The following is a 129708-nucleotide window of genomic DNA, read 5'->3' as shown; positions in this document are numbered from 1 at the left end:
TTAGAGATCTAGTTCACATAACGTATAATTCACCCTTTCAAAGTGTATAATTCAGTGGGTTTTAGTATATTCATGAAGTTTTGCAACTATCACCACTACCTAATATTTTCATCGTTCCCCAAAAGAAATCCCTTAGCCGGCACTCTTTCCACCTCTTTCCCAGTCCCTGGCAACCACTAATCTAGCTTTCCGTCTCTCTGGATTTGCCTCTTCTGGAAATTTCTATAAATGAAATCATACAATATGTAGCTATTGGTATCAGGTTTCCTTCAGTTTTGTTTCCAAAGGTCATCCATGTTGTACCATGAATCAATCAGTTAAAAAAAAATAATGAATCACTAAAAAGGAACTTCATTCCTTTTTATGACTGGATAATATTCTGTTGTATGGATATACCACATTGTGTATATTCATTCATCGGTGGACAATTGGATTATTTCCACTTTTGTAGTCTAATGAGTACAGCAGTGCTACTATGAACAGTGGTGAACAGGTTTTTGTAAGAACATATGTTATGCTTTTATGTTTTGTGAGGGCATATGTTCTCTCAGATGTTTACTAAAGAGTGGAATTTCTGGGTCATATGATAACCTTATGTTTAACTTTTTGAGGAACTCCTAAGAATATTACCCAAAGCAGGTTTATTATTTTACATTTACCACCAGCAGTGTATGTGGGGTTCTGATTTCTTCATGTCCTCACCAATAATTATCTTTTTTTTTTTTCCTTATAGCCATCCTAGTGAGTGTGAGGTGGTATCTCATTGCCATTTTGATTTGCCTTTCTCTGATGGCTAATGATACTGAGCACCTTTGCATATACTTTTTTTTTACACTTAAATATCTTATTGGGAGAAATCCCTACTTCTTGCCTATTTTTAATTGGGCTATTTGTTACTATATTGTTGAATCATGAGACTTCATTATGTATTTTTGGATACTCTATGCTAATCAGGTGATTTGCACATAGAGACATCTGAATGATCCCATTTGCCACAGGTTTAGGGAACATCTTCCCACCCTTCTTTCCTCAACCCAGAAACTCTCCCCCAGAATGCTCTTTGTGGAGGACCAGAACCTGGGGCCACCCAGAGTAAGGACATTTAGACAACTTACATTGGATCGTTTCAAGTGACACCATTTGACACTATTTTGGATGACACCAAAATAATGGATTTTTAACAGAGAACTTACTGAAGAAAGCAGGAGTTTGGTGACCAGAAAATTGACAGAATAGCTGGAAGAAGAGTAGTGTTCTAGATATACAAGATGTAAACCAGTGGGAATTTAAAGCCATCTGCTAGCCTTCAAATGAACCTGAGTTCAAGCATAAAAGAAGTATCAAGTCTTTTAAGACTCACAGCATTTTCTCCTTAGGTCTTAGTGCAATGTCATCCCTATAAGTCTATGTTATTTAGTATTTCTTTATCTTCTACTGTGTGCAGGCAATGTGCTTATTAATACAACTCTGGTTGCATAGTGATCAGTTATAAATAGTCTCCCTCCCTCATGTGGCTTAGTCTAGTGCAGGGATGGGCAAAGGGCTAGAGAGTAAATATTTTAGGCTTTGAAAGTCAAGAGGCAAAATCAAGAACTTTACGTAGGTATTTATATCACTAGAGAAAACAAATTTTCACAAATGTTTTATCAATGGAATTCAAAATATAATAATTGAGTATAATTTTTCATAATACAGCTCTACTAGCGAGAGGAATGACATTCTTTTATGAAGAGGATAATATTTCAATATTTCAATAGCATTCAAAGTGAGTGTTTCCTATTATCAAAATCAGTTACAGTTTTTTTTTTTTTTTTTTTTTTTGCCATGCCTCGAAGCATGTGGGATCTCAGCTTCCAACCAGGGATGGAACTCATGCCTCCTGCAATGCAAGTGCAGAGTCCTAACTACTGGACCACTGGGGAATTCCCTTTTATTTTTTAATACAATTTTAAAGGTTTATAAATTGTTTCAATTTGTCAAGATTGCTAAGAATCTCATTTTTCATCTGTAATAAAAATTTACAACTTTATTTTTTCAAAAGAATTGACAAATTGCAAGCAACTGTTAATAAAGGTCTTAATAAAAATCAGCTACAGACATTTATCTGTTAATGCTTATCTGTAGTAGTGAGATTTTATGTTTCATCTTTGAGAAAAATCATAACACGGATAAGTGCTGCCATATACTGATATCAATCTACAAGCATCTGAGTTTTAATTGAGCATATTCATCTCTTGGGGCTTCCCTGGTGGTTCAGCAGTAAAGAATACACCTGAAATGCAGGAGATGCAGGTTCAGTCTCTGGATTCAGAAGATCCCCTGGAGAAGGAAATGTCAGCCCACTCCAGTATTCTTGCCTGGGAAATCCCATGGACAGAGGAGCTTGCTGGGCTACAGTCTTTGGGGTTGCAAAAGCGTCGGATGCAACTTAGCGACTAAACAACAATTCATCTCTTAGATAGCACTTACAGAATTCTGTCAGATTCTTCTCTTGACATTTGCGTTTTAGCATGTTGTTACATTGCAGAATGATCACTTCCAATTGATGTTTAAGTGGGAGTTCCTCAATTGCACAGTTAAACTGTTTTTGAAATACAGAAATTTCCAAAAGAAAAAAGAAAGAAATACAGAAATTTCCTTTGCACTCACATCAGGGTCCATAAAACACCATGGGTTTTATGTTCAGAAAATGTATCCACAGCAAATTCATGTGGGAATGCAAATCTAGTCTGTTTTAACTTTTAACAGCACCGGAAGTGATTAAGTAACTAGACATTACTTGTGGTTCGAAAAGTGCCAGTTGTCATTGAAATGATTTCACTGCAGCATAAATGTCACATGTAAGAACCATTTTTGCTTTGTAATTGTAGGTTAAATGTATTAAATAACATTATTAAGTCTCCAGCAAAAGCTAATTCCATTCAGTATTCAATAATAGTGAATGGAATAGTTGAGGGTGGTTCTTCTGGCTCAGAAAATTTTCCCAATTCCAGTCATGAGCTATAAAAATACAAAAACAGATGAAACAACAGTGACAAAAACCCTTACAACCGCTAAGCTGTTGAACTGCTGTTAGTTGGTCAAGTTAAAATATTCAGCCTCTATATCTGACAAAAATTCATGAAACTGACAATGTTTAGTCCACGAGAGAGAATGAGGTTCACTGTTGACACGAATGGTTGAGTAACACAAGATAGACTAAAATATTTTCCTGTGAAGTACCTATTGTTCAGTAAGATAACAAATAACTATAGGATTTAAGCAGCTTCCATTTTTGCAAGTTTTGTACATTTGCCCAACTAAGCCTTTTTCTCCTTCATACATATTCAAAATGCATCTTAGCAGATTCTACTTCAGGTTGTATTGAATTAGTGCTTTCTTGACTTGAAAATATTCTCATCTGAGGTCATCTACAGGCTGTCTGTATTCTTGGGCTTCCCTTGTGGCTCAGCTGGTAAACAATCTGCCTGCAATACTGGAGTCCTGGGTTCGATCCCCAGGTGGGGAAGATCCCCCGGAGAAGGGAAAGGCTACCCACTCCAGTATTCTGGCCTAGAGAATTCCATGGACTGTGTAGTCCATGGGGTCACAAAGAATCAGACACAACAAGCGACTTTCACTCACAGGCTATCCATACAGGTCAATTCTTCCACCATTTTAAACTCAGCATTGACCCTCTGAGTAAACAACAACAATTGAGGAGTATTGTTAAGATCTGTCAACTTATCAAGAGCCAAGGGAAAACACTTGAAACCGTTTGCCCTGTTTTTAAAAACTTACTATCGGTGTTGCTTCCAGTGTCCTCAATTTCTGAGCCACTGTTCTTGCTGAAAGTCTTTAAAAAGTTTATTTTCCCTGGACACATTTCTCTGGCTTTTGCAATCAAACATTATTTAATTAACTCACCACCAGTAAGTAGATGGTTTTCTTTGCTTGGCTCACAAATGAACCACTCGGAAACTTACTTTGGCAGCAACCTCATTTTCATTTTTCACTTTTGTGAAGAATTCTGCTATGATAAGATATTCTATTTTAAACTTTCTAATTTGCCTAACCATTGCTTTCCTGTGAACTGGGAACATTGTGATGAATACTTAGTTTGGTAATGTCAAGGTATATTGTATTCTTTTAGCCATGCTATAGCATCGCTATGTAATAAACACAGTGTTTTGACATCTAAATTGATGACCAAGTCATCTACACTCCACCATGCCTTGAAAGCACAACATTTAAAATCCACTTTCTTATTTTCTTGTTTTGACATGCTAGGCATGCAGTTGTAATTTTTTTTTAAATGCCAAAACATGGTGAAAGAAGTGGTTCCCAAAACACTGTTGCTTTAACCATGTCACTGTGATTTGTAGTGGACTGACCAACAGTGGGAACTGGTGAGGGCACCACACACTTTCTGTCACAGCTACTCTATCATTGCAGCACAAAAGCAACCATAGTGAAACTTTATTTATGGACATTGAAATTTGAACTTCATATCATCTTCATGTGCCATGAAATATGATTAAATACTATCCTTCTTTTGACTTTTGCAACCATTTCAAAGTATAGAAACACGTTCGTAGCTGGCAGGCCATAGGAAAAAAGCCAGCAGGCTGGATTGGGTTACACAGTCTGCTGGTGGGTGTGGCTGGTTTGATTTTATTCTCATATGCAACACTGTGGCCATTTGTATCCATTTTCTTTTGTTGCTGTAACAACTACCACAAACTTAGTGGCTTAAGAAGACACAAATTGATTGTATTACACTTCTGGAGAGCAGAAGTCCAAAATCCTTCTCACTGGTCTAGATTCAAGATGTTAGCCAGGCTGACTGCTCCTAGAGGCTCCAGGGGAAAAGTCATTCTCTGCCTCTTCCAGTTTCTAGAGGCTTCCAGCATCCCTTGGCTCGTGGCTGCATCATGCCACTTTCTACCTCCATCATCACAGGACCTTCTCTGAATTCAGACTCCTCCTACCCTCTTATAAAGATCCATGTGATTACATCAGGGCCACCTGTTTAACCCTGGCTAATCTCCTATCTCAATATTCTAAATTTACTCACACCTGCAAAGTCCCTTTTGCCATATAAAGTAACACGTTCACAGGTTTAGGACGTGAAGATCATGAGGAGGGTGCATTATTCAGCCATGCCTTTGTTTCCCTTGATTCAGCAGTTCAGCGCATAGTGAAATCCTATGTTCATGGCCCTAATTTCCCCATTTCTTTCTTCCCTCTGTCCCTCCCTCCCTCCCTCTCTTTCTCTCCTTGTGTCCTAGGGGCCATAGGACACTATTACCTTTACTGCCAAGAACACACACTGTGACAACTATTGTCTCCTGTAAGTGAGCCTCTTGACTTGTCTTCCAAGATTTATATTAGAGTCAAGAAAAATCTTTTGATTTTATTTTCTGTTCCTTGGCCATAGGAAAAAAGCTAGCAGGCTAGATTGGGTTATATAGTCTGCCTGTGGGTGTGGCTGGTTTGATTTTATTCTCATATGCAACACTGTGGCCATTTATATCCATTTTCTTTTGTTGCTGTAACAAACTACCACAAATTTAGTGGCTTAAGAAAACTCAAATTGACTTTCTTACACTTCTGGAGAGCAGAAATCCAAAATCCATCTCACTGGTACTCATTTGCACTAAATTTTATTGACGGAAGTGGAAACTATAGAAAAATAAATTCCATGCCTTCACTGGCTAACAGAAATACAAACTCCCAGCCTCATAAGGCAGGAAATGATATTTTATTTGGTCTCTCACTTCAATCTGAAATAGTTCAGGAAAACCACAATCTATTTTGAAAGCAAAAATGAAAGTCTAAATTTCCCTAGTCATATAGTCCCATATTTCCACAGTCCTCCCTTTTAGGAAAATTCTCAAATCCTTGCCTATGAACAATTATTTTTTATCTTCTCTGCAGTTGCATTGCTAACACATGCATGCATGCTCAGTTAGTTGCTCATTCATGTCTGACTCTTTGTGACCCTATGGACTGTAGCCCACCAGGCTCCTCTGTCCATGGGATTTTTCAGGCAAGAATACTGGAGTGGGCCGCCATTTCCCCCTGTAGGGGATCTTCCCAACTCAGGGATCGAACCTGCATCTCCTGCATTGCAAGCAGAGTCTTTACCCCCGAGCCATCAGGGAAGCCCACATCGCTGACAAACTGGTCTTTTAATTGAAAAGGACTTCTAGTTTCTTGACCCCTGTGCTTGGGAGGGAAGAGGGGATGCTTGCCTATGTAGAAGGTAGTTCTTCAAGATATCAAGGTGGGAAGGGGGGTGGAAGGAAGGCTTGGCCAGCTCTGCTATAGTTAGTACATTCCAGTCGTATAACCGTCTGTGCTGGAGAACCATCTTCTGTGTGCTGCTTGCTATGACAACCCTGCTTCTGATGAGGAATGTGGGGGCACAGTGTTCCTGCAATGCAATTCCACTCTGCAGTCAGGCAACGCTCTCCCCACACCCTGGTGCCCTGGGGCTCCCAAAGAGCTACTCCTTAGCCATACAGCAAAGGGGTTTCAGAAAACAGACAAGCCCACAACACACTCACACGCATCTCTAGCCATCAGTGAGTTTCAGACATTTATACCCAGTCCCTTATATCCAGAAACCTCCCAGACCTCACCTCCTCTCCAGTGTACTATATACCATTTCTCAGTGGGATGTTTTCAGTACACCTCTCTCAGGCTCAAACACCTATAAAAGCTGCCTAGCAAGCCTGAATTCCTCATCCTCACACTTGAGGGCATTTAATCAACTTCTGTCATCCTCACTTTTCCAAGTCAAGGTCTTGACAGTCTGCATTAGCCTCTCTAATCTGCCCACTATCCCCAGATCCTGGCTAAGCCCTATGTCCACGTCTGTGTTGTTCAGGAGCCACTTGTGTTCTTCCCTCCCTAGCCCTGCTTTCATCTCTTCTGAAGCAACACTGAAATAAACCCATTTCAGGAAGCTTGCTCTAACCCCACCATATTGATGATACCCCTGCTGTACAGATTCTTCAGCATCTGTGGAGTCACTTGTTTCTGCTCCGTAATTTGCTGTTGCTCTGGAGGCAGAATTCTAAGATGCCACCCCCTTCCTCAAGATTTCTGGTCACTTCTCGAGCTATTCAGTCAAATGGTAATCTGAGTTCTGCTATCAGGCAATTTTGCCGATGTAATTAAGGTGCCAAATGAGATGACTTGAAGATCAGGAGATTATCTGGGGTGGGCCTGACCTAATCAGTTAAGGCCTTAAAGTGAGCTGGGCTCTTCCTAAAGAAAGAGATTCAAATTGTGAGAGGAAAAGAAATATATTTTTTTAAAGTGTGATAGGGATTTGGTGGGAGAGAAATTCTCTGCTGCTGGATCTGAAGATGGAGTAGGCCACATGGCAAGGAGTGTAGATAACGTCTAGGAGCTGAGACTGGTCCCTGGCTGGCAGCCAGTAAGGAAATGGGGCCTTCAGTCCTGCAACGACAGGGAACTAAAGTTGGCTAACAGCTTGTGGCAATTTGTTAAACATCAATAGAAAACTAATGCACTTGCTTTCATAAATCTTGCTTTTGTTGATTCCATATGAGTGTATTAGTAGACAGCAAGCTCCTAGATGAGAGGAAAAGGAAGTTTTTAAATTTACTTTTGTACCCCCTTCCCACCACAGCCATGTGATGGTATATTAGGGAGATTTGCTTAACTGATATATTAGAATTAATGGGAGATATAAATCCTTAGCCATGAGAGTACCTGTTGTAAAGCAGCAGCTAGAATCATTACCATTGTCAAGTGCCTCCTGTTTCCCATTTTAGAAACAAATTCCTGCATATCTGATATCTTCTGGATATCTTCAGGTAGATGTCTCACTAGTCCCATGAATTCAGCAAGTCCCCAGATTTTCTCTCCTCAAACTGCCCTTCCCCTCTCTTTTCCCTTATTCAGGTAATGGTACTTCAAACTCCCAATTATCTTGGGGGTTAGAACTTGAGCCTTTGTTTGGCCACACTGCACTTGGAGGCTTGTGGGGATCTTAATTCTGGGACCAGGGGTTGACCGGTGCCCCCTGCATTGGAAGCACAGAGCCCTAACCCCTGAGCCACCAGGGAAATTCCCAGAACTTGAGCCTCCGTAGACTCCTTCCTCTCTCTTGTCCTCACGTTCTGTTGGCAAGTCCTCTCCGTTTTTATTGTCATTGACTGGTTCACTACCTCTCACCTGGAATACTTCAAGAGTCTTCTAGTTGCTGTCCTGGGACCCGTCTCCAATGAGTACAGCTCTGATCACCTTGCCTTTCTGCTCAACCAACTTCCAAGGAAGCCATTAGCTTGGCATTCAAAACTCTCCCTGAGTGAACCTAAACCTACTTTTCTCATGTTTCCAAAAAATTCTTAAATGAGTATTTTGCCTACCTTCTATGTTATTTGGGGTTGACCTTTTTAAAAAATATTCTTTAAAACTGTTATTGCTTTTGCAGGTCCACATACTAACTGTGACTCTTCCCTGCAACCTACAGCTTTTCCACCTGCATCTTACCGTTCCTTTTACTTCAGACTCACTGCTCTTCCAATTCTCTGCAATCGGATATTCTCATACCCTTGGACTCTTCTGAACATATAGTAGCCACTTGGCTTGTTGAACTGTCAAGGGGAAATGTGGTTCCAGAGCCAAATTGTGAGTGCCCAAAGCTAAAGCCTCATTCTCCTTGCCTCCAGCTCTCATTCCCTCTCCAGGACACACACCATCATTTCATTCTGCTTTGGGGGTGATCATCGGCCTAAATGTTGGGTCCCGCACATGCATCCCATAGAGAAGGGACCCTTACTCTTTGGATGTTCAGTGATTTTGACCAGTCACACAGCTTCCTCCCCAGTTTCCCGTGTCCGTAGGAGGTGTACCCCCTAGAGTTCCGGCTTTAGGAGAACCGGTTTCGCCTTCGTCCACTCTGTCCTCACTGAGATTGAGACTTCAACCTTCTCCCCCTCAACCACTGTGTGCACTTTAAATAAGTGATCTGATCTCAAAAAAAAAAAAAAGAAGTAAAAGGAAAACCAGAAAAAAAGCTTCCCATGGTTCGTCTTAGAATTGGCAAGTGAAGGTGGACCGATTCCACCACCCGATCCTTTTGCATTCCCGGCAATTAACATGAGGCCCACAGCTTGCTTCTCACCCTGGCTCCCCGCGTCCCTTAGGGGTTTAATGACCTAAGCAACTTTCCGTCCCTCCACCCCTGTCCCGTCTTGGTACGGCCTGTCCGGCGTTCGGCGTTCCACCCCCGTTCTTTCCTTCCAGGTTGGTTCAGCCCCGGTCTACTCTGGGGTGGTGCTAAGCCGGCGCCAGACCGACCCTCGACTTAGGAGAGGCAGTGCGGTTCCTCTAGGTGCTTCTCCGTTGGTTCCTCCGGCTTCCTCCGCCTCCTCACCACCCGCGGGGACCCGAGAGCTCGGTGTATGCCCCACCCCTGACCCCGCTAGAGACATGTCCACCCCGGCTCGGCGGCGTCTCATGAGGGACTTCAAGAGGTAACCCGCCCGGGACTCTGGGGGCCAGGGGCTGCGGCCGGGGCGCAGGGCGGGGCCGGCAGCGGGTTTGGCTGGCGGCGGGGGCTGGATAGCGGGAGGTGCCTGTGTTGTTTCCCTGAAGGTTGCAGGAGGATCCTCCAGCCGGAGTCAGCGGGGCTCCGTCCGAGAACAACATCATGGTTTGGAACGCGGTCATTTTTGGGTGAGTCTGCGTTCAGGGTGGTGGTGAGAGCTGGGGGACCCGTGTGCCCCCTGGGACTGGCCCGGTGCGGAGGCGGGGACTGAGCAAGAAGGTTTGGGGCTCGTTGGGCCTAGGCGCCTCCCCGAAGCCTGTGCCTCGATTAGCTCGGTTCCCGCTGCCAGGGGAACCATTTGGGGTTCGGAGGGGGGCGGGGCGGGGAGCGGTGGCGCTTCGGCTTGCCTGGGGTTTCGGAGCCCCAAAGCTCTCTTGGTAGTGGCTTTGCAACCCGGGAAGCGGTGGTTTACCAGAGGTGGGGCGAGCAGAGCTCATAATAGCCACCTCCTCAGATGAACCGGGGAGAGAGGAGCCCCCGCTGCGGGAACTGACTTGTTTCTCTCTGTGTTGCAGGCCTGAAGGGACCCCGTTTGAGGATGGTAAGAGAGTTTCTTTACCCACCTTTCGGGACCCTGATCTTCTGGGGAAAGGGTTTCCCAATCAGCCTGGAAGTGCTTCCTACTTAATAACGCGCTTTCCCTGGCCTCTGCCTACTAAACGCTTGAGAAGAGTCCAGTCTGTGGCAGGTTGTCCGCTTGAGTAAAACTGCACCTTTTTTCCTGCTCCTTAAAAAAAATCTGAGTAAGGCAGTCACTTTTTAAAAGGAGCATGATACCACTGATGTTAAGGATTTGTGAGGTTTGGGTTGTGATCCTGCTAAATTCAGCACCACCACCCCCTCCATCAGGATACTGAGTTAGGATCAACCCAACCACTTGCTGATAGACTCGGAGACCCCAGGGACCATCCGGTTCAGAATTCTGTCATAAGGGTGGGAACTGTGTTCAGCAGGTGCTTCATGTGTGTTGTTGGATGTTGAATGGATGCAGGAATCCCTTGCACACAACTGTCTGGTTTCTACAATCTGACATTGAGTGCTTTTCAGCCTCACTGCTTTAAGATGGTCTTTAATGACACCTTCAATAGCCAGCTTGTTGTTTCATATTTTTAAATGAGTTTTCAGCATGTGCTTTTATCAAGACTTTATGATCAGTGATCTCAAGGCAGTTTCACAATTGAGGGGAGCCTTAATGTACTCTCTTACCAGTATCCAACTTACTTCAAGATACTACACGTACTTATAGGTACATGATTTTTAGGTTTAGGTTTGACTTTTAAAAACACACTAAGTTGCTTTCTAAGGACTTTTTAAAGCTTCTTGTTTTGATATAATTATAGATTTGTGTGGAGTTGTAATAATAATACAGAGAGACCTTGTATACCCTTCACCTGTTCCCCCCTCTCCCTTGGTAACATTTTGAATGACTGTGCACAACCAGGAAATTGACATTGATATAGTTTTATGTGCACTTAATTGTGTGTGTATGTGTGTGTGTAGTTAATTGCTTTTGAAAGCTTAATGCATTTAAAAAGATGATTAAAAGTATTTGAACTGCTGATTGACATCTTTAATATTTGAGGTATTTTTAAACAGAAAAGGGTCTGTTATTTATTTTCTTCTCAATGCCTTGTATTCCTTTGGTCACAGAGCATTTGAGAGAGATCTGTACACATATGCACACACATATGCATACACCTCCATTTGAAGGTGGCAACAAAAGTATTTCTACAAACTACTCAGTAGAAACAAAGTTGCCTAGTCAGATTGCCTTTGGATGTTACCAACCACAGGATGTTGTGAGGTAAATGAGTATCAACTAATTCTAGGATTTGTTTCAAACACTGAGATTTCTCTAGCAGACTGTATACAAACTTGGATACTTTTCGTTTCTTCTCTGCCTTCACCTCCTGGGTAAATATCACTGTTCTTCAGTGCTTTGATAAAAAGAAATGACAGGAGGGGAGTGTGATCCTGAAGGCATACTACTTTGGTGTGTGCGGTAAATCATTTGAACTGATCTGATCCATAGCAAAAGCTAGCTAGGCTTAATTTTCCTCCTTTAGATCGGTGCTGGTTCTTCATACTTAAGCTTTATGTGCAAATTAGCTGTGTATTTGCTTTAGCTCCAGCAGGCTTTATTTTCATTGGCTTCTTTTTTCCTCCTGATTTTATTCGGACTGCTTTATGCTGGGCACAACTTTATTAATAGTACATCGCTTTCCTAGGGGTTGGCAACTTAAATATTTCAAGGGTGCTTCTCTCGCTTTAAGTGGTATGAATTGGAAAAGTACTTATGGAATCCATTATCTACCTGGACCTTCCCCCTTGACATTACTGGTTCTATTTTTGATGATGTCTCTCTCCACCCTTACATTACTGAAAGGAATTACTCAGGCTAAATGACAGTACCCTTTTCTGATTCATTCTTTTGAGTAGTCTGCTATCCCTGAATGCTTCCTCAGGTGTCTCGAACACTAACCAAGGTTACAAGAATTTTTTTACCATTTAAAAATACCTCATTTACAGCTAGGAAATTTACTGGAAAGGCTCGATTAGGAACAAGTGGCATAGTTGATTTTGCTGTTGCCAATGTATGATATAAATCAACAGTTTCAAAACTACTTTTGCTGATTCCTTGTAACCATCTGGAGCAGACATTTCCAGAACAGTTAGGCCCTAGTTAAAGAGCTGAACTTTTAAAAATAGGAACTCTTCAAGGTATTTCTATTTAACTTCACACACTTGAAGTAAGAGGACTATGTTCCCAAGAGCTTACACTACCAAACAAAACATTGGGGGTAAATGCGTCTTCATAAAATATCTTGGCATGTATGCTGAATATGAAGGTTAAGAAACAATGTATTCTCCACCGCATCATCTGAAAATTGTGAATAGAAATAGTAAGATACTAGTATTTGATTTTTCAGTGGATGTATTCTTAAGAATTTGGTGTCTTTTTTTTTAAATGAATCAAAAGTCCACAAGGGGTGTTCTTAAGGTATATAAATCCTGTAATGAAGGTTGGTTATTATCTTAAAAGCCAGACTTTTTCAATCATCAAAAAAATTTAAGTATATGTACTTTGCTTCCTCCTCAGGGGTCACAAACTGGTGGCTAAATGGCAGAAAACACAGAGGTGCTTTCTTTGGCCAGTACAATATTTTCAAAAGTTGAATTTGTGACTGTTTTTAGGCAGAACATACACTAACCAAATCACTCCCTATTGCCATACATCAGCCATTTAACACATTTATATAGTTGTCCGGGTCCCTAGGTATAGATGGATTAATTCATACTTTCCTTACAATGTTATGGCCTCCTCAGGAAGATAAAAAATCAGTACAGGTTGTGTACAATAATGGCGAGGCTTAAGTTTTCAATTATTTTAAAGCCTAGCCTTCTAAATATTCAGAGGATAAGCTTAGGCTCAATTGCATAATATTAATTCTAGGATTTTAAATATGCTTATTGTTCATTTTGGATATCTCAGAAATTGCAATGAAACTTGTACTGAAGAGGTTCTCATTGTTTAATGCAGCTAAAAGTATGAAACATCCCTTTAAATGTGTACTTTGAGTAAGATGTGGGTAAGTCCTACTAATTTATATTCATATTGACATAAGCAGGTGGTTTCACTTCTCAAGATATTAAGTAAGCTGTTCTAAAAGACTTGACTAACTTCTTTGGTAGCTAGGTAACCACCTTGTTGAACTTTTCAGCAAGCAGTAGGCAGAAAGCTCAAGTCAAGGGTTTTGTGAACCACTAGCTTATGTTCTCAACTTGCGTTTCACTGTGAGTGTTTGGTGTAGGTCAGAAAGAAAGTACTATCTAGTACTTGAATTCATTAATTGTATTTTTCTTACTGATGATGGTTTGGATTTTGGGGTTTTGCCTCCTTCAACTGGGTCTAGAGATGTGAAACTGTTGAATTTATGAAGTACTTGTTTTATATCACTGTGCATCTTTGCCTCATTTAAACCTCACAACAGTGTTATATAGTGAGCATTATTATTAACCCATTTTCCAGATGAGGAACTTGAAGTATAGTCAAGCAGCTTCCCCCAAGGTTTCATAACAAGCAAGTAGCAAAGCAAGGATTTGAACCTAGATCTGACTGCAAAACTTCTGCTTTGCCCCACTGTTTATACTTATGCTTGCCTTCTGTGTGGCTTTACCACCTTTAAGTACCCTATTTAATGATGGTTTTAATTTAAAGTATCTGGGAGCTCTGCACACTATTAAATCTGTCCAATTTTAGAGCAATTTCTTGATGATAAATCTCTAAGCTATAATTTAAATATATATCAACACTGAGCCAAATGTGTTTATACTTGAGATACATAAGGAAACTCAAAGTTTTGAACTCACACTCATTCCCACTTTTTCTTGCATATTATAATATTAGTAGAACCAAAAAGGAAGAACTATGCTTTCTCCCTAAAAAATAGGAAGAGTTATGACCAGGTGGTGATAAAGGTGAAGTGTGTTCTGATGGACTAGAGCATGTTTATCCATTTCAAAATACTATACTGTTTGTCCTTAGTTATAATTCATAGTATCTTTAGATCTGACTTAAAATTTTAGCGAGTAAAAATAGTTTGTTGAATATGTCTCCGTATGTTGCATTTTACATTATTCTGAAACTTTGGGACACATGTTCATACCAAGGGGACCTTTGTTAGCAAATTGTTTACTGTGAGTTTGCTGGTAGAAAACACACATTTTGGTATTGTTAAACGTAACATCTAGGAGTAAAATGATTGTGATCTTTTTTCTTAAGTGGAAAGGTGGAATGGAAGCAAGGAAGAAATAAATTCCTAACTCTGAAGGAACCAGTAACACATTATAATCTTATTCGAAGTGTGGTCTATTGTATTAGAATAAGTAATGTATTAAATGGACCAGAGTAATAGAGTGGAACATGCATCACCTTATACCAGATAGTAACTAATTCCTTAAGATTACTTGAAGAAATTTCAGTCAGGAAAAAACAGTTGCCCGGTTGTTTTCTTGAATTTATTAAAACCAATTAAAAATAACATCTTGAAGGAAATAATCTCCCCGAATCACAACTTCCAACAATTCTTTTTTTTTTTTTGGCTGTACCTCATGGCATGTGGGATCTTAGTTCCCCAACCAGGGAATGAACCCACATCCCCTGCTCCCCTGCAGTGGAAGCATGGAGTCTTAACCACTGGACCCCCAGGGAAGTCCCCCAATAATTCTTGAATTAGACCCAGCTTGTCTTATAAATAAGTTTCTAACCTAGTATGTTTTAGGGCCTCCCGTGACCTTAGTTGACACATATTCAAGAAAAATAATTTGTTTCAATGGTAGCGTAAACAAACATCATTAGAAAGAACTTTACTGGAGATACGAATGCAATCTAATGTGATTTTAAAATTATTTCTGCCATTAATTCCCTCCATTAGTGTGAATTATTGAGTTGGTTTTATAGTTAAGTACCTTGTGAGTCATACTTAAGGGTTTTTAAGAGAGACTGTGAAGTTTTTTCTGGCTTACATTCAATTATGTTTTCATTATAGAGTTGCTATTACATGAAAAGGAGCCAGGGAACACTTTTATACTTATTCCCTGCTATTGTAAAAATAATTTGATTGTTGATTTGTATTTCTAGCATTGGTTTTTGAACCTTTGTGCTCATTCTTTCTAGTCCATTTAAAAATCACTGGAGAATTTAAGATGACAGCTGATGAAAATTGGACTTTATTAAGGTCTTTCAGTCTTCTAAAGGAGGAAGGCCAAATTTTGGCTGTAGTTGCTTGTCATTTTAAGGATGTCTTCAAAATATACAGGGGCTAAAGTTATCCCGCAGGCAGTAATTTTGAGTTTAAGATAGCTGTATTTAAGTTTGGAGGAGAATAATGGAAAAACAAAAAATGAATCACCTTTGAGTAGTGCTTCTCACACTGTTCATTTTTAGGGCAGTTCCTAGAGCTGTACCTCTTACCTGGTCTCTTTCCTCTCTACTCTATATCTTTGCATTATTTCATATAATACTTGAAAAACAAGTCATGTAGCATTAAAAACAAAGTACTACTGAACAAAATGATAAATGTTTTCTTAAGCCTTGCTTTTCTAATTACAGGAACCTTTAAGCTTACAATAGAATTCACTGAGGAATATCCAAATAAGCCACCAACGGTTAGATTTGTCTCTAAGATGTTCCATCCAAATGGCAAGTATCTCTTTTTAATAGAGTATTCTAAATTGCTGTACTGTTTATTTGGGGAAGTATTCCACATTTCCTATTTATTCGTCTGTAGAACCTGAGTATTTGTGTAGGCATCTTACTGTTTCTGAAAGCTGGTCTTGTTCGTGGTGGCCTATTGCCGTCTTGGTCTAGGTCCTAGAATGAAGATGTGAAGGGACACTGACTTTGTTTGGAAACTGAGAGCCTTCTGGTTTTGATGATTTTATCATTTACTTAATAAATAAAAATAAAGGTGTCCTTGAGGTTTCCTTTTAATGTAAGGCCAGATTGGGGTAATTTTGTGTTGTAATTATATTCACTAGCATTTAAAACAACCATTTTCAGCTTTGGATGCATATCAGAATTAGCATGGAACATTTAAAAGCTATGGATGCCCTGGCCTCACTCCAGACCTGCTGAATATCAGATTCTGTGGTTAAGGTCCAGGTATACAATATATTAGAAAAGTACCACAGGTGATTCTAACTTAGTACTTCACTTTTTTTCCCTTCCTAGTAGCAAGCCTAGAACAACTTGCCTTTTATTCAGGTTAATATTCCAGGGCATCAGGTATTTTTATCTTCATGCCAAAATGAAACTTTGTGAACTCTGAGCTATCTTTTGTTATTTCAGTAAGAGGTAGTGTTTAGAAATTTGGTGGAATGAATTTCCCATAAGCCTGTGGATGGCTAGGAACCCTGTTAAAAAAAAAAAGTGTGTGGTTTCCTGGATAACAGGACAGTCTTTTCAGAATAACAAGCACTAAGTATCTTCCAGTTTTACACAAATTATATTTGACATTCTCTGATCATCCCAGTTGTTTCACTAGTAGTGATTATGACACTTCTTTTAGGAATATAATTGAGAAGCAGCTTAGGAATCTTTTGTAAACCTCAAAAGTATTCTTGACTCTATTTGTCTTGACTATGATGTTAAAACCTTAATGGTTTTGTTATGTTTAACATAACCTACTTCTATGCTCTTAGTCTATGCAGATGGTAGCATATGTCTGGACATACTTCAGAACCGTTGGAGTCCAACCTATGATGTGTCTTCCATTTTAACATCCATACAGGTGAATTTTCCTTAATGTGACTATCCTTTGATCCATTTATATTAGCAGTTGTTTTTTGAAAGTCATAAGTTAAGTAAAAAGTAGGTCATTAAGACCTAAGCCACCAGAAAACATATTTGCCTAGCTATAGCAGACTAGTGTAACTGAAGATTATCATGCTGAGAGCAAATTTAGCTGCTACCTAGGATAATTCAAGTGATTATATCTAGGCACTGAGGAACTGACTTGTTACAAAATGTCTCTATAGTCTCTACTGGATGAACCCAATCCCAATAGTCCAGCAAATAGCCAGGCTGCTCAGCTGTACCAGGAGAACAAGCGGGAGTATGAAAAACGTGTTTCTGCGATAGTAGAACAGAGCTGGCGTGACTGTTGACCTGGGTGGAAGAAAAGAAGCAGCAGTCATAAGGAAAATATGTATCGATGTGTTTGTCATCTTCCTGTTCTTCAGTGTCATTACATTTACTTTATTAAAAGCAAAATAGCTGTTGTGCCGTTTCCATTCTTCCCTTGCCAAGCTTTTCCTATCCCTTCTACCCTCTCCTTAAACATCAGAGAACACCCTCTATGAAATCAAATGTACTGTACCTGGGTTACGTGCAAAAATACTAATGCTTAATTTCCCTTCTCTTGTATCTTATTTACAGTTTTAGGGCAGTTTTGTGTTACTCTACACTAAGCTTTTAAAATGAATTGTTTTACAAGTGGTGCTTATGCATAGCTTGATGACAGGAACGTTGTTTTTAACAAAATGATTGCTGAAGCCTTCACCCTGGCTGGTCCTTCACTTGTGTTAGATTTAGAAGTGAATTTTTGGAATATGGCATGTAGAAAAAAGGGAAACAAATCCTTGTAAACATCCACTTTGAAAGAGCAGTGGAAGCTTAAAAGGCTGTGATACTAAGATTTAATCAATGTGAACTAGTGAACTATTTTTTACTGAAGGAAGGAAGAATGTTAAAAGACTTGGCCAAAGGAGTGCCACAATCATGTTAACTCACACATCCTCTCCTTGCAAGATATTCACTGGACACACCCAAGCTAAGTTTCAGAATACTGCAGTCTTCTGGATTTTCACTTTTTAAAGAGGTGTGGGAGCAGAGGAATGGAAACAATCATTAGTTTTTAATTAAGCTAAGAAGGTTGGAGAAACTTTAATCTTTTTAAAGGAGCTATTCTGCCCTATGTAAACAAATTTATAATCCCACATTGTTTTTCTTTTAGTTTCAATTAACTCAAGGAAGGGAACATATCTGTGGCAAACTGTTTTCCACTCAAATCCTCAGTTAATGCTGCATGCTTTAGTTTCTTCCTCCCTTTCAGTATTATAAGAACATTAAAATCAATGTTTGCAGTCTTTTCTTTGAATATTTATACTTTTAGACAGTACCTTTAAGTAGCAGTGTGGGACAAGGCTTGTAAATGTTTTGTCTGATGTTCCATTGTCATCTTTTGTGCATTTATCACTCTTTTAAATCTAACTTTGCATAAGTAACCCATGTAAAAAATGTACATTTTTCAAAACTTGTAAATAAAAATAACCTTAAAATTTTGTAGTCAAAGTATAATTATATTTTAGCTGAATATGAATACAGATCCTGGGAGAGGGAAAAGAGAAGATATTGCTGGAGAGGACCTTTATTCTTTTCAGTCTTAAGTATTTCATGCTTTTTAAAACATTCTAACAGAATGTAAAACTATTCAAACAAAGTTATTTCAGCATATATTATATATAGGCAATTAAGGGAATGAAACTGCTAACTAGGGAGAATTAACCTGGATATTTACCATCATCCTTAGAGACTAAGGTCTAACATTAATCCTGACATTCCACCTCTTAATAAAAGCCTTAGCTTAAAAAATAAACTACTATAAAATGGTATTTTAAGTCTGGAGTAAAGTTTTGGAATACAGGTATCCTCAGTGTTACCTTGTTTAAACAAAACTTTCTTCTGAGGAGCAACCTAGTTCATTTTATAGAGACAAGGACAATGACTGGAAACTCACTTCTTAACTTGGTCGGGGGGGCGGTGATAAATGAAATTTAAGTCCTTCTGGTGTATTTAAAGGAGATTCAACGTGAGGGAGTTCATCCTACACTGAACACATGAACTGGTTAGATTCACCTGGGAACAACGTCCTTAAATACTTTCTTGTAAGTTCATTTCTGCTTCTAAGTAGAATGACATTAAATCAGTATTTGGCAGATTAGTTTTACATAAATTTCTTCATCCTACTGTGGCTGGATTTTTTTTTTTTTTTTTTTTTTTTTTGGCTGTGCTACATGGCTTATGGTTAGATCCCTAACCAGGAACTGAACATGGGCCATGGCAGTGAAACCACCAAGTCTTAATCACTGGACCACCAGGGAATTCCTGTGGTTGGGTATCTTGAATATTGACACTTACTCGAAAAAATTAAGGTGAGATTGACTTATCCATGTTTATTATTTTTTTCTTTCATACACCTCCTCAGAAACACTATTCCCAGTATCTTTCATGGGATAATCCTTTTAAAATCTTACAACAGCATCAACAAACTGACTTCCCCAAAGCATCATATCCATGGTCAAAGGCACCACAATTCATTCATTTCAAAGTTTAATGCATATTTGCCTTTTTTCTTTACAATTTTTTTAAACAAATGCCACAGGCTAACAGCGCCATACACTAATTTGTAACAATCATAAATTTAAAACACATATATGAGGGCCCCTTTCAAATGGCAGATTGAACTTGAATCTTCAATTCTGCACCTGCTGGTATGGCAAAGGGAGTATGATGAAGAGCTACAGTTGTAATTAAGAGTCCTTTATTTAGGACCCATCTCCAGCTTCAAGAGTTATTCATAGCACAGTGAATAATGTACTGTATACTATTTTTAAAAGAATCCCAACAGAATGCATGAAATTTCCATTCATTTTGTAATCAAAGGGGAGGGAAAAAAATCTAAAAAGTAGATCTGTGAGCCTTAATGCTATAAATATATATGTAACTGAAAGCAGAGTTAGTTCCTCAGTATAATTTATTCAAACAAAACTTAAGGCTGCTCATGTACCTGTGCAGGTTTTATAGCAAGGTTACAGTACTGGGTTAAAATGACTGCTGTCTCATGTCTCAAAGAAAGGGAAAATATAAGAACCAACAAAAAAAGGACAAATAGAACAGCAAGGTTGTTAGCAGCTCATTCTTGCCAACCTCATTTCTCAACATATTCTCAAGCAGAGTTAGATGACTTCACCCTAGTTCCACATCAATACCAAGGCTGATCCTAAGAAGTTAGGAAATCTGGACCCTCAAACTGAGAACCAAATATATACTTGGCCCCATTGTTTCATAGCTTAACTAACTACATTAATATTCTATTAGTTTTAATTTATACAAATAAACCAGATTTATATAACATTACCCTACTCCTCTGGGCCCTGAATCATTTTGGGGAAGAGGAAAGAAATGTAAAGAGAGAAAGGAGTTTTTACACTCAATCTCCAAAGCCACCCTTACCCAAGAAAGGTGAAGGCGGGCTTTTCTAACACACTAATTGAACCATAGCTTCTCAAAGTTGGCATGAGACTAGTAGGTAAAAAAATAATCCTAAAAAATCTATAAACATTTTAGGTTAGTTCCCTTTGCCACTGTTAAAAGATTAAGGGCCAAAATAAAATGCACACCTCATTTCTCATCCTACCAACATTATGAAAGGCCAGACACTGTAGGACAAAAGTTAGTGGGAAGCAAACATCATATACTGTGTTAATCATTGTGGGTGACTGAAAGCCATAGAGATCCAGGCATAAAAGAAAATCCCCTTCTATTTTTTACATATTGATTTAAGTACAATGGACAGCTTCTTAATGCAAAATATACGTAAGAAGGGAAAGGAAGTTGTTCATTGTGGGCCAATTACATGTCAAGTTTGGTGCTAAATGTTTTAAGACACTGTAAGCAACCTAACTGTTCTAAATATGAAGTCACTGGAGGTGTTTATCAATATTCACCTCTGAATATCAACACTTGATTTACCTGAGATACAAAAACAAAACTGTGTAAAAGGGAACAGTCTAAGATTTGGCTGCAGCTAGGATGTTGGTCCCCAGGGAAAACATGATGGGTGGTTGACTGGCTGTTTCTATCTGCTAAGTCATCATGTTCATCCACATGTGTTCTAGTGTTGAAATGTTTTGTGCAGACACCACTTCTCTTCTCCAAAGACTCAAAGTGTTGCTACCAGGCTGCTTCCCAGAAATGAGCACACCACCATGTTGATCAACTCTGGCTCCTTTTTATTCAGGAAGCATACGCTAATTCATTTTATACATTTTTTTTTACATTCCAGAAATAAGCGAAAATAGCAGTTTTAAATATGTTACAAAGTTGGCTTTGGGGGCTAAATAAGCTTTTCGAGAGAGGACCAGCCAACTGACCTTTTCATCAAAGCACCAATGTATCTTCAGTCTTTTACCAAGCTCTACCACAGGTGTGGTCACCTTGGATGTGTTGTACATCCAAGCCACGTGAAAGCTGTTAACGGAGAGTTGCTGCGAGTCTCTCTGCAAGGCACCAAGAACAGACAGTTCCAGCTTCCTTTCTTCAGACTGAATCAAAATTTTGGAAACTTTTCAATTGCTCTCTCTAAGTAGTGCTCTCTCAGTGTGAAGACTGCTGCTGCTGCTAAGTCGCTTCAGTCGTGTCCGACTCTGTGCGACCCCTTAGACGGCAGCCCACCAGGCTCCGCCGTCCCTGGGATTCTCCAGGCAAGAATACTGGAGTGGGCTGCCATTTCCTTCTCCAATGCATGAAAGTGAAAAGTGAAAGTGAAGTCGCTCAGTCGTGTCCGACTCTTCGCGACCCCATGGACTGCAGCCTACCAGGCTCCTCTGTCCATGGGATTTTCCAGGCAAGAGTACTGGAGTGGGTTGCCATTGCCTTCTCCGCAGCGTGAAGACTAGAATTTGTTAAAATTCCTATCACAAGATACAGTAAATCACTTCCAATATTCTGGAAACCACATGTAAGAATTATAAATAAATGAACACTAAAATTACTTTAAGAAAGTTTTACATCATTTAGTTGGTAAGGACATTTACACATACAGCACAATTTACTGTTAAACATTCTATAACTGACTTCACATAAAGATGAAAATAGATAATACAAAATGATCTGACATTTTCAGTTAAGTTTAGAATTAAGACTCTAGTTTTACTGTAGTCAACATCAATTTTACATATTGTTGCAGATTGCTGTGCTATGCCCTTTAAAATGGGAATTTCTTTCTTGGGGTGAAATTCCATTTGGATATGTGTTCTTGCTTTGTACAAACCACTAAAATCTGAGGGACACAGCAATATCAAAGACACAAACAGTAACTGCACAATATTATCTCCTGGATTAAGCTAATACAAGTGGACAGTATTCTTCAAGTTGCAATATCTAATAAAGCACTATATGAAATGAACAAGGTGAAACATCTTAAGAATGAATATACTCTGCAACCAGTACATGTAGCATCACTTCTTTAATTCACAAATCTGCCTCAGGCATCTGCACAATAAATTAGCAAGATCTCAATTTGCTTGAGGCATCACCAGCTCGTAATGCCCCACTTGGCCCTCCTGTTTGAGCTGGTCGAGTAAGTCCTCCTTCCGTCTTTTTCTTCCTACCACCAGATACCTGTCGTGGCCCACCCCATGAGACTTACTCTTAAGACCATACTTCTGGGCGATCTGATGTATTTGCTTCCGCTCATCATTAGTCAGCTCTGTAGAGAAAGTTAAATCCGTGTGGCTCTCAGAGCGGGCATAGTTTCTGATGATCTGTTCAATATCTCTCTTGGCAATTTTATTTACCCTCTCTACATCAAGACCAAGCCCTTCCCGCTTATGCTGCTCTTTGACAGAGATTGGCTCCCGAATGCCCTCACCAGATTTACCTAAACCACCACCCGTCCAACCCATCTTTCTCAGGAGCTGATTTCCAATGTTATCTTCTTTGATTTGTTGTTTATAAGCCTCCTCTGCTGAGCGGCCCTGAATTTCATTTCTGGAAATTACATCTTCAATAGCTCCTTTCTTCAAGTTGTTAATGACAGTCGGTTGGGTCTTTTTGAGGGTTTTCACAGCTTCCCCCGCAGCTTCATATTTGACAGTTTTCTTCACTCCAACTGCTTCTGCAATTACTTCACTCTCGAGAATCACCTTGCATTTCCATCGGAGGCCTGTCATTCTTTCATAGACATATTCAACTGTCATTCGGTTAAACTGAGCTGTGTCATTCAGTGTGCACACAGGATTGGAAGAATTCTCATAAACTACAAGATCCTTTATGTCTTTCTTCTTTCCAGATCCCCTGGGTGAAGAGCCTGTTTGGCATTGTGAACTTTTGACAGACGGATATGTAGGCTGTGTTTTTTGAAGGATTTTCAAAGCCTCATCAGCAGCTGCATGTTTACTTGTTTTTTTGGTTCCATAACCTTCAGCTAAGCAGTGATCTTGCAAAAACACTCGACAACGCCATGTACGATTTGGCATCATCTCATATTTGTATTCTACAGACATTTTGTTGTATGAGGCAGAATTGTTAAGGATACCAATTGCATCGTTTGCATTTTCTGTAAGGATAAAATTGGTCCAGTGTTTGGCGGAAGCATTAAAAATCGGCTGCCCAGAAGCATCTTTAGCCAGCACCACTAGCTCTTCTGGTGGTTTCAGAGCTGGAGGAAAGTCGTATGAAGGCATGCCAATCTGACACACCACAAGGTCCTCTCCAATTGTGTGCTTGAATTTCCGTCGGATAACCCTAACTTCAATACGTTTCTGCAAGAGTTTTACAGCTAGCTCAGTAGCTCGATCCCTGGACCCATTCTTGCTGCCAGCATAGCCTGTAGTTAAGTAGATGTTCTGGCATCTAACTTCACAGGCATAACCATCTGTTAGAAGTTTTTTATTTTTGGGGATGTCAGCAGGAGGGATTTCTTTTAAAGGAGCATATATATATTCAGGATTTGTCTTACATGCCTGAATACAACGAGTTAACATATAGGTGTAATTAATTTTATCAGATCCAGAAGTCATCTCTGGATTAGAAAGGTTCTTCCAGATAGTTGCTGTTAATTTTTCAATAAAATACTGCTTCTCAGCTACCACTGACTCAGGAAATGTCTGTGATGGTGAAGGCTCAGGAGGTGACTGAGAGTCTACCTGCTGTGATGCACTGCTGGGGGCAGGGTTCCCACTGTCAAAATACATGTTGGCTGTGACAGGCTTGTCTTTTGTGAAAATAAATCCTGATGAATCACAATACTGAGAATTCCCATCTTGTATACTGAAAGAGTCTTGAGTATAATCTTGGTAGATGTCTCTTGGCATGTTGGCAAAATGTGTTTGTTCATTTCTCTCTTTTGCTTGAGGGCCATAAGGATCTTCCTGACTTTCATCTTTTGAACTACTAGCTACGAAATGTACAGGCTCAAAACGAGGTCTCACATGGAGTTTGGAACCGGCTTGCTTTTTAGGAGGATTTTGACCTATAGAATGAGTGAAATTTACAATTCATTAAAAACGGATATTTCAAAAGAACCAAGCAGGAAAACAGTACCAACCACTTTTTTTTTTGCAAGCTGAACTGATGGTTAAAAGTTATGTCCCATCACAAAAACTTCAGGTCATTTAGGTGAAGGGACTCAAATATCAATGTAAGAGTCCAGCATAAGGAGAGATGCTCCCTGTCCTTCCACGTGTAAGGGAGGAGACTTGACAGAAAATATGCCATTGACTCAAGTATGCAGGTCACCACCATGCACAACAGGTAGATGCTTCTGCATCTAATGAGTTAAAGCACAGGTGAAGTGTGCTGAGTAAGAGGATGTTCCACTATGATCTCATACCACCTGTGCTGAAAAGCTCCCTTCTTAAGGACTGCAAATGGAACAGATGGCTCTAATGCAACAGAGATGATGACCAGAGGCGTTTACAAAGCCTCTGTTTTGTACCAGAAGTAACCAACTCTGTGATGGTGCTTTACATAGTTGCGACTAAAAAAAAAATCAAATAAAAAATATTTGTCAAAAGATCCCAAAGATTTTCAACTTCAAAATCTTAATTCTGACCTATTCTGCACAAAAAGGTATTTGCTATATTTTATTTCTAAAACAAACTTCAGCTGGAAACTAATGATTTATAGAGGATATCAAATTTAAAGCTATGGAAGAACTCTGCTGATGCTATACCAGACACTAGAGCTTTCTCCCTATAACACTGTTTAGTAGAAAATTGGTCTACCACAGACCCATCCAGGAGGATTTAGTTACTTAGATGGTTAAGAGAGGTTCCATGGCATGGAAGCATTATCCTTCAAGGATAGCATTATAGCATGAATTCAGTATTCTTAGCTTTCAGTTCTATTTAGCATCCTCAAAAAAATGTATAAACTGAAAGTTAAAACTTTTACAGTAGGTAAGATCTGATGTTACCAATGTTATTTAAAATCATATACCACACTCATATCATTAAAAAAAGAAGCCACATTGTTTCTTCAAATCCCACCTTCTGGAAACAGTATACTCACCATCACAAGTTGAGAGGTGACGTTTTTGACCTTTGGAGGGCTTGGACAGCATCAGATCATATGAAGGCATCTCCCCAATATCAATACCTTCAGCCATTTGGAGAATTTTTTCCATCAAGCGTGGGCTGTACCTATTTAAATGAATATAATCTATAGTTAAAACAGACAAGAATGCAGTTTTTGAAAAAGTTTCTAGATGACCCATCTTATAATTGCTCCCACAGGACTTTACTAACAGAGTGCTTCTTGGCTATAAAACTGAAGAATCTGCCCTAAAATAGTTATGTATCAAATGAGCAATTATGTTACTGTTATTAGAAGACATACAAACACAAATATCAAGAAATATAGGTGAAGACCTTATCTTTAATTTGAATTAAAAGTATCCATATAAACTCATAATTTATTTTTCTCTCTATATATACATATATGATGTAGATCATGTATACATATATGCATACATGATATGCATATGATGTAGATCATGTATACATATATGATAATGATAATGTAAAAGTACTAAGAATGTTAATAGATGAATTGTTAACATCCAGATTGTGGTTTCTATCATTTCCCATCAAATGGAATCAGAGTCCTGAAAGAAGTGGCTGGATCCAAGTCTGGGCCAAGAAATGTAGAATCTGGGAGATATTTTCATGCCTGGAAACAAGGACACTGTCAAAGACCTCAGGGGTTGTTGCCAAATGAACTCAGAAGTGAGCCAACTTGAGTATCAAGAATAACCACAGTGCACTGAAACACATCAAACACGTTAAAAATCCACTAGTTCACAGTAATACTTACAAACTCATTACTGGTCACCTTTGGAGGATGGTGGGGAATCAAGACATTATTCCCAAAACAAGTAACATTAAAAGAAGAAAGCAAGCATTTAACCAGCATTTCCCTGCGCAAATTGTACCTCAGAGAAAACTAAAGAGTTGATGAAGAAAATCTCCTTTACAGAAGCATTCCAGCTAATGAAGGAACAATAGATTCCAACCATTTTGCAACCATAATGCAACAATAAATGATCATCAGTGGCTGCTAAGTTTAGTAAGGAGAGATAAGAACACCTTCCTAAATGAACAATGCAAAGAAATAGAGGAAAACAATAGGATGGGAGAGACTAGAGATCTCTTCAAGAAAATTAGATATACCAAGGGAACATTTCATGCAAAGATGGGCACAATAAAGGACAGAAATGGTATGGACCTAACAGAAACAGAAGATATGAAGAAGAGGTGGCAAGAATACATAGAAGAACTATACAAAAAAGATATTAATGACCCAAATAACCACAATGGTGTGATCACCCACCTAGAGCCAGACATCCTGGAGTGAAAAGTCAAGTGGGCCTCAGGAAGCATCACTACAAACAAAGCTAGTGGAGGTGATGGAATTTCAGTTGAGCTACTTCAAATCCTAAAAGATGATGCTGTGAAAGTGCTGCAAATCAATATGCCAGCAAATTTGGAAAACTCAGCAGTGGTCACAGGACTGGAAAAGGTCAGTTTTCATTCCAAACCCAAAGAAAGGCAATACCAAAAAATGCTCAAACTACTGCACAATTGCACTCATCTCACACGCTAGCAAAGTAATGCTCAAAATTTTCCAAGCTAGGCTTCAACAGTATGAGAACTTCCAGATGTTCAAGCTGGATTTAGAAAAGGCAGAGGAATCTGAGATCAAATTGCCAACATCCGTTGGATCACAGAAAAAGTAAGAGAATTCCAGAAAAACACCTACTTCTGCTTCATTGACTACACTAAAGCCTTTGACTGTGTGGATCACAACAAACTGGAAAATTCTTAAAGTGGTGGGAATACACACCATCTTACCTGCCTCCTGCAAAACCTGTACACAGGTCAAAAAGCAACAACGAATTGGTTCAAAATTGGGAAAGGAGTAGGTCAGAGCTGTATACTGTCACCCTGCTTATTTAACTTATATGCCAAGTACATCATGTGACATGCCAGGCTGGATGAAGCATGAGCTGGAATCAAGATTACTGGGAGAAATATCAATAACCTCAGATATGCAGATGACGCCACTCTTCTGGCAGAAAGTGAAGAACTAAAGAGCCTCTTGATGAAGATGAAAGAGGAGAGTGAAAAAGCTGGCTTAAAACTCAACATACAAAAAATGAAGATCATGGCATCCAATCCCATCACTTCATGGCAAACAGATGGGGAAACAGTGACAGATTTTATTTTCTTGGGCTCCAAAATCACTGTAGATGGTAACTGCAGCCATGAAATTAAAAGATGCTTGCTCCTTGGAAGAAAAGCTATGACCAACATAGACAGTGTATTAAAAAGCAGAGACTTACTCTGCTGACAAAGGTCTGTCTAGTCAAAGCTATGGTTTTGCCAGTAGTCATGTATGGATATAAGAGTTGGACCATAAAGCAGGCTGAGCACCAAAGAATTGATGCTTTTGAATTGTGGTGTTGGAAAAGACCCTTGAGAAGTCCTTGGACTAAAAGGAGATTCAACCAGTCAATTCTAAAGGAAATCAGTCCTGAATATTCATTGGAAGGACTGATGCTAAAGCTGAAATGCCAATACTCTGGCCACCTGATGTGAAGAACTGACTCATTGGAAAAGACCCTGATGCTGGGAAAGACTGAAGGCAGGAGGAGAAGGGGATGACAGGGGATGAGATGGTTGGATAGCATCACTGACTCAATGGACATGAATTTGAACAAGCTCCAGGAGATGGTGAAGGACAGAGGAGCCTGGCATGCTGCAGTTAATGGGGTCACAAAGAGTCAGATGCAACTGAGCAACTGAACAACAATAAAAGCTTATCAGGTGAAAAGTTGACGGGGAAGAACCTAGAAATAGACCCACAGAGACATGCTCAACTGTTGATAAAACTAAAAGTAATCCAATGGTGGCAGGACATTCTTTTTATCAAATGGTGCTGGACAAAGTAGGCATCCAACCTAATCAAACAACCTCAAACTAAACCTCACATCATATACAAAAGTTAATTCAAAATGCATCATAAACTTAAATGTGAAACTAAAAAGTTTTTACAAAAAAGACAGAAGAAAATCTTCAAGAACTCCAGTTGGGCAAAGAATTATTATACTTAACACCAAAAGTATGATCCATAAAAGAAAAAGTTAATAAAATGGACTTCATTAAAATTAAAAAATTTTGTTCTCAAAAGATCCTGTGAAGAGGATGAAAAGACAAGCTACAGAGAGCAAGAAAATATTTACAAACCATAGACTTGACAAAATACTAGTATCTAGTATAAAGACCTCAAGACCTCTCAAATTCAACAGTAAAATATATATACATATATAATGTGTATATATGTGTATATAGTTTATATGAGTGTGTGTATTACACACATATAAATGAACAAAAGATATAAACAGAACATTTCACCAGAGAGGATATACAGATTGCAAGTAAGCAGATAAAAAGAAATGTTCAACATCATTAGCCACCAAGGAAATGCAACTTTAACCACAATGAGATATTATTCCATATCTATCAGAGTGGCTAAAGTGAAAAATGGTGACAACACTAGTGCTGACAAGGATGCAGAAAAACTGGATCACTTGTACACTACTTATTGGAATATAAAATGATATGACCACTCTGGAACACAACTTGGAAGTTTCTTATAAAATTAAACATGCAATCGCCTCATGACCTTGCAACTGCACTTTTGGGCATTTATCTCAGAGAAATAAAAGCGTACATTCACACAAAAAAACTGTACACAAATGTTCATAACAGTTTTATTTGTAACAGCCCCAAACTACAATCAGCCCAGATATCTTTGCCACACACCATGGAACATTGCTGAGCAAAAAAATGAATAAACTATTGATACACGCAGCATTGGGTATGAATGTGAGAGAAATGGATGTGGTTACAAAAGGGCAATGTGAGGGATCCTTGTGGTACTGGAACTGTTCAATATCTTGATTATGGTAGTGGACATGCAAACCTATACCTGTGATAAACTGTATAGAATCACACACACAAGTATTAGTAAAACTGGAGGAATCTGTGTAGACTGCAGATTGTAACAATATCATTATCCTGATTATGACATATTAACTTTGCAAAATGTTGCCATTGCAGGAACTGGGTAAAGGGCACAGGGCATCATATTATTTCCTACAATTATAGGTGAATCAATAATTATGTCAATAAAAATTTCAATTGAAAAAAGTTGGTGGAGAACTTTATAATCTTAATCTCACTAAAAATGGGACAACCAGACATGTGTCCCCGATGTGATATGACAGGGCAAAGATCTAAAAAGTGTTCTCGACCACCAACTAATTGAACCCAAACGTAATCAAGCCCCTAACTCCTAGGAACATGTTAAGCACCACCACAAGAATACGGCCAGCTGAATCCATAATGAAGGAAACACTATGTGACAGTCCATTTCTTCGTCAAATAAACAGCATGAAAATAAAAGGAGAGGGAATGGTTATAGGTTAAAGGTGACAGATCAATCAGATATGTGTGGACCTTGTTTGGACTGTGGGTCAAACAAACCATTCTGAGACAAATGGAGAAAACGTTATTGGATGATTTTGAGAAATTATCGTTAATTTTTCTAAGTATGAATAATGGTATTATGACTCTATTTTTAAAAATTATCTGGTACAGATATATACTAAAATATTTGCAGGAGAAATGATGTCAAGGTTTTCTTTAATATATTCTGGACTACCTCGCACAAAATAGTGGGGGCAAGACGAAATGAGAAGGGTGGCATGACAGACTGCTGATAATTGCTGAAGTTGAATGATGCATGCATGAATGTCCACTAAACTTTTCTACTTTTTTGTGTTTGATTTTCCTTAATAAAAAGCTTTAAAACACACAATTTTAAAAAGGACTCCTTAGGAAGTACATTTGCACTTGACAGAATATCAACTTCCTGCAGAAAAACAAAAATATGGGCTCAAGTGAAGTTTTGGTTATCATGGGATCTACTCACTCTTCTCACCTTCAGAGCCTTTCTAAGTCTAAGACCAAAAAAGACTTCTGGTGGTGTGTGAGAAGCAAGTTCTTCTTTGGGCAGGGGCAGGGGGCATGCTGTGCAGCTTGTGGGATCTTAGTTCCCCAACCAGGGACCACTGGAGCACCAGGGAATTCCCCAAGAAAGTGCTGAAAATGAGAAACTAGCACACCTCTACATGAATAGGCTCTGAACCTGAAGGAAGATAACATTTTCCATTTTCAACACAGTAGATCCCGCACCCATCAGATGTCTTTCCTTGCAAAGCAGAGAAGTGACATGGTGGCCGTCTCTGACAGATGACCTGGAAGCTAGCCCATTTGTAACCCACACTTCCCACTGATAACTGCTGCTGCTAACACCAGCATTTAAATGCCATGAGTAATTTTATTTTTATTTACTCTTATCTAAACATCAAAAAGCATAGTCTAAAATGTCATATATTATATATATCACTTTCATTAAGATTTGGGAGTGGGGACTTCTCTGGTGGTATAGTAGATAAGATCCTCCTGCCAATGCAGGGAACACAGGTTCAATCCCTAGCCCGGGAAGTTCCTACATGCCATGGAACAACTAAGCTGGTGAGCCACAACTACTGAGCTCATATGCTGCAACTATAGAAGCCTGCCTGCCCTAGAGTCCCTGCTCTGCAACAAGACAAGCCACCACAATGAGAAGCCCACACACCACAATAAGAGAGTCGCCTCTGCTGGGCACAACTGGAATAAGCCCGCACACAGCAACAGAGACCCAGTGCAGCCAAAAATAAAATAATTTAAAAAAAGATTTGTGAGTACAATTTCTAAGGTATGAGATGAAAACAAAAGATTATGAAAATGAGATGAAGTCTACAAATCTTAAACTGGTATTGCTAATTTTGCTACCAAAACTGGTACTACAACCAAACCACTCACCTTGAATTCCAGTCAAAATTCTCCAGACTGATTCCAAACATGGTATCCAAGTGTAATGGCACGTAAGACACTCAGTGTGCATGAATGATGCATTTGGGGCCCTCCATTCACATTCACTTTTTCTCTCTGGTTTCTTCCAGCATTAGTAATGATTATACCTACTTACTGTTCCCTATTCATTACATCTGCCACAAAATTTAACATCACACATAGGCTATAAAAATAAACCTTTGTAAAAAAAATAAATAAATAAATAAAAATAAACCTTTGTGTTGGTTGCCAATACAGTCATCTTCTCAGCCCTTTATCAGGAAGTCATAATACTAAAGAATCCCAACCAGCTGGAACAATAATGGAACAGACTGTGTAGTGCCTAACACTTGACTATTCAAAGAACAAATACTAATCTTTACATTAATCTTTAATTAATCTTTACTTACTATGAAGACCACTAGGATTTCAGTCCTATTTCTAAAAATTCTCCAAAGAGTACCTACTGCTAAGTCACTTCAGTTGTGTCCAACTCTGTGTGATCCCATAGACGGCAGGCCACCAGGCTCCCCCGTCCCTGGGATTCGCCAGGCAAGAACACTGGAGTGGGTTGCCATTTCCTTCTCCAATGTGTGAAAGTGAAAAGTGAAAGTGAAGCAGCTCAGTTGTGTCCGACTCTTAGCGACCCCATGGACTGCAGCCTACCAGGCTCCCATCCATGGGATTTTCCAGGCAAGAGTACTGGAGTGGGGTGCCATTGCCTTCTCCAAAGAGTACCTACCCAGGGATAAAGAAGTGGTTCCACAAATCTGAAATAAGCCATGGCAGTAAATAAAGCTTTTATCACTCAGTTTTCCATAGTGCATTTTTTTAGTGGATTTAAAAAGTAACACCTTTACTCCAGAAATTTTGGAGAATCCATCAAGAAAACACCTACAAACCCAACCACTGATAATTTCATTAACATTTTGGGGTTTACTTTTTATTCCTTTTTCTATGCTTCCCATACCATCTTCTTCCCACCCCTGCAAAAAAAAAAAATCACTATCAGATCATCTATGTTGATTTGTAAACTGCTGGGATTCTTTTTTGATGTTTTTCTTAATTTACTTTGTCATAAGCTTTTTCTCCATGTCATTAGCACATGACTTTTAATGGCTATACAGTATTTTATCTCATGGAGGGATCATGATGTAAAGTACCATTAAGGCAAGTCCAACAAAGTAATTTTAAGATGTATGCATACTATGCATTTACAATTTGGTTGTAAATGCTTAAAAAAGAAAACCAAAAAGCCCCAGCCGGTCTTTAAGGCTTTCCAAAGTAGCTTATCTTACCATGTATCAAGCTTTTTGGAAATCACAACTGTGCCACCATACCTAGCATACAAAAAGATGATTTCTAAAGGACAAAGACATCTGATTTCATGAAACTTACATTCTTGAAAAAAGACATGTGCTTATAGGTGTATACTTATGATATACAATGGCACCTGAAATTTAATAAATATTCAGTAATAGATGCTTTCTTTCAAATTAAAAAAAAAAACTATTAAACTGCTCTACTAGGTCCAAATTTAAAAGGTGAGGTTTGAAAACTAAGCAAAGGTTAGGATTTCCAAGTATAAAATTATTTATGCAAACCTATTCATAAGACTCCTAACATAGTGAATAACATACAACTAAGATTACTGATACAGCTTTTAAAAGCTCCCACTCATATTTCATCAGCTGGTGACTGATGCACTCTACCTACTATGTGCAAAGTTAGTTTCACAACATGAGCCCAGTCAGCATCTTCCTTCCAAACATCAGTCTCACATCAACAGGAAGAGACAAATAATCAAGGTGGCAAACTGGATTCATTTTAGGATATATTTTCTCTATTGATTAATATCTCACCAAAAGTCAATAGATCAGGATTCTGTTTCTTTCTCTTTTTTGGATTCTGTTTCCAATACTTCTGATGAAGAATGACTGGAAAGCTGAATGCTCCAGTTTACCAAACATTCTGCTTTATTAAATATACACACACTATCAACAATTTTAAGTAAAAATTGCACAGGTCCCTTGGCATTCATATGAACAATTATGTCTGTGCTGTAGATGAGGCTGTTAAAACTGCACTAAATTTTCATTAGCCACAAGATATATGTTAGAAATGACCTACATAAAAAAAAAATCTTGACACATTGTTTATTTTTATGAAACAGACAAGAAAAGGTGAAGAGAAATAATTTCAGCTATTTGGGCTTCCTGATTGCCTAGACTGAGGGGGAAAATGATCAAAAAGCAGATTAGAAAACACTGTTTTATTTATCCTATAAGGCAATGGGTTCTCATAGTGTAGTCCCTGGATGAGCATCATCCATTACCTGGGAACTTGTTAGAAATACAAATGCTGGGGTCCCACCTCACATCCACTGAATCAGAAACTCTGGGAGTAGAGCCCAGCAATCTGTGTTTTAAGAAGCCTTAGGTTCTGATGCTGCTTAAGTCTGAGAAACCTGTTACAGATAGTCAAGAAGATATTAAAATTTGTTCCCAGAGAATAGCCACTATCACCAAAAGGGATTGAAACATGATTTGCTCCCCTGCTCATGTGAACTCCTCATGTCTTGGTCTTATGATCAAGGATTTTTCAAAGCTATCCCTGACCTAGGAGTTCTTTCAGTCCCAGCTAAATTAGAACACAGAAAGTCCTGCCAGTGGGAAACAAAATGCAAAGAGTTCTCTTCTGGCTACTGTTTATAATCTGTTCTAAAAGTGAGGGGATGGACCTTCAACGACAAATTAATGATTTCAGTTTAGAATGGGCTGTGTCACCATGCATTCTGCAGTCACCCTGGGAGAAAAGAAGAGTCTTCTATCACAGAAAAATAGACCAGAAAACAAGAGCTCTGCCAACGCCAATATTAACAAGTACTGGAATACAGATTTTACTCACCTGAAGATGACAGATAACATAAAGCCTGCCTCAAGTGGAAGAGTACACTTGGTCCCTAGTTTCCAAGATTCTTTATTGCCCCTTCCCCTTCTCCTATATCTAAGTTAACAGATAGAATGTAAACATTACTCTTCAGTTAAGCTATTGGGTAATATTATAGCAATTCCTGTAAGTTTTTTTCTTAAAGGATTCAGATTTCCCATGGCTTCTGTGATGTTAAGGACATCTATGATTATAGGATAAAGGTACCATTCCAATTGCCAGAAGAACATTGTTAAGTGCAGGCCAGTTAGATTTATCTGACTTGATTAATTACTGAAGCTTCCCCAGTCATAACCAGTTCCTCCAGTGAAATAGTCATTATCTCTGACTATTATCTCTGAGGCAGAAATTACACTAATCTAGAGAAGACAGAAAAAATATTTCTGCGTTATGGAAGCAAAACAAGCATCACACTGGATGTTATCTATGTTCAATAATTAAGCATTAACCACAGACAATCTTATTTATCTGTATCTGTTATAATCATTCCTGGAACTGAACTGGTTTAATTTGATCTGATCATTTTCCATAATTTCTCATCCTTCCTAAAAAATTTGCCCTGAAGCAAGTGTCAAAAAAAAAAAACAAAAAACAAAAACAAAACTCTCAGTCTATCAAAGGAATGATTAGTCTAGTATAGGGCCGATTTGAAGGTTCTGAAGGACAGTGGTCCAAGCAGTCTGTTTAAAAAAAATGCGTTGGAACCATACTGCAGTCTCCATTGAATGCAAAGAGCTTTCAAAGAGGCCTGTTCAGAACAGGCACTAGGTTCTAAGAAAGGGGAGCGGGGCGGGGAGGGGGGGAACAAACACAACTAAAACCTCACTCAGAAGCCAAATGTTAATCCTACTGATCACATTTAAGGTGAAATGAGGGCAATCCGCTTTTACAGTACATATAACCATTTCTTTGTTTGCGTCCAGACACATTATGCGCAAATCTACAAGCAAGGCGGACCCTGCGGCTGAGAGACCTCATACAAACCGCCTCCCCAGGAGAAGACAGTAAAACCCAGCTAGTGGGCTGCTATTTAATCTAACGGGAATGGAAAGAGAGAACGCTCAGGAGACTAGGATTAGAACCGCAGAGCTCCTCTCCTCTCCCCCATAGACCCCGGAGCCCCGACTGTCGAATATTCTCTGCGGATACCGCATCCCTGGAAGGTCCTACGCAGGTCCGAGGTTCTGCTAGTCGTCATTTCCCACGCCCTCCAAAACACCATCACAATGACCACCTCTCGGCAATCCTCTCCCAGGCGCTGCTTCATCTCCATCCCTGGTCCTGGAGAGGCCACTCCCGCGATCCCAGCACCTTTCTAGCTGTTATGTCATCCCCAGCCACCTCGCTCCGCCAACCGCCTCCCCGCCCCCCTCCCCCGCGCCCGCCCCGGGCCAACAGTGGAGTCCTCCAGCACCTCCAAATCTCCAGTCTCTAAGCACTCATCCATACTCGCCCCCCTCTTCCCTATCCCGACCCTCTTCACTGATCCCCACCCCACCCGGGTCCCCAGCCCGACCCTCACACCTTACTCACCTGCAGCCCAAGAAAACGTGGTTGGTCCAGGCAGCGGAGAGCGCGAGGAGCTGGTCTAGGGCAGCCCCGGGGTAACTGTGCAGGTGTCGACAGATGAAGCTGCGCCGCAGAGCCCACTGCCAGTCACTTTCGTGGCTATAGCGCCACTGCTCCAGCACTGGCTCTGGCGGGGGCGGCGGGAGGGGCGGCGGCGGCGGCGGCGGGAGGGGTGGTAGCGGCGGCGGCGACAGGAAGTCGCCCCCCAACAGCAGACGTCCGCCAGCCATCTTCTCCGCCCCCAAGCAGGGACCCCAGGGATGAAGCCGACTCCCGATCGGGAGCAAGCGGGAACGGGGGGTTGGTGGGAGGGATCGGGTGAGGAGGGGCGCGCCGGGAGCGCGAAGACCAACTCTCGGGGGACTGGAGTGTGTACGTGGGGGGCGACCGTTAAAATGGGAAAGGCGACCACAAGCTCCCGTCCCGGCAACCCGGGTACACGCCCGCTGCACTCCTGCAACTCGTGGAGGAGCACAAGAGCACCCGGCACAGTCACACGCGCGCCGGGGAGACTGAGCCAGGCCCAGCACTCCGCACCTCCGGCGACCCTCAGATTCACGCACTGCGCGGGGAAAGAAAAAAAAAAAAAAAAAAAGACACCTGCACGCTCTGCTCCCCCTTCTCTGAGTTCTAGCCTACCTACCCGCGTGCCGCCCTCAGGTTGTGAGGACAGTGCGCGTGCGCCACGGCTGTTCCTTAACTTCAAAATCCCGTCGCTGAGTCTCGCGCGACGTACATTTTTTTTCCCCTTTTATGACGACTAGGCGTCTTTGACGTACTGTGGTCACAAGCGTGGGGCGGGGCTCCGGGAAGGGGATTTTTGAAAGATTTTTCTGAGGTTTGGAAACATGGTTCCGTTAACTCCCTAGAAGGCTCTCTCAGGTGACTGTTGGCAGCAAAAGGTCGCCTGACGCTTTTCCCTGGGTTTGACAGTGGGAGGGACTTGGGTTTGGAATGGATATCACACTTTTTTTTTTTCTTAATGTAAGCTCTCTGAGGCGCCCTTTCTTCAGAGGATAGCTTGAAAAGCTATTTGTGTGTCGTGCACCATTAGCTTTGTTTTATTATGAAGTAGTAGTAAAAACAAAATACTTAAGAAAAAAATCATCCAAACCCACTTATCGTCCATACTCCATCCCAATTGCTGACAAATACAGGCATCGTGTTCACAGAGTTCTGATCACGGTTTCAAATAATCCTGTATTAACTGTATCAATTTAAAACGTGCAGAATATTACAAAATACAAAAGGGGCCCCCAAACTAAAAGCTACACAGCACCAAATGGCTCACTCTGTAGGCAAATGTTTTCACTAGACCCGCGGTCTGCTCCAGCCCCTCAATCACTGTCTGCCCGTCTGTGCTATGGAAGTAGTTAATGAGTGTCAGCGGGAATTTATATATCTATTTTATATAAGATTGATTGATTCTTTTGTGTAAACAATTGATTGATATCTTTTATGTAAACAATTTTATGTACTTATTAATTTGGCTGCACTGGGTCTTCTTTGGGGCATCCAGGCTATGTCTAGTTGTGCTATCTTAGTTCGAGGACCAGGAATTGAACCAGGCTTCGCTGCATTGGAATGCAGATTCTTAACCACTGGACCATGAGGAAAGCCCCCGGTCGGTAGGAATTTACACAGCACTTACTGTGTGCTCAGTATAGTCAATACAAAGGAAAAAGAAGCTGGGTTTTCTCTGTTGTCCTGGAACTAATTATTGCGTTGGTGCGGAGAAATAGTCCCACCTAGAACTCAATGTTTCATAGCAGGAGGACTGTTGGATGAGTGACTTTTACCCGTTGTCCCCTTTAACTGTTTTATGATGTATTATATATCATTGCTGCTGCTGCTGCTGCTAAGTCGCTTCAGTCGTGTCCGACTCTGTGCGACCCCACAGACGGCAGCCCACCAGGGTCCACCGTCCCTGGGATTCGCCAGGCAAGAACACTGGAGTGGGTTGCCAGTTCCTTCTCCAATGCGTGAAAGTGAAAAGTGAAAGTGAAGTCGCTCAGTCGTGTCCGACTCTTAGCGACCCCGTGGACTGCAGCCTACCAGGCTCCTCTGTACATGGGATTTTCCAGGCAAGAGTACTGGAGTGGGGTGCCATTGCCTTCTCCAGTATTTATCATTATGTGACATATTTATATGTAGGGCTGTTTTGGATTGAGAAGAGCAGAAGATCACAGCATTTTTCGCTTTAATAATGATTTATTTTCATGCCTGTCTCCCCCATTACACAGGGAGTGCTGTCTTTGACTCTGTGGTAGGTACTCATGTTTATTGAAGTAATGACAGTCTTTGAACCATCAAATCAAAGAACATGATACTAGAAAGGAAGCTTTGAGATCATAAATTCAAATCATTATTGTATGAGTGAGAAAAATAAGGCCAGAGAGGTAGAGTGATAACTGAAGTCTGTAGAGGCAGGTTCTGGCAAAGCTGAGATCAGAATCTAGGTCACCTGACTTCTCATCCAGTGCTCCCCACTCATTTGCCATTATGTTGCCCTGGTTTTTTTTATTCTTCACAGTATGTACCACCTTTTGAACTTCAAAAAAGTTTTTAACTCCTCCTCACCTCCTGTGACAGTGCTATGAGAGCAAGGAACTCATCTGTCTTGCTTTTAGCACCCACATTTGGCTCCTGTGGGAACTCAATAGATATTTGTTGAATTAAATGAACGATTGAATGAATGAAGGCTCTTCCTGTTGTCCCAAACTTGTGAAACTCATTTTGTTAGGGACTACATTTTAAGCTGATTTTAAGTTAGATTAATTTCCGCCTAAGCTGCCAACTTTCATCAGAATCAGCGTTGCGATCAATACACATCTTAGAAAAGGAGTTGAGAAAAGAAAAATGCCTTCCTCTCAGATTGGATGAAAATTCTTCCATCATATAGGAACAAATAATTCCAACCTGATGTTTGAATTTGAATTACAGAGTGAAAGGCAATGAAATTGATGTTAGAGGCCATTTGCTCTGGAACAGCCATAACTGGAGTGCATTTGTAAATCCTGCTATGGAATAAGCAGTTTCATCTCTAGGAAGCAAAACAAAAATTCCCATGATTCTCCAGGACCTTCTTTCCTTGGTAATCCTTCTGATCAAAAAATCCTTCGACCCACCTAGCTCAGTCACACGCCGCAAATGTTTTCTCACTGACCAGGAACTGAAACCCCTAAGCAGAAGTAAATTATCTGAATAATGGTTGAAGAGAAGTGGAGGAGGGAAGTCTGATAATGGCAACCACTGCCATCCTAAAACAATCCAGAAACCTCATGTAATCACCTCCGTCATCTTTCTCTGCTCTAACACAGGCTCCCACCACTGTTTTTTACATGAAACACACACACACACACACACACACACACTCATACACACATAGTCTGTCAGCTCTGAACTTCCTTCCCTTCCCTTTTCTGTGGGGGAACCAGTGAGTGAAGAAAAGAGGGAAACCTGAAACCTGGCCCAGCACCACCCTCATAAACTATCCCAGAAACCAGATCACCAAAAGTTCTTGACCAGAGTATTCTGCACTGCAATATCCACTTGAGGAATGGCTACTAATGGACTATAAGCAATAGCTAGGAGCTGGCCAAAGCCTGGTAATTTGCACACCCAAATTATTAAGGACAGTAACGAGCCATTGACAAAATAGGAAGCCATAAGTCCACAGTGCGACCAAGTAGATAAATAATGAGGAAAAGGGGAGGGCCTTTGCTTATGATAGAATACCATGTGCTGACTGGTAAATATGAAGGGAATGCTGCAGTCAGAAAATCATCATTGGTTCAGGCAAGAATTACCAGTAGATGCTAAATCTAGGGGGAATTTTTTGATGAGGAGGATTTTGCATGGACTTACAGTTTTCTCTTCACAGATTGTTTATTAGTAGCAAAGAAGAGGAAAAACAATAATTATATTGTGGAGAAATTGGGCAACACCTTGACCCAAAATGACAACAATCTTTTTTTTTTTAATGGCACTTCAAAAGTATCAGTATCATGAAAGACAAAGAAAGACTGTTTCAGATTAAAGGACACTAAAGTAACAGGACACAGTGCATGATTCTAGAGCCAATCTTATATGGCAGGAAAAATTGGTATAAAGTATACTATCCAATGGGCTTCCCAGGTGGCTCAGTGGGTAAAGAATCCATCTGCAATGCAGGAGTCACAGGAGCCTCAGGTTCCATCCCTGGGTAGGGAAGATCCCCTGAAGGAGGGCATGGCAACCCACTTCAGTATTCTTGCCTGGAGAATCTCATGAACAGAGGAGCCTGGCAAGTTACAGTCAATGAGGTCACAGAGTTGGACACAACTGAAGTGACTGAGCATGCACACATACTATTCAATAGGTTAAAGTAGTGTAACAAGGTTAGATTTACTGAAGTTGGTAACTGTGGCTATGTAAGAGAATATCCTTATTGCTAGGAAATACCCATTGAAATATTTAGGCGTAAAGGCCATGATACCTGTAAATTATCTTCAAATGGTTCAGAAAAAATGTTATGTATCTCTCTCTATTTGGTTCCAGGGGATGGGGGAAGGGGGCACCTCAGTGTAAATGATAAAGCAAATGGGGCAAAATATCATCAGTTGGTGCATCTGGGTCAAGAGCATGTGAGTGTACTTTGTACTATTATTGTTTTTTAATTTCAAAATTAAATTGTTTCAAAAGTGCAATAGCTCCCTAAATTGGTCAAGAATTGCCATCTAGCTACCTCTTAATTGCTTTTTATTGTGTGTCCAGCACTTTCCTGGGCCCACTGGGGAGCTGTAAATGCTATTTCTACCCTAAGGAAGCTTAACATCTCTTGAGAATGAAGTCTCTCAAATGAGAAGCAGAGAAGATTAAACAATTTCAGCCAGGAGGTTTTTGAAAAGGAAGAAGAGATCAAAACAGGTGGATGGGGTCAAGAAAAGCTTCAAGGAGAAGATAGGACTGAACCTCAATGGCAGGATTTTTTTAACTTTTAATTTTGTATTGGGGTATAGTCGATTAACAATGTTGCGATAGTTTCAGATGAACATCGAGGGGACTCAGCTGAGTTGGGGCTTTTCAAACATAAAAGGACACTGCTTAACTTCAGTTGCTTACAACTGGAGTCCAGGTTGCTTAGCCATTTTGAAGGTATTAGAAGCCTGGTTCTGTCCCTAGAAGCAGTTGGCCTTCTCACTGCTCAGCAAGTCCCTAGGAACTGACTCTCAGCACCCCAGCAGACCCTTGCCCCCATCTATGCTTTAGTAAAATGATATACAAATTTTAGTTAACCAAGCCCATTTTCCCACTAACTTGCATTAAAATATCAGCCATTTTTCTTCATTTCTGATTTCTTTTGACCAGCCAGTCACTTCTAAGACCTTTAGGCTTTGTGATGCATTCATCTATGCATGCTCAGTCATGTCTGACTCTGTGACCCTATGGACTGTAGCCCACCAGTCTTCTCTGTCCATGGGATTTTCAAGGCAAGAATACTAGAATGGCTTGCCATTTCCTACTCTAGGGGATCTTCCCAATCCAGGGATCGAACCTGTGACTCCTGCATTGGCAGGCAGATTCTTTACCACTAGCGCCACCTGTAATGTAACAAGCACCAAAATGTATTAGAAGTGGGGTCGACAAACAGTGGCCCACAAGCCAAATCCAGTCACACTCCCTGTGTTTATATGACCCTCATGCTAAGAGTGGTCTTTACATTTTAAATGGTTGGAAGAAATACAAATAATAATAAATTAGGACATGTGAAAATGAAACCCACACATGAATTTCAAATTTCAGTGTCCATAAATGCAGTTTTATTGGTGCACAGTCACGTCCATCCTTTTATGTATTATCAATGGCTGGTTTTGGTCTATACTGAACAGTAAAATAGTTTCTGACACCATGTGGTCTGCGAAGCCTAAAATATTTGCCTGCTGGCCCTTTACAGGAAGTTTGTTGACCCATGGCCCAGAGCAATGGTTCCCACTTTGGGGCAATTTTGCCCACCAGGGGAAGTTTGGCATTATCTGCAGATGGTTTTGTTTGTCAGAACTGGAGATGGGGTAGTATAGAGTGCTACTGACACCTAGTAGTGCTACAATGTACTACATTTGTGCTACAATGTAGTAGTTCTACAATGACTGACATCTAGGAATGCTACAATGCACAGGGCGGCCTCCACAACAAAGAATTATCTGGTTTCAAAAGACAATAGTGCTGAAGTTGAGAAACCCTGGGTTGGAAGAACCTAAGATACTTCTAGTAAAGGGGAAACTCCATCCCTAATAGGGATTTCCTTTAGTGAACACCCACCTCCTTAGTTTACAGTAGCTCACAAGACCGCTGCAATCACCCCTGCAAGGGAGTTGCTGATATTCTTTTACAGGGAGGTTTTGACCACAACTTGCCCCCAAACACACACAGCTAGCAAGTCTGTCTGGCTCCAGAACCGGTATTTTTCCACACCTCCAGGATGCCGGGGGCTCAGTGATGTCACGGGCGATTGTTGTCCCGTTCGGCTGCTCTCTAGTGTGCGAGTTGCACAGATGCAGGCCAGCGTCGTTTTCCCTGGTACCCCTTCCCTTCAGAGGTCTCCAAGGGCTTGGTGCTGAGAGGATACCAACCACCTTCTGGTCTCCAGCATCTGGTTATTTGGGAAATGATGGCAAGGAAAGGAAATTCCACTATGACTGCGGCCAGAATTATGAAAACTGACCACTGTCCCTCTTGCTCACTTGAATGCTGGGAGAGACAAGGAAACTTCCCTCTCTAGTAGACCCTATTTACAGAAGGCTTTTGGAGTCATGCCCATGAATTTTCAGGATGTTCACATCACAGTAATAATAAGAGAAGTCATGCAGTGCAGTTCTTTTCCTTCTGGAATTAAAACTCAACCAACTCTTATTCTATAGGATCCGGCACTCCACTTTCTCCATCTATTATCCCAGTTGAGCTCAACGGATCAGTGAAACCCATGCTAATGAAGGAAAAGTAAAGGACTCCCCCTGACCCCCGCCACAAGCCTGTGGAAATTTCAAACCCAGATGGGGGGTGTGGGCACAGCAGCCCACCCAGAAAGGTTGCAAATGGGCTGATGATGCCTCCCTGAGCCCCTCCAATCACTCCTTGAAAGGAAGCCACCCACCCCTCCTAAGGCAAACCGTGATGCGTGCATCACCTAATAATCACACAGCCACTGAGCATTTCTTTGAATTTTATTGAAAATTGACATGGACATTAGAAAGGTATCAAGCTAAACAGTGCTGGTTTTGGGATGTTTCTCCTGGCGAATGACAGCCCCAGAGGGGCAGTGACTGGTCACATCTCTGAGCAAAAAGAACAAAGGAGAAGAAAGGAAGAATGAACACAGATTCTGGAAAACATGCAAAGAGGCTCTCTCAAGAGACATGGGACAGTGGAATGGCAATGGTCGTAGGGCTATATGGGGATGAGCACACTCACATGGTATTCCGATCCAAGTTAAACCAATGAATTCAGGGTAGATTTATCAACATCAAAGCTCTCTCTTTAGGTCCCACATTGAGCAGAAACCTCTCTCAAAACCCCAACTGGCCTTGGAAGGCTGAATGGAGTAATTTTGCTCTCACTAAGCTTAAACTCCCCCATCTCTCCTTTCCTTTCTCCACCTGAATGTTAGTAGATCCACTCGCCCCACTTGCTGAGGGGTTCTGCAGAAGGTCTGTGAATGCTGAAGAAGATATGAATGTTGCTTGACTTTCTCGTCCATATTCAGAAATGTTTAATAGTGGCTGTAGACAATCAACCCATTGAACTGGAGAAATGGTGTTTAAAAGGAAAAACAGAAAACTCAAATGAAAAACTTGTGAACAGTACTTCCACACCCACAGCTGAGGTCTCCTGCCTCAGTCACTTACACTTGGGTGAGTCATCCTGCAGTTGTCTCTCTGAGGTTACATTGGGTCCATTCTCCAGCTCGGACGGATCTTATCCTGCCTTGTTAGGGTTAGGATAAGACACTTCCATTTAAAATACCATGTAAGTTGGGAGAGAGCTTCTTGACTGGACACATGAACACTTGTTGAGAGAGAGAGAGAGAGTGTGTGTGTGTGTACGCACGCATGCACACACGTGCATACGCACACAATTTGGAAGGAGAGGGAATTGGTTGGTTTCTGGTTTGAGACAATATGGAAACCCTAACTCTTCTATAATGGTAGTCTTCTCCTTTAGACTTAGTGCAGCTGCTGAAGACAAGATTAAAAAAAGCTGGAGAGGGAAAGAGAAAGAAAACATGAAATTAGCCAAAGAAAAAGGACATTCAAAGTAAGACAGGGTCAGGAAGGTGGGCAGTGTGAGGTTGCACAGATTATACATGGAGAAGACAGGTGAGAAATGGGGTCACTGATGGACCATCACCACTGGAAAATCTGCTGAGAAGGTTTTTTTCTTTTTGAGGTTTTAAGAACACCAAACATCAGTTTCAAGCTTCTTGTTTTAATTAAAAAAAAAAAAAAAAAGCACATATTGACAGCCACACGTGAATGCCAAATGATTAAAAAAAAAAAAAAACATAAACAAAACCAAAAGTGATCTATTCTGCATCTTGGAAAAGCAAACTTCTTGGCTTAAAAGAAATGAGGTGTGTGTGTGTGTGTGTACACATGGGGATTTTTCAGGAAAACCATTCCAGTCCAGGGTGGGGTGGGGCGGGACACAGACCATTTCTAATGACTGGTTTTGTTTCACCAGAAGTAAACAGTGTTAGGGTAATTTTTTTTAATAGTAACAATTATACTCAGTAAAAAAAATCTTTTCACTGAGGAAGGAAAAAAATTTTTCTGTTTACAGTGAGACAAGCTACCCGATACAATAAGCATTTTAATTATTTTACATAGCCGTGGTTGACTTTCTAAAGGTCTCATGTTCATGTACAAGTTAGATTTTTGTTTACCAAACTTCCTTGATGACAAGGGTCATCTCTGGCACCTGTTAAACTTCTGCACTCACATGCCTCATTCCAGACTCCCAGGAAAGCTGAGCAGCTAAGAGGTGTCCATGACTCTTATTATCCTTATTATCGTCAGCAGAAGCACTCAGTTCAGGGGCGGGACTAGAGTTCTCTGCTTTGCCCATCCCTGCCCACCCCATCCTTGAATATTTTTCTATGGGATAAAAACCTCAAAGGCGCTCTAATACTATTCTTTTTCTCCTAAACATCAAAAGACTTGTCTCCAGGAATGAACATGAACAGATTGAATCCATTTGTGAAATGGATCGGGCCTCAGAAGACACTGAATTTAGCCTGACTTTTGCCACGAAACAGCCCTGAGACCTCTGGCAAAGTCCCTTCATTTCTCTGCACCTCGATTTCCTCTTACAAAAAGTGGGTCCTATCTGTCTTCTGGACCCAAATGTCTCTCTTCATACAAAATTCCTGCCTAGTTTCTGAAGGTCTCTCAAAGTCTGGGTGGCTCTAATACCTTTTGAAGTTTTCAGAACCACTCAAACCTCAAGTAGTTAATCTGTAAATAAATGTAAATAAGGGGACCTATTTGTGATGCAAATAATTAGTGGGGGGGGGGATGGAGACCGTTAGTTGTTTAAGTTTGGGATTCTTGGGAAGCAGCTGTGAAACTGGTCAAAGCTGCAAACAATAAGTCTTTCCCAAGGAGACTTGACAGCCTTAACTTAGCATCTCCCTGAGCCAAGCTGAGGATCCAAGCTTTTTTTGGCTTTTAAATCTCCGAGCATAGGGTCTCCTAAAATGCTCCACTGTGTGACTTGGATTTTCTCAAGAAACTAGCTTCTGCTTTGGCAGCATCACCTTCATAGTTGCTTCTGGCCACCCACCAGTCAGTGACTCACCAAACAATACATCTCAAAACTGCCCTCTTGCTTTGCCAACAAGAAAAGATAAAGTGTGTGCATTCGTTTGCTTTCCGTTGTTTCTACTTTTTGCTTCCTGTTATTATCTATTATTGAAAAGAGAACACCCCCTCCCCATTCTCAATACTTCAAAAAGGCCTGAAAATTTGGCATAGCCTTGTTCGATTGTGTGTTTTCAAAGCAAGTGACCAAAAAATAGAAATCTCAAAAATAAAAAAGAAGGTCATGGTCAATGCCAATGGGACTGTGAGGCAGAAATAGAAAGAAGAGGTGGGGCTTGAAGTGGAAGAACATGGCAGGGGCCGGGGACCCGGCTGCCTGGCACCCCAAAGGAAAGCTGTCAGTTACAATAGGAACATTGGCTTAAAAGGCTAAGTGGAGTCCAGTCCAGCTGTAGCGGGGAATACTATTCAGTACACAGCCATGGATTACTGCAAAGGAAGGGCAGAGAAACGGCGTGTTAGCCATGGATCATTGCCAGTCACCGCCAGCTCTCACTTTCTCACTGGTCAAACACCCAAGTCCAGTGTGCCTCATGGCCCTGACAAGGGAGGGCTCTCAACTTCAAAGGGGTTCCCAAAGCCACTATCAGAGAGGCCCCATTATACAAATCCAGGCTAGAAGTTTTCAAATATCAAATCCTTAGAGGCAAAGTCAGGGACCTTCCAAGGCACAGCATCTCTTTTCTCTTCTCCGACTGACAGTCTCACCTCTTCTTATTGGGGGACACATGCAAAATACAGATTGAAACTCATCATCATCAAATTCACCAAATAAATAGACTGGAAGATTCCTCAAAGCCAAACTAAAAAACTAATTCTTGAACCACTCAGTCTGGCAGTTTACGACACGGGATGCTTACACCTGCCACTGGCCCTGCCTTGTTGGGATGGTGTGGCATCCTCAGGGAAATTACAAAGGAGATGTGAGACACCTCATAACAATTCCATAAGACACTATGCTGGTACTAATATTCAGGTTTATTCTCCCTCCTGCATCTGTGGGGTACTCAGAATTACAGAGAGGGGACATTTATGCTATTTTCTTCAGCAGTCGTGTTGTCTGGGAAGGGCTGGGTGCAAATAAACTCATTTCAGGTTCTTAACAGAGTTTGAGTGCAGTCTACTTTTGAGTGAATCAAAACTGGAAAGGGCTGGGCTGACCGAAGAATCTCGTTCTGGAACCCTCTGAGGAGAGGCTGTGGTTCCTGTCAGGGGCTTAGTGGTGGGTGGGGAAGCCAAGTGACTGCAGACTAAGGGGGAAAGCCCTGCTGACTGGTGCTCACCCAGTCAGGCTGGATGCAAATACCTCGGGGGAACAAACAGCATTCGGAGTTGGAACAGGGAAGCTGGTGGGTGCCGTGGAGCAGGCAGAACCCCTGCACATGTTACAGTCAAAGATGGGGCGGGGAGTGGCCGGCCGGGGGCGCCGGGAGGGGCACTGGGATGCAGGATGCAGCTTTAAACCACGTGACTGCTGGCTTCTTGCCCAGAGGCCAGACAAGATCCTCAGACTCTCGGGCTTCTATAAACCTTGGCAGGAAGAAAGGGGAGGGCACAGGTTGTGTGCCCCGCAGACGTGTTAAGGGGGATTTAGAGAAAGGGAGGCCCAGCTCTGTTGCGCAGGAAAAGGGCGTCTACAGGAAGCCCAAACTGAAAATGAAAAGAGAAGTTGGGTTAATGAATGGATGGATTAATGTAAAAAACAAAACAAAGGTTAGATGATGACTGATGGATAAATTAGAATATAGCTATGTTAGATGGTCTTAAGGTCTTATTGCATTGGCTTCTGGGGACATGTTTTCTCTCTCATTCACCCTCACACACTTCTGAGTGGCGAGTGTCATGGCATCAGCAAGCAAAGTAATCAAGAGCCACAAGAATCCCTTTTCTCTCTTCTTAAGGACTAGATCCTGACTAGCGCTCCTGACCCAGACACCTTGTACAGGAACACCTTCAGCAAATCTTCAAGTGGCCTCAGGCCACAGCACAGAGTGCCAGGTTCTCAACCAGTGATGGCCTCACCCTACAGTGAATGCCGAGGGGGTAGAGGTTTCACCTTTGAAGAGCCCGGGTCCACTAACTGGTCCCCCGGGGCAAGATCTGTTTGAGAAGTACCTGGAGGTGGTGACTGGCCTCTGCACTAGGGTCTAACCACAGTCACCTGGAAACCCAAACAATGGAAATCCATTGGTTTGTGTTCACTCTGCACTTTGAACTTTCTCCCATTCAAACTTCATCCTTGTGACATAAATGGGGGCAAGTTGTATTGGTCCCTATTTAACTTACGAGGAGGCTGAGAAGCACTGCGTGGCCAAATGACTTGCCCAAGGTCACAAAGAGTCACACCCACAGGAGCAGAGCCCGAATCCCTGGGTTGCTTGATTGTGACTCTCCTCACCACAGTGTCCCTGAGAACTCCTTGCCTGTGGACCCAAGCCCCTGGTTTTATTTTATTTTTTTTTACCTGAACACATTTCTCTCATTAAAGATATTGGGGAGGGATAGTTAAAAGCATAAGCTGAATCTATCTGTACAGTCGCTTCCTCAGTGAATACACACACACACACGCATGAGAATGGCAGTTTATACCAGAACTAGTTTTGCATTCTCATTCCAGTTCTGCCAATAACTCCCTGTGTCAGCCTCGGTAAATCCCTTAACCCCACGCCTCCATTTGTTCATCTTGTGAACTGAAGATCAGCACCTTCCTCCTCTGCCTCACAGGACTGTCGTAATGTGAACATAAGATAGCGTGCGGAAAAACACTTTGAATGGTATTAAAACGTCCTATGAAAGCTCAGCTCTCCTGTTCTTCCTTGTCTACTTCCCAGGGGAAAAGAAACCTATAGAACACTGCAAGGGCTTATGTCCTGGGAGGCCTGGGAAGGCTGAAATGCTTTGCTAGGTGTACTGTCCATATACCATACTCTGCCCCCGCCCCCCACGCCAGAGTACCTACAACTGTGTGTGGGCCACAGAGGAAGCATTTTGTTGCAACTGCAGACGGCTACAGGCGGCAATCTCTCTATTTGGTTTGGAACTGCTCTTGTGGTCTGCTGGGGAGAAGCATGCCAGAAAAAGCCAACCTGCTTAGGATTGGGGTTGGCTGTTCCCACTGTTTGCCAATTGACTCTTGATCATTAAGTGTGGCTTTAATTATAGTTTTGAAAGGATTCATTTTAGTAATGGCCACTACTAATGATTTACTCGGGGAAAGCTGAACAAAACTGTGTCAAACCACGTTAATTTGTGTTTCATGAACTGAAAGCTAACTGAGCAGGATGCATCTTTCCTATTTTCCTCCTTGAAAATAGGGGAACCGAGGAAACACATGTGAACCGAGCATCAGCCACTCTGCTGGGCACTAGGACTGCAGCCATGGACATACACTCCAGGAACTGTGTCTTCCTAGCTTTCATTCAAGTCAGTGCACAGGGCTCCAAGTCTTGCCTTTAAACCAGACAAGAAATCATTTCATTGTTCTTTTAGGGTTGCTTTCTTTGGTCCAATTTCACGGGCCTTATATTTCAGAAGCCTCTATGGACTTCCTCTTCGGGATTTGCTTGAAAGTAGGATGTTTTGCCAGCTGCCCAAAGTCCCCAGTGCAGTAGCTGCAGCAATTATTTTGGTGACAAACAGCAGGTTCTCCATTTAAATCATAAACTCCACGGTGAGTGCGGAGAAGTCTTCTCAATATTTTATATTCCCCGATCCAAACAAACCAAATGTAAAAGGCATTTATGAGACAACCAGGGTATTCTGAACATGGGCTAGAAAATTTTATGTGAATGAATTGTTAAATTTGGAGGTGTGATAATGGTGGCATTGTGGTTATTTTTTTTTAAGAGTCATTAGCTCTTAGAGATCCATGTTGAAGTAGTGACAGATGAAATGAGATGCATTTTGCTTTACAGTAATCCAGCCAATTTGGGGGCAATAAATGAGACAGGACTGGCTTATGTTGAGAGTTGCTTGGGGGTTGGGGGGTGGGTACATGGACTCGATTATATTATCCTCTCCTTTTGTTCCTGTGTGAAAGTTTCTATGGTAAAGTTTTAAATGGTAATATGCCTAATTAAGTTAGATTGAAAATATTTGTGTTCCTCCCCACTCACTACCTAAGTCTAGTAAAATAGATGGAAGCTTAATCACTGCTGTAATCAACCTATAAACTATGTGATGCCAGGGGCTGCTTTATTTACTCCTGTTGACATAACACCTAGCCCTCAGGAATGCATCTTACTAACGGTTACCTGCTTATCTCCTTATCAGAGGTGTTCATGAAGTTGGTACTTGTAGATAGAGTATAAGGAATTCTCTATAATATTTAACTCTTCACTTTCTTCCCCTTTTATTATGGTTTTGAGAGACTACATAGCCAAATGAAATTAGAAAATTTGAACCCCTCAGATAAGAAACAGCCACCAGAGTGAAACAGAGAAGCAAGTTTCCATTGACTTGAAACCTTCCCAAACCTGGGGCTCAAAGCTGACCGTGACATTGCAGGACAAGGCTTGTGAACCCAACAGTTCCCCTCATCACTACAGGTTAGTTAATTTTGAAAGTAATGATGAAGTCTCCTTAAGAAAAAAAAATGGCTAAAATGGAAACCTCAAATACCAATCACAGGTTCCACCCAGGCTAGATAGAAAAGTCTGAAAACACCCCACTTTTAATCAGGAAGGCAAATATTGCACATGTACACTTGGAATCACACCAGACTACTTCCTAATATTATAAGTCACAAGAGAAAACCAGCTAGAACAATGAGGCAGCTTCTTTGATAATAGGTATGTGTGTTGGGCATGGGGTGAGACTTGGGGATATGTGTTCTAGAAGCCACTGCCAGTTCTATTTAGAGTTAATATAGCTTACCAGGGCCCTGGGTATCATGCAGCATGCAGCAAACAGCAGAGTTAACTGTAAAACAGTAAAAGCTGATGAAGATGGGATGAGCTTGGGGAGAAATCAAATATTATGAATTGATGCAAACAATGAAGAGTTAGAGGTCAAAGGAGATTAGGAGGAGTGGGGAGGGGAAGATGGGAGGGGGAGCTGGTAGGAATCCCCTGAAACACCAATACTCTTTCTTAACTTCTTTAAGGGCAGCCAAAGGAAATTCTCAATAGATGACTCTATTAAATCCAACCACCATCTCTCCAGAAGAAATGCTTCTACCCCCACTTCCGCCCTTCACCCGCCCCCCCCCCCTACCTCATCACCATGGGACCAGAGTGACACCAGGCTAAAGATGGGTCTTCCAGAGGTTAGGCAACTGTTCGGGGAATTACATAAGAAGCCCAGACCAGCAGACACATATATCTGAGAGTACAGAAGAGAGCAGGCTGTTTTGTCAGGCTCTCTTGTTAATAGGATGTGCCTGGTGCGAGTGAGGTTTTCACTCATCTCAAAATTGGAAAAGGGTGCCATCACCAGCTCCAAATATTCCTGGAAGATTGGAGAGACATGTCTCCTTATGTGGGGTCTTTGGCCTAGGGTTGGGGAGTGGTCAGTTAATTGGAGGCAACCAGGAGAAAGCCTGGTCTGGGAAGAACTTCCACTGAACAGCTCAATGGGGACTATTTATATAGTTGAGTGTCAGTGGGGTCCCAACAAATGAATCTCCTAATTCCGGCCAGCAGGCTATGAAACTGCCCCAGGGATCCTGTTAACAAACACCACGGGACTGTGAAAGTAGCAGGTTAGAGCTGGAAGACTAATTTAGACTTTTATGAGCTTAAAAATAGGAATCCATTCCTGCTGCTACAACTAACACACCATTACAGGTCAGTTAATATAGAGTGTGTCCAAAGAGGCTTTGTTCGGGGTAGTTGAATTTTATCAGGTAATACCGGAAAAAAAAAAAATGAGATCGCCAGTGACTTTGACATACAGTGTTGTGACTACGTGACAAAAATCTCTGAACTAATTGGTGAAAATGCCCAAATGACATTTTTGAAAAAAGAATAATCAGATGGCAAAACTTAGTGCCTTCAAAGTTAAGATATTTTACTGTTGCATTTTATTCTTGATGAAATGTGGTACTGCTTTATTCCTAAGTGATGAGCCAGGAGAGAGAAGAAAGGAAGATGTTTCCTCCTTCTGGCCAGTAACTAGCAGTGGAGTCCAGCAAAAAGTGGCTAAGAACAGAAGGCAGTGACGATGGCCATGTTGTAGATCCTCAGACCACTTTAGTTTGGCTCCTCCAGTCACACTGCCCAAACAACTAGAGTGCAAGGGACCACTAGATGTTTTCCTGCTGTTGTACAGGTCCTGTCGGAAATGTTTTCTCTTCTCTGGTTCTGGGATGAGGAATGGGTAACCCCAGCAAGCGAGGCCGGGGCTTGGGTCAGCATTCTTGACCCACATGGTAACCAGGAGCCCATACGTCCTGTGTCGCCAAATCCCAGGGGAAACAGACGGATGGTACAGTCGTTCCCCAGTGGAGGGTGAGGCCTGCAGAGGATATTAGCATCTGAGGATTCCCTGCCAAGTTCCCAGCACTCCAGGCTGGGGACAACGAAGCACCCACGAGGGAGGGACAGGAAGGGGTGAGAAACCAGGACTGGGCTGCAGCCTTCAGCGGCAGTGCTTAAACTCTGGTGGCCACAGCCCTTAGAACTGAGGGGGGTGAGGGAGGCTCCAGGCTGAACCACCTCAGGCATAGGATGAGTGAACTGGCCTGGGAGCCCTTCCAGCTCCCACCTCCTGGGGGAAGAGGGGGCCCAGAGGCTTCTGCTACCCTCTCTCTGCCCTTCTTTTCATTCATCTCCTTCTTGTAACTTCACAGATTCTCATTGTTTCCGCCTTTCTTCTTTCTACTCTCTCACCTGCCTTTTGCTTTTCCTCCCCTTTCCCTCCCTCTCCTTCTGCCTTGAGTTGGCAGGACTTTCCCAAGTGGGCGGAGCAGAGGGGCTGGTCCTCTGAGGCCACACACAGTCCTCACCTCCTCTCAGCTCCTCAGATGTAGGGTATCTGTGGGGCCTGTGGGGACACCAAGACCAGGTCCAGGGGCCCAAAGAAGCCTATCAGCCCACAGCTGGCCTCTGTCACCGGCCTGAGGGGATGAGCAGGAGCAGAAAGAGGCCCTCACCCCAGAGCAGCCTGCCACTTACTTTTTCTTCTCTTTGTCTCTTTTCAGAGTCTGTGAGCCTCCAGCCTGGGAGCCCTGGGACTGGAGCAGCTCGGCCGCCGTTTTCCTCTGTTTGAAAGCGTTCACTTCGTCATCCAGGGATTTCTTCTTATCCTCCAGCTTCTTCTTCTCATCCTGGTGTAGTTTCTTCAGACGGTCAAACTTCTCATGTAGCTGGTAGGGAAGCACAGGGGTTTTGCAGAGAGCAGAGCTCAGCTGAGCAGAGCATGGGTCGGGGGGTGGAGGGATGGAGTGGGGGTGGGGTGGGGATTAGCGGGCTTGTGACCATGAAGGACCCTGGGATCCAAGGAGACATTTCTGCCAGGGACAGCTATGATGTCACCAAAGGGCGTCATGTTCTGAATGGTTCTCTTCTGCCATTTTATCTCCACATTTCTGCTCCTGAATATGGTCAGGGAACCATGCATTGTCTAAATCAAGCATTTTATTTAAAAGAGTCCCCACAGTTACTACATATGAAAAATAATAACATCAGTTATAATGTAGAACATGTATTGAGTGCTTATTGTAGGCCAGGTACTGACTTTTCTAAGCATTTTATATGTATTAACTCATTTAATCATCACAACAACGCTATGAGGCAGGTTCTGTTATTATCTGCATTTTATGAGGAAACAGAAGGTATGAGAAGTTAAGGAATTTGCCCAAGGTCAACGCAATCTTCAGGTGATCATATAATGAGATCTCTCAATAGGAAAGGGGCCCCTGCCTTTTCTTAGCCTCTCCAACCAGGGAGGCTCATTGGAGATTGCAGAGAAAAGTTTGACAGTGCTGAAGTTGGTCAAAGAAAACACTTGTCCATGGATGTGGAAGGAAAGACAAGAACTTTAGAAAATGAAATGAATGTGAAAACCTCAGCTTTGATCAAGGGGAGGCTCAGCTAGACCTGAATAGAGTCAGAAACCCAAAGGAGAAGAGCAACAATGTTCTAGCATGTTACTGTGATAAGTGGATCAGGGAATTAGGGGTGTGTGTGCATGCATGCTCAGTTGTGTCTGACTCTTTACATCCCCATGGATTGTGGCCCGTCTTCTGTCCTTGGGATTTTTTCAGGCAAGAATAATGGAGTGGAGTGCAGGTTGGATCCCTGGGTCAGGAAGATCCCCTGGAGTAGGAAATGACAATCACTCCAATATGTTTGCCTGGAGAATCCGGTGGACAGAGGAGCCTGGTGGGCTACAGTCCATGGGGTCACAAAAGAGTTGGACACAACTGAGTGGCTGAGCACACACACATTGGGGGTGTAGGTGATTAACAAACTGGAATGTGATAAAGTATCCTGAGTAGTAAGAGCAGCTCAAGCATCATTTCAGTCTCTTTTGAGGATTCAGGAAGGAATGGAGGGTTCTGCAGCCCTCACAGCACACCGTGGAGGAGGCTGGGTGTCCTATAGGTATCTGGGCCTGTCACCAAGTAAGGGGTGGTGGATGACAGACTTGTTGGGTCAACCAGCTCCCGCTAGTCACTCAGGGTAGGCTGCTGGTAGAAGCTCTGCTGACCAGTGGTGTCCACCTGGCTTTTGCTTACTGGCCTTTCATTCATTCAAGAGATCACCTTACCTCTCTTCCTAAAAGTTCCAGGTGACATTTTTCTTTTGAAAAGTGAAACTGAAATGAAGTCAATTCTCTTGCCATGGGCTTTGGCAATAACACTGGAGAGTCTCGGCAGATTAAAAGAGGAAGAGACTTGGGAAGTAATTAAGTGCTGCCTTTCTTTATGGCTTTCAAGGCCTAGAGAGCTGAAGCAGTTGCTGACATGACCAAAACTGTGGCTGAGGACAATTAATCTGGCAGCAGTAGGGGAATCAGTAGTGGGACCTTGGAGGCAAGGCAATGGTGCGAGGGCTAACTGCAGTCTATTAGTCACGGCTTAACTAAAGTCCAGATAGACCATCAAGCCTTAGTTTAAAACTCACTAGAGCTGCACCGATGTTCTTTAGCACTAGCATGAAATGGAACGGAATACTCAAGTGGGTGGGGAAACACACCAGCTGTTACTGGCTTAGGATTCAACACGGTACCCAGGACTCCCTGGAACCATCTTTCCCCAAGGCCATCAGAGCAGGCAGGATGGGGCAGGACCGCCAAGAAAGTGATCAACTGTCCCTTCTGGGCTATGAACTCCCAGAAAGGGGGGCAAAAAAAATCAGCCTGCCCCTGACCTCGAGGGGCAATGTCAGGTCCCAAGTGTTGAAGAGGGCTGCCCAATAGAACTTTCTGCGGTGATGGAAATGTTTAATATCTCATAGCCCTGAGTTGCATGAAGATTGAGCATTTAAAATATGGTGAATGCAAATGATAAATAGAGTTTTAAACTTTATTTAATTTCAGTTCATTTAATAGCCACAAGGGCTAGCAGCTACTATATGGGACAGTGGGGGTCTAGAGAATTAAATAACAAAGAGTGAGAAAATATCCCAGCCTTGGGGACTGAGGGATGGAAAAGACACAGATCTCACAGTCTCTCTGTGCCGGCCAAGGCAGGGCTACAGATGCTGTGTCCCATTCCCGCCTGAGGCCCCAAGGTTCCCCCAGCTGCTCTCTTGGGGCAGAAACCTTTGTCTTGCCTAAGTTCAGCCTCCTTTTCCTTCCCACCTAGCACACCAACCCACATTTTACCTCTTTCTCTGCCTCTTTAAGTTCAGCTTCTTTCTCTTTGACTCTCTGAACAAACATCTGTCTCATCTCCTCTTCTTTTTTCTGGAGCTCCCCTAGGAACTCGTTCCTTTTGGCCTCATATGTCTCCTGTAAACTGCAAACATGGTCAGGTTAATTTCCCTGCCTTTGGAATGGCTCTTGTTCAATGAAAAACAGCCCCAATGATCCTCCCTGGGTTCTCCCACCCTCCCTTCCTCAATTCTTGGAGACATGCAAAAGCAGAAGCACAGAGCTGTGGGCACCTGGCTTTGAACTGGGAGTGACTTGGAACACCTGCTTCTATATTCTGATTCTACAGATAAGGCCCAGAGAAGTGAGGTGGACACAGCAAGATCACACAGCAAGTTAGAGGCAGAGCTGGGACCTGATGCTGGGCTTCCTCTCATAATCTAGGTCCTTCCATCTGCACTATGTCACCAGGTCCTGGCTCTGAAACTGACCATATTAATGAGTGAGTTCAACAAACACTTTATGAGACTCTACCATGTGCTGGACACAGAATTAAGTGATACTATGCTAGTCACTCAATACCTGGAGCCAATAGCCATGTGCCTGCCATCAAGGAACTCCCAGTCAGTGGGAGATGCCTAGGTTATGTCTCCCTGTCTGCCCCCACTCCGGCCTGGATTTAGTTTTATAGAAATAGGAGTTAGCCTGGTGAAGAAGAGGGTGGGTGCTCTGAAGAGGGTACCCTGTGGAAACGCACATGTGGAGAAGGAATGGCATATACCTGGGGTGTCAGGCATGGCCCATGTGGCTGGAGTAGTGGAAGATAAGGTTCCTGACAGTTGCAGGAGAGAGAAGGCATTGGCCGCCCTGTTAAGACTTGGACATTTTAAGCAGGGCTGACTTGATCCAATTTGAAAATGGGAAAGACCACTCTGGGCATTGCGTGAAGGACAGACTTTCCAACAATCAAAGTAAGAAACGATGGGATCTTGAGACCTCCCTGATGATCCAGTGGTTAAGACTCCGCCTTCCAATGTAGGGACATGGGTTCAATCCCTGGTTGGGGAACTAAGATCCCACATGCCTTGGGACAACTAAGCTCATAGGCAGCAACTACTAAGGCTGCGTTTTCTAGAGCCTGTGCATCACAACCAGACAGCAGGCCTCAAGCCACAATGAAGATCCTGCATGCTACAATGAAGACCCGATGCAGTGAAAGAAAGAAAGAAGGGATCTTAATGTGAAGGCTAGGAGGGAAAGGGAGACCAGTGAGGGAAGCAGAACTCCAAGGACTCGGGAGGAGTCAAAGATGATTCAGGTGAATGGAGAATGAGTACGTTTAAGAGGGAAAGAGATGAATTAAATTTGAGACAGCTTGAGTTTCAGATACATCCTCTATGGACGGCCAAGTGAAAATATCCAGTAAGCAGTGGGATTACTGGGTTTGAGCTCAAAAGTAACATTTTAACTTAGGAGTGATCTATTTCTAAATGGTCTTTAGGACTGTGAGAGCAGAAAGAACCAGCCACAAAGAGTGAGAGTAGCAGAGGCCCTCGGAAAGAACATGGAAAGGAAGAAGTTGAATGAAACAAATCTGCCGAAGAGGCTGAGAAGGAGTAAAGCAGTGTGAGAGAGGACTCTAACCAGAGAGACCAGTGCTAGAAAAGCCGACCACAGACAGAATTCAGGAAGGAGGGAGCGGGAAGGAGTATCAAGCACTGTGTTGAGATTTTTAACAAAAAGATGGGGAACTTCCCTAGTGGTCCAGTGGTTAAGACTTCGAATTCCAATGCAGGGGGTGTGGGTTTGATCCCTGATCAGTGAGGTAAAATCCCACATGCCTCACAGCCAAAAATCCAAAAACATAAAATAGAAGCAATATTGTAACAAATTCAATAAAGACTTTAAAAATGGTCCACATTCAAAAAATTCTTTAAAAAAAAAAAAAGAAGATGGGGCTCAGAGATCACACTGGAATATGGGACTGCTGACCTAGAGGCCTCTCTACTCAGTGGCATGGTGGGAGCAGAAGCCAGTAAATACAGAACCATTCTTTCTCCTTCCCGCTGCAGCCAAACTCCTTGACAGGGCAGAGGCTGGTGACAAGGAGCAGAGTGAGGGAGAGTTTTTTAGGATAAGAATGTCTGCCCACAAGATGGAAAGGAGCCAGCAGAGAAAGCGTGCAGAAGGCAAAGATGTGAGAAACAGAGGTAGTCAGGATGGAGCCGAGGAGGAGAGGAGGGGACTAGAGGACACCTCTTCCCCCACAGATGCAGATTAAAGCAGTCTGAAGGGTAGGAAGGAGAAAGCTAACGGAACGCCCATCAGAGAGACCAACACGTTTTCCATCAACTCCAGGGGCTCCAGCAGTCCCTGTTCATGAAGGGCAGTGAACTTACCCCTCCGGAACCAGACATCCCCAAAGGAATGGCTATTCTATGTCTCCAGGCTGGCTTTCTGCTATGAACAGGTTTTGTAGGATTTGAGAGTCCATTTGAAGGCCTTCTTATCCCACAAGCAAGCCCTTTACTTGTTTATCAAGGCCTGACATTTCCTGAAATGTTCCAATACAGGGCACTACATATGACATGGTAATTTACAATGTGAGACTTACATCACATACTATGCATATCGATCAGATACTTATTCACATAGCTCCCATCAGCATAGTTATTTGAAAGCATTTGAAGCAATGCTTTCAAAAACTTTCCTCTTCTCTGAAAGCATCTAAGATTCTGATTTGAGGTGTCAACGATTATTCACATCTGGTGGTCAAAACAAACCTTGCACTTGAACACAAATGCTAAAGGGCAGTAATGAAGAGCTGGAAGTTCATCAATACCTGTGTGGTGACTGCTGCCAGGTCCCACCTGGTTTGGATCATGGGGAGAGGGGTAAAGAACAGACTGGAAACCTGACAGAGCAGCAGGAGCCTGATGAAGAATGTGGGTCAGCGGGCAGGCACAAACTGCCATGTTGAAGCACAAGGCCCAGGCTCAGGGCTCACAGCTACCATGCAAATGCCTGTGGCAGTGAGACCATCGGCCTTGCCCATTCCCTGGCCTCCTCCCCGCCCCCATTCTTATAAGCACGGCAGCAGGGCTTACCAAGCCCACCATGCCACAGCATCCCCTGGCAGGTGTCCCAGGGCAGAGAAGGGCCAGGCAAATGGAGCTGGCGAGTGACTTAGCCTACCAGCGCTAGGTCTGGGCTCCTGTGTCTCGCTTCCCCTGTGAATTCTCCAGGGCAAGGCCTCCCCCTGCCCCTGGGTGGGCTGAGTTGAGCTGGGTAGGGCTGGTGGGAGAGGTACCTGAAGGGTTTGCTGTCAGGGTCGGTGTCCTTGAAGCCCATCTCCTCCAGCTTACAGCGGCGGTACAGCTCATAGTGCCGGCTGTGGGTCTGCTCTCGGAGATCCTCCATGTTGACTCGGATCAGCATCTCCCGCAGCTTCACAAAGTCACAGTGGGCTTCATTTTCAACTGCATGGCAGGGGTTTAGGTATTGAAAGTCCATTGAAAGGAAGGCCAGAAGAAGCAGAAATGGACAAAACAAGAGGTGAAATGTCTAATGGTGACACCACCTTTTCACCTGTGCATATAGAGCTCGAGATGTTGCCTTCTAATTAGTTTTTCTACTAAAAAGGCAGATGAAAAATTATAAGAGTGACATCCCTCAGTAATGGAAAACAGCAATACCATAAAAGTATCTAAGAAGACATCTGGTAGACATTTAGACTCAACTCAAATTTACCCATCAGACACTCACAGGAATGTTTGCTTCTCACCACTTTTAGGACAATGGCAAATGGACATTCAGCCATCTGTCTCATAAATACTTGCAGAATCTTTTGTCTCCAGGATAGTATGAGGCACTGGGAATTCATACACATGGGGTCTTGCCCATAGGAGCTTCCAGTTTAATGGAAGAACAGATGCAAACACACAAATGCAATACAATGCAAAAATTACCGACATGAGATATATAGCCAGGGAACCACAGAAGTCCAGAAAAGGGAGTCCTGAGAACTTCAGGGAGCATGAAGGCTTTACCAAAGAGGGGACAGACCCCTAGGATGACTCATGAAGGAAGATGAGAAATTCAGCAGGCGGATAAGGGACCACGTCCTTGCAGGGTCTCATTAAGGTTAGGCAATGTTACAGCTAGAAGTCGCAGGGTTAGGATTCCAATCCAGGTCGTCTAAAGGATAGGCAAAGCCTATGACCAGGTATCAACGCCCACAGAATGAGAGTGTAGAACTAGGACACGGCTAGATGGTTGTGACAGGGAGGGATGTGAGCCACAAGTGTAGCCCATCTGGATGGTAGATGCTTCAAAACAGGTGTTTTTAAAGGGTGAATAATGGCCTGATGGCAGCAATGGTGACCAGCAGAGTGTCTCCAGGCATGGTTCCACCTTGCTGGAGTGGGGGTGTCTGGCCTGACCACATTGGGACAGTGGCATCTGAGATGAACAGGCACAGTTACCCCAGATTCTGTTTCACAGGTCTGGGAGAAGGTCGTGGGGGCCGTGTGGAGGGGGTGTCTGGATTGACAGCATGGGGCAGGGTGACAGCAGATTGCAGTTGGGCTCATGTAACCCCTCTGCTTAAGACCTACTGGCTTCAGGAAAAAGCCCCCCACTTCATAAAATGTATCAGCGTATCAGCCAGGCAACTTCCCAGCACCATCTCGGGGAGAGTAGGCCCCGGTGGAGTCAGAAGGAGTGACTCCAAGGTTGCTCAAAGACTCGAACAATGCATAGTTTCTCTTCCTCAGAACAGTGAACTCCAACTTGTAAGAAACGGTTTGAAAATCCTCTTTGTTGGTTAGGTGCGGGGTGGTCTGAGTCAGGGGATGTCACTGGGACCATATCTGTTAGCTTCTCCTCATGTTGCCTCAGGTTCCTGTCTCTCAGACTCCAAAATTCACTCCCAGGGTGGGACTGTCGGTCCAGAAAGCATTTGCAAATGTTCTGGGAGGAACAGCCCCAGCACAAATGGTAAAGAAGACCCAAAGTCAGCATGGCTGTCATGACCGGCGTGGTCCTACCCGTGGAAAAGCCAGCTATCACCAGAGGGTCTCTGGCATGCCCTAGAGGATGGTGGCCTTTGACGTGACGTGGACACGGGATGAGTTTATGGTAAACCAACCACCCTTTCACATATAGTAACCCTGACTAGTACCAAGGGTACCTTACTTAACACGGGTCAGGCAGACTGCAAAAGAAATTTTCTCAAGCCTATAGGCAATAGTCTGTTTTTAAATTGCAAAGTAAGAATACAAACAAAAGAGTGCTTGAAATGTACAGTTTAAAGGATCAAAAAAAAAGGACACCAAAGTATCTATGGCCCAGGTGAAACATTACCAACTCCCTAGACATCCCTTCCTTTTTTTTTTTTTTTTTTGGTAAACTTTGGCTGCACTGCAGGATCTTGGTTTGATCTTAGATTGAACCTGCATTCCCTGCTTTGGAAGGCAGAGTCTTAACCACTGGACCACGAGGGAAGTCCCCTTTTGTGTCTCTTCCTGATCTCATTCATGCCTCTCCTTCCCTGCAACAAGACTTAATCACCATCCTGACGGAGGATTACCCTTTCTTCATTTTTCTTTATAGTTTTACCAGTTACACATGAATTCCTAAAGTTCAGTTTTGTCTTACTTTTGGATTCCATATAAATGGAATCATACAGCTTGTATCTGTCTATGATTTACTTAGCTCAACGTGCTGTTTGTGAGATGCATTGCTGTGGATGTATAGTCATCCATCTTCACTGTTGTATAATATTGCATTATTTGAACATTCTGCAATTCACCCAATCTATTTTTAATGGCTCTGGGTTGTTTCTAACTATTTCCTATCACGAACAACACTGTTGTGGACGTTCTTGTACATCTCATACACTCAAGTGGGTACACCTGCTTTCTCATACTCTCTGTCCTACCTTACTGCAAGTACATTTATTTTTGTTTTAGGAATGTTTTCTCCATTGGACACGAAGAGCTTGCTCAGTGCAGAGAATCCAGGTATGGAGCCAAAGTTTGCCTGCTGGTGACCCCTAGAGATGCCTGAGGCCTAAAGATGAATGAGTAGAAACTGGGGACAAGTGAGGAACTGGTCACATAGTGGCGGGGGACAAGCAAAGGGACAGACAGAAGGGGATTGCTGAGCATAGCCCCTCTCCCGGAGATTCACTCACCTTGCACAGTGCCCCAGGGGTACTGCCGTGCTTTCATCATCTTGTTACCTATCTTTAGTTCTTCTGTGCTGCCAATGACAGCAAATGGCAGGTGGGCCTGAAACAAGAGGCAGACAAAAGCTGAGAACTCCAGGTAAAGGCACTGAGTGACCCCCAGTACAGCTGCGGCTCATCGTGGGGGGCTCGGCGCCCCTGCCGCAGTGTCCCTCACTGCCGCCACCGTCAGGAGGCATTTCATAAGCTCCCAGGCTGTGTAGGGAGAAGAGGCCTACTCCAAGCTTTGCCTGTTCAGAAAATCACAATAGAAAGTAACCAGGATGTGGCTGAGTGCATAGGGAACAAAGACAGAAAATAAGCAGAATAATAAGCAGATACACAGATTAGCCAGCTATTCAGTCTTTATGGTTGCTGACGCGAAGTGCCTTCGGAAGGCAAGTGAATGGGACACAAAGGGCTATGCGTGGAGAGAGACTAAAGGAGAATGGAGGGGGCTGGAACTGTTGCTCACTTTTCCCAGAGTATGAGAGCGCCAAGAGTAGACATGTACAGAAACCACATTGTTGACTGAGGTGGACGCTCCTGGTCTCATACTATCCTGGAGCAAGAGCTTGCCCCGAACTCTCGAGCCTAGAAGTCAAGTCCCCAAGTATTTACCCACGTGCCCATCACTGAGCTGAGTTCTGTTTCAGGGGCTTTAAAGGGAAACAAAGGGAGTAGAAGATTCACGCCTTTGCCGTCTGGGAGTTTAAGATCTGGTTAGGGAAGACCAAATTCCATACCCGAAATCACAGAAGACAGGATATGCCCAAGGGCTCAAGTGTACAATCTGGCACCCCGCACACAATAGGTGCATAATAAATACTCCTTGAATAGCCATGGGCATAGCAGTAGAAAGAAAAGTATGAACAGGGGGTATGGCTTGGTGCTTGAGGTGGAGAGGGATAGTGAGGCACAAGGCCCAGTTGATGAGACTGCTTTCATGCATCAGAGAAAAGGCAGGTGCCCCCAGTTGTAGCGTGAGGCCTGGGACACGCTCACAGTGCTCCATTCCACAGGAAGTGCTGAGTCACCACTGGCCAAACGGAACCACTGATTAAATACTGTTTACAAGCCAGGTAGAGCTTTACTCAGAAGGGCTTTACACAGAGAAGCAGAATGTGCACTGAAACAAGCTTTCTTAGCCTGCTTGGACAAACAGGCCTCGATCTCAGATATTTTGACCGACTTCATAGTCAACAAAAGAGTCTGAAATGCAGTACTTGGATGCAATCTCAAAAACAACAGAATGATCTCTGTTCGTTTCCAAGGCAAACCATTCAATATCACAGTAATCCAAGTCTATGCCCCGACCAATAACATTGAAGAAGCTGAAGTTGAATGGTTCTATGAAGACCTACAAGACCTTCTAGAACTAACACCCAAAAAAGATGTCCTTTTCATTACAGGGGACTGGAATGCAAAAGTAGGAAGTCAAGAAACACCAGGAGTAAAAGACAAATTTGGCCTTGTGGAGTACAGAATGAAGCAGGACAAAGGCTAATAGAGTTCTGCCAAGAGAATGCACTGGTCATAGCAAACACCTTCTTCCAACAACACAAGAGAAGACTCTACACATGGACATCACCAGATGGTCAATGCCGAAATCAGATTGATTATATTCTTTGCAATCAAAAATGGATAAGTTCTATACAGTCAGCAAAAACAAGACCAGGAGCTGACTGTGGCTCAGATCATGAACTTCCTATTGCCAAATTCAGACTTAAATTGAAGAAAGTGGGGAAAACCACTAGACCATTCAGGTATGACCTAAATCAAATCCCTTGTGACTATACAGTGGAAGTGAGAAATAGATTTAAGGGACTAGATCTGATAGACAGAGTGCCTGATGAATTATGGATGGAAGTTCGTGACATCGTATAGGAGATAGGGAGCAAGACCATCCCCAAGAAAAAGAAATGATAAAAGCAAAATGGCTGTCTGAGGAGAGCTTACAAATAGCTGTGAAAAGAAGAGAAGTGAAAAACAAAGGAGAAAAGGAAAGATATACCCATTTGAGTGCAGAGTTCCAAAGAAGAGCAAGAAGAAACAAGAAAGCCTTCTTCAGTGATCAATGCAAAGAAATAGAGGAACACAATAGAATGGGAAAGACTAGAGATCTCTTCAAGAAAATTAGATACACCAAGGGAACATTTCATGCAAAGATGGGCTCAATAAAGGACAGAAATGGTATGGACCTAGCAGAAGCAGAAGATATTAAGAAGAGATGGCAAGAATACACCGAAGAACTGTACAAAAAAGATCTTCACAACCCAGATAATCATGATGGTATGATCACTCACGCTCACCTAGAGCCAGATATCCTGGAATGTGAAGTCAAGTGGGCCTTAGGAAGCATCACTACGAACAAAGCTAGTGGAGATGATGGAATTCCAGTTGAGCTACTTCAAATCCTGAAAGATGATGCTGTGAAAGTGCTGCACTCAACATGTCAGCAAATTTGGAAAACTCAACAGTGGCCACAGGACTGGAAAAGGTCAGCTTTCATTCCAATCCCAAAGAAAGGCAATGCCAAAGAATGCTCAAACTACTGCACAATTGCACTCATCTTACACGCTAGTAAAGTAATGCTCAAAATTCTCCAAGCCATGCTTCAACAATACGTGAACCATGAACTTTCAGATGTTCAAGCTGGTTTTAGAAAAGGCGGAAGAACCAGAGATCAAATTGCCAACATCCACTGGATCGTCAAAAAAAGCAAGAGAGTTTCAGAAAAACATCTATTTCTGCTTTATTGACTATACGAAAGCCTTTGACTGTGTGGATCACAATAAACTGTGGAAAATTCTGAAACAGATGGGAATACCAGACCACCTGACCTGCCTCTTGCAACAGTTAGAACTGGACATGGAACAACAGTCTGGTTCCAAATAGGAAAAGGAGTACGTCGAGGCTGTATATTGTCACCCTGCTTATTTAACTTATATGAAGAATACATCATGAGAAATGCTGGGCCGGAGGAAGCATAAGCGGAATCAAGATTGCTGGGAGAAATACCAATAACCTCAGATATGCAGATGACACCACCCTTATGGCAGAAGAACTAAAGAGCCTCTTGATGAAAGTGAAAGAGAAGAGTGAAAAAGTTGGCTTAAAGCTCAACATTCAGAAAACTAAGATCATGGCATCTGGTCCCATCACTTCATGGGAAATAGATGGGGAAACAGTGGCTGACTTTATTTTTTGGGGCTCCAAGATCACTGTAGATGGTGATTGCAGCCATGAAATTAAAAGAAAGTTATGACCAACCTAGACAGCATATTAAAAAGCAGAGACATTACTTTGTCCAAAAAGGTCCGTCTAGTCAAGGCTATGGTTTTTCCAGTGATCATGTATGGATGTGAGAGTTGGACTATAAAGAAAGCTGAGCGCAGAATTGATGCTTTTGAACTATGGTGTTGGAGAAGACTCTTGAGAGTCCCTTGGACTGCAAGGAGATCCAACCAGTCCACCCTAAAGGAGATCAGTCCTGGGTGTTCATTGGAAGGACTGATGTTGAAGTTGAAACTCCAATACATTGGCCACCTGATGCAAAGACGTGACTTATTTGAAAAGACCCTGTTGCTGGGAAAGATTGAGGGCAGGAGGAGAAGGGGACGACAACAGACGATGAAATGGTTAGGTGGCATCACCGACTCAATGGACATGGGTTTGGGTGAACTCCAGGAGTTGGTGACGGACAGGGAGGCCTGGCATGCTGTGGTTCATGGGGTAGAAAAAGAGTTGGACATGACTGAGCGACTGAACTGAACTTACGTCCTACTATGTACCAGGCATTACAAAGAATACAACACTGAAAAAGCTCAGAACCTAGACCTGGCGATTGTACAGTCTGGGAGGGGAGAGACACACACTGTGATGATAACACAGTAAGGTCCAGACTATGAACAGAGGCTTGAGGGCTGGAGGAACACAGAGGAAGGAGAAGCTTTCACGGGAAGTCAAAGCAGGCTTCACAGAGTAGGTAGTAGCAATCATACTTAGAGATCAGGAGCTATAGACCTGATATTAGCAGCAGTTCTCTGTCCCATGTGCCAGGTGCTCTACGTGGCATTATCTCATTGAATCTTACAACACTAGGAAGTAGGTATACTTATTATCCCCATTTTATAGAAGACAAAACTGAGGTCCAGAAGGAGCAAGAGACTTACCAGCAGTGCCACCATAGTAAGGGGCAGAGCTAGGAGTGGAATCCAGGTCTCTCTGACTTCAAAACCCACCCCAGCTGGTCTGCCACTCCCTTTTGGGGTTCGAGCAGCAGATTAGGGGAGCACTCTAAACCCAGGGGGTGAACTGGCCAGGCAAGGCCAAATTGTAAGAGGTAGTTTAAATCTGACCTCACAGTCAGTGCTTCCTTTCTGTTCTCCTCTAGCCCTGCACCCCAAGAATGTTCTTCAGAGTGGAAGAACACAGGTGTCAATTGGGAGCTCAGCTCCAGCACATCTGCTAAACCACTCCCCCCCCCCGCCCTGCGGAGGTGCTGGGCCTTCACCCACTCTCAGTTGCTCTCCGATGATTATCTCAGGTGTTGCCACATCCCACTGCTATGACTGTCCCCAAAAAGGGGACAGAGGAAAGAGGGAAAGACAAGGCTATGGATATGGAAAGTGGGCGAGGGGTGGAGGTGGGAAATTTTTTGTCAGTCCTAATAGGGCCATGGGCGGGGAGAGGGGGTGTGAAATCCTAGAAATCCTGCCTAAAGGCCGAAGCATCCCTGACCTCGGCCAGCCGGCTTTCAAGGTCAGACGGGGGCGGGGTTCATTTGGGCACAATTCATTCCCCCTCAGAGACCCAAGACATGGCAGCCTCCAATTCACCCCCAAACACTTTCCAGGAAAAGGCTGCCCCACCTGCAGAGACCTCAAAGCTTCAGTCACTCGAAGGGGCAGCCATGACAGAGGGCTAGACCAGGGGACTGCTGGTGGAGCATTCCCACACATCCTGGGCTCTCAGCTGAAAGTGATGCAGGAGGAGGGTATGTGAAGTGGGAAGTACTTCTCTGGACTTAAGAGCGAAAAAAGAAAAAAGAAATCCAGAAGAGAATAAAGGCATTAAATAAAAAGTCAGTATTCCCTTGGGTGTGTTATTTTTATCTCCAAAAGACATTGTCAGTTAGCATGACAGGGTCACTTGCTTCCCCTTCCTCTTTAAACTGCCATCACTTTATCCCTCCCCACTCTGAAACACACAGTCCCCGCCATGGCAGCTTCAGAGGGCTCCGAGACCTCCCCCGGCACACTCATTTCCAACTGGCATCAAAGTTTGTTCTGATAAGTTTATGCAAGGCTCTCATTTCCGAGTGCTCCCAGGCAGATTTCATTTGATTCTACAACAGCCTTCCAGGGCAGTTACTGTAAGCCCCACTCGTGATTTGGAAAACTGGCATACAGACAAGTGAAAGGAGTTGCCCAGGTTCCTACCTCCCATGCCCAAATCTTCCCAAGGAGCAGTGAGGACACCACGCTGTAGCTGCCAGCCTCTGCCACCACCCAGGGCGGCAGGTCAGTTCAGCTTTAACCGTGAAGGGCAGGAAATCATGGGGTCGGCTCTGGTCACCTTGCTGCCGCTCTTGAGAGCCTGGTGGCTCTGACAACTAGAATAGAGTCGAGCAGAGCAAGGAGAAGGTAAACCCTCCAGCCCCCACTCCCTACTCCCGTGGGGCTGGCACTTTATAGGTGTGGGCCCTGGGAAGAAACTTGCAAAACAGCACTGCTGTCAAAACATGAATGGGTTCCTATGGGGGTTCCATGTAATTCTCACTCTCCCGAGACCTCGAGACCTCAGATGCCCCTGTCTCAGAAACTCCAATAAGGGATAGTCCCAAGTCTCCTCTTGGGAGTCAGTTCCCAGACTCACTATCTTTTTTTTTTTTTTTTTTTTTTAGAGTTAAAGAAGACTGATCCAGGGAGGAAATACACTCCATAGACAGAGTGGGGGCTATCTTGGAAGGCAAAAGAGGCCCAGGGTATGGGGTTGTAGACAAAGCGATAAGTAAGAAGCGGATTTATTCAGAGAGAGACACACCCACAAACAGAGTGTGGGCCATCGCAGAGGACAAGTGCCCAGACTCACTATTTTTATGGCCTCATACGTCCCTTAAATTCCTCTTGGTCCATTTAAAAGTGTTTGATGAGCCAACCAGCCTGAACTATTCTATTCTGTTTCTTCGACATCCATTGTATTAGGGAGGTTAGATGACCATCCCCCTTAGCCCAGTGAAACACATTGTCAGGACAGTTGATTCCTCATCTGATAAGATGTGGAGTGGGCATAGCTTCCTCCCAGGAGGACAATATTTCCCAGTCGTGGGGCTAGTTACACTGGCCTCCATTCTAGGCTCCTATCGACCACTGAGCAAGAGAACTGTCTTTTACCATCTGAGCCATCAGGGAAGCCCGAGAGCATTGACTGATCCTCCCAAGTTCACCCATGGTGGTGATTCACACACAAATATTGCCAACTATGGAAATGGCACTGCTGCCTCAGGGTGAGGGGGAGACAGGCTTGTACCTATGAGTTTCCCTGTGACCCTCTTGGCCACCCATATGCTCTCACTGAGCCCAAATGCCTTTGTGGGGGCCAAACCCAAAAAGCTCACAGGCACCCAGCTGACTGAGCTGAGTCGAGTAACTGGGCCTATTCCCTGCTCCCTGGCCGTGGTTTGAACCATTCAAAGAACATTCAATTTGAACAACATAGCAAATTTTGGGCTTCCTGGGTGGTGCTAGTAGTAAAGAACCTGCCTGCCAATGCAGGAGACATAAGAGATGTGGGTTCAATTCCTGGGTTGGAAAGGTTCCCTGGTAGAGGGTATGGCAACCCACTCCAGTATTCTTGCCTGGAAAATCCCATGGACAAAGGAGCCTGGTAGGCTACAGTCCAAAGGGTTGCAAAGAGTCGGACATGACTGAAGTGACTTAGCACAGCGCAGCACAGTAAATTTTAGCACTGAAGTCTGCCACCTTGAGAGCTATCAGAGTATAGGTGGAAAGTAGCATGCAGCAAGACCTCTCTCCCCGCCTCCTGAGCACTCTGAGCTGCCACCTTGAGAGCTATCAGAGTATATGTGGAAAGTAGCATGCAGCAAGACCTCTCTCCCCGCCTCTTGAGCACTCTGAGCTGAAATAAGTGTTTTCAGAGCCACCCAGGAGCCAAGAGGGAGGCTAGACCTCTTGACTCTCATTTCCTGCCATGAAAATCCTGAGTTGGGAGCTAAGGGATGACTGAGCAGTCTTCTCCACTTGAGCAAGAGGCTTCTTCCACTCTTCCAACCCAGTTCCCATGACAATTGGCTAGGGTGGCTGAGACTGTGGGGCTGGGGTCAAATCCAGAACTGAGAGGCCAGCATCCATTTCTCCTACTACCCAACCCCGGCTCTCTGAAGATGCTGCTTCACAGGCCACAACTCATCCGAAAGGCCCAGTGTGACACTCTTGCTCCAGGGGCAGTCAGGCTAAGCAATTCTCTGTATGTTATTTCATAGCAGCTACTCCCCATCACAACACATGTAATACACAGTTTTCACATGCACACCCCCTCCCTTGCGCATGCCCAGTTTAGGCATGCTAGCTGTAAGCCGTCTGTCACATACAAAAAAGCCTGGGGGAACGCAAGAGAATGAGTGCTGAGTGATGATGTAGGAATAACCCTGGATCCACTCAAATTAGGTTTTTCAAAGTGAAGCATTGGCACACTGGGACTATTTATTGTAAAAAAAAAAAAAAAATGGACCCCAAATTCCAAGTCCCTTCACAGGTGAAACAGCATAGTTGAGGGCTACTGCTTCATAGCACAGGAAGTTTCCCACCTTGAGGCCAAGGCTACCCGGGTTCAGACAAGGGCCCAAAGGTAAGCTGACAGCAGAGCCCGAAATGATGGTCACTCCTGACTGACCCACCATGTAGTCAGAGGTTGTTCTGTGTGACACCCTGAGATTGCTGAGGACTCTTCGACCGTATCCGTATCCATCCTTAGCCAAGCAAACCACCAACCTGAAGCTGCCTAGTGACTCAGGGAATCCACATTCGGAAGGTATCCATGGGGCCCGATGTTCTGAGTTGAGTAGGAGTTTCCAGACCTCAGTGTTGGTGAAACCAGATGATGCTTCTCTCCAGGCTCATTTTTCTGCAGATTAGGTGTCCCTTCGGGTTTTCTTATCCTAACAGAACCTAATTTTCATCAAAATGCCCTGGCGGCTGGAGAGGATATGCAGGAACCTTTTTTTTTTTTTTTAATTAGTTTTTCAATGGCCCACTCAGAGAGGCCACAACTCCAGCTCCCACGATCCGCACAGCTCTATCCTCCAGCCAGGTTTGTCAAAGATAACCAAGAGCCTCTCATCACAAACGTATCTCTGGTGCACTGATGGGCAAGAAGGCAGGCAAGACAGTGACTTGCTGCCCCACTAGGCTAATTTGTTGGCTGATTCATAGGAGGTGGTAGCTGATGCATAATGATAACTTAGGGGGTGGTGGCAGCAGGAAAGTTTTCTAAAAATGGCTTTTATTACAAGGCTTTCCTGCATTTGGCTATACTCGGGCATTATGTCATTAGGAAAAAACTGATGACTCTCAATAGAGAAAAAGAAATCTGTTCCCAAAGCAGAGGCTTTCTGCAAGCTATTAGCTGTCTCCTTGAAATCACAACATTGAGGATTTCGCAGCAACAGCATCAACACATTGTAAAGAAGCATGAGGAGCCATTTGACTCCCTGCCTCCTTCATTACTCATTCCTCTAGGAGGGGAAGTGGGGGAGTGAGAGGAAACATGGCAAGTGGTTGGTTGTTTTTTTCATTTTTTCCCTTCGACTCATTCACACTTAATAAAGCAAAACATAATCCTGAAGTTTAAAAATAACATTTCCCTAGTCACCAGAAAAATTGGAGACTGCATGTCATTTTTCTTCCCGGGGCAGAGGGCTTGATTATCTGAGTGCAGATTATCCTCGAGTCTCCAAAGCCAGCCAACTCTCTCACACTTGCCTTCTTTCGCTGCATCAACTGTCGAGACATTTTTCTGGTCTGAGACAAAGACCGTTTGCCTTTCTGGCAGTCCCATAGGGGCTGCCTGGCCTAGATGAGAGAGGCATCAAAGAGGAGGGTAGGAGAGGTCGGAATCCCCTGGTCGAACCAATTTCTGGGGTCAGCCATTCCCTCCTTCAATCTCTGGCTATTTATCTCTGCATGTCTGAGGAGGGAGGCATGTCTGCATGACTCTAAATTCTTTCTCACAAATACCTGAGACTCAGATAATCGAGTTGATTACACTAAGATGGATGGTGAGGTCTGACTGCTATTTGGCAAAATAATAATCCTGAAGAGCAAATGGCCAGAAAATTGAAGCCCTGTGTGAAGCCCACTCACGTTCATGGTTCCGTTGATCTCTGCCACTGACTCATCATCTGTAGGGAACTGGTAGATCTGGACTCCGTTGCTGACAAGCTCGCTGGTGATTTTGATTTTGAACTTGGTTAGCTCACTCTTAGAAATGGCATCTGATTTGGCAATGATGGGGATGATGTTCACCTAGGGAAGGGAAGAGCAAAGGGGCATCATTACTGGAAATCTGAAGCTCAGAGTAGGTGACCTAGGGCTTCTACCAGCTGCCAGAGGGAGCAGTTCAACCCAATAGTCCAGACCTGGCCCCCTCCATAGCCAAACAGTAGTATAATAAATGACGATGAGTACTTACTGTTGCTGGGCACTGAACAGTAAGTGCTTTACATGGATTAACACAATTAACCCTGGCAAAAAACCCTCCCAGAAGGTATTAGTACCACTATTTTACCAATGACAAATTGAGGCAGACAGAGGCTAAGTAGCTTGTCCAAGGCCACAGAGCACACACATAATGGAAGTGGGATTCAGATCCAAGTTGAACCTCATTTTTCAGTCTGTAGTCTTAACCTATCAGCTCAGATCCAAATTGATGAGCTGTGTGATATTTTAATATCAAGGTTATTGCTTTGGTGATTTCGAAGCAGAAGGATGACAATTGGGAATCTGCGGTGGACAAGGGGAGAAGAGGCCACTCCTTGCCAATAGTCAACTGTCCCAACCCATCTTGTGGGGGCTAGCCCTAAGCCAGGTCAAAGAGACCCATGTGGGAAGTGAAGCAGGGCAGGGCTCCATGAAGATGCATATACGACCCTCTTTCTGGACACTAAGGAACCAACCCACTGACATGAAGACCACCCTCTGTTACTGATTTGATCTGTACTGTGCTTAGTCGATCAGTTGTGTCTGACTCTTTGTGACCCTATGGACTGTAGCCTGCCAGGCTCCTCTGCCCATGTGGCTTCTCCAGGCAAGAATACTAGAGTGGGTTGCCATGCCCTCCTCCAGGGGATCTTCCCAACCCAGGGATTGAACCCAGGTCTCCCGCATTGCAAGAGAATTCTTTACCATCTGAGCCACCAGGGAAGCCCAAGAATACTGGAGTGGGTAACCTATTCCTTCTCCAGAGGATCTTTCTGACCTAGGAATCGAACTGGGGTCTCTTGCATTGCAGGAGGATTCTCTACCAGCTGAGCTACCAGGGGAGCCCCATTTGATCTGAGATTTAGCCAAAAAGAGCTTCACTGTCAGAGTCTCCTGATTAATTTCTGTGTAAAGAAAGCAGAAGCAGATGCGCAATTTTGTACAGATGCAGGAGAAAGGCCTGAAGCTGCCCTGAAGTCCGATCCACCTGAACCTTAATCCTTGAAATTCCTCCGAGAAGGGACAAGGCTTTTACTGCTGTGAGGTCAAGCAACTTGAAAGGCACATGCCTGAGTGAGACAGAACAGAGCCAAGTTCAAGTCCACACAACAAGCACAGCTGGTCCTGCCAGCACACTCCAATGGGCTGCTGTGGAGGGTGCTTGGGCCCTGAAAAGAGCTCAAGACTTGAAATTTCCCCCTTCTTTGCTCTTTGCCTTTGAAGTGCCTCTCCAGGCTGACGCCGCTACTTCAGGTGTTGGTCAAAGAAAGACTGGACCTTGGAGGCAGGTTTTTGAGGCATGGAGGCTGAAGCCCTTGGTGAGGTAATGCAGCAGGCAGTCAATTCTTGTCTCTTTTCACCACGTCCCCCATCGGCACGCTGTAAACACAGGCTGAAGTTTGCCTACCTAACTCAGCCCACCTAGCAGGCTGCCTACCACATGGCTCCGTGCTGCCTCATTCAAGACACACAGGGCGTGGCGACGTTTCCCGAGCAGCACGTTACTCGCGGGTGGTGAACTCATTGCTGTGAAAAATGACAAATTGCTCCTCTTTTGATGACAGCTGAAACTCAGTGATTATAGTGAAGGTGCTACTAAACAACCACATTTAAAGATTTCTTTTCTTTTTTTTTTTTTTGTAAAATAAATTCCCTGGAGTTAGAGAGAGCTCGGTCTGCATCCCAGATCCATTACAAGTTGTCTTGAGCAAGCTGTAACAGTGCTTACCACACAGCATTACTGGAAGAATGAAATAAAAACAATACATATAAAGGACTCATCACAGTGCCAGGCACATATGAGATGTTAAGGGAGGAAATGTACTAGTAATGAAGCTTTTTAAAGAATCCCGTGGTCAATTATCTTGCACAACCAATAATCCTTTAACATGAAGAATCATTGTCTAATTTATATCTGATGTGGGGCTTGCATTTTTCAGTTTATCTTAAAGCAGGATGTGTCTGAATCCCACAGCCATCTTCCTTGGGTGTGGAGGCAATGTAAACTGGCAACACAGAGCCAAGTTCAAATCTAGGCTCTGCCAGGAGCTGGCACTGTGACAATGTGTATGTCTCCTAACCTCTTAGAGCCTCAGTTTTCTCTTCTATAAAATAAGAGTAATGATGGTGTTTACTTTACGGGGTTGTTGTGAGGATTCAATGAGACACTCCACAAGGCACTTTTACAGTGGTGACATATAATAAAGGTTTAACAAATGTTAGCTGCTATGATAAAATTATTATTGAAATTAAGAATAATAACTTTTGAAGTCAAGCTTGCATGTTTGATTCCATTATAGGTCAGTTAACATTGTGACAAAGGAAAAAAAAACACCTTTCCACCACCCAAAGTCTGAGGCCCTAGACCCAGACAGCCATCTGTCCTGCATCCACCTTTATTCCCAAGATGGATCAGGGCAGAAGACAGCTCAATGCACACTCATGCCCGGCACTGGGAAAACATCACAAAGCATACGACTCAGGTGCTGGAGCAATTAACACCATCTTTATGGAGGGACAGGGAATGAAGAGGAGGATGCCAATGCCACAGAACCTCTGCTGGACTCTGGCATCAGTGTGGCACAGGAGACCACCAGGAAGGGTCCAGCAGGCCCCACCTCCCACCCACCCTTGCCCCTACCTCCCTACCTTACTGTCCAGCTTCTTCATCGTCACTAGGTCCAGAGACTTCAAGGAATGACCCGTGGGGGCGATGAAGTACAAGCAGGCGTGGATGCGAGAGTCATGGTAGGTGTGCAGTACCCTGCGGATCTTCAGCTCCTCCTGCAGGTAGGCCTCAAACTGGGCATCGATGAATTCCACAATGGGCTTGTAGCTACAGGGGAGAGTGGGGAAATGGCCAGACCCCATCAGACACCTGGATTTTGTTAGGTTTCAAAGTTCTTTTTGAAGTTCAAAATGCCCTCGGTAATCTGACTCCTCCCACCTGACTGGATTTCAGTGGGCCTCTTCTCCTGTCAGACTAGCCACCGCTTTCGTCCCCACATGAGCCAACTGTGTGTTCATCAGTGTGCTTTCTCTCTGGAATGAGCGCTTCTCTCTTCTCATCCCAATCTTGCCCTCCCAGGCCTCAGGACTCAGATGAATGCCCATCTCCAAAATTCCCCAGTGTTGCCAGAAAGTCCTTCTGGGCCTCAGGAGTGTGTGTGACAAAGAATTATGCCATTGGATGGCTTACTGATGCTTCACAAGGATTAGTGTCCCCTCAAACAGACTGTGTCCTTGTGAAGGGCAGGGACAGTGAAGGGCCCTTCTGACCCCCATGGGGCCCAGATGCAATGTGGAGCCCCCTGGCAGCATCCGTGGATGGGCGGGCTGGGTTCATGTCTTTGCTTCCCGTGTCTCCCCTGCAGCAGCTAATACTCGAGCTGGGTACCCAGGGGTGGTCAGGATGTCTCCTTGACCCACTGCTGGGGAATCTTCCAGAATGCACTGGGTTCTTCTCAATCTTTCTGGGTTTGAGGCTCCCTTAAAAAATTTTTCTGTTCTCATTTCCTCTAAGGTCGTGATTTTTTCCCCCCTGTGGCCACATGGCATGCGGGATCTTAGTTCCCTCACCAGGGATTGAAGCCACGCCCCCTGCATTAAAGTGCAGAGCCTTAACCACTGGACCGCCAGGAAAGTCCCTAAGGTTGTAACTTTGAAATCTACTTTGAAACTTTGGTAGAGTCTTACCCACACAACCTCAACACGTGTGTGCACACCTCCCCACCCCCAAGCTCACTGAGTCCCCAGGCACAGAGCTCCTGTGTGGCTCCAAGTCTTGCTAAAGAGTCAGCCAAGAGTCAGTCCTCTGTTCCTCTCTGTCCTGGGAAGCTTCTTCCTTCTCTATGGCCCCTACAGCCTCTTTCTGCTCTAACTAGGTCAGCTTAGCCTCCGCCCTGCCTCAGTTCTCATCTCCCTGTCTGTCCGCTGCCTCTCCATCCGGGGCTTCCTCCCTTCAGGCAAGAAGAGGTTTGCTATCTGGTCCAGGGCAGCGATCCCTAACCATTTTGGCATCGGGGACCAGTTTCATGGAAGACAGTTTTTCCAAGAACAGAGATGGAGAGGCAGGGGGGCGGGGATGGTTTCAGGATGATTCAAGCGCATTACATTGGTTGTACATTTTATTTCTATTAAGATTATTATTACATCATCTCCACCCCAGATCATCTGGCATTAGAATCTGGAAGTTGGGGATCCCTGCCAGATGCGGAGTTTGCAGAGACCACCACAGGAAGAGAATGATGGAAGGAGGAGCCGGGCTCTGCCAGTGCTTCTCAGCTGCTGCTAGCAGCCCCCTACCTGAGCCTTTTTGAAATACTCCCCTAGTAGAGAAGAGAAAAGAGCTTTTTTAAAAAAGAAATCACAGAATTCTAGATTCTGAGAGCTACATACAGAGAGGGCCAGGTGCATGGTACCTCTGTAGTCCCAGAGAAAAATCTAAAAATATAGTCCTTTCTTTCTTCCTTTGATCCCTGTGAGCCAAACACTGTTCTGAAGGGTAATAGCATCAAAGGATCACTTGGTTGCAGGGATCCTTAGAAGGTTCCTGAAGAATTAGCGGGGTGGGGAGGAAATATATCCCTTAGGTTTGTTTAATTAATTTTTGGGTGACTGGCTCATTTGAATGATCTAAATATGGTACGCCTATATTTTTTCCTCCATTATATAACTTTTTAACTTTATTTTTTGCTATACAGAAGGGATCCAAGGAGGACACAAAGCAATGCATTTTTAGCTTTTTACCCCCTGCATCTCTAGTGACACTAGAGATGGGTCTATCTTTCTGCTAACGCCTCTGGCCCTTAGGGTCTCTGAAGAGAGGCATCATCAGAGCAGCCAATCCACCCACAGGATTTGGTTCAGTCTAATCCTAAATGGATGACTCATCTTTGTCTTATTCATTTTTACCCTGTTTCTGACATTTTGTTTTTTTTAATTTCAGTTTTATTGAGATGTAAGTGACATACAGCACTGTATAAGTTTAAGGTATACAGCATGATGATCTGATTTACATACATCAAGAAGCGATTATCAGAATAACTCTAGTAAACATCTATCGTCTCACATATGTACAAAATTACAGAAATACAAACAAAATTTCCCTTTTGATGAGAATTCAGGATTTACTCTCTTAACTTTCATATATAACATACAGCCATGTTAATTACATTGATCATGCTGTAAATTACATCCTTCTTATTTATTTACCTTAGAACTAGAGTCTTATTCATCTTTTTATCCTCAGTGTCCCACATGGTATCTGGAATATAGTAAGGGTCCCACTCCCGCTCCCATTGGCTTATCTTCCCTCAATGGCCATCTCTCCCATCCCACTCTGTCATGCTCACTGGACTCCAGTCCATGGTAAACAAAATCCCTTACTCCCATAAGCAACCACGTCACAAAAATGCTTCCTTCTAAAAAAAAAAAAAAACTGCTTCCTTCTGAGGGACACCTGACTCCCCTTCAAAGATGTTGCTTCCTTCATATCCTTATCAGCTGGACATGTCTACATCCCTCATACCCCAAGGCAGCTTTTTTCCAGCCTATTTTCCCTGGCTTACTATGATCTGCTAGAAAACCCAGCTCCAATATATTCTACCCCTCTTTCTCATGACTGTTTATCTTTTACTTTTCAGGGTAGGAATTCCTTTTTATCTTTTGGCCATGCCACACGGCATGTGGGATCTTAATTCCCTGACCAGGGATCAAACCCATGCCCCTGCAATGGAAGCTGGGAGTCTTAACCACTGGACCACCAGGGAAGTCCCTTCAGGGTAAGAATTCCTTAGCCTGGGGTCCACAGACCTTGAAGAGGTCTATGGATAGAATTCATGATATGAACTTCGATAGGAAAAAACACATCTTTTTCACTAAGCTGTAACTGAAGTTTAGAGTTTCTTCAGGTACAAAAGTAGGTAATGCAAAGGAAACCATAAACAAGACGAAAAGACAAACCCTCAGAATAGGAGAAAATAATTGCAAATGAAGCTACTGACAAAGGATTAATCTCCAAAATATACAAGCAGCTCATGCAGCTCAGTGTCAGAAAAACAAACAACCCGATCAAAAAACAGGCAGATGACCTAAACAGACATTTCTCCAAAGAAGACATACAGATAGCCAATAAACACATGAAAAAATGCTTAACACCACTCATTCTTAGAGAAATGCAAATCAAAACTATAATGAGTTATCACCTCACACCAGTCAGAATCATCAAGAAATCTACAAACAATAAATGCTGGAGAGGATGCGGAGAGAAGGGAACCTTCTTGCACAGTTGGTAGCAATGTAAATTGATACAGCCATTATGGAGAACAGTATGGAGATTTCTTAAAAAAGAAATGGAACTGTCATAAGTCCCAGCACTCCCACTACTGGACATATACCCTGAGAAAACCATAATTCAAAAGACACATGTACCCCAGTGTTCATTGCAGGACTATTTATGGTAGCTAGAATATGGAAGCAACCTAGATGTCCAGAGACAGATGAATGAATAAAGAAGTTGTGATACATATATACACAATGGAATATTACTCAGCCATAAAAGGAACAAACGAGTCAGTTCTGCTGAGGTGGATGACCTAAAGCCTGTTATACAGAGTGAAGTAATTCAGAAAAAGAAAAACAAATATCATATATTAATGCATATATATGGAATCTAGAAAAATGGTACTGATGAACCTATTTTCAGGGCTGGAATAGAGATGCAGACATAGAGAATGGACTTGTGGACACAGTGGGGGAAGGAGAGGGTAGGACGAATTGAAAGAGTAGCACTGAAACATATATATTACCATGTGTAACATAGATAACTAGTGGGAAGTGGCTGTATGAGGCAGGGAGTTCATCCCAGAGCTCTGTGACAACCTAGAGGGGTGGGAGGGGGTTAGGGTGGGAGGGAGGCTCAAGTGGGAGGGGACATATGTATACTTATGGCTGATTCATGCTGCTAAATGGGAGAAACCAATACAACATTGTAAATCAATTATCTTCCAATTAAAAAAATTTTAAAAACCACACTGAGATATCACCTCACACCTATTAGTATGGCTACTATCAAGAAGACAAGAGAAAAAAGAAAAGAAGACAATTTTTATCCATTGATCCGTTGTTCAATACTTGGATTGTTTCCATGTCTTGGCTGTTGTGAACAGTACCACAATGGACACAGGAGTGCAGATATCCCTTGAATATCCTGTTTTCATTTCTTTTGCAATATGTACTCAGAGGCAGGACTGCTGGATCATATGGTAGTTCTATTTTTTATTTTTAAAATTGTTTTCCATGATGACTGAGCCACCAGCGGTGCACAGGTATTCCTTTTTCTTTACCTTTGCTAACACTTGATTTCTCTTTTTGGAAACAATATAAGGTGTCTATCCACAGATGAATGGATACAAAAAGATGTGTCTAGTAAAGTAATTATACTTCAATAAAAAAATAAAAGTCATTCCAGCAAAAAACAAAGTAGGTAACAGTCTACAATAACTTCAGCAGTGCCTGTGATTTCATAACCAATAGAAATTACCAATATTTTTTGTTTCCTATTACAATTGTTGCAAATATCTCAAAACAGCATTTATAATCACGATCTCTAAATTATAATAGTTATTAGACCTGCATATAGCTGTTGTTATTTCAGAGATTAGTAGAGAAGGACACAGATTACTATATCACAATTTTAAAATATTTTGGTAACTGTATTTTTTTGATGGGCTTCCCTAGTAGCTCAGCTGGTAAAGAATCCACCTAAAAAAGAAAAAAGAAAAAGAATCCACCTGCAATGCAGGAGACCCTGGTTCGATTCCTGGGTCAGGAAGATGCCCTGGAGAAGGGATAGGCAACCCACTCCAGTATACTTTAGCTTCCCTTGTGGCTCAGCTGGTAAAAAATCCGCCAGCAATATGGGAGACCTGGGTTTGACCCCTGGGTTGGGAAGATCCTTTGGATAAGGGATAGGCTCCCCACTCCAGTATTCTGGCCTGGAGAATTCCATGGACTATAGAGTTGATATATTTTAGGCAAGTTATTCTGAGCCCAGAGGCCTCACTGGTTTAAGGGGCCAATAGCACAAACAAGCCCAGTCTAGACACTATTTCTTATTCATTTCAGATGGTGATATGTATTATGAAGACAATAAAATAGGATAATGGGATAAAAGATGGCTGAGGGCTCAGCTACTTTAAATACAGTGATCAAGGAAGGCTTCTCTGAGGATGTGGCACTTGAGCTGTAAGGATGAGAATGACAGTCATAAGAGAATCTGGGAGAAGAGCATTCCAGGCAGAAGGAAAATCAAATGCAATGGTCCTGAGGCAGAAACAAGCTTGACAACTTTGAGCAAGAGAATTAGGGAATGAGGAAGAGCAATATACTGTTCACAATTGCTCAAAGGTGGGAACAACTCAAAAGTCCATCAACTGATAAAATGTGGAATATCATACAAAGGAATATTACTCAGCCATGAGTAATATTACTTTTCAGCCATGAAAAGGAAGAAAATTCAGATACATGCTGCCACATGGATGAACCTTGAAAACATTATGCTAAGTGAAAGAAGCTAATCACAAAAGGACAAATAGTATATGACTTCACTTCTATGAAGTACTGCTGCTGCTGTTAGTCGCTCAGTAGAGTCCAACTCCTTGCGACCCCATGGACCGCAGCCTGTCAGGCTCCTCTGACTATTCTATGAAGTACTACAATAGTCAAATTCACAGAGACAGGAAATAGAATAATAACTGGGAGCTGAGAGGAAAGGGTAATGGGAAGTTATTGTTTAATGTATTTCCTTTGGGGATGATGAGAATGTTTGGGAACTAAACAGAGGTAGTGGTTGCACAAGACTGAATTTATTAGATGCCACTAAATTTATTCACTTTAAAATAGTTAATTTTATGTTATGTGACTTTCACTTCAAGAAATACAAAAATAATAAGAGATGAAGCAAGTGAGGTAATGGAGACAGATCACATAAGGTCTTGTGGGTAAGATTATAGTAAGGGTTTTTTGTTTTTTGTTTTTTTTGCTGTGAGTAGGGTCTTCTGTTCCATACTGCTTTCTAATTGGTTGCTGTCAGATAAGAAGTCTATGACTTTCTGCATATTTATTTTGAAATTAGCTACCTTGTCTTTCAGTTGATTATACTGGATTTTGTAAATAGAGATATTACAGAAAAGTAAGAGTTTTATCTTTCAATTGTTTTCTTTCTTGATAATGTTAACCAGTCCCTTCTTGAAATACTGTCCTTTGGCTTCACTGCCACCATTAGCTCCTACCTCTATAATAACTCTTCTTTCTCACTCACCTTAGCTTCAGTTCTTGGCCTGTTTCTGAGGTTCCATCCTGGACCATCTTTTGTGGTCATTATGCACATCACAGGCATGTTAACCCTGTGTGGTTCCATTCACTGTCATGGCCTCAGTTACCACTGGCTCCTATCACACTTCATAGACACCCAGAAGTCACCCCAGTCTCCCTCTCCCACATGCCAGCCCTCTGTGCAAACACAGCTATCAGAAGCTCCCCTGCTGGAAACCCAGAAGACCTGGTCACAGACATCATACTCAAATAGTACCATGTCAGGCATCAAAGCCAAGATACCACAAGGTCAGGTCTACTGGAACAGCGCTCAGAGTGACAACACCTCATTTACTCCATCTTTCCAATCACCTCTTCCCTCTATGCTCATCGCTATTCTGCTCTCTCCTCGTGGACTCACTATCCCTCCAAACTATGTCCACTGTGCCCTCTGAAACTCCTGAACCACGCTGAACAAAACTGCCACTCAGAGTGTGGTTCCCTAACTGGCAGCGCTAGCATCATCAGCAGGCTTGTTAGAAATGGAGACTCTCCAGTCTCCAACCCAGACCCACAGGATCAGAATCTATATCTTATTAAGAGCCACAGTGGCTCATATGCTACTTTAAAGTCTGAGAAGTAGCATATGCCATCTTCCTCTTCATAGAACCTGCCAACCTCTTCATGCTACTGGAAACCTAATTCTCTCCTGAGGACCCCATTGCCCAGCAGCCCTCTCCTGTGTAGGCTCCTCATTCTCCCACAACCTGTGTACGCTGGGCTCAGTGCGGCGGGCATCCAGGCAGACTCTGAGCACTTTTAGACCATTACTCCTCTGAAAGTGAAAGTGAAGTCGCTCAGTCATGTCTGACTCTTTGCAACCCCATGGACTGTAGCCCACCAGGCTCCTCTGTTCATGGGGTGCTGCAGGCAAGAATACTGGAGTGGGTTGCCATTTCCTTCTCCAGGGAATCTTCCTGACCCAGGGATCAAACCCAGGTCTCCCGCATTGCAGACAGGCACTTTAACCTCTGCGCCACCAGGGAAGCCCAAGAGGACAGTATTACTCTACCTTTGTGTAAAACAACACTCTCCATTTGAGACCTGTTCCATCCTCTTCTGACCCAGTCTTTCTTCCTGTTCCGGGTGACTGCAAAGTGCTTGTGGACAAGCCATCAGCCTTCAGCCTCTTTATTCCTTGATGGCCTCAACTTCCCCAACCTCCAGACCCTTCCACTTCAGCCACCTCCACACCGGACCATTTGCCAGCCCAGCCCCACCCAATACAGCCTCTAACTCTCTGACCACTGCCGCACATCTTTCCAGCTCTCTTGTGTTTCTGATGGGCCGAAACTTGATCTTTCACCTCATAGAATCCTCTGGTACCTTGGTCTCTCCATTATCCCACAGGCTATCAGCCCCTCATGGCCTCATCTTCTTCTCGGCCTGGGCTGACGCCTTAATCAATGGCCCCAAACACTCTTTTATCAACTCCTCTCCCATTGCACCCTCCTTGCCTGGCCAAACTGCTGGACTGGATACATTTCAGTATCTTCCCTCTGCTCCTAGACCACTGCTGAAGTTGACTAGAAGCAAATCACAAAACGTGGGGTCTTGGCGCCCAAATTCCTGGCCTCCAACCTCATATATGCCTTTAAAACAATATGACATCCCTTTGCTTGGGCTCGATTGGCTCCTTCCCACTGCTTTCACTGACCAGGTCAAACTGTCCCCACTTTCCTCAAGCTCCAAAACTCATCTGTGACCCTTCCCTCTCACAGGACAGTGTCACCTTCTACTTTATCAACACAATCAAGGTCACCAGGCTCATACTACCCCAACCTGCCTCACTCCCTCCCCTTCTCTGTGCCCTTTAGTCCCTGAGGACAAAGCATCCCTCATCCTGTTCAAGGTCCATCAGCCCTGGTGCACTTGATCTCATTCCTTTCAGGCTCTTTTGAGAACCTGCTATCTATCAGCTCCTCACCTCCTACTGACCACTCCCCCTCCCTGAAACCTATGAACAGGCTTATGTCTTCCCTCGGCTCAAAAAAAAAAAAAGATCTTTCCTCAGCCAGTCCTCCTCAACCACACATTTCTCTCCAACTACGGCCCTGTGTCTTCTCTTTCCTTACCAGTCAAGTCTCTCTTTTGCACCTACTACAGGGCCTGACATATAACAGGCACCCCATAAATATTTAGTGCATGGATGGAGATGTTTTTTGAAAGAACAATCTACTCATTTATTGATTTATTTTTACTTCCTCTTCATTCCTCAACACATTGTAGACTGGTTTCCACCCTCACCAGCATCCTAGTTAACACACTCAATGGATACTTTGGGGGTTTTTGTTGCTGTTTGAAGTATAGTTGATTTATGTTGTGTTCGTTTCAGATGTACAGCAAAATGAATCAGTTATGTATATATATGCGTGCATGCATGCTAAGTCACTTCAATTGTGTCTGACTCTTTGCAACCCTGTGGACTGTAGCCCGTCAGGTTCCTCTGTCCATGGGATTCTCCAGGTAAGAATACTGGAGTGGGCTGCCATTTCCTTCCCCAGAGGATCTTCCCTACCTGGGGATTGAACCCGCATCTCCTGTGCCTCCTGCATTGGCAGGCAGGTTCTTTACCATTTGACGCCACCTGGGAAGCCATATATAGATGTATCTATAGATACAGATATATCTTCTTTTTAAGATCGTTTCCATTATAGGTTATAACAAGATATTGAATATAGTTTCCTGTGCTATACAGTAGGTCCTTGTTTATTTTATATAGTGTATATCTGTTAATCCCAAACTCCTAATTTATCCTTCTTTGATGACCATAAATTTGTTTTATATGTCTGTGAGTTAGACATTTTTAGCTTTTTACATTTTATTTTATTTATTTATTTTGGCTGTGCAGGGTCTTCATTGCTGTGTAGGCTCTGTTTTAGTTGTGGAGAACAGGGAGCTTACTTGCCCCAAGCCATGTGAGATCTTCCCTGATCAGGGATCAAATGGTGTCTCCTGCACTGGCAGGCAGATTCTTTACCACTGAGTCACCAGGGAAGTCCCTACTCTAAGTTTTAAATGATGAAAAGTTAGGTGTTTATTTTTCCCATCAATGTATATATTGATTCATCATTCATTCAACAAATGTGTACTGAATACCTACTATAAGACAGCTGGCTACCTTGTACTCATCTTGCAAAACTTGAAATCTTAGCCCAGTCATTCCTGATCACCTCCTCTCTCCTTTCCACAGCCTCCAAACTACATACTCCCACCACCAGACTTGATTGCCTGTTCCCACAGTCCTTCTCCACACACCTCTGTTACTGTACTTACCATATTATGTAGAATTTGTGCACATATATTTGCCCCTTCTACTAAACTGTGAGTTCCTTAATTAGAGACTGTGCTTTATTTCTTAGTATTCCTGGCCCTTCACACTGTACCTGGCACACAGTGGTGGTTTAGTCACTAAGTCGTGTCCAACTCTTGCAATCCCATGGACTGTAGCCCACCAGGCTCCTCTCTCCATGGGATTCTCCAAGCAAAAATACTGGAATGGGTTGCCATCTCCTTCTCCAGGCATACAGTAGGCATTCAGAATTTTATAACCTGAACTAGATCCCCCATGTCAACTGGTTACTATGTCTTATGGATTCTTTCTCTTACATCAGGCCCCCTCCTGTCTATCCTTGAAGTTTCTGCTCCTGTTCAAGCCCTTTTCATCTTTTCCATCCTCATAAAACTCACCCATGACCTCCCTGCCTCCCTCTGCATGCTGCTTTATCTTTTGCCCAGCTCAGAAAAGCTTTTTAAAGGAGCAGTCTATACCCACTGTATCTGCTTCCTTTGAAATTTTTTCAATTTTTTAAAAAATTTACTCGCAATCACGCAAACAATACATGTACTTAATCTACCATTCTCAGAGGTAACTAATATTTTTAGTTTGATTATCCATACAGACTTTTATCTATGTCTCTATAAACAGAGAGAGGGATGGGGAAGGAAGGATAGGGGGAGAAAGGGAGAAATGTTTGTTTTATTGGGAAGGGGTAGATTTACACAAATGGCATCATGATCTGTGTATCATTCTTCTACTTCTTTTTTTCACTTAGCAACCTGTTTATGTGAGTATGTATAGATCTAACTTGTTCTTTTACATGGCCAAGTACAGGTCCATGGTGTGGCGGTACTATAGCTCATTTAGTTGCCCTCTTGGTGGAAATTTAGACTGCTTAAAATTTTTTTTCATCCCATAACCAATGATACAGTGAACATCCTTTCTGTGGGCCTTTTACGAACACGTGCAATCATTTCTCTAGGCTGTATACATAAAGATGGATCTGCTGGATCATAAGATACTCACATTTCTTTTTTTTCATTTTTTATTTTGTTTGGAAACGAGTTCTTTTAGAGTGAAATGTTTTGATGGTTAAAGAATAACTCATTTTGAGACTTAAAAACTTGATATCTACTGAATTTAAATTTTTTTTTTTCTGTTCTGGGTCTTCGTTGCTGCGTGGGCTTTTCTGTAGTTGTGGAGGGCGGGGGTTACTCTCTAGTTGGACTTCTCATTGCGGTGGCTTCTTTTGTTGCAGAGCACAGGCTCTAGGGCATGTGGGCTTCAGTATTTGCAGCTCTCAGGCTCTAGAGCACAGGCTCAATAGTTGTGGCACACAGGCTTGGGTGCTCTGTAGCATGTGGGATCTTCCCGACCCAGGGATCAAACCCATGTCTCCTGCATTGACAGGCAGATTCTTTACCACTGAGCCACCAGGGAAGCCTTGATATCTATTGATATTGATGGTTGTATTAGTCAGGGCTCTCCAGAGAAACAAAATCGATAGGATGTATATTTATCTAGAGAGAGAGATTTATTTTAAGCAATTAGCTTATCACATTTAAAATTTTAATAGATACTGTCAAATTTGCCCTTTAAAAAATCTGTATCAATTTATACTCCTAGCAAGATGAATGAAATTAGCTGGTATTAATGGATATTGTATTTTTATGTTTTATTTTTGCAAATCTGATAGATGAAAAAAATTCTTCATTGTTTCATTTCACATTTCCCTGACCATTGATGAAGTTGAATGACCATCATTTTATATATTGATGGTCCATTTACATTTCCCCTTCTGTCAACTACTTGTTTCTCACTGAATTGTATAAGTTCTTTTTACATTTTAGAAAAACACTTTGCTATATGAAAAAGTGAAAGAGAAAGTCACTCAGTCATGTCCGACTCTTTGTGACCCCATGGACTATAGCCTGCCAGGCTCCTCTGTCCATGGGATTCTCCAGGCCAGAATACCGGAGTGGGTAGCTGTTCCCTGCTCCAGGGGCTCTTCCCAACCCAGGGATCGATGTCTGCTATATAGGTTCCAAATATTTTCTCCCCATCTGTAGTTTGGTTTTGCTTTTGCTTATAATATCTTTCAATAGACTATGACTGAAAAAATGCACAACCTAAAAGCTGAGAATTTTGTTTTACTTGGTGGACAAAACTGAGGACTTAAGCCTAGAAGACACCTTCTCAGCTCTAAGGGACTGCTCCGAAGAGGTAACGGAGGAGACAAGATATCCAGGGGGTTTTGCAACAAAATCCAGGTAGTCAGACCATCAAAAGACTACTGCTAGTTAAAGAAAACCAGACATCTCAAGTTAATGAGTGCAGTACTTTTCTATGTATGGGAAGAGGCAAGAGTCTGGTGGGGCTCATTGAAATCATGCCTTTGATAGGCATCTTAATTGTCCAGGGCCAGTATACTGCTTTTCTCCATCCATCCTGAGTCCCCTCAGAATGCACTGTGTGTGCTCTCAGTGGCCGCTGCCTTGATGCAACATCCTTTGTTTACTGATAAGGCAGGCGACATTTTTCATCCACAAGACAAAGGTTTTGTTTTGCTTAATTTTTAACGAATTTAAATCTGTCAGTCTTCTCTGACTTTTGGATTTTGCATCACAACTAGAAAAGCCTTCTCCACCCTCCAAAGTTACAAAAATATTCTCCTATGTTTTCTCCTCGTATTTTTAGAAATTGTTTTTAATCCAACTGGAATCTATTTTGGGGACTGATACTTGTGTGGGAGGGTCTCATCTTATTTTTTCCTGATGGATGACCTATTTTCCCAGCACATTTTCTTGAATAGTCCATTCTTTTCCTTGCAAATGACAAATGCTAAATTCTCACAGAAACAGGAATTTGATCTTGGACTCATTTTTCTGTTCAATTGCTCCTTTTGCTAGTCTGATGCCTGTACCTCCTTATCTCCCATTCATTCACGGCAAACTAGTTTCCACCCACAATACCCCTGGAATTATTATTCTTAAGTGTATTTATTAATGACCTCCATTCATGTTGCCAAATCTAATGAATATTTCTCCTTTTTTTTTTTTTTTTTTTTTTTGCCACACCAAAAGGTTATGTGGGATCTTTAGTCCTCTGACCAAGGATGGAACTTGTTGCCTCTGCAGTGGAAGCTCAGAGTCTTAACCATTCGACCACCGGGGAAGTCCCAATATTTTTCAGCTTTTACCTTCCTGGACACTATCATATCCTCCCATATGCTACATGATACAACCCTCCCTTGATTCTTCTACCAATAAAAGTCATGATCATAACGATATCTTCTGTTCATTAGTTACCCTGCGCCAGGCACTGTTTAAGCATTTCCTACATGTGGAGTATGCCTCACACATCACCTTCTGGGTAGGTATTAGTATTATCATCATCTCCCCTTTACAGAAAACTGAGGCATAAAGAATTTAAGTGCCAGACTTCCCTGGTGGTCCAGCGGTTAAGAACCCGCCTGCCAATGCAGGAGACACGGGTTTGATCCCTGGTCCAGGAAGATTCCATATGCCTGTAAGCTGCCAACTACTGAGCCTGCACTCTGAAGCCCATGCTCTGCAACAAGAGAAGCCACCACAACTAGAGAGTAGATCCCACTCACCGCAACTAGAGAAAGCCTGTGCTCAGCAGAGCCAGCACCGCCAAAAATAATTACAAAAAAGAATTTAAGTGCCAAGTTGTGTGAGTCCTGACAGTTGTAACTTGCATTTTTTGTAACTCAAGTGCCTGATTTAAGCTTTGATTTCAAAGGCATCCACTTCAATATGACATTACTTCAAGGACGGCTATCTCGAATAAACACATTGCCAGCCACAGAAAGATAAGAAACCAGCCTTCTCCACCCCCTCACCCCTCCACCCCAGGCTTCTTTGTTTTAAAGATCTTGGTGAATTTTTATAATTGACCATTTAAGCCACTTGCTTTCTCTCTCTCATGTTTTAAATTCATCGATAAAGAGCAAGCCTGCAAAACTACAGGCCACCCACCCTCACCCACCCTTGATCCCAGGGAAAGCAGAACCCCTGGCCCAGGTCCTCTCTCTCTCTTTCTTTACCCTTGACCCTCAACCTTGCTGTGTGGCCCCAGGTATGCCTTCTCCCTTCCAGGACCTGTGAGTAATAAACCCCTTTTCCCCTTCAAGTTGCCTGATGGTTATTACCGAGGGTATCTTGCAATCATAAGAACCATAATACTGGTTATGGATAGGGTGAGACCCGAACAAAACACCCGTGCAACATCCTTAAATTAATAGGTAGCAGGATGGGACCAAACCCAGCTCTGTCAGAGCCCAAAGCCTAGGTCCCTAAGCACACCCCTTTTTTCAGTCTGTGCTCTGTCTCCCCCTCCAGCTCCTTTTGCTCCAGCATCTTTCAAATGGTGGCCTTCCCATTTCCATTTCCCATGGGTATATATTTAGGTGTGCTATTGCTGGCTTTTATGACAAGCTTGTGTTTAACTTCTGAAGAGACTCCCACACTCTTTTCCGAAGTGTCTGTACCATTTACCTTCCCGCCAGCAGTGTCATGAAGGTTCTGATTTCTCCACATCCTCACCAATACTTGCTGTTTTCTGTTTTTTGGTTATAGCCATTCTAGTGGGTGTGAAGTGATAATTCGTTGTGGCTTTGATTTGCATTTCTTGAATGGCTAATGATGTTGAGCATCTTTTGATGTTTTTATGAATCATGCATGTATATTCTTTGGTGAAATGTGTATTCAGATCTTTTGCTCACTTGTTTAATTGGGTTGTTGTCTTATTTGGGAAAAGCAAGCTTTCTTAAAATACACTGGTTACAAGTCCTTTATAAGGCATACAATTTGCAAATGTTTTCTCCCTGTCTGTGACATGTCTTTTCAATTCCTTAATAGTGTGAATCTTTTTAATTTTAATGAAGTCCAGTTTATGGTTCTTTTTCTTAAAAAATAGTGGCTTTCCCCAGGCTCTAGCCTTCGTCCCTGCTCTCCTCAGTTTACCTCTGCATCCTGGGTAAAGCAGGGCTTTCTGATGCTCTATTTTAGTGCAGCTGCACTGACCTATCTATGCCCTCCTGGCCTTGTCAGAATGGAGAAAACATGGCTTTTTGGTACAAATCCCTGGAACTCACTCTACTACTGTTCCCCAGCCCATTTCCCGGAGGTTTCTCATTTCTACTTATTCGAGTTTGTGTTATTTGATATAAGCATGTATCATACTTATAATTAGGAAAAACAGTAAGCATACTAAAATTATAAAAGAAGCAGATTAGCCTCTAAGAGGTTCTATCAGTTCAGCCCTCCCAAACCATCATTATCCAGACATTTTCCAATGTTAGGCATATCGAACGTATGTTACTGAGAACCGTAAGCTATTTAATTGAGGAGATGCTGAGCAATCTGCAGCTGAGATTAATCACTCATATTGTGACCCAAATATCCCCTTTCCCCCAGGGTTTAATTTATTCTCCCCCATACAAGATTAGCACAATAAGCAAGCCTATAAAAAGCAGAGGTGTCCTTCATCTAGAATTTCAAATGGAAAACAGAATTCAGTTCACATCTTAAGGAGCTAAATATATCTATTCATTATAAGGAAATGAGTGTGGCTGTTGTTATTTTAAGGGAGAAATAGAAAAATTGGGGATACAAATTTGCTAAGAAGCAAGGGGATTCTCAAAGGATGAGCAGACACTTTGCTCAAAATGATGAATGACCTTTTCTGCGAAGAGCATGTGGGATTACACATGATTTTTAGTTAAATGCAGATGGTGTCTGACCCCTCCCCACCTCAACCCAGCCCTCATCCTGTCCTCATCTGAGCCCGGCTCCAGCCCTCCCTGGCACACCATTTTCAACCGCCCACGGTCTCTCCTCCCACCTCTTTGCTTATTCCAACTCAGTCTCTTTCCAGGATGTCTTTTCCTCCATCTGCTGACTTAACATCCCCAGGCTTTTGTTTTTAGCACCGTGTTCACCTCACTCAACTCCACTCCCTGGATGATCTTACGTATGTCTGCGGCTGGAACACAGTCCCTCTACCTTGATAACCTAAGTCTTTTGCCAGCACAGACCTTTTCCTCACCTCGAAAGCCTGCACATTCAGCTGCCAACCGATGAAGGGCGCCTCCTCTCTCAACAGGCCGCAGGCATCTCAAGCTCACCATGTCCAAAACAGAGCTAGTTCTTTTTAAACCTGGTTCTATTTGAGTCCCTCTTACTGAATGCCCCCACCATCTGTCCACTCTCCAAAGCCAGAAATCTCAGTCTTATTCTAGGTTCTTCTTTTGCCTTCCCAACCTCAACACCAAGCCTCTACCAAGTCCTCTTGAGTTACCTACTCAACAGTTACCCCATCTGTCTCCTCTTCCCTGTTTTACCGCCGGCCTCCATCAAACTGGTCCAACAGCCTCCTAGCTGCTCTTCCTGCTCTCCAGCCCATGTCCATACTATCCCAAAGCCCCTTCTTCAAAGGCCAATCCAACCACATCATTCTACTTTGTAGAGCTTTTTATTCTATTAACCCCTTTTATTTATTTATTCTATTAACCCTATTTTATTCTATTAACCCCTCCATCATCCGGCCCCTTCTTACCTCTTCAGGCTCATCTCCCCTCACTTTTCCCCCAGCTCATGCCAAGCACCAGCCCAGGGACAGAGTGGCTATCACAGGGACCTAAGCTTATATGATTTGAAGGGCCCTCCAAGAAAGAGCAAACAACACAATGACTAGAAATTAGTTCCAGGGCTTTGGAGGGGCGTGGGCAAGTGAGGGTCCTGAAACAACCTTCACTAGCTCCACCCCTGGTCTAGCCGAACAGAACAAGTGCAGTCCCCTAGAGCATGCCATGGTCCTCCACAGCCTTTGCCTTCATACAAGCTGTTGTCCCTCCCTGGAATGCCCTTTCCAAACTTCCCTTGTCTGTCCAGCAAAATCGTTCACCCTTCAAAGGCCAGGTCAGGCACACCTCCTCTGCGCAGGCCTCCCTGAACACCCCTCCCCCCACCCCCTTCCCCACCCCACACCCCGCCCTGAGAGCTGACTGTTCTCTCCTTCCCGTTCTCATTGTAACATTGTACCCTGTCTTTTACAGAGGAGGTCACCTCAAAGGAACTTGTTGATTTAAGACCAGGCTTCCCCGTGACTGCCTCGAGGTCAGAGACAAAGTCATTCCTCTTTAGATTGTTAGAGCATGGCAGTACCTGGCACAAGGTAGGAACTCAGTAAATGTTTGCTGAATGAAGGAGAAAGACATCCTCCTTTCAGCAGAGCTTGTGGAGTAGAGCACTGAAACAGACAGGAACCCCGGCGGAAGGCGGCGCTAGTGAGCTCTCTGCAGACAAGAGGTCTGGCAAGAACCCGGTGGTGAGCTCCTCCCGGTGGGCTTCCCATCAGCCTCCCCACCCCACTGCCTCCCTTACCTGTCCTCCTTGTTGATCTGGTCCCCGAAGCCCACCGTGCTAACAATTGTCAGCTTTAGCCCCACGTTGCTCTCCTGAAGGTCATAGGTATTGGACCGGAGCTGGACACCCGGCTGTGTGTGGGTGGCTGGCTCCCCCTCGAACTTGGTGTTGAACAGGGTGTCCATGAGGGTGGACTTGCCCAAACCTGTCTCTCCTGAAAAATGAAAGAATGAACGGTGATGCTTTCATGCATATTTTGGATGTATATTCACTGACATGGGAGAACATACACAGTAAGACACTAAGTGAAGAGCGCCTAGAACTAGACGGACTAGGTGATCTCAGTTAAGTGAAAAGGAGTCTAAGGAACTGCAGCAACGTATTAGCAGTAGTCATCTCAGGATAGTGGAATGGGGGTAATTCTCCTTTTAGTCTTCATATTTTTGTACTATTTGAAAATTGAGCGTGCATCATTTTTACACTCAGAAAAAGAAACCGTGTTAAAAGGAGGTGATGGAGAGGCAAAGTCATGCCTAAGGAAAAGACTGGAAGGGCATACAGTGTACTCTTACCAAACAGTCATGTCTGGGTGGTGGGGTTGTGTGTGGCTTTCACTTCCTTCTTTATGCTTTTCTCTATTGTCCCGGTTTTCTACAAGGAACTTGTATAGCTTTCATAAGAAAAATTTAAGGGCTATCTTCAAGTTTAAAAGAAGGGACAGAAGTCCCTCCTCAAATAAATATCCTCTCCTCTCAACATGCTCCCCCCCCCATTCCCTGCCAGCCCCAGGCGGCAGGGGATGCACATCCCAGTGGGGAGACCATTTTTAGCTAATGGGGAGGGAATTCAGCAGGCCACAAATTATCCTTCCCTTTAGATTTCAAACAAGCCAGTCATTTGTTTGTTTAACTAACAGGCTGCAGGATACTAATAAATTCAACCACTGGAATTTCAAAGTCTTGGCTTTCACACTAAGGAGTGGGGGCAGGGCTGTGGGGACTGGTGAAGGTTCTTGGAGGTTATTCCTGAGAGCTGAGAGCTGCAACGTATATTCAGCCACTGCCAGGAGCCAAGGACTGCGCTTTGGGGACCTGGGCTGCCCTGCTATCATCACCCCGCTGCTCCCCTTCCCCGCTCCCATCCCTTGAAATATAAGAATTGAAACAAGTATACTATCAAGGGTGAAACAGATCACCAGCCCAGGTTGGATGCATGAGATAAGTGCTCAGGGCTGGTGCACTAGGAAGACCCAGAGGGATGGGATGGGGAGGGAGGCGGGAGGGGGGATCGGGATGGGGAATACATGTAAATCCATGGCTGATTTGTGTCAGTGTATGGCAAAATCCACTACAATATTGTAAAGTAATTAGCCTCCAACTAATAAAAATAAATGAAAAAAAATAAATATTTCATTGTGGGAAAAAAAAAAGAATTGACAGTTTTCCCCGGTGGGGAGCAGGGGGGAGTGGGTTTGCCCCGGGCAAATCGTGGCCTGGCAAGTCCTTTTTTGTGACCGACAGCACTATCTCCAGGGCAGTCCAGGGCTGGGGTTATAGCTGCTCAACCCATAACCCATAAATGGTCCATCCCTCCTCCACCCTCTGGGTGTGTCTAGCTTTGCATCTTGCAAACCTCTTTCATCCCAAATAATGAGCTATGAATGCAGGAGGTGCTTTTAAAAATATCTGTCTCTCGCAGACAGGGAACAGACTTATGGACACGGTGGGGGGTGGGGGTGGGTAGTGGCAGGAAGGAGAGGGTAGGATGAATGCAGAGGGTAGCATGGAAACATATACACCAATATATGTAAAACAGATAGCCAGTGGGAATTTGCTATTTGACTCAGGGAACTCAAACCAGGGCTCTGTGACAACCTAGAGGGGTGGGATGGTGTGGGAGGTGGGAGAGAGGCTCAAGAAGGAGGGGACATATGTATACTTATGGCCGATCCATGTTGATGTAGTGCAGAAACTAACACAGCATTGTAATTATCCTTCAATTAAAAACTAATAAATTAAGAAAAAAAAATATCTGTCTCTACTGAGCGCTCTCTGTGTGGAGAGATTGGTGAGACAGAGAGGGAAAACAAGGAGAACATTCAACTCAGCCTGGCTACCCGGCCCCCCAGCCCGATTTCATAGCCAGGTCTGACTAATGCGGTTGAGTGCCGGGGTGCAGGGAAATGTTCCTTGCACAGATCACATTTCCAGCCAGGATCTGCTATACCTATTAGCAGCAAACACTCTCTCAAAAGAGGCCCTTTCTTTTCCTCCCTAACAGCACCAGAAGTATTCGGGTCCCCAGAAAAATCTGGCGAGGTGGGGGGCCTCTGCCATGGGAGGTGGCAGACTTGGCCGAGCAATGGCACACACATCCGCCTCCCCGCCCGAAGTGGGGCGCAGCTCCCCTGTAAAGGGGCCAGCACCGCTGAGCTGGGAAACCAGGGTGGCTCCTCCCCCTAACTTGCCTTCCCTAGGGCGCTGAGGCTCAAGCTACATTTTAGCCCGTCTTTGTTCATGCCTAATAAATCATCCCTGTGCACCCCACTTTCAGACCCTTTCTCCTGTTCCATGAGCTCTTGGCTGAATGGCCTGAGACGTGGTAGGCCCTGACTCCCCAGCACCCAGAGCTGGCCCCTGACTCCCTGATCCTAAGACTTCTCTGAGAGCAGGGGACTGGCAGCTTCTAGGACTCCCCAGAGCGCCCAGCAGAGGCTCACACAGAGCCCTCAGGAGCAGTAAGTAGAGGGAGGGGGGCCCACCCTGTTTGTGCAGCTGGAGAAAGGGAGGCTGGGCGGGCTGGGCAGGGCAGGGCAACAGGGAAAATGACCATCCGGATGCCTGCCAGTGCAAAAGGGCTGTGGAAATTAGACGCTCAATGATGAGTGTCTGGAAGAAAAGACCCAGCGGGTGTCTAGGGAATTGTGATGAATTGCAACACGAGAAGAGGGCAGAAAATCAAGAACTGGTCCCATTGCTCTCAGTGCTCCCACCCAGGTTGCCATCAATATGGAGGCTGGTGGGGGTGAGGAACTAACTCTATCCTTCTCCACGGCTGGCACAGGCCCAGCCTAAGCCGGGATGCTGTCCTGGGCTGAGCATTGAGGGTGGGAGGGGAGCCTAACTCAGATCAGGTCAGCAGATTCCACGCCCCTGCAGGAAGGTGGGGACTTGGCTGTTACATTCCAGCAGGAAACCTGAGGAGTCCCCAGGGGTCAATTTGTCTCTCCTCCTCCCTCCTCAAGAGTGGACAGCAGGTTTTCTTAACTCTTTTTAAGTCATCTCCACCAGTAGAGAGGGTTTCCTCTCACTTGGCTTAATGTAGATAGGAACCTGAAAACACTAAATTTTTTTTTCAAGATTTCATTTTAAAACATGGAATATGAAATCTGCTTTTTCAAACTATATTCCCTGGGATAGTCTGGTGTTGACCTCTCTACCCTGAGTTCAACACCACTGTGACAAAGAAAAGCTTAACCCTTTTCCTCATTTGCAGTTAATGTTTGCATCCTCTGGTACCTCGTGCAATTCAGTTGTTGCAAGTGGTTAAATGCAGAGTCCCAGGCGGGTTATCACTAAATGACTGTGTCACCTAAGCCGAGCCCTTCCCCCTTTTCTGGATTCCAGTCTCTTTTTCCATAAAATACGCAGGTTTGAGTAGTAACAAGAAAAGTTATTGCTTCTGGAGCACCTACTTGTGTGGGCACCACTGTAAATAAATACCTTATATATATTTTCTTCTGTATTCCCCCAAATAAACCTGTGCATTCAGTTTCAGTCCAGTAGCTCAGTCGTGGCCGACTTTTTGTGATCCCATGGACTGCAGCACGACAGGCTTCCCTGTCCATCACCCACTTCCGGAGCTTGCTCAAACTCATGTCCATCGAGTCGGTGATGCCACCCAACCACCTCATCCTCTGTCATCCCCTTCTCCTGCCTTCAATCTTTCCCAGCATCAGGGTCTTTTCCAATGAGTCGGTTCTTCACATCAGGTGGCCAAAGTATTGGAGCTTCAGCTTCAGCATCAGTCCTTCCAATGAATATTCAGGACTGATTTCCTTTACGATTGACTGGTTGGATCTCCTTGCAGTCCAAGGGACTCTCAAGAGTCTTCTCCAACACCACAGTTCAAAAGCATCAATTCTTCAGTGCTCAGCTTTCTTTATGGCCCAACTCTCACATCCATACATGACTACTGGAAGAACCATAGCTTTGGCTAGACAGACCTTTATTGGCAAAGTAATGTCTCTCTGCTTTTTAATACTTTGTCTAGGTTGGTCATAGCTTTTCTTCCAAGGAGCAAGCATCTTTTAATTTCATGGCTGCAATCACCATCTGTAGTGATTTTGGAGCCCCAAAAATAAAGTCTCTCACTGTTTCCACTGTTTCCCCATCTATTTGCCATGAAGTGATGGGACTGGATGCCATGATCTTAGTTTTCTGAGTGTTGAGTTTAAAGTCAGTTTTTTCACTCTCTCTTCCTTCACTTTCATCAAGAGGCTCTTTAGTTCTTCACTTTCTGCCATAAGGGTGGTGTCATCTGCATATCTGAGGTTGTTGATATTTCTCCTGGCAATCTCGATTCCAGCTTGTGCTTCATCCAGCCTGGCATTTCACATGATGTACTCTGCATATGTTAAATAAGCAGGGTGACAATATACAGCCTTGACATACTCCTCTTCCTATTTGGAACCAGCCGTTGTTCCATATCTGGGTCTAACTGTTGCTTCTTGACCTGCATACGGATTTCTCAGGAAGCAGGTAAGGTGGTCTGGTATTCCCAACTCTTGAAGAATTTTCACAGTTTGTTGTGATCCACACAGTCAATGGCTTTGGCATAATCAATAAAGCAGAAGTAGATGTTTTCCTGGAACTCTGCTGCTTTTCCTATGATCCAACGGATGCTGGCAATTTGATCTCTGGTTCCTCTGCCTTTTCTAAATCCAGCTTGAACATCTGGAATTTCACGGTTCATGTATTGTTGAACTGGGGCATATATGGGCTTAGAGAATTTTGAGCATTACTTTGCTAATGTGTGAGATGAGTGCAATTGTGCGGTAGTTTGAGCATTCTTTGGCATTGCCTTTCTTTGGGATTGAAAACTGATCTTTTCCAGTCCTGTGGCCACTGCTGAGTTTTCCAAATTTGCTGGCATATTGAGTGCAGCACTTTCACAGCATCATCTTTTAGGATTTGAAATAGTTCAACTGGAATTCCATCACCTCCACTAGCTTTATCCATAGTGATGCTTCCTAAGGTCCATACTATTTGTCCTTAATTTACCGACAAGTTAACCAAATCACTTCCTAGCTGTGTGCATCTGTCCCTGCTCTTCAGTCTCTCTGCACCTCACCTTTCTCATCTATAAAATGTGGAGGAAGAAACTTTTCCACAAAAGAAAAGTGAAAGAGGAAGACCCAGGGTCACAAAAGTAGGATGTGACAATGCCAGCATTAGACTGCAAGCAGTCTGACACTGGAGCCCATATATGCCCCAGTGTCCAATAGGTGTGATATGCTGGTTCACTCAGTCAGTCAGCAAATCTTTAGAGCCTCTAATAGGAGTCAGGCACAGATTTAGGAGCTGGGGATACAGCAATGAACAGGATAACCACAACCTCTGTTGGCATGTAACTCACAGTCACATGGAGCTTGTATCTTCTGGCTCCGAATGTTGGAATAAACCAAGAGAGATGTCTTTGAGTTCAACCGGGAGGTGTCCAAAAGGAAACTCTCCAGGAACTCCTATTGGCCAAGGGAGACTATGGATGGGGACAGGGTCCTGCCTGGCTCTGTGACCTTGCCCTCTGTGCCTTCCTCATCTTGCAGAGACCTGGCGAACAGTGGTGTGCTGGAGCCAGCTTGCCAGGCTTCCTGCAGCTCTTCCCAAGCCCGTGTGCAGTGACGTCAAGTTGGCAGTTTAAAACCAGCTATGGTGAGAATAATGCCAGCTGGGAAACCAGCAGATGCTATAAACCATGACACTGTTTCTCTGAGAGTGGGTTGCTCAACACTGACCAGCACACTATCACTGGAAGCCTTTCGTAGACAGGTGGATGGCTGCCTCTCCCAGAGACGGTGGGCTGAAACCATCGCCACCTGACCTTGAGAGAATGCTAGTTGCCCTTCCCTTCCTTCTGCAGAGCCTCAATCCTGCTTCTCTTGTATGTTTTCTATCCCCCAAGTTCAACCGAGCCCAGTTGAGCCTGGAATCCTGAGCAGCTTCAAAGTAAATATTATCATTATGACCCTTTGTGCTCTTCACAGGCATTCTCTGTTGCTGGCACATTCAGAGGGTTGAATCTCTTTGGGGTTCCTTCCCAGTCGAATGTTTGCACTGCTGACTCAAGTGGTTCCTCCAAGGTTTCCTGTACTATATCTAGAATCCTGGGATCCTAGTGATTTCTAAAGCTAAGGGACTAGCAGATTTTTTAGAGGGGGAGGGGAATCTCATCCCATTCAGTAATTATCGTATTTATTGTCAGCTGTTGGAAAAGAGACATAATATGCTCATACCCATGTGTCTGGCCCTCTAAAAATAATCATAGATGTCATTATCAGGGCCCTTGTGTAAAAACTATGCTCTTGATTCATTAAAAATTCTCCCTCTCAATTCCATACTGGAGTGGGTAGCTATTCCCTTCTCCAGGGGAGCTTTCTAACCCAGGGATTGAACCCAGGTCTCCTGCAGGCAGATTCTTTACCGTCTGAGCCACCCATCAGGGAAGCCTGTTTCCCTCACACACATGTGCACATAGGCGTGTAGGGTACTCACTCTGCTGCTGGGGCCTCTGATCAGAGCCCAGCACCAGATAAACACTGCTGTGATAAAAATATCCTAGGTCTCTGTTAATAACCGAGGCTGGGGTTAGCATAATTTTACATTTACTTAAAATTTACTTAAAATGCCTGATCAGAAAAGAAAACAAAGTCCTTTGGGGAAACATACCCTATGCAAACAGAATGGTTTTCTAGCCATCATTAAGGGAGTAAAACTGACCGTTTTGCACAGCCAGTAGGCATGAAAATATGGTCACTGAAGGTTCTGTGAGAGAAATGATCACCTTCAGCGGCCAAGCCAGGGACCCTTCGTCAAGTCAGCGACAGCACCCGCCCCATGGCCAGGCTGAAAACTTCATCAGTAGGGAGAGGAAGAGAAGGGGTGACTCCTTGGGTGTAAGGGTCTCCTTTCTCCCCTTTTCCTCTTGGAGGGTCTGTCCCCAGCAGTTGAGCAATTCTATCCCTGCAGGCACAGTGAAGCAGTTTCAGTTGTAACTGCGTGGGTGAGTAGGGGTTTACTATTTCTCCCACCCACTTTGCCTGGAGCTTGGTTGCCTCTTCCTCTGGGCCCTAGGAGAGCCTGTGGTCCGAATGGCCAATTACCCCACACTTAGGCTCTCCCAAAGCTGTACCAGCCACTCAATTGCACTTGGTTTGAGAGGTTGACATGGGTGGGCCTTCACTTCTCATCCCCTTGACTTCAGCGCAGGTCATCTGGAGCTCTGGGAGGAATGCCAAGAGACTCCATCATGTTTGTGCATAAGTTTTTCAGTAATCAAATGTTATGTGAAATAAGTTGGCCATCAGCCAAAGATAGGAAAGATCTGGCAGGGCTAATATTGGATGTGATGGCATTTGATCTTTTTTTTTTTTTTTTGGCATTTGATCTTGATGTCGATCACCACAGCTGCTGTCTGTTTTGTATCCCTCTCCTAAAAGAACTTCATCATAACCATGGGTCGACTTTTGGCATTTGAAGAATTAACAGCCTAGATGTGGACTTTCAGGCCCCTGATAAGTAATCTGTGAAGCATGTATTTTCATCTCATAGGCTTCAGAGCTGGACAGTAGGAGTGAGTCTTGTCACTACTGAGTGAGCCTAGCTGTCCCCCAGATGTAGAAGTGGCTTTGTTTTTTCTACTTGTCCTTGAGGGTGCAGTTATTCTCCTCCACGAAATGATCTGAGGAGTGCCAGGGATGGACAAAAAAATAAAAGAGTCCCACAAAAAGGAATGGCCTTAGTTAGAAAACATAACTTTAGACCATTAGAGTAAAATATGCAATTCAGTCGTGGTTCAGACCCTCAACATGAATGAACTCCCCATAAGGGCTATACAAAAATAAGAAAAGGCAATTAGCAAGTGTTTGAGTGTTCCAATTGGCATGAAAACTGCCATTATTATGGTATTTATACAGTCATTAAGGTTTGGAGGTACGTCACTGAAAATATGCAGGTATGCCTTACTGCACCGTATAGTGAAAATTATATGCTGTGATCATGTTTGTAAATCTGGGATTATTTAAGGTCTCAGCCAAGAGTTGGACAGGACTGAGCACAGCACGGCAGCAAGGTCTAAAGAGAGATTCTTAAAGAATGTCAGGGAACTGCTATTCCTCAGATGTGTTTGGTTGGAGTGTGACAGTTTCCAAAACACTTCTGGGTTCTCAAGAGGTGTTGCAGGCAGTAGTTACAGAAGCAGTGGGAGGAACAAAGGGTCAGGCAGACCTGCGTCCTTGTCGTGGCTCCGCCACTTATCCTGTGTGGACTCAGGTAAGTTCCTTATCCTCTGGAATTTCTTAGTCTCCCTCTGTTCCTTGAGGCTACTTGCTGCTGCTAAGTCACTTCAGTCATGTCCGACTCTGTGCGACCCCAAAGACATCAGCCCACCAGGCTCCCCCATCCCTGGGATTCTCCAGGCAAGAACACTGGAGTGGGTTGCCATTTCCTTCTCCAATGCATGAAAGTGAAAAGTGAAAGTGAAGTCGCCCTGTTGTGTCCGTCCCAGAGTCCTAGTAAGGACCCAAATTACTAACACAGGAAAGTGTTTGAGAAGTATAGTGAGTGGTTCCTGCGGGGATAATTCATTCATTCATTTCATGTACATCACTGAACTCTCTTTGTGCTGTGATTAGCACAGTAGAGGTGACTAAGACATGGTTCCCACACTTGAGACTAAAGATCCAGGCACAGATACACTTCAAGGGAATAAAAGAACTTGCCACATAGCTGTGGTCCCTGCACTTAGGCTCAAACTGTACCAAGCACAGCAGGGCTGCAGAGGAAATAGACAGACCCAACCCACTGCCCACAGCTGGGAAGCAGGCATCTTTCCAGCGCCGTTACCTCCCTCCCAATTCAGACCTGGCTCTTATTCTCTACGTCAGAACAAACCTGACAAGAGCTGGTCAGCTCCCTCACAGAATTTCCACTGGGTGTCACACAGCTCAGTTCCCCCCACCCCCAAGGGATGGCCCCACATTCTGGTCTGGGCAGAGAAAAAAAAAGTGTAATTACAGCCAGCTGCTCACAAAACAAGCAGAGGGATAAAAGAAGAAGACGGGGAGAAATACTCTTGCAGATAGATCAGAACGACACACTATCGAACCTAATTACCTGCCAAGCCACATCCAGCCATTAAGGATCCATATTCTGTAATAGAATTTCCTGCTATGGAAATACTCACCCACGCACAGGATGTTGAAGCAGAAGCCCTGGCTGACTGACTTATTCACCAGCTGGTCGGGCAAGCTGTCAAACCCCACATGTCCAGCCAGGGGGACCGTTCGGCAACCTTCACCCTAATTTGGGAAGGGAGGGAGGGGAGAAAATGAGGACGTGCTTACAGGCAACCTGGGTCTCACTTTCCCATCCCAGTGCCCTCTGTGCTAGGAAAGAACACACACTCGGGGAGTCAGGCTCATCTCCCCTTAGCTAGTTCCCGATCCAAAGCAAAATGACCCATTAGCTTACAAGTCATGGATGCTTGGGTTCCGGCATCCTTGAGGCTCCATAATGAATGACAATACAGTTCGCATGCAGCCAACTACAGAGGGGGCTTGTACGGGCTTGGGGGGTGGGGTAAGAGGATGAGAACACTGGGGCTGGAGGTTCCCATTCTTGGGTTAACTCTCCTGTTGGAGACGATATTATGTTACAGGTGACTGGGAGACTCAATACGCTAACACACATGTAACGAGCTTAGGACAAAGCCTGGAATACATATAAGTATTCAGCAAACATGACAAAGAAACTTCACAAAAGCAATTACTGGGATTTCCCTGGTGGTCCCCCATTAAAGAACCCACCTTCCAATGTAGTCATTGCAGGTTTGCTCCTTGGACAGGGAACTAAGATTCCACATGCCAAGGGGTGACTAAGCACAAGTACCACAATTAGAGAAAGCCCACACTCAGCAACCAAGACCCAGGGCAGCCAAAAAAAAAAAAATTAATAAAATTTTAAAAAGCAATTACTCCTCTCTCTAGGGCACTTTTGGGGATCTAACCAAGGTGGCACAACCTACAGGTTAAAAATCAGGCAGGTCTGAGTGGGAGTCCCACATTCTCGACCTCCTGACCTCAGACAAATTTACTTAACTTCTCGAAATCTCCGCATCTGTAAAACCAGGCAGTAGCAGTTACTACCTCGTAGGACTGGTGTGAGGACTGGATAGGATAAAGCTCTTCAAGCCCTGAGCATGGGGCCTAGCATGTGATAAACACTCCAGCAACTGTAGCTTCAGCTCTCACTGCACTGTGACGTCCTCCTCCCCCTCAGACCCTCAAACAATAGGCGATGCCATGGAACACTTGGCGACAGTCCAGCTACACAGCTGCCCTCGGCCTGCCCCAGGTTCCCTGGTCTCCATCGGGGTCAGGTAAGCCATTCGCAGCCCTGGAAAGCAGGGGGCCTTTGCTCTGCCTGCAGGTCCCAAGGGTTCTCATTGTTAGCAGTTCTACAAAACAGGGAGAACTTCACACTGAGGAAGGCTTCCAAGGAGTCAGGGGGCAGGACCAAAGGGGCCCGCTTGTACTCAAGAAGCCGGCTAAGTGCCGGCGGCCCCAAGAGAGGGGTGCAGAGAGGAAAGGGGAAGCAGGAGACAGCTGAGCTAGACAGTAGGGGTGGGCTACACAGGGAGTCAGACTTTCTGTTGGGTGTTCTGTTCCGTACCCAGAAAGGTGCCAAGAGCAATCCAAAATGGACACAGGAGGTGCCAGAAGTACTGTCCCAGCATCGCCAGCTGTGCTAGCAGGCACCTCTCAGGATGGACGGGCCCAGCTTTTCGACTCAGAACATCAGGGTAAACTTTTGCACTGAGACAGACAGACTGCTTTGGCGGGGGAGCCCCTCAGCAGCTGGCATTGCACCACTGGTTCCCAGACAGCCCTCCCCCCAGCGTGGGATCCAATTCCCATCAGTTTCACCAGGTCATTGAAGAGACAGGACAAGTGCCCGTGACTGCCATCTGGCAAGATGGTTACCCTCAAACATCCCATCCCACACACTCCCAGCAGAGTATTCTCAACAGACAACCATATGCCATCACTCGGTCCTGGCTGGTAGATTCTGGACCCCAGAGGGGTATCTGAAGACAGTTGAGTTTCATGAGTGGCCCGCATCATTAGGGCTTGTTCTACATCTGCCCTTCTTTGCCTTCCCTCACCCCTTTCTCCTTCCCTTTATCAAAACAATCAAAGAGAGATATAAGTTTCCCACTGTTCACTCTTGGTCCTCAAGGCTGCAGGGGAGACAGAAACCTAAGAGCCCATCTGCTTTCTTGATGGAGCCTCCTACTTAGCAGATCAGAAATTGGAATGGACTCAAGAGTCGAGGTTTCCTGAGCCCTATTTTATCGCCCCTGGCTGCCTCTTCCTGTCTCCAAATTCGGCACCATGAAACTTCCAACTGCTCAAAGGCCTCTGGTCCAAGTGCCAAAAGGTGAGGAAAGGGAATTTTCAAACTGAAGATAGTGAATGGCAGTGGGGAGGACTCCATATCTTATTCTTAAATATTTAGTTCATTGCCAAAACCTCACCAAACATCCCTCAAATGACCACAATTATCTCCCACCTAGCCCAGTGCTGTGAGTGCCTGAAATAGCTGAAGAAAGCATATGGCCTTTCTTCCCCAGACAATGGGGTTTGAAAGGGGCATTTTGAGTGTTTTGAGCAGGAAGGACCATGACACAAGTGGTGTTTTCAAAACATCATTCCAGCTGCTGGGCGCTTGATCAGTGGGAGGAGAGAGAGGACGGGGGCAGGAAGACATATTAGGGGGTGACTCCAATAACGCTGAACTGGCAGAATGACAAGCAGGCACTGTGACAATAAATGCTGGATGAAATGAACTGATCTGACTTGGGACTCAGGAGGGAGGAACAAATTTGAGAGCCATTCTAGAGGAAGAATGAGACTCAGTGAGTGTTGGGGCAGAGACAGTAAAGGAACAATCAAAGCTGTCAGGCTGCAAGGTCCTAGGCTTGGGAGCTTGGATTGATGACACCAAGGGCAGAAAGTGGGAAGCCAGGAAAGGGTGCTTTAGTGGAAAAGTCTAAGATTCTCATTTCAGCTATTATTTTTAAATTACATTTATCAAATTTTCATAAGAGTAATCAATGTTCACTGTAGAAATTTTAAAACATATGGAAAATTATAAAGAAGAAAATAAAAATCACTCATAATGTCACTCTCCAGAGATAATCGTCACTAATATTTATGTGTTGCCCTACAGTCTATATACTTCTTTCTCTATCTCTTTTTATTTTTTTTTTTTTTACAAAATGGGATAATTCTGTATATATATTCCTTTTCATCACCTGGCTTGATAGATAATCTGACACTTAATATAGTATGGATGCTCTCTTGATTAATCAAGCATATTCTAAAACAATACATTTTTGGTCATGTAGCATTCCATTGTAAGAATTTACCACGTTTTTTCAACCCATCTTCCACTGCTAGACCTTTAGCCTGTTTCCAAGTTTGCAACCATTTTAAGTAATAATTCATGTTCTTACACGTTTGCATAGTCTCTGATTATTTCCTTAAGCTAAATTCCTAGAATTAAACCCTGCTGGGTCCAAGAGCACACACACTGGAAAGACTTCGGTACACATTGAGAAATCATTCAACAGAGAATATTACAAATGTCTATTTTCAACACCAGTGTGTGAGCGTGTCTGTTTACACATACTTAGACTAGCACTGAGCTTCTGAGGTTTTTTAACCATCATGAATTTTGTCACTGGAAAATGGCATCATGTCACTTAATTTGCATTTAATTAGTGAGAGTGAATTTTTTTTATTGTTCGACTCTGAATGTGATTGTGTCTATGTATATGTGAGTTGCCTATCCATGTCTCTGCCGATTTTGTTAAAATGGGTGCTTGTCTTTCTCTTTTGGATTTGTAAAAGCATTTTCTATATTAAAGAAAATGAGATAGTTTTGATTTTATGGTGACATATCTATCCAGAAGAAGTCCAGTATGTATTTAGCAATATGGAATTGCATGCTCAGGGAGAATTCAGGACTGAGACAAATTTAGGAGTGAGAAGTATGAAACTGGATGTGTTCTTCAAGAGACAGAACAGGGAGAAAACTAAACATTGAATATAAGAAATGCCCACACACACAAAAAAAGAAATGCCCACAAGTAAGGAATGGGAAGATGAAGAGAATTCTTCCAAGAGGGAGGGAAATGATCAGGAAAGTAAGAGATGACCCAGTAGTTTTCTATCACCAGAGGCCAAGTTTGAAGTCAGGAAGAATTACAAAGAAACAACCATTGGTCTGGATTTGGTGAAGGCCACTGGTAACTTTTAGAATCCTTTTTTACCTAGTGTCCAGTACTAGGAACTAGGCAACATGGGATCTGAACAATGTATCTTTCTTGCTAACCAAGATTTAAGCAGTAAATTGTTATGTCTCAGTCCTTGTAGCTGAGAAAACTTCAAAAATGAATTTGTAAATGCAGTTTCTGCTTTAGGAAATCCTGTCTGGCGAGCACCATTCACTCCTGCTCTGATGAATCTTAGAAGATGTCAAGGTCACCGTTATGAATATCAGCCCCCATTGTTCAGAGGTAAATATATAGAGGTGAAAAGGACAGGATTTGGGCTGAGTGGACATTGACCCTATGACAGCCCCCAGAAGTTCCCCCCGCCCCACCCCATTCCTCTCTAAACCTCTGGTAGTTTATCTCTCTCCTATTTCTCCTTAAGGTGGCCTGATTAATTGAGGGCCTGATTGCTTTGATTGCAGTTCATTGAATGTTCCCTGGATTACAAAGTGCACAAGAGGAGATGGAACTGGCAACCTGGCCCAGCACATCTGTCACTAAACTCTTACCATCTTGAGTATCAGGTGGTGCCACGTCTGAGGCTTTAAACTGAGATGCTAGAAAGGACAGAGCCACCAAAATGCTAAATGGCTCATATCCCATGACCCTGCAACCTTCCCTGAGAATTTACTCTACAGAAACTCACATGCCTATACAAAGATCCAAGTACAGTACAAGGAACTTCATTACAGCATTATTTATAATACTGAAAACCTAGGGGAAGAAAACCTAAATGGCCGACAATGGGAAAATAGTTAACTAAATTATGGTAAGTGCACATTCTGGAATATTCTGCAGCCATTAAGAAGCATGCAGTAGGTCTAGAAATAGAATTACAGATCTAGAAATAAACTTTTGGTTACCAGGGAATAAGGAGGGGCAGAGATAAATGGGGAGATTGGGATTGACATACACACTACTATATATATTAATAAAATAAGTAACTAACGAGGACCTACTGTATAGCACAGGGAATGCCACTCAATACTCTGCCATAACCTATATGAGAAATAAATCTAAAAGAGTAGATATATGTATAACAGAGTCACTTTGCTATATACCTGAAATTAATACGACATTGTAAATCAACTATGGTGGTGGTGGTTTAGACATTAAGTCTTGTCCGACTCTTGAGACCCCCTGGACCGGAGCCCGCCAGACTCTCCTGTCTGTGGAATTCTCCAGGCAAGAATACTGGAGCGGGTTGCCATTTCTTTCTCCAGGGAATCCTCCCTATCCAGGGATTGAACCCACGTCTCCTGCATTGGCAGGCATCGCCGGTAGATCCTTTACTGCCGAGCCACGAGGGGAGCCCAAAGATCAAGAAATCAACTGTACTCCAATACATAAAAAAGAATGTACTATAAGTACTGATGGGAATATCTGAGACACAGTAGAAAAATAGAAGCTGTAGAACAATAAGCACAGTGTGAGTTGACACATGCAAAAATCCCTACATGTGTGTATTGACACATACATGTATGTGAGTGCAGAGAAAGGCAACCAAAAAGACACCTCTTAAAAACCCAGAACTCAAGCTACCTCAGGAGAGGGGACCGGAACTAGAGGCTTACTCAGGGGGTTAGTCAGTGCGCTTCTGCATTATTTGATTCTTTTATAGCATGAATGTATTCACACATTACCTGTGTAATTTAAAAACATCTTTAATACACGAAAAGAGAGTTCTCACTCAGCTTTGCAGCAGGGGTAATTAGGATGCAAAGTCTGAGAGGAGCTGAAAGGAAGACAAAAATGAAATCATGCTCCTGAGAATTGGGGGAGCCCTCACTCCCCTCCCCAATTGCGTTTCCTGTTTTCGCCTCATCTGCAGGCACCTGCGGTTTTGAAATACGTTATACCACATTTCATATCACAGGCAGAAACACCGCTCTCTTTCTCTTCCGCCTCCTCCCCTGAGGACACGCCAATTTCGTGTTTTAATTGAATATTCGAAGGTTCATGTTATGAAGAACGAGCGAAGGCGGTTCCAGCTGTGCATCAGTTTCCCCTTGCTGTGATTCTGAAAATAAAGAGTCCCGTAAGCACCCAAATGGGCCACTGCTGTCCCCCTCCCCGCTCCAACCTTTGTGGCATAGGAAAAGGAGGGTCCATTTGTCTCCATTTCAAACTGGGGTGGAAAAAAAAACCTGGAGTGGCCAAGTTAGTAGCTGTCATTCTGAAGGATGAGACCAAAACAAAAAGTTTGGAACTCATGGCTGATAACCGGGCTTGCCCTTGACTTTCTTCCTCTGGCCTTGGCATGGAGATGCTAGGAAAGGACAGAAACATGGAAATCAGAGTCTCTCTGGCAGCCTCATGTGTCACTTCGTGGTGGGCCTAATTTCTCACGCCTTCCCTTTTGCTACATCCATCCCCAGCTCTGAATATTGACCTCTGAGAGACCCTGAAAATCTTCAGGATGTTCAAACTCAATGAATAGTTCAGTGATGCATGATGGACTATTAAGCGGATGGTAAAAATCATATTCTAAGAATATTTAATAGCATAGGAACATGATCACCAAATACTGTTAGGTGAAAAAAACAAAACCTTGTGTATACAGGGTCAAGCCAATCATGGGGAAAATAAGTATATATGCATTTTTAAAAGCTTGGAAGAATATATACCAAAACGGTGACAATGGTCGTTTTGGGGCTGGAGGGGCTGTAAGAGTTGGTGCTTTCCTCTGTTTTCCAAACTTTCTACAGTAGGCATATTTTAATTTTATAATCAGAATTAAAATGTTATTTTTTAAAAAGCATCTATGATGATATTTTCCTAGGCAGGAAAGTAGCCTCAGATAGTTCAGCAAAATCTTTAGTTACAATGAAAAAGTTGTTTTATGTACAGATAATCAGATAATTCAGTTAAGTATTCAGCTTTCAGGCAGTTTTATTGTATGTAAAATATTTATTTTACCAATAATACAATAAAACCTTATTATTTTCCTTATTATAACATAGGTGCATGCATACTAAGTCATTTCAATCATGTCCAACTCTGCGACTTTATGGATTGTAGCCCCCCAGGTTCCTCTCTCCATGGGGATTCTCCAGGCAAGAACACGGGAGTGGGTCGCCATGGCCTCCTCCAGGGGATTTTCCCGATGGGTTCTTTACCACTAGTGCCATGTGGGAAGCCCCATAATATATATATATATATATATATATATATATATATATATATATATATATAACATTATTATGTAGCATATTGTTGTTGTTTAGTCGCTAAGTTGTGTGTGACTCTTTGCGACTCTATGGACTGTACCCAGCCAAGCTCCTCTGTCCATGGGGTCTTCCAGGCAAGAGTACTGGCGTTGGTTGCTTCTTCGTTCTCCAGGGAATCTTCCCAACCCAAGGATCAAACCCAAGTTTCCCGCATTGGCAGGTGGATTCTTCAGTGCTGAGCCATCAGGAAAGCCCCGTTATGCCTTATTATTATAAAGTATAATGGGGACTTCCCTGGTGGTCCAGTGGTTCAGTATCTGCCTCCCAATGAATGCAGAGGACATGAGTTCAATCCCTGCTCTGGGAAGATCCCACATGCTGCGGAGCAACTAAGCCAGTGTGCCACAACTACTGAGCCCGAGCATCCTAGAGCCCATGCTCTGCAACAAGAGGAGCCACCACAATGAGAAATCACCACAGCCAGAGAGTAACTGCTCACCGCAACTAGAGAAAACCCACAAAGCACAAAGTTGGTGAGGCCAAAAACAACAGCAACACCAAAAAGATTCATGTGAAGCAGGAGTCAAAGTCAAATCGCATAACCTGATGAAGCAATCACGTGGATGCTAGCCCTATTTGCTGCCTCCAGTGTTGTCAAGTGCGTGCATGCTAAGTCGCTTCAGTGGTGTCTGACTCTGTATGACCCTACAGAATGTGGCCTGCCAGGCTCCTCTGTCCATGGGATTCTCCAGGCAAGAATACTCGAGTGGGTTGCCACACCCTCCTCCAGGAATCTTCCCAACCCAGGGATCGAACCTGTGTCTTTTGTTTCTTGCATTGGTAAGTGGGTTCTTTACCACTAGCAAGTGACATAAGAGACACAGGTTCGATCCCTGGGTCGGGAAGATTCCCTGGAGGAGGGCATGGCAACCCACTCCAGTATTCTTGATTGGAGAATCCCATGGACAGAGAAGCCTGGAGGGCTACAGTCCATAGGGTTGCAAAGAGTTGGATACAACTGATAGAGATAATCATGTTAATGACCTGCATTATTAGCCATAAGAAGCACAAAAGTACTGATAAGTTCCCAGAGGTTAAAAACAAAAATGAAAGCAAAAAACTCCAATATGCCTAACACATGAAATGTCAGGATTTCCCTGGCTCTGATTAAACTGGGATGAGGAAACTGACAGTAATAATGATGCCCTAACTGGAAGAGAGAAATGTGTGGGCCTTTTGGATGAGACATAAAGCCTGCAAAAGCCAGCAGCACACCTTGGGGGCCCCAGTGCCTTTCAGTAGGGGAGTAACTTAGGGGATCCTGGGGAGGCACACAGGAAACCATGACCCCCGTGGAGACAGAAGGCCCAGTTGTGGCAAATCCAACTCTGGGTTTTAATACACCAGATCAATTCCAGAGTGGCTTTTCCTCTTGTAAAAGGATTCACAGCAGGATTCTATTAAATAGCTAGCTCTTCTAGTGCATTTAAAAGGGGATTCAACAGACAAAAATTCAGCTGTCATGTACTTTTATAGGAAGACAACAGCTATATAGACCTACACGGATAGACAGACAATATCTGAAGGGTCGTTGCTTTCCATTCCAGTTCCAGAGACCCTGCTGAGCTAAAAACCACTGGCTTGCTTTCTCTACAACAGTCTTTCCACCCAGCTTAAGGAGTCAAAGCAAGGAAAAGGTGGACTTAAATTCTGCCATCTCATTTGGAAGCAGAAGAAGTCAAGGACCTGAAAGAAATCAGACCAGAGGACTAGGAAACACAAGAACTGTACGCTGTTAGAGCTGGAAACGCCCTTAAAGATCACTTCATCCAACCGGCTCCTTTTACAAAAGGGGAAACAGAGACTCGGAGGGAGGAAGTGACGTGTCCAGTCACACAGTGATTTAGAGGCAGAGACCGGTGAGGGGACCCTGACAAGCAGCCAGCCACTCTCAAATGGAAAGGCTGACTCAAGTGGCGCAGATTTCTTTCTGCTGCTAGAATTCCAAGACACGGGGCTTGGGGCTGGTGCTAGTCAGGAGGAGAAGGGTGGCGGAACAGGCTCATCAAGGCCGGTGCCCTTCTTCTGCCTTCTCTCTCCCACCTCCAGCTCCCAGTTCCCTCTCTTCTGACTCAGGCCTGAGCCTCAGTTTGGCCTCTAAGAGCCCCAGGGCTACCGAAACCAACAGGCCAGATTCTAGGTAAAAGATCTCCTCCACCTCAGGCCAGGGGTGACCCCTGCCCAGGGTGGGTCAACTTTCCCACAAAAGCCAGACAGCTTCACTTCCAATCAGGTCATTGAAAGAGTCTCCTAGGTGTTCTGGCCATTGTTATGTCCAATCTGTTAAAAAGAGAAGAAAAAAAAAAGGTTTACTCACAGGCCTCTGGATGAATGCCCAACTGTCCTCTGGGGAGCCTGAATTTGCCTCTGCCTCCATCTGGTCTCATTTAAAGGGGATCTGAAAAAACCCAGTTCCTGCCTCAGCGCCAGTGCTCAGAGCTGAGGCCTCTGCTGCAAAAGGAAACCGAACACGACCTCACACCTCATCAGGGCCGTGAAAGCAAGGCTCGGCCCCTGCTACCCCGGCGCTTTCCTAGGGGATCAGAGAAGGCCCTGACTGGAGAAACCTGAGCCCTGGGTCCTGTCCCTGAGAAGGCCCGCGAATCCTTCCCGCAGTCCCCTTTATGTGAGTGGAAGGAATGACCCGACTCCGAGGCCAGTGGAGAGCATGCTGCGTAATTCAGCAGATGGCTGCCTCTAATGAGAAGACACTGCAGAAGCGGGAACGTTATTTCTCCCCCTCCCAAGCATGTGGCCTCCTTCCTCTGTGCAGGCAGCAGAGAAAACCCACGGTTTCAAATCCCAGCAGCAGAAGCCTCCTCCTACCAAACCGAGGAAGGGTCTGTGTTTCTAATTCATCCTGCGCCCCCCTCTACCGCCAGTTGTTACTTAAAATAATCCATCATTACATGGCTGGTGGCTCCAAGATTTTTATTTAAAGCAATATGGGAAAGAAGAAAGAAAGCAAGCCCACACATTGCCATGACTGCGCTATCTGGGGTTTAAGCTGAGAATCTCTTTTTAACATCAGAGCATCTCCCAAGCACCCAAGTATAGTCTTTCTTGTCCTCTATGATTAAGTGTGCTGGGGGGAGGGGAAGATGCAGTGAACAGAGGGGTAGAAGGGACATGTCAGGATTTTTATTTCTTGGAATCATGATGACAAGGCCAGGTGTTTTCAAAACTGAATTTGTGTCATCTGGTAGGTGTTTCATTGCTTCATCCACTGACCAGCAATAACACTTTGGACTAAGTCGTTTGGTCTCCCTGAACCCATAAAATGAAAAGAACAATAACACTCGTCCAGGAAGCTGTTGGGGAAAATGAAATCATACAGATGGAAGCATTTTGAGATCGTTGAAAGGCACATGTTACACTCATCCACGGGATTCTTTTTCTTTCTTTTCTCGCTGGTTCTTTCTTGAATGTGGTTTTAATGTACACATGACTGAAAAGCGCTCCTCAGTTGTTCATACTAATATGAAACCATGGCTCTGATAATCCAGAAACCCAGGAAAGCCCAGAAATCAGTCCCATTTAGTTCTGGAATACCTTTTTCCAGGGGACTTAGATTCCTAATTAGTTTTGCTCAGGCTAATGCTACGGGTTCTCTCCCTTACAGCACACAAAGGGAGGGGCCATGCTGGGTAACAAAGCCAGCAATTAATAGAAAATTTACAGCAGAGACTCTACAAAGTAAATGTTGTGCACATGACTGCAGATCAAAATCTCATTATACTATACAGACAAATTGCTCGGTTGTAATGCAGTTTTGTAATAAGAACGCCGCTGACACTCACATTTCCGGGTTTTAGGATATGAAGAGGGCTTATTCTGGCCTCTCATCTGGAAGCTCTGAGAGGGCTGTCGTGTGGGCCTTGCCCACCACTATATTCCCAGCACCTGGCACAGAGCCTGGCAGAGTCGGTGCCCAGTAAACACATGCAGAAGGAATGAATGAAAATAAAAGTGTGTGAATTAACAAAGGAAATGTTCCCAGCCTGGGAGCAGACGTGAGATCTCCCCCATCTTCACACCTATCCTTTGCTGGTTAAAGCCCTCAGCAAGCCTTTCCTGTCACCCACCCCCACCCCCCAACCCCGGCCACGGCTGGATCAGGTCCCCTTGTAATGAATTATCCTAGCAGGCAGTAGCTCTCCTCTGCAGCACATCACAGGGATAATCATAGTTAATTGTGTCTGCCTCCACTACTAGATCGTAAACTCCCCGAGGGTAGGGGCCATGTGGCATTTGCGAGGAGGAGGACGGACATTGCCATTGCCCTACAACTTTTAACTTTGCAAAGTCTCAAACACACAGAAAAGTTGGAAAATAGTACCATGATCATCCACAGACCCTCCACTTAGATTCATGAAATTTTACAATTTGGGGCCATGCAAGTCTTCTTCAGTGCTGTATTTGCATATGTTGTATTTGCAGAGATATAGGTGAATGTTACAGTTTTCATCTCCCTGCTTGGGGTAGAATATGACTTTTAGTGGGAGGTGGTGGAGATGGCTGAGGCAAGGCACTGCAATGGGAATCAAGGTTAAGTGTCATTGATAGCAAGACCAGAGTGCAGCCACCTGTAGGTGGTACCCTGGCAGCATTGGGCCCAGCAAGCTCTTTCTTTAGGGAGAAAGACCATTATCTGGCTGCCACTGAAGGAAAGTATCATCGTCCACATTGTGGGATTGGTTCAAATCAGAATCAGTAAGCCCTACTTTCTATGGGCCAGCACTTACAGGCTGAACCCTAAAAAGCAACATTGAAAGAAACAATTCAGTGCAAAAGCCAGCAGCTGTGGCCTCTGGGAACCACGCCATGCCTTCCTAGTTACCTTGGACAAGACACGGAACCTCGCAGAGTGTGTGTGTGTGTGTGTGTATGTGTGTGTGTGTGTGTGTGTATACATACACATATCAGTTCAGTTCAGTCGCTCAGTTGTGTCCGTCTCTTGTGACGCACTGTGTGTGTGTGTGTATACATACCAGTTTGGTTCAGTCGCTTAGTCATGTCCGACTCTTTGCGACCCCGTGGACTGCAGCACAACAGGCTTCCCTGTCCATCACCAACCCCCAGAGCTTGCTCAGACTCATGTCCATCAAGTTGGTGATGCCATCCAACCATCTCAACCTGTCATCCCTTTCTCCTGCCTTCAGTCTTTCCCAGAATCACGGTCTCTTCCAATGTGTCAGTTCTTCGCAGCAGGTGGCCAAACTATTGGAGCTTCAGCTTCAGCATCAGTACTTCCAATGAATATACAGGACTGATTTCCTTTACAATTGACTGGTTGGATCTCCTTGCAGTCAAAGGGACTCTCAAGAGTCTTCTCCAACACCACAGTTCAAAAGCATCAATTCTTCAGCACTCAGCTTTCCTTAGGGTCCAACTTGTACATCCATACATGACTACGGGAAAACTCATAGCTTTGACTAGATGGACTAAAGTCAACAAAGACTTTAAGAAAATGGTCTACATAAAAATAAAAATAAGCCCTTAAAATATATATATTTGTGTGTGTGTGTATATATATAGAGAGAGAGAGTCTAGTGGTTTTCCTGACTTTATTCAGACTTAAATTGAAGAAAGTATGGAAAACCACTAGACCATATATAAACATATATTTTTAAGGGTTTTTTATGTAAACCATTTTCTTAAAGTCTTTACTGACTTTGTTACAATATTGCTTCTGTGTTTTTCTTTTTTATGTTTTGGTTTTTTGGCCAAGAGGCAGGCAGGATCTTAGCTCCCCAACCAGGGATCAAACCCACATCCCCTGCATCAGAAGATAAAGTGTTACCCACTGGACCACCAGGGAAGTCCCATTAGAGTATATATTAATAGTAGCCCAAGCCACATCACAGGCAGGGGCTGGAGATGGGACCATCCCAAGAATCTTCTGTAGTTCTCTAATTACTTCCCAATGTACACAATTAGTCTTTCCAACTAGACTAGAATAAGCCAGAAAGTACATCTATTACTTTTTTTAGTATCCTTGACCAGGGCTAGCCATAGTGCTGGACACTTATTAGTCAATCAAATAAATCCTGTGGACATGCTAAAGAAACAGTTTTGTCACAAAGAATCTTTATGGTGTTCATTCAAATAGGGTGGGGTTGTGTTATGGAAGCAAAAGCTGAGCTTTCAAGTTGCATGTGTGCACAAATAAGGGTCCTAGCCAGGAACTCTAAGGTCTGTTTTTGTCACTAGTTGATGTTATCTTACAGGCCAGAGTGACCCTCAACTGACTCTGGAGAGGACAGCCCATCCCTCACACACACCAGAGTACCACTTGCATGGTACCGTATCTCAGAGCTCATTAAAAAGAACTCCTAGGCTAGGCACACTTAGGTTAAGACTCTAGTCTTCTTTTCCCAAACCCCAAATATGCCTTTGCTGAAAGAAACAATCAGCAACCAGACGTCCAAGGTCTCCCGAGTTAATTGCATCTTCCCCTGGTGAATTACAACTTCTTACAGACACAAAGGCAAGCAGAGAGACAAATGACACAGGGACAAGAGCTTCACTGACTGGGGGAGGAGGGGGGCCTGGAGAGTGACGTCAGTTTTCCCAGCAACCCATTTATCACGGTAACAAGGTCTCAAGGACTCTGGCTGCCCTTTCAGCTTCAGGATCTGGCATACAATTTTGTTCTTCGTTGTAGCGTAGGGCAAGGCCACCCAGAGCAAACTGGAACCAAGCAGAGCTATCCAAGTGGCCCTAAACCAACCCCCTCCATTTTTAGAACAAAGGGAATCTCTGGGTAGCCCCAGGTGAAACACAACCTTCTGGAAGGTTCCTCTTTGCCACATCTGCCCTGCAACCCTGATTCAGTCTAGGGGGACTGGTGAGAGGGTATGGGCAGGTCAGTGCAAATTCATTACCGGACAGGAAAAATCATTAGCGTCCTTATTGGCCACTAAGGATGGAGCAAGTGTAATCTAGGGGACTAATTCTTCTCCTTAAGGCATGCCATCGCTAAAATAGAGGAGCAGAAGGGCACTGAGGGAGCTCTCAAAACACTAATGCAATACACATTAGAGTGCCAATCTTGGGAAGAAAAGAATTCTCTCAAACGCCATTATCACAGAGCATGGTCTCCCAAGTACTCCTGGTCCTTCCACACCCTGAATGCCTAAAGAACTCCAGGCTAGGGTCTTGCAGGGCAGTAGGGGAGGATCCAAAGAAATCACCTTGCCCTTCCAAACAGGAACAAGACAGTAGAATAAATTTAGCCGTATCCTGTAGAAAAAATACTACCAGATTCTGGATTCAGATTTTGAAAACAAATCAATTTCAATTATACCAAATACCTAGAGGCTATATATATATTTTTGCACTAGAATTGCATTGCATGGACTATTTCCCTAAATAAGTATGACACAAGGTTTAAAAGTCCTGTGAGTGTATGTTTCAGAGATTTTCATCAAGCAGTACGGATATTTACTGTCATGGGATCTGACCTAGCTCTACTTCAGTCTCCTTCCTCACTTCAGGGTGCTGGTAACTGTGGGCTTCTTAGAAATCCCAGACACTCAGGGAGGAATAGAAAGGCCAGGTTGTTCCCTCAAGTGGAAACATACCCCTCCCTTTGCAAGGAAACTTCTGGTCTAAAAAAACAAACATGGAACCTCAGGTCACTTCAATATAATTTCTCTGCACATCCCAGGCTGGAAAACTTCAGTTCGTTAAACGAAGATTTTTTTTTTTTTCCAGAGTTGGCTGCCAACAAAAAGAGAGAGACGGCACCGCTTTTGTAAGCGTCACACTTATTTTCCTGAGTCCCATGACAAGAAGGCAGCGCCACAGGTTTTGGCACACAAGCCCAGTGACACCGAACTCGCACCGGAGACAGATCCCCCCACCTCCAGGGTCCCGCAAAACCCGGGTCAGGTGTCAGAAACACGCCAAAATACGCAGCCAGCCAGCCACCTACAGGCCAGCGGACTGCAGCCCACACAGACGCACAAATGAGACCCAGAGGCACACAGCACAAGCAAACGGGGAGAGAAGCGTCCGGACCCAGGGACACGCACCAGGGACTGAGTACACTCCCAGAAACAGGCGGACGCATCAAGGGTCACAGACAAGCCGGGCACCGCCGTGGTCCGCCCGGGGAGGCACGAGTGCGCGCGCGCGCACTCAAATGCACAGTGATACACACACACACACACACACACACACACACACGCACGCAGTCACACACACACACACACACACACGCAGTCACATATGTAATGCATATGGAAAAACCCTACCCCAGCCAGTCACCTCCCTGCCCCCCTCACTACCCGCTCCTGCCCCAGGCTCACCCCAGCCCCACGCCCCTCTGGCTGAGGAAGCCCGGGTCCGGGCGCGTGGCGGGGCGCTGGGGCGCGGCCCGAAGGCCCGAGGGAGCGAGGCCAGGGTGCCGGGGACCCGAAGGGCTCGGCGGCCCGTGCGGCCATTCATTCGGCAACGCCCCAGCGGCGGGGCCGCAGCTGCAGCGAGGGCGGCGGCGGCGCCGGCTGCAGCTCTTGGGCAATGCAAGTTCAGCCGCCAGCCTGCAGCCTGGACCAGTCCTCTCGCCTCCCCCACCCGCCCGCCACCACGGTTCTCGGGGACGGAAGGCTGGGGGACTGAGTCGCTGACCCCAGGAGCAGAAGTCCCGCCGCGCCCGGTCTCCTGGATGGTGCCCACTGCCCCTCCTTGCGGCGGCGGTGACGGCGGCCAGGTCTCCTCGGCTCTTCCGAGGCCCCCGGCCCCGACGCTGGCACCCAAGCCCCGCACTCACCACCTGGCGAGCTATATCGGTCGCTGCCATCGCTCCTGCGTCCGCCAGGGCTGCCACGGGCGCCGCCGCAACGGGAGCTAGAGCACAGGAAACAGCGGCGCTCCTCCGACAAAGAGAAAGTGTTACACTTCGGGCGCAACCAAGTCCGGCGGGGGGAGGTGCAAGGGAGGGGCCCCTTCGCTGCTGCTCCAACGCCGACCTCTCCTCTGTCGCCCACCCCCTCGGAAGTGGGGTGCGGCGTGGGGGCGGATTTAACGCGCCGCTTCCCTCTCCTGCTTGCAGGGTTCCAGCTCTCCCTGCAACCTCAGTTGTAGGCCTGTGCGAAGGGAGGCGGGGGCTCCCCTCGGTGACCCAGTCCTTTGCCCGCCCCCCCGCCACTGGGCTCCGTGGTACGTCCCGACCTCTGCTGAATTGTCACACCCCCCTGCTCCCGCCTTACATCCCTGAGTCCCCAGACCCCGGAGGCTGGAAGGGAGCCCCTGCCCCTCCCCCCCGCCGCGCACCGCCCGGCGGCTGACCCCTGCAGTCTTCCTCTTCCTCCTCCCTGCATCCCCGACCCCCTGTTTCTCCCCACCGAAATCTCAGGGTGCCTGGAGGGGAGCGGCCGCTGCTGGAGTCTCGCTGCTCCACCACACCTCCCCCACTCCGGCCCGGGCGGGCTGCTGAGGCCGGTGGGGGACCAGGAGGAGGAGAGCTGTGGCAGGTGCCGCTTCCCAGCGGAGCTTAGAAAGGGGGAGGTTGGGGGGAGCCGCACTGCCGGCCCCGCAACTGAGCTGTGACATGCGGTGTCCGAGGCCAGGGGTCCAGACTCGAAGCGCCCCTTCTGCCCTGGGGTTTCCCCGCCGCGGGTGCTGTGGGCTGTCATGTTCGAGCTCACCACCGTTGCGTCCCGCGCCTCCTCTCCCCACCGAACCCTAGGCGATCGGCATGTGAACGGAGGCTCGGACGACTTACCCCCCGGTAGAGCCTCGGCCGCCGGCGACTCTCAGAGGGGCCCGTTACTGAAATCCCAGCTCCGTGGAGCGGGATTTCGCAGAGGGACGCGGAGCAGCCTCCAGGGGCTCTGTCCGCCCCCTGATTTCCCCTTAACCTTGGGTCAGCCCGAGGCGAGGCGGCCGCAGTGAGCAGAGGGCGACCCTCCGAAGGCAGAGGCTCTGCCCGCCTGCTTTCCTTTTCCTCTCGGCCCTCCGTCGCCGCGGGTCCCCTCCCTTGCCCTCAGCACCTCTCCCTCTCTTCTGCCTGACGCCCCGCAACCCTTCTCCTGGCCATGGACCCTGCTAGCTCTCTGGCGTGCTCGAGGCCGGAGCGGGCGGGATCATCCACTCCATTCCTTAAAAGGGCAGGTGCCCTGGTCTCTGAGATGGACTCGGGTCCTCGAGTGGAACCCGGGACCGCGGGGGGAGACAGATCCCTGGGGGGGAAGCCCGGCCGGCGACGGGGCCGGGATGCGGCGTGGGAGCTGGCCCAAGGCGGGAGCGCCTGAGGTGGAGAGGCAGGAGGGAGGAAAAAAGAAAAACGGGAACCACTGAGAGGGAGAAGGGACCCCGACCCGGAGGCCCGCGCGCGGGGAAAAGGGCAGGCAGAGAAACTGGGGTGGCCGTAGGAGGCGCTCCCATGGCCCTTGATTCCACCTGCCGGGACAGTGCGTGTCACACGGTCTCCGGAAGCTCTTCACGTGCGTGTGAACCTTGAGAACAACGACTCCGCAAAGTGCATCCTCAGAGCCTACTTCGGGGCCTGGGTCCACCAAGCGCCCAATTAAGCATTTCCTGAACCGGCGGACAGAGGGTTTGGACTGGGGGCGGGGGGGTACAGGAGAAGGAAGAGACACAATCCGGAGGTGGCTCTGTAGGGACAGAAGAGCCAAGTTCTGGAGGTGGCCATTGTGCCGGAGACCCTGGAGGGGCCGAAAGAGAAGAGCCTGGCACAGTCGGGGAACAGAACTAGAAAGCTCTGTGGACGGACAGCGCTGGCCGGAAGGGCAGATGGTGGTGGCAGAGAAGCGGGGCGACTGTCGTCTCCGAGGCCCGCCAGGGCGCTGGGGCAGGGCCTGGGCGAGGCGCCAGGCCCTGGATTCGGGTGGCCGACACGTGCGGGACCTGACTGGTATTTGACGAACCGCCGTAAGGCTGGGCCGGGACCGGATGGGGGCGGGGAGCAGTGGGGGCGGGCGGCTCGCAGACCGGGTGTCTGGCCGGCAGACAGATCTGCGCTGCAAAGGCTGAATCGTGGAGAGCGGGGAAGGGCTGGAGGTCATTAACTCTGACCTGGATCTGAGGTTTGGTGGGTGGCGGGAGCCGAACCGTGCATTTGGAAAGCAGACCTGAGAGAGCTGATACCCGCAGCGTCGGCGGGCAGGCGGAGTGCCCGACGGAGCTGGACTGGCCGACCGCGGGGCTCCCTGGGAACCCTGCCCGGCCCCTTCCAAATCACCCCGCCCCCGCCTAAGCGCTCCTCGCCCACCAAAGCTCGAGGCATTTCCACCCGGCACAGGGGCTACCGAAGCGCCGAACCCTTGGTGCCCCGGCCACATGCCCCCCTCTGCCCTCCTGTCCCTAGGAACCCTCACAACCTCGCGGAGGCCTCCGCCTCCAAAACAATGGCCCTCGCAGACTGGAACCAAATGTGTAACTCAAGTCTCCCGCAACCCTTTGGTCTCTCAAGAACCTGCCACCTGCGGCTGCAAGCGCCTCAGGCTTCCGGGTTTCCGCGGGGTGCGGTGGGTGTTGATGTGTGAGTAGGTGTGCATTTGTCTGTCAGTGTGCATCCGCTGTGTCTGTGTGTCAAGGCGTGTGTGTGTATAGGCATGTATTTACTGTTTGGGTTTTTTTTGTATCTGCCACCGTGTGTGTGTGTTTCAGTGAGTGGGTCTGTGTCGATGTGTGTGTCAGTGTGTACTTTTGCTGTGTATTGGTGTGTATGAAAACGTGTGAATGCCAGTGCTGTGTGTGTGTCTGTCAGTCTGTGCAGGTCAATGTGAGGGGCAGTGTGGGTGTGTGTATGTGTAGAGACACTCTAGCTCACTACATTCTGGGCTTTACATTCCTTGCCTGACTCCATGAAAGGGGCCCATAACTAAATGCTATGGATTACCATCCTTATTTCAACGAAGAAGTGGGGCGGAGGGAAGGAAAACAGAGAAATTTGGAAATCCGCTGGGTTCTATCTCCCAGTCTTTGGTCCTGGGTCACTAGCCCAGACACAGGGTGGACACAAAGGGCTGAGGCAGGAGGGCTCACTAGTGGTCAGTCACTTCCTTGCATGTCTGTCCCTGTTGAGGTCTCGTGGACCCTGGGGACCCATGAACCTATCTTCATGTTCAGTGTATCCTTGCAGGGTCCCTTGGGCCCTGCACAGTTATCTGGCAGGTGCTCAATCAATGTTTGTTGAGTGAATGGATAAACGGAAGCATGTAAATGTGGTGTTTTCAATGTTTCCACTGTCCTTAAGGAAGCTGGAGCAAGCAGCAACTTCCGCAGGCCAGTAGGTGACTGTCATTAACTTGCTAATGTTGTTTGTGGAACCGGATTCCCCAGGGAGGGGAAATGGCCATCCCTGCTAGATAGGAGGGGGCCCTAATTAAAGCCAAGCTTTAGAAAAGTCACCCTGATGGCTGGGGAAGGGGGGCTCAGACTGGATGGGGGAAGGGGTCAGGGATGGGGGGAGGGAGGGAGAAGAGGGCAGTGAAATGGAACTAACAGCTCAGCAAAGGGCTTTGTCCTGAAACTGGCTTTATGGAAGAAGAAAGGATAGTCACGTTGCTCTAAAGTGGAGACGCCGAGAATCATGTGAAAAATAAGATCAGAAAGTTGGAGGAAGAGGACAAGGTGAAGCGGAGGGGAAATGACCTGAGATTAACCAAATCGGACAGTGCTGATAGAATCAGAAACTCAGTGAAGGGGCAAGTCAAGAGGAAATAAGGATTCCTTTGTGCATCATTACCTCCTGCCTCTGGTTTGACAACAGTTTATTCCAGTAGTTCTCAAAAGGTGATCTTTGTCTAACAGTCTCAGTGTCACCTGGGAAGTTAGAAATGCAAACTCTCAGGCCCCAGCCTGGACAGACCTACAAATCACAACCTCAAGCACTGAGACCCAGTAACCTGTGTTTGAACAAGTCCTCCAAGGGATTCTCATTTATGCTAAAGTTTGAGAACCACTGGTTTATCTGAAATCTAGCCTTGGATGGGATACAGGGCTGAGTAAAGTTTGGCAGGATATTGAGGGAAAATTCTGAAGCCTGGGCTGTCATACTAATGGCAGATCCTGGTGGATTACTCCAGTGGGCAGCATGAGAAGACAGTGTCTAGGTTGGAAAAGAAGTGCCATAAAAGATGGAGAGGGTACCCCTGTAGACAGCTGGAAGTTTCTAAAGATAAACTTTGCTTCCTTTGAAATGTTACTCTTCATTCCACGAATTTGACCTGAGCCTCCACTGCATATTCAGCCACTGTGCTCAGTGCCAGAGGACTCAAGAAAAATGGATGACAAGAACCCCTGCTGTGACCTGAGGTAGCCCCCCCCACCCCGGCCAGTTTCCAGCTCCACAAACAACCAGTAATGGGATAAGTAATCTAATCAGGCATGGGCAAGACCTTGGGGAGGTAGACACCCAGAGAGGTGAGGGAAGGCAACTCAAAGACCCATTTGGGGACTTTCCTGGTGGTCCAGTGGTTAGGGCTCCACACTTCCACTGCAAGAGTTGTGGGTTCACTCCCTGGTCTGCTGGGAGAACTAAGATCACACAAGCCATGCAGCATGGCCAAAAAGAAAAAAAAAAGACCCATTTGGATTGACTCCTGAAGAAAGAGTAGTAGCTTATCTGCCCATCAAGGGGTAGGGTGAACAGTAGCAGAACACCATGTATAAAATCACAGAAAAAAAAGGCAAGAACATTTAGGGAATTCCAGCTCTTGGCCAGAGGGAATGGTAGAGGAGAGGACAGTGGTTGTAAATGAGGCTGAGAGAAGCTGGGGTCAGAGCTTGAAGGGGCATGCTGGTCATGGCAAAGAGCTCAGCCTCTATGCTCCAGAGTCCGGAGTCTCAGGCTGTGCTCTCTAGGGCCAACACCTGCTCCATTCTGGAGCCAAGTGAGACGGATGCTCACAGTGAAAAAAATCAATTAATGGGTAGAAACTTTTCTATTTTAACTTTTTTTTAAACCATAAAGTTTTCTTCAGTCTTTGACAGATGCTCCTTCTTATCTGTGAGCAGACAACAGAATGAATGAACATGTAGCAAAAGAATATTAAACAGACAGTCCCAGGACTGATCATGCTTAATTCAACAGTTTATTTCTTTTTTCATGGACATCTGTGCTTGTGGCTATGATTTTGTATCACACTCACATTATGTAGATGTATTTTCTGCTAGCAGAAGTGTTCTTTTGAAAAGTGTTTGATTTCATATGGTGCCATGGAATATATCAATTATTTTCTGGCATTCTAGAAAGAATACCACGACTTCCAGCTGCCATGCCACCTGAACCAGCTGGAGAAACTGTCCCTTAGATGGTGAGGAGCTACCGAAGGGTTTGGAGCAGGGGAGCAGAATGAATGCATTTGCAATTTTGAAATGTCACTCTTTTCCCGGCTTGGGGAGGAGACTGGAGCAGAGAGTGATGCAAGCCCTTAGGACTTGGGAATTAACACACGGTTGTAGCAGTTCAGGCAAAAAATGATGGTGACAGTGACATGGGATTGGAGTTGAAGGGAGGGAACAAGGCACGCTTTAAAAAAGGGCATCCATTACAAGGGCCTTGTGCACCATTTAAAGATGCTAAGGTTTCACCCTCTAGAGAATAAGAGTCTTTGAAGCAATGTTTCTTGATGAATGGCTGCAGCAAACTCACCTGTCCTTCTTATAGAAACAGAGGCCAAGAGACCACGTTGGACCTGCCAAATCAGAATCCTTGTTTGGGAGGGATATAGGTGTGTAAGAAGCTCTCCAAGTGGTTGTGAGGTGAATTACCGCTGGAGAACCACTGCATGATGGTTAGTGAGTGGTGGTATAGCAGTGAGATCTACGTTTACATGGTGTACTCAAGACACCACGAGAAGAACTGATTGAATGAAGGCAAAAACAGAGACAGGGAGAGCAGTCAGGAGGCTACTGCCGTGGTCCTATGCTGACTTTCTGCATTGGGCAAAAGCCAGAACTCAAGAGAAGGCTCGGCTTACCACTCCCATCAGGGATACTAGTTATCCATAGAACCTTATCTGTACATACCATTTTGGACAAATGATACAATTTTGTATTTTCCTGAACAATTCTTGTTTGCCACAATTAGTCCTCAGTGGTATTCCCAGAGTCACAGAGTTTGTCTAAGATGTATAACCATGTAAAAGGCATGATGTACCTACCAGGGCACTGCACTAGGCACTGGGAGAGGTAGAAAGAAATATGAGATATGGCTTCTGTTCTGAGGGAAGTTCCTGTCTAACTGAGGAAACCAGATATATACGCACTAACAGTCAAATGTGCTGTGCTGTACTTGTGTTTAGTCGCTCAGTCATGCCTGACTCTTTGCAACCCCATGGACTGTAGCCTGCCAGGCTCCTCTGTCTATGGGAATCTCCAGGCAAGAATACTGGAGTGGGTTGCCATGCCCTCCTCCAGGTGATCTTCCCCACCTGGGGATTGAACCCAGGTCTCCTGCATTGCAGGCAGATTCTTTACTATCTGGGTCACCAGGGAATAGTGAATACCAAATAAGGCAGTAACCAAGATGCAGCATAGACAATGAATACCAATGCTCTGTTTCTTTTCTTTTTTGTTTTTGCTTTTACCATGCCTCACAGCTTGTGAGATCTCAGTTCCCTGACCAGGGATTGAACCAGCCCTGGAAGTGAAGGCAGCGAGTAATAACCACTGGACAGCCAAGGAATTCCCCCAGTGCTTGATTTCTTAACCTAGCAGTGGTCACATGGGTGTTTGCTTTATAAGTATTGATTTTTGCTTTTTCTTTCTGCTTTAGGAACGCTTCAGGATATGTGTTACATCTCACGAGATTAAAAAAAGGTTTACTGCTCACCCTAGAGCCCAGGCTCCTCAACAAGAGAAGTCACTGCAATGAGAAGTTGACGCACTGCAACTAGAGAGTAGGCCCCACTCACCACAACTAAAGAAAGCCAGAGGACAGCAATGAAGATCCGGCACAGTCAAAAGTAAATAAGTAAATTAATCAGCTGATTAATTTTTAAAGAAGTTCAAAAAGACAATAAGTTCTGTGAGTTGAATGACATTTACCGACAGCCCCTAGACATGGTGCAGAATCTAGACAGACAAGGTGTCTACCCAGTGACCTTGCAGTCTTCCACAGATGAGCCACCAGCCCTGCAAAAGGATTGAAATAAGCCACAGAAACAGAATCAAGATGGTAATGACACCTCAGTGAGATACAGGCTTCACCATCACCACCAGTAGTCATTCATTGGTTAAGGTGAAGTTTTATTTTTTTTTAATCATTCTGTCAATGCTTTGAAAATGCATTGATTTAGTTTTGTATCTATACATATGTGCATACATACACAGAGTATCTTATTCCAAAGCATATTTTATGGGTCAATAAACTGGGAATAGAACATCATTATCAAAAGAGAGGATTCAGATATGCTAAATCTAGTGGGTTGATATAATTGCTGTAATTAAGTTTTAAATAGGATTCTCAGCTTCCTGGAAGCCATAACAAAGGGAGAAATACTGCTTGGCTTCATTTTGTGTGGGGTTTTTGTTTTTCTGGCCATGCCAAGCAGCTTGTGCCAAGCTTCCCTGATCAGAGATTGAACCTGCACTCTCCGTAGTGACAGCATGGAGTCCTAACCACTGGACCACCAGGAAATTACTGTTTTATGTATTTTCTATACATAAAAATCATTAGCCTGACAAATATTAATAGAGTACCTGAAAAATGAAAGTGAAAGTGTTAGTCGCTCAGTTGTGTCTGACTCTTTGCGACCCCATGGACTGTAGCCCGCCAGGCACCTCTGTCCATGGAATTTTCCAGGCAAGAATACTGGATGGAGTGAGTAGCCAATCACTTCTCCAGGGGATCTTCCCAGCCCAGGGATCAAACCTGGGTCTCCTGCAGGGCAGGCAGATTCTTTACCATCGAGCCACCAGAGTACCCACTGTATGCCAAGTCTTAGACTAGGTGTCAGAGATCAATGATGAGTAAAAACGAACTTGGTCTTTGCCTTCATGAAGCTTATGGTCTAGTAGGGAGCACAGATAATAATCAGTCATATGCATAAATGAAGAACTAAAACTGCAATAAGAGCAATAAAGGAGATATTTATTGTGCCCTGAGAACCCATAATGGCAAGGGTGGAGGGAATGTAGATTTGACTCAGTCTAGCCTGTGAAAGCAATGGCACCCCACTCCAGTACTCTTGCCTGGAGAATCCCATGGATGGAGGAGCCTGGTAGGCTACAGTCCATGGGGTCACTGAGAGTCGGACACGACTGAGTGACTTCCCTTTCACTTTTCACTTTCATGCATTGGAGAAGGAAATGGCAACCCACTCCTTGCCTGGAGAATTGTTCTTGCCTGGAGAATCCCAGGGACCGGGGATCCTGGTGGGCTGCTGTCTATGGGGCTGCACAGAATCGGACATGACTGAAGTGACTTAGCAGCAGCAGCAGCCTGTGGGTGTAGGGGGCTTCTTGGAGGAAGTGGTGTTTGAGTTGAGATCTATAGGTTAAATAGGAGTCAGCTAGGTGAAGGGAGAACTGAAGCTGAAAGAGGATTCCAGTCAAAGGGAAGAGCATGTGCCGAGGCTCCATTCAAGGGACAGAAAGGAAACTGGTGTGCCTGGAGTACAGATGGACTGGAGTGGAATGCAATGAGGCTGGAGACATGGGCATAGAGCCAAATCATTCAGGGCCCTTGGCCATCGTACGGAGCTGTTTGGAATTTTTTATGCTAAGCAATGGGAAGCCACTGAGGGATTTGAGACAGGAGTATGACATGATCAGACTAGTATTTTGAAAAGTTCCCTGGCTCCAGTGTGGAGAGCATATTGAAGAGAAGAAAATGGAGGCAGAAAACCAGTTAAGGTAATTTCCTCATGGTCCACTGTGGAGGCCATGGGTTCAATCCCTGATCAAGGAACTAAGATCCTATGCCTCACATCATGGCCCAAAATAAAGGAAGGAAGGAAGACAACCAGTTAGGGAGCTTTCCTGGTGACTCAGTGGTAAAGAACCCACCTGCCAATGCAGGAGACACGGGTTCAAGCTCTGGTCCAGGAAGATCCCACAAGCCACACAGAAATTAAGTCCATGCACCACTACAATTGAACCTGTGCTCTAGAGCCTGGGAGCCAGAACTACTAAACCCATGCACCCTGGAGCCCGTACTCCACAGTGGTAGAGGCCACTGCAATGAGAAACCCGAGCACCGTGGCTAGAGAGTAGTCCCTGCTCACTGCAACTGGAGAGGGGACCACACAGTGGCGAGGGCCCAGCACAGCCAAATAAATTAATTAAATTAAAAAAGAAAGCCAGTTAGGAGGCTCTTTTAGTCATCCAGCTGAAAGATCATGGAGGCTTGTACTAGGGTGGTAGAAGTAAAGATGGAGAGAAGAAAGCTTATTGGCCCACTATTTAGAAGATAAAGACAACTTAGACTTGGTGATGTGGGAGGTGAAGAAGACAGGGATGCCAAAGTTGACTCTTATGTTTCTGGCTTATATGGTGGTGCTTTTTATGGAGATGGGGAACACTGGAGAACCTCTAGTTTGAGGAAGAGAGAGACCATCTTTGGCTCCAGTTTGGAACTAGCTTGAGTTTGAGATGCTTTTGAGACACTGAAGGGGAAGATGTCAAGTAGGCAACTGGAGCTCCCATAAAAGGTCAGGCCTAGAGATAAAAATCAAGAAGTCATTGGTGTATAGATAATGTGTAAAGCCACGAGAATAAATGAAATTGCCTAGGGAGAGAGTAAAGATGAGGACCCAAGACTAATCCCTGGAAAACACCAGCATTTCTAGATGGGAAATGAGAAGAACTTGAGAAGGGAACTGAAAAGGAGAAGTTAGAGAGGTTAGAGGAAAACCAGTATCCTGTGCCATCAAAGCCCAAAGACAAGAGAATTTCAAGAAGGCAAATATCAACAGAATTGAATACTGCCATGAGATCAAAGAAAGTAAGGGAAAACTGTTCATAGAATTTAGGGTTCATGGAGATCATTGAGCTCAACAAGAGCTGTTTCAGGGGAGTGGTGGTGGCAAAAACTGGCTTGATTAACTTAAAGGATGATCGGAAAATGACTAAATGGAGTCAGGAAATATAGTCAATTCTTTGGAGAAGTTTGACTGTGAAGTAAAACAGAGACAGAATAGTAGCTGGAGGAAGATGTGGGGGCTGAGGTTTCCTTAAAGATGGCAGAAAAGACTTGAGAATGTTTGAATATTGTTGGAAAGGATCCAGGTGAGAGAGAGTCACTGAATATACACAGTGATGAGCTGGTAAATGTTTAACAACTGGTTCTTTGAGGGGGAAAAAAAACAACCCAGTTATGTAGCATTTGCTGACTTCCATGGTAAAAATATTCTTACAACAATTGGTGTCAAACTGTCACTATGAAGTCTTAAGCCGTACCTGATGTGAAGAACTGGCTCATTGGAAAAGCCCGTGATGGTGAGAAAGATTGAAGGCAGGAGGAGAAGGGGACGACAGAGGATGAGATGGTTGGATGGCATCACTGACTCAATGGACATGAGCTTGAGCAAGCTCCAGGAGTTGGTGATGGACAGGGAAGCCTGGCATGCTGCAGTCCATGGGGTCACAAAACCTGCCAGTAGGCTTCAGCACACCACTAACAGCAGAAAGATTTATGTTCAGTTATCAGTTATATTTTCCTTTTATGAATTTCTCATACATGTGAGAGGGTAACAGGCAGGAAGGCCAGGTTCTCCAAATGGAAGAAATAGGCTGCAAGTGTCAGACATTTTTATCTCTCTTAAGCAGCAGGAGGAGACAAACTAGCGATATTTTTTTCCTTCTCTATACAAATTTAAAAGGAGGTTTCTCTTAAAATACTGTGTTGCCATAATGACACCTGGTTTCACCTGAAGCTAACTATTCTCAAACCTTGAGTTAACCAATACAGTTTTCTTATGGAAATGTTTGTCTTAAGCTATGTTAATGTGCTATGCATTTACCCCAGACTCTGTCTTCAAGTTGGTTTGCCAAATGGCTCAGAACCTACTTGACAAACCAGTATGTTATACTCAGTTATTGTTCCCCTAATCTATGTAAATGAAACTATTTGTATGGTAATCTGTCCTTCTACAAGATTCAAGTCAATTATTTTATGGCCTGGGATGAATCATCTGGTGCCAAGATTATCCCAAAATACAATTTATGGATGAGGGGCCTGGTGCCATTCTGAGTTTTAAGACATTTCTTTCTTTTCATTAACAGACTGCTAGTGACTATATAACATCCAGCTGAAGACTAGCAGGGGGGTACTCTTTCTGCCTCCTTCTGATGCCTATGTCAGAAGCTTTCTCTATCTCTTTTATACTTTAATAAAACTTTATTACACAAAAACTCTGAATGATCCAGCGTCGTCTCTGGCCCCGGATTGAATTCATCTCCTCCGGAGGCCAAGAATTCCGGCCTCTTATCGTTCAGCAATAACGTTTCACATGTCCCTTGCCTACTTTTATACTGAAACACTTTTTTCTCCTTCTTTAGTCCTATGAGATCTTTACATACTGAGGATATTAACCCTTTGTCATTGTTTATTTATAGTGGATTTTTTGGGTAAAGAAGTTAAATTATTTGTATAGTCAAAATCTATCAATATTTCCCTTTATGATTTTTCCCTTGGAGTTCTGCATTTTTTGTCTATTAGTAAATTGGCACTCTGCTTTACTTTTTGTGAAATTGGCTATCATGAATTAGCTTTCCTGAAGCTGAGATGTTTTGTTATATTTCAGGTATCTTTTATGTGGACCATTTTCAAAGTCTGCATTGAATTTGCTACAATATTGCTTCTGCGTTACATTTTGGTTTTCGGCCACAAGATATTTGGGATTTTAGTTCCCCAACCAGGGATCAAATGCGCAGCCACTGCATTGGAAGGCAAAGTCTTAACCACTGAACCACTGGGGAAGTCCCCAGCTGAGGTGTTTTAAACTGCAAAGGTGATGAACAGACTGTGGCTGTCAGTGACTTCACCAAGGTACTACCATCTTGTGAGTTCTACTTGTGGTCAGGTAACACTCTAACCTCATCTTTTCAATTTATTATTTTAAATACCATTATAGGACATAGACTTGCCAAGAGCCCGCCCCTTCTTTTAAAATTTCTGCTCCAATAATTTGAATCTGCCTTTCAATCACCTGCACAGATAGTCCCCCCTACCATGACAAATGAGACATTCAGGGGCCTTACAAAAGTAAGCTAGTGACAACATTCTGTCATCACCTGCCAAGAAGAACCTCAAAAGATAATCAGACCTCGTATTTTGCTCCTATTAGAAGTAATTAAGATAAAATTGTAACCATTGACTGTAACATGTATTTTCCATACTCAATTGGTCAAGTATTAAATAACTTTATAA

The 129708-nt window shown here is 44.3% G+C and overlaps 3 protein-coding genes across 7 annotated transcripts; 1 reads left to right on the top strand and 2 right to left on the bottom strand.

Moving 5' to 3' along the window:
- The first annotated feature begins 9268 nt into the window (after positions 1–9268).
- Positions 9269–18415, top strand: UBE2A (ubiquitin conjugating enzyme E2 A). The gene is made up of 6 exons (XM_065915008.1): positions 9269–9497; positions 9619–9699; positions 10087–10112; positions 15684–15773; positions 16775–16863; positions 17111–18415. Exons 1-6 carry the CDS (start codon positions 9454–9456, stop codon positions 17237–17239), a joined length of 459 nt encoding a protein of 152 aa, XP_065771080.1. The 5' UTR covers positions 9269–9453; the 3' UTR covers positions 17240–18415.
- A 2848-nt stretch (positions 18416–21263) lies between these two features.
- NKRF (NFKB repressing factor) lies at positions 21264–36541 on the bottom strand. Its single transcript, XM_065915007.1, has 3 exons — positions 35864–36541; positions 25428–25558; positions 21264–24387 (listed from the first exon to the last, which is right to left on the bottom strand). The coding sequence occupies exons 1-3, from the start codon at positions 36127–36129 to the stop codon at positions 22430–22432; spliced, it is 2355 nt and encodes a 784-aa protein (XP_065771079.1). The 5' UTR covers positions 36130–36541; the 3' UTR covers positions 21264–22429.
- Positions 36542–43089: 6548 nt separating this feature from the next.
- Positions 43090–117288, bottom strand: SEPTIN6 (septin 6). 5 transcript variants are annotated; one of them, XM_065914978.1, is made up of 11 exons: positions 117136–117288; positions 100975–101089; positions 91531–91726; positions 74116–74302; positions 71131–71292; positions 61712–61808; positions 58826–58994; positions 55528–55660; positions 52872–53062; positions 50632–50676; positions 46192–47406 (listed from the first exon to the last, which is right to left on the bottom strand). In XM_065914978.1, exons 1-10 carry the CDS (start codon positions 117163–117165, stop codon positions 50673–50675), a joined length of 1284 nt encoding a protein of 427 aa, XP_065771050.1. In that variant the 5' UTR covers positions 117166–117288; the 3' UTR covers positions 46192–47406; positions 50632–50672. The 5 variants fall into 5 exon arrangements, with proteins under 5 accessions (XP_065771047.1, XP_065771049.1, XP_065771046.1 ...); XM_065914975.1 differs by lacking the exons at positions 46192–47406; positions 50632–50676 and adding an exon at positions 43090–46185; XM_065914977.1 differs by lacking the exons at positions 46192–47406; positions 50632–50676 and adding an exon at positions 43090–44134.
- Between the last annotated feature and the right edge of the window lie 12420 nt (positions 117289–129708).

This window comes from Muntiacus reevesi, chromosome X (assembly GCF_963930625.1).
Source record: "Muntiacus reevesi chromosome X, mMunRee1.1, whole genome shotgun sequence".
Lineage (NCBI taxonomy): Eukaryota > Metazoa > Chordata > Mammalia > Artiodactyla > Cervidae > Muntiacus > Muntiacus reevesi.
This window is presented reverse-complemented; position numbering and strand designations above follow the sequence as displayed.

Excerpts from the sequence above, each read along its gene's own strand:
- UBE2A (XM_065915008.1), top strand. The coding sequence starts at position 9,454 with ATGTCCACCCCGGCTCGGCGGCGTCTCATGAGGGACTTCAAGAG. Across the intron at positions 15,774-16,774 it reads TAAGATGTTCCATCCAAATG|TCTATGCAGATGGTAGCATA; the intron begins GCAAGTATCTCT and ends CTATGCTCTTAG. Across the intron at positions 16,864-17,110 it reads CCATTTTAACATCCATACAG|TCTCTACTGGATGAACCCAA; the intron begins GTGAATTTTCCT and ends ATGTCTCTATAG.
- NKRF (XM_065915007.1), bottom strand. The coding sequence starts at position 36,129 with ATGGCTGGCGGACGTCTGCTGTTGGGGGGCGACTTCCTGTCGCCGCCG. Across the intron at positions 25,559-35,863 it reads CACGTTTTCTTGGGCTGCAG|GTACAGCCCACGCTTGATGG; the intron begins GTGAGTAAGGTG and ends TCATTTAAATAG. Across the intron at positions 24,388-25,427 it reads TCACCTCTCAACTTGTGATG|GTCAAAATCCTCCTAAAAAG; the intron begins GTGAGTATACTG and ends CTCATTCTATAG.
- SEPTIN6 (XM_065914974.1), bottom strand. The coding sequence starts at position 117,165 with ATGGCAGCGACCGATATAGCTCGCCAGGTG. Across the intron at positions 101,090-117,135 it reads CCGATATAGCTCGCCAGGTG|GGTGAAGGTTGCCGAACGGT; the intron begins GTGAGTGCGGGG and ends TTCCCAAATTAG. Across the intron at positions 43,213-52,871 it reads AGAGACAAAGAGAAGAAAAA|AGATGTGACCAGTCACTGCC; the intron begins GTAAGTGGCAGG and ends CTTTTTGCTCAG.